A 144,179-nucleotide genomic window follows, 5' to 3' on the forward strand; every position below is an offset into this window, starting at 1 on the left:
CAACGATCAAGACAAAACGGTCCTTTTCAGGACCACCATAAATTTGTTAAAGAGTGGACATTTGTAAAGGTCATCAATCGGATGTCAGTTCCCATAAGTTTAAATCTAACATTGGGGGTGAAATTTCAAAAGTTAAAGTCGTTCGCGGTCTGATTTTGATCCAGAGATGATGGATTTTAATTCTTAATACGCCAATCGATAGGAAATATTTCTACGCACCTGTTAAGATTAAGACTTTATCAATTTTCAGAAGGTTGCTATGAAAATTAAAATTATCCACGATTGCCAGCAAAAAGCGCTTTTCCTAACTTGAACACAGATTTAAAAATCGAATTCAATCCGGTCTCGACGAACGGCGCTTATTCAATCACCGCGTGTGGTGAGTGGTAGCAACAATCAATACGAAACTAACGATTTTAAATTGGCTCACCACTTTAGTAGCCTATTGGTCCCAAGCAAACGATTAACGTACCCTATTCTAGTTGAAATTCTATTACTACACTATGTTTGTTTTGATTCGCTATGAAAGTTTGACAGATAACATCAGGGGTGTGTGGATTCATGCAGAACATGCAGGGGTGAGTGAAATAGCTTGGGACTGCTTGGGACCGTTGTTCTGGTACTGAATGAGCCAAAAATAATAATGATTTTCTTCGGGACCCAGTGGTCTTAGAGTTACCTCTATGGTGGTAGTGTCCGGTCTTTATTATCATCAGTAGCTGCAGCAGTGTTTTCAACGCGTAGCGTTGTACATTTTTCTCCAGTACACAACGAAGGGCTCCATGCAAGCAGCTAGCTATCAAGGCTGCCCTCAAGAGCCCCCGATTCACCGAAGAAGGAGGAAGTAGCTGTACCACTACTGATCGAATTCAGATGCTCGTCGTGAGCCGTTGTGGGCCATCTATACCAAGCACGTCACCCTCGTTCCAAACAACACACAGCTCGCCCAGCCTCATCCATGTTTAACGCCCTAATAGCATAGAGGTAACTCTAAGACCACTGGGTCCCGAAGAAAATCATTATTATTTTTGGCTCACTCAGTACCAGAACAACGGTCCCAAGCAGTCCCAAGCTATTTCACTCACCCCTGCATGTTCTGCATGAATCCACACACCCCTGATGTTATCTGTCAAACTTTCATAGCGAATCAAAACAAACATAGTGTAGTAATAGAATTTCAACTAGAATAGGGTACGTTAATCGTTTGCTTGGGACCAATAGGCTACTAAAGTGGTGAGCCAATTTAAAATCGTTAGTTTCGTATTGATTGTTGCTAATAGCTCAGCATTGCTCAACCATCACGACAAAACGGTTCTTTTCAGGACCACCATAGATTATTGTTATTTAGGAGTTAATTTTCATTGAACGTTCGCTCGCCTTGCTGCCAGCCACACGGTAAGAAAAAAGTACCCAACGGCCAGTTCATTTTTACCTACTTTTGACTAGTTTGTCTCATTTTCTCCTTCTAATGTTGTCAAAAAAGAAGGAGCAAAACCACCCAACAGGGGTAGTAAAGTATGGGAGCCCAACGTTGGGTATAATAATATTTACCTACTTTTGGGTACAATTAACTTACTTTTGGTTAAAAAGCTAGTGGAAAATTCCATACGAACTGCACACAAAGAAATGAAAATTACTTTGACCCGCTTTACCTACTTTTGGGTTCCTGCACTATAGTGCCGAAATGAGTGAAAAGAACTTAATTTTGGGTACTTTTTTCTAACCGTGCACATCTCCCCCAAAGCTCTTTGATAGTGTCCCCAGCAGCCAAGCGTTTGTGGTCAAATGCAAATCAGTATTGAAGTGGTATACGCTATTTCTAAACTACCCAAATTTGGGTAGAATCCACCTAGATCGGTCAAAATTGAACCTACCTAAAACTGGATAAACTTTGTTGAGAGTGACAAGTTGACAAATGGACAACATCAACATGAATCCAAACGACTTTGTTCATTTGTCAACTTGTCACTCCGAATATAGTTTACCCAGTTTTGGGTAGGTTCCGTTTTGACCGATCTGGGTGGCTTCTACCCAAATTTGCGTAGTTTTGAAATAGCGTGTACATAAAAATTCTTGCAATGACCGAATACCACATGACGTTGTCAATTAACCACAAACACTTCGAAAAGGTAAGGGTTTCTACAGGACGATAGAAAAAAGCAAAAAATATCTCGAATTTATTTGATTGATCGCGAAATGGAAAATTTTAGCAAGAAATTCCTCCAATCAATTTTCGCTTTTTTATTATCTATTGAATAATACCCCGGTCACATTACAGCGTATATCACGTAATATAGGCTGTCTTGCAATGAGCACTCATACATAGGATTTCCAGTGAAAACTAGATGTATGAGTGCTCATTGCAAGACAGACGGGGTATAAGCCAAAGAATCGGTGCGTTTTGTGTACGAAAATGCGTAATTTTGTCATCAGAAAATGAGGCGTTTCCATGATGGGAATATGTGGTTTCCCTAACACAGTCGCCGAATATACCGAGCACGTAATCCTACGTCAAATCTACGGTCGTGTCTTGGGTACAACCTCAGTTGTATGAGAAATTTCTAAAAACTGCAGGTACTCAGCGCCTCGCTCAGCGCTGAGTTCCTACAGTTTTTAGAAATGTCTCCATACCTCTTGAGTAGAAGCGAAGACAACAAATCAAGAAGATACAGTAGCGTTGCGCTTGAGTGAAGGTGGAAGCAACGCATAGAAAAATGAGCAAATACACAAACCCTTCTTCTGAAGATGTTATCTTTGCTATAACATTCGTTCGAAGCATTTACCTTTTAGCGGTAGATGACGCGATTGTACCTGTCTCATAGCGTCTGTATGAGAAAATGGAAGAGTTGTCAATCTTCTTCATTTGTTGTTCTCTCTCAATGACCGTGTATATCTTCCAGATCGTAGCCGAGACATTTTTGCCCTCTCCTACGGATTTTGAAACGCGACACGAATTTTTGTGGAGCAAAAGCTCCGTTGGCATCCTTACTATCAAATTCGTTAATGTGATTCTGATGTTTTGTTTTCAATTAATTCATTAAAAAGGGCTAAATCGCGGGAGCTTTATTGGAGCCATGCAGGGCTATTCTGCGCGGCGTGTGAGGTGAAGTGACAGTGAAGTGATGGTGAAGTGACAATTGTCACCTCGGGTGAGGTGACTCTCCATTTGATTTGCACGGAGAGTCACCTCACCCGAGGTGACAATTGTCACTTCACAAGTGAGAGCGTGTCACCTCACCTCACACGCCGCGCAGAATAGGCCTGATGATTCCTTTTATGTAGCTTTACATATTTTTCAGTCGGCGCCACTGGGATGTTCTGAGACATAACATCTCTGATCACGCCTTCCTTCGGAAGAGAAGTCGTTGGTCCCCGGTTCATGAGTTTGATGGGTCGATAGGTAGGGTCCAGGTGTGGGAGCTGTCTCCCTGGCGTCGGTAGCATTGGTGCTCAGCACGGAAACCAAGATCGACGGAAAACAAATCAAGGAAAAAAAAAGACTATACCGCATATAGTTGGGATGATATTCTGAACTGGTGCTCAGGCACTTGCGGGTTACAATCAACCTTTTCAGGACCATTTCGGATCAATAAACTTTACCCGCCACAAGTCTACAATTTCATTTCATTTTTTCCATCCAAAAATCACTTATACTTGTAATGACTTTGTCCAAAAAATGTTATGTACCTTAACAAGATTAGAATCACAATGGCATCACGTGGCCTAAATAAGATCGAAAAAAAAAATTACGAAAAGCAGAACGCAGTTCGCCCGTGCTTTTATGTATGCGTGTAATAAAGACTGGTTTGCGTGTCTGTGATGAAATGTTTCTGATTTTGTGCATTTCGGTCCCTTCTAGTAGCTATATTTGCGGTGTTAAGTCATGGAACGCTTCAAGTTTCTCGAAACTACCACGATACTGTTTCATGCCGTTGAAGCTGCCCTCATCGGTTGTTTCTCCTCTTCGTTCAGAGCGAGTTCACCGTTCACAGGTCTGTGTCGCTTCTGGTCGTGCGGGATGGGTAGCATTTCTTTCTCAATATCATCGGGAAGCTTGTTGGCTTCATCTACGAAGCCACTGTAGGGAGGTGGACCTACCAAGCTAAGAATTACCGGTAGAAGAACGAGGCCATGAAAGAGGCCGAGTAGAATAACTAGAAGGAATATTTTGAAGAAAGTTCGGTATGTGTACGCTTGGGATCCGGAGAGCATGCTGAGCGAGAGGATTGTTGATCCACCTCCGTAGAGTACGGCAGCTCCGATGTGGAGTACAGTTTCCAGCGACCGTTGATTGCGGTTTCCGTTGCTAATGGTCAGGAATGTATGACCGATGTGGGCTGCGTAGTCAACGCAGAGTCCAACGGCGAGTTGAAGACCAATACAGGAGACTAAATCCAGGGTGAGACTCCATCGTTGCATGAATCCACCTACGTTGACCAACGTTAACAGGACGCATATGAAGATCCAGAAGCAAATCTGCGGGTTCACGATCAAGACGGCCGAGCAGAACATAACGCCAATCATGGCTAGGGCAACGTTTCGGTAGATTTCCGTATCGATAATTTCGTCGGTGACCCAATTGGCGAAGACCTTTGCCCAGATAGTTTTAAACTGATGATCAGTGGTGAAATTACTTCGGGCGAGTAACTCTTCGAGGGCATGCTTGGCGGGGATGTATTCTTCGCGTTCCCTGAATGGGCAGAATTTAAACGCGATGGTAGTGACGGTAATGTTCGGTGCAGGCTGTCCGCAATGCAGTTTGGTTGCAAACTTGAAGTTCATCTGGTAACGACCGCCTTCGTGGCTGTACAGAAACTTGGAAAGATATAAGTGGAAGTCCGAATCGCTGAGTACGACTTCGCCAATGTCTGTAAGAGTGGGAGTCGTTTGAATGGAAGGAGGGTTAGGTGAAGTTTACAGATGTGGTTTACCTTGATCATAGTACGTATGCACAAAGTCCTGGAATGGTTCAACCCAGGAATCTACACTGTGCAGAATGTCTGTTCTGTTCTCCAGCTCGTGTGTTATCTTGAGCAGTTCCTTTAGTTCTGCAGTGTAGTTGTAGTTTCCGAGAAGAAGCATGCCTTCATAGCCATTGTTCGGATACTGCTCTCTAGTTTTGACGACGTATTTACTGTAGTACGTTTCCTCCGGGATAAACCAATTCGGATCGAACTTCTGGCGAAGTTTCAGTAAACTTTGAATGTTCAGTCCAGTCATACAAATCACGCCAAGGATGATGAGCGTTTTCCCGAGCTTTGTCAGGATGATGTTCGAATAAACAAACTTAATGAACCGATGCATCAGATTGTACTGGCACCATAGTTGCGTAGATTTCTCATCATGAATTTTCCAAGGAATGAACGAATTCCTGTTGGCAGCGATTCGCCGTTCGTCTAGGGTGAATATAGCGACGTAAAATGTGATGACAAAGAAGAACATCATCAGCACACTGAACGCTGCGTAGATACAGAAGGACTGTAACGATGGTAGCACAGTTATCGAACCAACGCCGAAGGCTACGATGTCGGTAAGGGAAGTCACCGTAATCGATGCACCGGCATGCTTCAACATAAGACCCATTCGTTCCGGCAGCGGTAGATCCGCATGCGTATCCCGGATCTTTCGATAACAGGCCATCATTACGAACATATCGTCCACGCCGAGTCCCATCAGCAGAAACGGCAGACATGTATGAACGGGCCCATACGATACCCCTAGCAAGGAAACGATGCCACTCCCAGCAACGAAGCCCATTGCAACGCTCAAAAGACCGACGGAGCCAAGTATTACCTGTAAATAAAGCTTGATTAGAGCACCAAAATCTAAGATAAGAGTGACCTATACAACTCACCCTGAATTCAGTCCAGCTGAACTTTGATAGCACCAGCTGCATGTAAATGAACATGATCACACCTCCAAATACCAGCTTGTCGATGTCCTTGAACATGGAATCTGCACTGATATCACCGTAGCTTCGTCCAGCAGCGTAGAACAATTCCGTATCCCCGCCGGTGAAATTTTGCTGAATCTCACCGAGCTTTTGCAAATACTTACCTTCCCAAAGCATTGCGTCTTCCGTGACCCAATCCTCCGTTCCGGCGGCATTCCCACTGACGTCCGCGTCCACTTCGGAGTAGTTGACGTGGACCATCCAATTAGAGTACAAACCCGTGGCAGAAACGATCCGTCCAGTCCAGTCCCGTTGTATCCCTCCGAGCAGTTCAGAGAAGTCGATCGTGTGTCCGGTAACGGGGCTGATCTTGGTGCTGTTGAGCTTATCGACGATGTCCTTCTTCGTCAGGTTGGCAATCACTTCGCGATCGTATTTCCACAGCTCTAGGATGCTGAGCCCGAAGCAACCAACTGGAAGCCGCTCGACCAGCGGACAGTACATGAAGTTCGGTAGATCGACACTTGGGCTGAACAATGGCCTGTCCTTCTTGGGACGTTTTGTAGTAGTTAAGGATTGAGAGTCGTCACGTTTCCGTCGTTCTTGGACAGTGTATTCTGCTATCAGTGGAACCCTGAAAAAAGGCGTAAAAGTTTTTAGATTATTGCGGGGCTTATTTCGCAGTTTAAGGTGTATCTTACTTGAAGCAGACTTTATCCCAGTTAACCGTTCCACCTTTACTGTTGGTAATGATAAAGTTTTCGATTTCGTCTGTTATTTCCGACATCTGTAACAACGAGAGCATAGTGTGAGGCAAAATCACTTCACTCAAAGCGTGGCGGCGTAGACATACCTTTTGCAAAACTTCCGGTATCAGTACATCCGGTGCGGTCAGCATGACCGTTTCGATGCGCGTTCCTTCCTTGAAGTTTTCGATCACCCAGTTGGTGTCGTGTAGGAACTGTGCGTTCTGCGGGATCCATAGTTTCATGGGACTTTTTTCATGATGGAATTTGAAAAATCCAAGGCCACAGACGGCCACAACCAACCAGCTGACGATGATGGTCCGCAACGGGTGGTTCGCTATGAGACGACCCAATCTGTGAATGGATGGATATTGATGTAGTCCAACTCAATATTTATGACTGTGATTATTAATATGACCGAAAGAAACCCCAAAATCATTGGAAAAGGGGAAAGGGAAACGGTGCCCGTGAAATGCTGTGGTATTATTTCACCTCGGTCACGCAATGGTACACACAGCGTGCATCCACTGCTGCTAAATTGTGGCGACGTGTGAAGGGCGTTGATCTTTATGGAAACAATTGCAGTGATTTTAAATTAAAATTATATAGGTGTAGTTGTTAGGTCGCAATAATAACATGAATTAAGCAATTTGTCAGTCGGTTGACTCTAGTTTTGTTTTTAAAGTGCCGGCGAGTTTATTGAATTGAATCGTACTGGAGTATTCGTCAGTTGGAATTAATAATCAAGGTCAGAGTTCGATGAAACGGTTATCAGCGAGTAAAGCTTCAATAAATTATAGAAGGAATTTGCGAAACATCCTTCCAACCAAGGGGATAATCTTTTCATCGAGCTAATAAAGCTGCAAAATAGTTGATAAATTCACAACTTTGCCAGTAGGTACTTTCTACTGTTGTTGTTGTTTTTTTTTATGATGCAAGTGATGAACTGAAATATGCCCCATTCTTTATTATGCATACTAATAGTTAAGCTTTGAAGTTGAGTTAGAGTAAATCCACTAGTGAAAATTTAACATCAGTGTCAAATTTGCTTCGACCACAGTCAAACGTTCAACCACCAACAAGCCATTTTACCTGTGAAAAAAGTGAGGTTAAATCTTCCGTGCAATGAGTTATATGATTTAGGTAGCAGGCGAGGTGATATCATAACGATGGATACACCGCTGTGGTATAAAAAACTACTATTAATTTATCACGAAATGATGAACGAAATTCGAATTTGCGATATGTTTCAACTATTCGAATTTATTTAATTAAGCGAAGACTTTCTGTGGACACTTTGTATCTTTAATTTTGCGCCGGGTTTGTTAAATTTGGTCTACTGGTTGCCCAGAAACCGATTTACCACAAACACGCAACGCATTTAAACCGAATCCTATACCCTTCTGTAAGAGGAGTAAAACAGAGTTAAATAGGCCTTAAACTTGCGTCATTATAAACCCACCCTCGTGAGTTCGCGTTTCAAGTGACGTGAAAACTCAAGTGTGTGTGAGTCTAAAAATCCTTCCTGCTTATTAGGTTACCAAGGAAGGAACACGGTAGAGCGAGTCTTGTGTCGTAAAGCGTCAAGCTTTATTTGAAAGCCAAGTTCAATGTCATGGGCTCAACTGCCCGTCTGACGACACTGATCACTGACACCATGGCTGCTGTGCGTTGAATGCAAATCTTTCTGTCTATGAACCACTCAACGTTAATGAATGTAAACAAGCTTAAAATAACAAACAAATCGACGGTGGTGGTGGTGGTGGTGGTGGTGGGGCAAAGCTTGATAAAAGCAACCCGAAATATTTGGAATTTGATGATGCATGATCGTTTGGCAGTTGATTGTGAATTCGATAATCAGTTTTATTTGTTTACAATTTCAATTATAACAAGAACCAGACGTTGGCGACTATCGATGCTTAAGGCGAAATTCCCAAATATGCACAACGATGTAATACGCATGTCATGTTTCATAATCGTGAATATCTTATAGGGCAGAACTTTGTCGTAATCGTCTATTTCCGTTCTAAAGAGTAGAAAACATCATTAATTTAAATGATTTCACCATGCACAAGTCAATAATACATTTGTGCCGATTCGTTAGCTCACAAGAGAGCATAGTATGAATATTTAAACCCATTGTTCTCAAAAACAAGAAAGCGCCCTAAATAGTACATTTTTTCTGCCTTCATCCGTATAACGAAGAAAATCCAATGGTTTTTTTTTATATATCTTTATTAAGGAGACTTTCAGCCGTTGGCTGGCTCGTCTCCGAAGATCCAAAATCCAATCCAATGGTGTTTCAATGCGTTTAGACGAAAATGGGTTATTCAATTTCGAAAAAAATATCGGTTTTTATACGTCAGGTACTAAAAAGAGTTTCGTTTTCTGAGCACAACGATATTTTATCAATCCCGTAGACATTCTTCTCGATTTTTAAATTAATTTAATTTTTTTGATTTTTAAAACTAATGGTGTAGTGGTAAGCGTGATTACCTCTCACCCCAGCAGGCCTGAGTTCAATCCCAGTCGGTGCCGCCGAGATGTTCGGAGGCATAACATCTCTGATCACGTCTTCCTTCGGAAGGGAAGTAAAGCCGTTGGTCCCCGGTTCATGAGTTGATGGGTCGATAGGTAGGGTCCAGGTGTGGGAACTGCCTCCCTGGCGTCGGTAACATTGGTGGTCAGCACGGAAAAACAAGATCGACGGAAAACAAACCAAGGAAAAACAAAGCTCCTTCCCATACAAAGTCCAACCGAGGTGCACTAAAATGGTGAGTTTTGCTCATGTAATCGCACTTATTTAAAATTGTTCCAGGGCACCATGAAATTCTCGGGCAATTGATGAAATTTTGTATTTCAGTTCCATTTTTAATGCAGATTATGAATATGTATGTACAGTACTTGTTCGCTAACTAGGCTATTCGCTGGAAACCAGCAACATTTTGCTGGATTTTGCCGAGCTGGAAATCCAGCAAAATGTTTTTGCTGAACGGCCAGCAAATTGATCCAGAGCTAATTTGACAGCACTTAACTGAAAAACCAGCAAAATGTACCGATTATCCAGTAAAATGGATTGGCAATCGTTTTGCTGGAAGAACAGTAATTTTCGTTTGTTTTGTTTTAAAGAAATCACATTTTTATCAGAATATATTACGGTATACATATATATATATATGGTATACAGTTTATTATATGATAATATGTTCGTGTATCACATCACATTATGTGCTGGATTTCGGTTGCGCGAATTTAAACCGAAAATCGATGCAGCTGTATGGACTGTATGGAAAACAGCTTAAAGTTTGAATTTTACGCTTACTTCATGACTTCCGCAGCATTATTGATTGTCTAGTGATAAATTTATGGTGCGCACTTATTAATTTTCCAACCGACTGAAAAATTATCTCATAGCTCGCAGCTGCCAACGATAGAACCGATCTTGATTATGACATTTAATTCTGTTAGCTGGAACAATCAGCAAAATAATACCGATTACTGATTTTACAGCAAAACTTGCTTTTGCTGGATTCACTTCAGTAATTCATTTTGCTGGAACTTGAACTCAAAATTTGGTGTGTAAAAGCGCAGCCCAGAGCCGATGACTTTTGATTTGAGCGCCTGTCGTCTGCTTCAGCATCCCGGTAAAATTAATACTTTTTTAGCCGTATCGGTAGTATCGCTATTCAATGGAAGTATTTGAAGACTCAATTTTTGGCAACTCTGAGTGAAACCAAATATACCACATTGGAGGGTATATTCTACACAGCGTTGCACAAAATTATTCAATCTGCGATTGTAGCTTCCTATCAAGTATGAGTGAAATCTCTCTTTTGAAGTCTTTCACAATTTTTATTTTTTTCTGAAAATTACACCGGAAACGCCTTGATCTTGGTTACAGAGCCTGTGTAGATGTATTTCGTTGTACTGGAGCAAATATTTTGTGAGAACATATCGAGAATACAGCTGGTGAATAACAATAATATTCTCTGTTCAATTTCACTTTTCATACGCAAACTTAATTATAATTATTTAAGGCTGTGAACCATTTGCCGAGTTAAATTTAACTCGTGGTTAAAAGTGACATTTCGAAAGTTATTTTCTATGTTCGAAAATCCCCGTGCTGTTGATCGACCGGTTTTCGAGCCACAGTTGTCAAAATTTAACTTCTTGTCTGTCAGAAGTAACCACGCTCGGATAGCAGGGTTAATCGATAACTTTCCATCTGTCAAATTTTAACCAAAAGTTAAAATAATTCACCAAATGGTTCAGAGCCTTATATGCTTATATTGCTCGATTAGAACCGCATTTGATGGTTCGATTGGAACTTTTGGCTTCAGTCTTCGCGCGTCTTTTATTTAGGCTGTGAACCATTTGTCGAGTTAAATTTATCTACAAAGTGACATTTCGAAAGTTATTTTCTATGTTCGAAAATCCCCGTGCTGTCGATCGACCGGTTTTCGAGAAGAACTCAGCCACGGTTGTCAAAATTTAACTTCTTGTCTGTCAGAAGTAACCACGCTCGGATAGCAGGGTTAATCGATAACTTTCCACCTGTCAAATTTTAACCAAAAGTTAAAATAATCCACCAAATGGTTCAGAGCCTTAACATCGTCTCTGGCGCCGCAGTTAACGAATTCCACTCGTTACTGGACCGGTTTGTCAAACGTTAAAAAACACTGAGGGGAACTTTAATGGATTGTTTGATATACGATAAAAACATTTCACGTGAATTCAATTCAAAGCTTGTTATTGTCACTCGCGAGTTTAGAAAGGCTTAACACTTTCACTAAAAAAGCTTTCAAGTCTTGATTTCAGTGTGAAATTAAAATAATTTAAAAGTTATGTATATTTACACTAAATACCCCATTCGAATGTCCCTCACCAATTATGACAACGAAATGTCAAACTGAATGTGACGCCTATTTTTGACGCATAACTGCTTTCTAACTGGAGAGCTGCCAGGTGGTTTTATAAAAAATCTGTATCCACTCTATTGAAAAATCTGTATTTTCTGTATTGACGATTTTTTTCTTAATTAATCATGTTTTGTTGTTTTACAAATACAGTGCATACAAAATAACCATAAAAAGTGCTTAACCACCTATTCGGGCTATCGTACTAACCATACGGGATATAATTGCGCCATTTGTGATATCGTCCGTACTTATTTATAAGAGTGATATGAAGCCGTTTGAAAATGTATGGAGATTTTAGTTTCTATTCATTGTCTTCCTGATAAGCAGTTTTAAATGCAAAAAAGTGCACGAGTTCATTACTATTTGATATTTTTAATATAGATGAATACAATTAATTACATCATTTGTGTGGTAGTTACACCGAAAAGTCGAGAGATTTCGCCCCGCCAGTGCTGGTAAAATCATTTTTGCAGTATGGAGAATATCAGAAAATCCGCAATTTCTTACGAAATACATTTTCAATGCGAAACTACCGTGACGGGCGTGACTGCGTTTTCCGTTGGAGGGAGTGAGAGAAGCATAAAAGAAACAGCAACGCCTCGAGCAGATCCCACTGCAAAAAATATGGTTTTTAGCACAACAATTAATTTTGGAGAGAAGGGGGTACGCTGATATAATCGAGCAAGTTATTTTGTTTTTATAAATTTTGAATTTTTTTTTCTCAAGCATGTTATAAAAATCTGTATAAATCTGTATTGTAATTTAAAAATCTGTGATAAATCTGTATTCTGTATCGGGTCTGTATTAAGATTAAAAAATCTGTATAATACAGATAAATCTGTATAAATGGCAGCGCTGGTTACAACCCGTTAACGAACGCCCAATGAAAGAGCAGCCCAGTTAACAAACTACAAGGGACAGCCCTATGGGGTTGTACGCAATGGTGACGTAGGACTACGTGGTCTTATATAATAAATCTTATTTGTTAACTGCAGCAGAAGCTTGTGTTTTGTGTAGGAATATGAAATCGAGCGGGTTCTCTCTGTTTATACACAGCAAAAAAAGTTGTTGAATATTACATCGAAACTGCTGCAACCAGGTCAATCCATCGGTTGTGTAATATCACATTGTACGATGTACATCGATTTTGCGTACAAAATTACATCCATTGATGTAATATTGTATCTGCTTTTTTCTATTGCATCATTATTTCATACATCAGCTTGAATTAGGTTGATCGATATTACATTTTTTTTTTGCTGTGTACTCTTTAGTATGACACGCTTGGCATAGATGGCCCACAGCGACTCACGAAGAGTTACTGATTCCGATCAATAGCGGAGCGGCTTCTTCCTCCTTATATGGATGCTCGTGTGGACTGTAGCTCGCTGCTTGCAGGCAACCTTTCGTTGTGTACTGGAGAACAATGTTCAACGCCACGATTTAAATAAAATGCTCCATTTGCAAAATAAAAGCATTTTAAGATTGCACTCGTATACCTCCCCATGGAAAATTTTGAAACCACCATCACTTTCATAGCAAAGATGAATACTAAGATGAAACTGTTGGAAGAAAAACTTTCTATTTTAGTGTCTTCTTTTACGGTCCCTTTCATCCAATGAATACCCCCCGTATTCAAGGTAATTTTGTGGTTTTGCTGCCCCCTCGGTAGAGATGAAATTTTGCGCTCAGTTTTATCAAAACAAACACACCAAAATCAGAGGTGTCCCATTTTTTAATTACTCGATTAACAACTAATCGATTTTTTTTTGTTCGCTGTGCTGCCATATTCCCATCAATGAGAGTGCAGCACATGTTTGAAACGATCGGTGATGATCCTCTGGAGATGTTAATGCTTATATCGGCATGATATAACCGATTACAAATATTTTACTTTTCGGTTCGTTAATCGATTAATCGATAATTCGAATGAAAATCGGCCATCACTAGATGAATGTGAAACGTCATTTCAAATATATGGACCGTACATAAATAATGATACAATTTGAAAGGGACCGGGACTCATCACAAATTACGTCCACACGGTAACTGAAATAAACACGAGTGTTCACCGGTTGCTAATAGTTCTTCTATTCTCCACGAGTTCCAACTTTGATTTGCCAATGGTCGGAAAGCTCCGAATTGTGGATCAGGCAGAACGAGGATGAGATTCATTGCTTTGTATTGGCGTTGACGAGAGCTCTGTAACTCTTTACTCATATGGAGAAATCCCATATATAACTTTCAGTCTATGTGTGAAACATGGCAGACTTTTTCTTATTCTCTCACTCCAACGCAAAACCCCATAAGGAACTGTCAAAATGTGTGTGAAGAAACGTCACTTCGGAACTGGTGTCAAGGCGAATCATGGACATACTGATGATAGCAGCGTTGCCAGTATTCCAGATTTATCTGGATTTTCAGTCGTCTTACCAGACAGAGAGATCGCGTTTATTTCCAGATTTTTTAAATATGTAACTGTTGAAAATTGATTTGTTCTCAAATTATGTGTACATCGTACAACGTAGTATTACACAACATGCGGAATGACCAATGTGCAGCTGTTTGGATGTAATATTCAACAAATTGTTTTTCTGTATTCTTCAGATTAGTATGTGGAATGTGTCTCCAGTGCGATGCATAGTCCCCTTATCATTTTCATGAGCTGACATCTACTAAATTGACCTGAAAAAGGACTGGCATCACTGATAAGTTCGAAATGTGGATTCTTGCTTAACCCTCCGTTACTCGCGCTGTTGTACTTTGTACAACACATATGAGTTTTCCATTGCCATTTTGTTGCTGAGTTACCAATCGATCTGAAACCAACGAGTATTCCTCAAAAAACTTGTTTTGACCTAAAAAGCTAAACTTTGATTACAGTAAACACCTAAAAATGCGGATAATAGGGAACATGTAAATGGAAACCGCGTAAACTGTGACCATACTACGTGGGATTTGACTTAATTCATTACAACATGGAATGTATCGAGATCCTGGCCAGATATAAAGTTACTGTCTACGACACAGTTGTTCAGGAGATCATAGCCTTGTCGCTGGCGGACAGTAGTTCAGAATTTTCTCACTACGTAGCGCTAGTATACATGTGAAATTCTCGCAAATATATCGAGATCCTGACCAGATAGAAAGTTACTGTCTTTAACAAAGTTTTTCAGGAGGTCAAAGCCTATTGGTTGGCGCTCAATAGTTCAGAATTTTCTCACTACGTAGCGCTAGTATACATGTGAAATTCTCGCAAATATATCGAGATCCTGACCAGATAGAAAGTTACTGTCTTTAACAAAGTTTTTCAGGAGGTCAAAGCCTATTGGTTGGCGCTCAATAGTTCAGAATTTTCTCACTACGCGACGCTAGTATATACGTGAAATTCTTATTTAAAATATCTTGAGTTCCCAAGCAGATAGAAAGGTATTCTCTTCGGCATAGTTGTTCATGTGGTCAAGGCTTTTTCGCAGGTGGACAGTAGTTCAGACTTTTATCACTTGGCGACGCTACTATACATGTCAAACTATTGCATATAAAATATCTCTAGATCCTGACTAGACAGAAAGTAAATGTATTCGGAAAAGTTTTTCAGGAAGTCAAGATCTTTTTATTGGGTGACAATAGTTCAGAATTTTCTAACTATGCGGTGCTAGTATACACGTGCCTTTCTCGCATATTCAATAGTTCGAGATCTTAATCAGCTAGAAAGTTGCTGTCTTCGGCAAAGTTGCTTAGGGGGTCAAGACATTTTGGCTGGTAAACAGTAGTTAAGAATTTTCTCACCACGTGGCGTTAGTATCCATGTACACTTCTCGCATATGCTATATCTCGAGATCCTGATCATATAGAAAGTTACTGTCTAGCACAAAGTTGTTCAGGAGGTCAAGGTATTTTGGCTGGTGGACAGTAGCTCAGAATTTTCCATTTGTCTGGTCTGGTCAGGATCTCGAAACAAGCCACATGCGCGAATTTTACGTGTATTCTAGCACTACGTAGTGAGAAAATTTTGAACTACTGTCCACCAGCCAAAAAGTTTGGACCCCCTGAACAAATTTGCAATAACTTTCTATCTGCTCAGGATCTCGAGCTATTGTATATGCGAGTATTGCATGTGTATACAAGCACAAAGTTTTCTCACATTTTGAACATCTGTCCACCAACGAAAAGATCTTGACTTCCTGAACAACTTTGCCAAAGACATTTACTCTCTATCTGGTCAGGATCTAGTGATGTATCACATGCGAAAACTTAACATGTATATACGAGCAATACCTAGTGAGAAGATTCTGAACTACTGTTAACTAGCAAAAAGGCTATGATCTCCTGAGCAGCTTTGCCTAAAACAGTAACTTTCTATCTACTCAGGATATCGAGCTACTGTATATGCGAAAATTGCACGTATATACTAGCGCCACGTAGTGTAATTTTCTGAACTTCTCCACCAACGAAAAGGCCTTGACATTCTGAACAATTTTACCCAATACAGTAACTTTCTATCTGGTCAGGATTTCGAGATATTTAATATGAGAATTTCACGTGTATACTAGCGCCGCGTATTGAGAAAATTTTGAACTATTGTGCACCAAGAAATAGGTTTGATCTCATGAAAAACTTTGTCGACGACAGTAACTTTCTATCTGGTCATGATCGCGAGATATATTACATGCGATAGTTGCACATGTACTCTAGCGCTACGTAGTGAGAAAATTCTAAACTACTCTCCACCAGCGAAAAGATTATGACCTCTAGAACAAGTTTGCCTTTCTAGCTGGTCAGGATCTCGAGATTTTCCATGTTGTAACCAATTAAGTCAAATTCCACGTAGTACGGACACCGTTTACGCGGTTTCCATTAACATTTTCTCTACTATCCGCATTTTTGGGAGTTAACTGTGATAAAAGTTTAACTTGTTTAGTTAAAAACAAGTTTTTTACCGAATACCCGTTGGTTTCATATCGATCGGTAGCTCGGCTGCAAAATGGCAATGGAAAACTCACACTGTTGTACAAAGTACAACGCGCGAGTACTCGTGTTACAAAAGTTGGCGCGAGTAACGGAGGGTTAACGCTTCAGAGGTGCTACCATGACAAATGCGAGCACATTCCCAACTAACACCTTATTTGCGGAGAATGTGATTGTGAGTGTTTTGTCTGTTTGTCAGTGAGATAGGTAAAGCGTGGGTTGTGCTTAGTAGGACGGAAATTAGATCAACTCTACTTACTAGGGCTTTCCTTATTCTAAAGTCAGCGAACGTGTCGTTGGAAGCTAGCAAACAGACATAACACTTGATTTGTTACGCATCGTTCTATGATTTAACGGCTGATTTAATTTTTTTTGTTATGTTCAAAGTGGCCACCAGCGCCACGCAAAGTTAGCAGCCATGGAGTTTGAAATTTGAACACTATCTACCTCTCATGTGCACCCTGTCAGACACAGACTGGTAACGTAATTTGGTCGATGTTTCTCAATGAAACATATTCACAGAGTTCTGATCAATTTTCTGGTGGCCATCCCAGAGTTAACCGCTATACCGTGGACCCCCGGTAATCTGATCGTTTTTAATCTGAACACTTTTTAATTTGATACCGGCTAATCTGCACATCTTGTAAACTAAAAATTGCTCTAAAATACAGGAAAATTGGAATGCAGGAAAGCGAATTGGAACATTGCGAAACGGAACGCAAAGTCAAAACAAAACAGCAAATAGAAACAAGCATTTCTGATGCTGATAGAGATACTATAGAAGTGCAAATTAAAAATGAACTCTGTTAATATGCATAAAGTGTCGTTCAGATTAGCGGGGGTCATGTAATTGGATTTCTTAAAAAAAACAATGGGAGTTAATCTGTCAAACCAGCAAAGATGGTGGTAATTTGGGATTTAAACCATAAAAGCTTGGCAGTCAACAAATCTATTCTGAGAAAAATGAACGTATATGCTTGTTCAATTAATTAGACAGATCATGTAATGTAAATGTACCTGTGGTTTGAAATCAATTAAAGCGTTAAAACATCGGGCAATAAACCTACCGCTTGTTCACACAGTAAAGTGTCATCCGAGGTGTGATAAGCAGGCGGTGTATTTTTATGTGTTTGCTTATGTTTATTTTAGCGCCACTGACGGCACCCAGGAACAACGTACATAGTCCGAGTATTGATGAACTTACGTTACGATCGACCGGCAGATGGAAATGACGTGAAAATGATAATGACGTTTTGCTACCCGTTAAATCGTATGGAATAATTTTTAGTACATCATCACTTTTATGGTTTTGGATTTCAAACCTAGGTGTCGCATGCACTGGTGCAGTTTCGCGTGAATTCATCAATTGATGGTCCGGAAGTGAGGATAACAATTGAAGAATCAAAGTGACGATTGACTCACAGATGGCGAGTGGGTGAAAATGGTAATGACGTTTTGATATCTGCCAAATTGCATTATTAGTTCGTTATTCGCAGACTTTTATTTAGGTGTTATTTTTGGTATTTTACCTCATATACACTCAAAAAATTCCAAACATTTTTATTGACGAATTTCTATGTGAAATTCCACATGTTTTTCATGTGACCACACATAAACAGAATCGACTCAGAAGTACAGAGCCAAATGAATAGTATGTGTAGTCACACATTGCTTCTATGTGTACAAATATTAAGTATGTATGTGTCCGACACATAGATATCATTTGTTGATCACATTGCAAAAATTCATGTGTGGGACACATAAAACAATCTTTAAAATTTTCTTAGTGTATAACATAACTGACAACATGACAATGTCAACCCTATCCAAGATAGTTTTGTCTTATTAAAATATTCTCCTATTATTTTTCAGGTGATAGCAATACTACAATTGGGTTGTTTAGGGGTATTGAGGTAAATACATATCCGGTATCTGCATTAAAAATGGAACCGAAATCCAAAATTTAATCAATTTTGGTTCACTGGAACTATTTTAAATAAGTACGATTACATTAGCAAACATCGCCATCTTAGTGCCCCTTGGTGGGACCATAGAGATAACGACGAAACGAGCTCAACTTTTTAGCTCAGCTCTGGTACTATCTTCGATCCCAAGCTAATCGATAGGAAATTCCACGAACCCCTCATTTTATCTGTCAAACTTTCATAGCGAATCAAAACAAACATAGTGTAGTACTGGAATTTATACAAGAATGGGATACGTTAATCGATTTGCTTGGGACCAATAGGCTAGTCAAGTAGTGAGCCAATTTAAAATCGTTAGTTTCGTATTGATTGTTGGTGGGACTTTGTATGGAAGTGTGCTACGGGATCGATAAAAATATCGTTGTGCTCAGAAAACGAAGCTCTATCAGATGATGTATAAAAATTTGTATATTTTTCGAAGTTAAACAACCCAATTTAATTAGAATTGTTTTATATCGACTCACTACTCGATTAGCTACTATGTGACAGTTCAATTGAAGAATCAAAGTGACGATTGACTCACAGATGGCGAGTGGGTGAAAATGGTAATGACGTTTAGATATCTGTCAAATTGCATGCCATTTTTTTAGTACATCATCATTTTTGTAACTGTGGATCTTAAAATTAGGTGTCCAGTTTTGGCTTTGCTTAGATTCGCCAATTGGCTGCAGACTTCTCGCTTCTCTCCCTTCTAATAAATTGGTGAATTTACGTGACGGTCGACCAGCAGATGGCAATGATGTGAAAATGATAATGACGTTTTGCTACCTGTCAAATCGTATGGAATATTTTTTAGTACATCATCACTTTTGTGGTTTTGAATTTCAAACCCAGGTGTCGCATTCACTGGTGCAGTTTCGCGTAAATTCATCAATACCATGGGCCGTATGAATAAAAAGAGTTTACTTTACTTTATCGTGCTTTTCTTACTGGAAAAGTAAAGTACATATCAAGAGCAAATTATCATTATGTCGTAAGTAACATTCGCACCGATCGGAGAAAAATAAAGTTTTGTTTTGATGACCGAAAAGTTATTCCTATTTACAATTAAACACATATAATCTCATAGTGATAGCAATGTTTAACATATTTAGCCGGGTTTTAATAATACAAATGCAAATCGCTAGCTTTCATGCTAAGAAATACTGGTTTTTGAGTCAAAAGTTATTATACGTCTTTTGGTGGCCCCTATTACTACTTAAGTCAAAGTGTATTTACCAGGATATTCGGGAGAATTATCAATTACGTCTCCTTACGTGCAGCCCTCATCATTTTGGGACCACCGAAATCATCTTAGCAACCAACAGTTCGATTTATTCACTTTAATAATGAGAAAGCGAAACGACGAACGAACACTTTTCACGGGTTTCTCAGCGCTGTTACTTAAGGCAAACGGCATCTCCATAGAAATCGGGTGACTTAAGTAACATCGAAAACTATTTTGATCGGAAGGTGATTACGTCAAAAAGCAATTCGACTGGTAAATAAATTTAAAAATGGGATGTGATCCTATATTCGGACAGTATACACTCCCGGAAATAAATATAAAGACACATAAAAAAGCATGGCGCCTACCAAATATAAGAATCAAAGGAATTCTAAACCATGTATTTTTGGAAGCCACATTATCATGCTACAATATCACCCATAGAAATAACCAATTGCATCATGTACGCAGGGGAAATAAATGGAAATGTGATTTTCTTCTTCGGAAATAAATATAAAGACACATAAAAAAAATGTATGGGAAATTGGTCATTTTCGAAACATTACTAAGCATGTCAACAATTCTTGTAGCACCAAAATAACCAAAGAGTTAGTTAAAGTAATAATTAAACTTAATTTCTGAAACGTTTTAAGCAGATCCAATCGCTAGAAGTTATCGAAAATTACAAAAAATCATTGGTTGATCAGCGATGATTAATTAGGTGATACATACATTTAGGCGTTTTCCGAGTTAGAATGTGTCTTGAGATGTTCAAACAAATTAATAGGAAGATGGGAAGAGCGCGTAGGCCCGTCACCCCCTCACTTTTACTAGATATCAGTTTTAGTGTAACTAAATAAACACAGGTCATCTTCCTATTAATTTGTTTGAACATCTCAAGACACATTCTAACTCGGAAAACGCCTAAATGTATGTATCACCTAATTAATCATCGCTGATCAACCAATGATTTTTTGTAATTTTCGATAACTTCTAGCGATTGGATCTGCTTAAAACGTTTCAGAAATTAAGTTTAATTATTACTTTAACTAACTCTTTGGTTATTTTGGTGCTACAAGAATTGTTGACATGCTTAGTAATGTTTCGAAAATGACCAATTTCCCATACATTTTTTTTATGTGTCTTTATATTTATTTCCGAAGAAGAAAATCACATTTCCATTTATTTCCCCTGCGTACATGATGCAATTGGTTATTTCTATGGGTGATATTGTAGCATGATAATGTGGCTTCCAAAAATACATGGTTTAGAATTCCTCTGATTCTTATATTTGGTAGGCGCCATGCTTTTTTATGTGTCTTTATATTTATTTCCGGGAGTGTATAGTGTAATAGCAGGAGCATCGATTGACACTGATAGCTCGACTTTGTTTACCTTTGTTACATTCGACGTAATGAAAATTTGCTCTTGATATACGCTTTTATTCATACGACCTCATAAGTGATTCTCTCTTGCTCGGGTATAGGTTCAGGTTATCAGTTTATTTTTTTCGGCATATTTTGGGTTTTGTGATTCTTTGCTGCCTTCTGTGCTTTAAATTCAGCTAAGCTCGCAAACTTGTTTTTTGAAACGACGCGGAACTTTTTTTTGTTTGGGTAGGAAGCTGAAGCCGGGCGCTGTAGAGATGTCTGACATTGCAATGTATTGGATGGCCAGTGGAGGGAAGGAGGCGGAAATGCATTGGCCGTTGTCGTTAATTATTCCTTTGGGCTATTCTTATCCGTTTTATGGCGAATATAGATGAGTCGGCAAATTTTATTCTCATGTAGATAAACTGGTTTATAGAGCTTATAGTAAACTGAATGTATAATTATGTTTGAGGCAAACTGTATCGATGACTTTTAAAAAAATTTAAATTTTCACCGATGCCCCTGCCTGTTATAGAATAAAAAGTCTGGATTTGTCTGAATGTTCTTGACAATGAAGATTTTTATTATATAGTCACCCCAGTTTTATGGGTTACTCACAATTCTAGATAGAGCTGGAATTAGAGCGGAACAGGTTTTGTAAACAATGACTTCTCTCGATGATTTCCCGGAATTCATGGCTCTCCCTGGCAAATCGACATAACCATCGAGTAGGAGAAGACTTCCCCTACTCAATGGATATGTTGATTTGTGAAGGCGTGTCTTTAATTCCTAGAAATAAACAGGAGAAGTCATTGTTTACAAAGGCTGTTACGCCCTAATTCCAGCTTGGTCTAAAATTATGGGCCACTTCCATTTGATTAACACGTAGAACTGACCGGCCCATAATAATGACTAGCTGGCCCATAATACTGGGGTGACTGTATGTGCATTTAAATGCCATTGCAGAAAAAGTCTATACGTTTGTTACTTTTTGGCAAACGTTAACATAATATGTTATTAAAATTTGATAGCCATGGAGATGTCCACCTAGCCACTATCATTGGTGTTAAGGTTAACAAAAAAGTAAATAAAGATGATGATTGTGACCGGGACTTTTTTATTTGAGGAAATGCCAGTTCACTGTTGGCTTGTTGTGGCTCAAACTTCAACCTAAAAAAATAATCCAAACTAATTAAGGTTTCTCCGCTCTCTAAATTCTAAATAAATCACCTGAATGATTTCAGGTTCCAGCGTAGACAGATTAAATTATTCATAACTGAGTTATTGAAGTTAATCTTCTTAAACAATAGATGCAAAAGAGTTATATCGTGAATGTAGCCATTATTATCGTACCCTTTGATAAATAGTTAAGAATGACGACGAAACGAAAAATTTTCGTTGTTCACATCTCTGACGAAACAAATTAAATAAATATTGGAGAAACGGATGCTCAAAACAAACGTTTTCAGTTGTCAAAATCTTTTCATATTCTGTTTAATAGTAAATTCAAATAATAACGTGAGATTCATCCGAAGTTTGATTATACCGGCAAAGTTAATGATACATTATTGTAAACAAAGACAAACTAAGAACTCTGGAAAAATCTGGACAAATCATGAAAAGTCTGTTGCTGGATGGTCCATAAAAATCTGGAAGAATCCAGATAAGTCTGCAAGGTTGACAACGCTGCCAGAGAGGCTACTCCACAGTTTGGACGTAGTTGCTTTTGTAAACAAACACGTCAATCGTCAATTTCTTGTGAATAAAAGCTCAATTTCGCGAACAAATTATACCACATGCTAGAGGAATCATTCCTCTACCTGTTTGTGTTGTTAGTTTCCTAGGTTGAGCTTTTATTCGTGAGAAATCGTCGATTGAAGCGTTTGTTTACATAATCAATTACGCCCAAATCTCAAATCACTCCGGAATTCTTCTTTTGGCTATATTACGTCCCTACTGGGACTTTACTCCGGCCCTCAAAACATAATGGGAGCACTTCCAAAGTTGTTAGTTGAGAGCTTTCTAAGCCTGTACCATTGTTGCATTAGTATAATTGTGTGGCAAGTACAAATCATACTCTATCCCGAATAGAAATTGTAATGTAGGAAACATCAGCAGACATCTTCAATACATTAAATTTTAACGTGTATTGCTGTACCCTTAATGTATTCAGACTTCAGTGTGACGTCCAAGTACATAAAAATACATTAGCCTCAAACGTTACATCAGAATCAAACGTCTTGACGATGTCAAATTTGACATCAGAATACATCCAATGACAACAGAACCTAACGTTACATTAGAATCAAACTTCATCACGATGTAATTTGTTGCACGCATAAAGCATCAGAATACATCCAATGACAGCATAACCTAACGTTACATTAGAATCAAAGTTCATCACGATGTAATTTGTTGCACGCATAAAGCATCAGAATACATCCAATGACAACAGAACCAAACGTTACATTAGAATCAAACTTCATCACGATGTAATTTGTTGCACGCATAAAGCATCAGAATACATCCAATGACAACAGAACCAAACGTTACATTAGAATCAAAGTTCATCACGATGTAATTTCTTGCACCCATAAAACATCAGAATACATCAAATGACAACAGAACCTAACGTTACATTAGATTAAAAGTTCATCACGATGTAATTTGTTGCACGCATAAAGCATCAGAATACATCCAATTACAACAGAACCAAACGTTACATTAGAATCAAAGTTCATCACGATGTAAATTGTTGTCCCTCGGTCCCTCGCCGCATGCAAAGTTTGTTTCGAGGTTTGTTTTGTCCTGAGTCAGCACCACACGGCGAATGAGAACGACCCAAATTTGAGTTTAGTTCACTCATAAATTGCAAAAAGTGCAGGAACTCAGTTTTGATTTTTTTCCAGGAAAATTTTTCCGAATATGAGAAAAGCAAAGATTGGATTCTCTGGATTCTCGTCAATTTTCCTAATTTTAGGGCAGATTTTTGAGGTTTTCCACAGGAAAACAAGCGGCAAATTTACTCATCCTGCACTTTTTTCGATATTGAGTACACTGTCCTCAAATTTGCGTTGATCTCATTAGCCGTGTACAGTTTGTTTTCGCATCAGTGGGAAAAATCTGGATCAACAATAGAAAAGGGCCCATCAGCATTTGTAAACAAACCGTTCCAAAGCCCATTCCTCACAAATCGAAGGCCGCCCACACAAACCAACACCATCATCGTGTAGGTGGAAGTTTCCCCTATCCGATGATGGTGCTGGTTTGCGTGGGTGGCCTTCGCTTTGTGAGGAATGGGCTTTGGAACGGTTTGTTTGCAAATGCTGATGGGCCTTTTTCTATTGTTGATCCAGAAGTTTGGTTTTTCGACGAATAAATTAGCCCGCGGGAAAGTGCCGATCAAGGTGACTACATATAGGTGTTCTAATGTGTCAAATTCACGATTCAGCTATGTTGGATTTTTGTATGGAACAGCTACCGAGTTTGTTTCTGTGCCATAAAAAGGGAGCTACCGAGTTTGTTTACAATTTGCTCTAAAACCGCACTTTTCCCCCCGCGACCTCCACGCTAATATAGTGACAAAGCTGTATCACCATTTATATACCCACCATGGTGCCGATAATGTGTCCGTCGCGAGTTTCAATGTTTTTCTGGTAAGTAAATGTGAACTTATTAATGTAATGTAATATAATTTTGTTTTATTTTTTAGGAAAGTGTACCAGTCCCAAGCCGACTCCCGGTAGGGAGTCTGAAGCTGGATCCCGGCGGGAAGTTTGCAGCCGGATCTCTTTTGCAGGTTAGTGAGTGTTTTTACTAAAAGCTACAATTAAATATAAGTGGACCCCGATGGAAATCCGATGACGGATTCCATAAACGGAGCCCGATGAAGGGTTCCGTAGACGGATCCCGATGACGGGTTCCGTAGACGGATCCCGATGACGGGTTCCGTAGACGGATCCCGGTGACGGGTTCCGTAGACGGATCCCGATGACGGGTTTCGTAGACAGATCCCGATGACGGGTTCCGTTGACGGATCCTGATGACGGGATTCCGTAAAGGGATCCCGATGGGGAAACCGAATACGGATCCTCCCGATGGGGAAACCGAATACGGATCCCGATGGGGAAACCGAATACGGATCCCGATGGGAAAACCGAATACGGGTCCCAATGGGGAAACCGCATACGGATCCCGATGGGGAAACCGAATACGGATCCCGATGGGAAAACCGAATACGGGTCCCAATGGGATAACCGCATACGGATCCCGATGGGGATTCCGTAGACGGATCCCGATGGGAAAACCGAATACGGGTCCCAATGGGGAAACCGCATACGGATCCCGATGGGGAAACCGAATACGGATCCCGATGGGAAAACCGAATACGGGTCCCAATGGGATAACCGCATACGGATCCCGATGGGGATTCCGTAGACGGATCCCGATGGGGATTCCGTAGACGGATCCCGATGGGGATTCCGTAGACGGATCCCGATGGGGAAACCGAATACGTATCCTGATGGGGAAACCGAATACGGATCCCGATGGGAAAACCGAATACGGGTCCCAATGGGGAAACCGAATACGGATCCTCCCGATGGGGAAACCGAATACGGATCCCGATGGGGAAACCGAATACGGATCCCGATGGGAAAACCGAATAAGGGTCCCAATGGGGAAACCGCATACGGATCCCGATGGGGAAACCGAATACGGATCCCGATGAGAAAACCGAATACGGGTCCCAATGGGATAACCGCATACGGATCCCGATGGGGATTCCGTAGACGGATCCCGATGGGAAAACCGAATACGGGTCCCAATGGGGAAACCGCATACGGATCCCGATGGGGAAACCGAATACGGATCCCGATGGGAAAACCGAATACGGGTCCCAATGGGGAAACGGCATACGGATCCCTATGGGGAAACCGAATACGTATCCCGATGGGGAAACCGAATACGTATCCTGATGGGGAAACCGAATACGGATCCCGATGGGAAAACCGAATACGGGTCCCAATGGGGAAACGGCATACGGATCCCTATGGGGAAACCGAATACGTATCCCGATGGGGAAACCGAATACGTATCCTGATGGGGAAACCGAATACGGATCCTGATGGGGAAACCGAATACGGATCCCAATAGGAAAACCGAATACGGGTCCCAATGGGGAAACCGAATACGGATCCCGATGGGGATTTCGTAGGCGGATCCCGATGGGGAAACCGAATACGGATCCCGATGGGGAAACCGAATACGGATCCCGATGGGGAAACCGAATACGTATCCTGATGGGGAAACTGAATACGGATCCTGATGGGGAAACCGAATACTAATCCCAATGGGAAAACCGAATACGGGTCCCAATGGGGAAACCGAATACGTATACCGATGGGGAAACCGAATACGTATCCTGATGGGGAAACCGAATACGGATCCCAATAGGAAAACCGAATATGGGTCCCAATGGGAAAACCGAATACGGATCCCGATGGGGATTCCGTAGACGGATCCCGATGGGGAAACCGAATACGGATCCCAATGGGAAAACCGAATACGGGTCCCAATGGGGAAACCGAATACGGATCCCGATGGGGAAACCGAATACGGATCCCGATGGGGAAACCGAATACGTATCCTGATGGGGAAACCGAATACGGATCCCAATAAGAAAACCGAATACGGGTCCCAATGGGGAAACCGCATACGGATCCCGATGGGGATTCCGTAGACGGATCCCGATGGGGATTCCGTAGACGGATCCCGATGGGGATTCCGTAGACGGATCCCGATGGGGATTCCGTAGACGGATCCCGATGGGGATTCCGTAGACGGATCCCGATGGGGATTCCGTAGACGGATCCCGATGGGGAAACCGAATACGAATCCCGTTGGGGAAACCGAATACGGATCTTGATTGGGAAACTGAATACGTATCCTGATGGGGAAACCGAATACGGGTCTTGATGGGGATTCCGTAGACGGATCCCGATGGGGAAACCGAATACGGATCCCGATGGGGAAACCTAATACGGGTCTTGATGGGTATTCCGTAGTCGGATCCCTATGGGGAAACCGAATATGAATCCCGATGGGGAAACCGAATACGGATCCCGATGGGGAAACCAAATACGGATCCCGATGGGGATTCTGTAGACGGATCCCGATGGGGAAACCGAATACGGATCCCGATGGGGAAACCGAATACGGGTCTTGATGGGTATTCCGTAGTCGGATCCCTATGGGGAAACCGAATATGAATCCCGATGGGGAAACCGAATACGGATCCCGATGGGGAAACCAAATACGGATCCCGATGGGGATTCTGTAGACGGATCCCGATGGGGAAACCGAATACGGATCCCGATGGGGAAACCGAATACCGATCTTGATGGGGAAACTGAATACGTATCCTGATAGGGAAACCGAATACGGGTCTTGATGGGGATTCCGTAGACGGATCCCGATGGGGAAACTGAATACGTATCCTGATGGGGAAACCGAATATGGATCCCGATTGGGATTCTGTAGATGGATCCCGATGGGGAAACCGAATACGTATCCTGATGAGAAACCAAATACGGATCCCGATGGGGAAACCGAATACGGGTCTTGATGGGGAAACCGAATACGGGTCTTGATGGGGATTTTGTAGACAGATCCCGATGGGGAAACCGAATACGGATCCCGATGGGGAAACCGAATACGGGTCCCAATGGGGAAACCGAATACGGATTCCGATTGGGATACCGTAGACGGATCCCGATGGGGAAACCGAATACGTATCCCGATGGGGAAACCGAATACGGGTCTTGATAGGGAAACCGAATACGGGTCTTGATGGGGATTCCGTAGACGGATCCCGATGGGGAAACCGAGTACGGATCCCGATGGGGAAACCGAATACGGGTCTTGATGGGGATTCCGTAGACGGATCCCGATGGGAAAACCGAATACGGGTCCCGATGGGGAAACCGAATACGGGTCTTGATGGGGATTCCTGTACACTGATAGAATTTCAAAGATTGTTTCTATATGTCCTACTTTTGCAATACAAATTATATCTATGTGTCGGACGCCGTTACGTGGTGTTAGCATCTCCTGATTTTCTCTATAAATTTTCCACTTTCGACCAATTTGGCGCTAGTATCTATAAATTTTCTGTTGAAAATAGCCACTTGGCGCTACTAGCACTTAGTGTCTAGTGTAATTTGTGCAACGCATGCGCCATCATGTTTTCAAAGAGATTTTTTTAAGTGGGGAAGTCGCTGTTAGTGGCGCTTAAGTCGAATAGGAATCTTTACACAAGTTTTTAGAGAAATTTTGTTCGAGCCTCCATGTCTGTTCTCTGTGGTTCATGTGAACCAAAATTTATGAAATTTTGGATTTAGGTTCCATTTTTAAACCATTTTTTCAGCCTATCAATATTGGATTCAGAGAGTAAGCGGCGGTAAGCTCCAACTCGGATTAACTTTTAATACCGCCCCTATTTGGATGATCTGAGAATTGTTTGTATAGCGAATAACTGATGTCGACATCAAAGCAGCCGGACATTCTTGATCGTTATTTAATCCGAGGATAATACCGATTGGAGCTTAGCCATAAGTGATTTAATGAATACGCTGATTGCGACTCTCTGAAAATTAAATCCACAGGTTTTATACGTCAAACTCATCCTTTGCAACGTCCTCTTGTAACTTAAAAATACAAAATGTCATCATAACGTATAATGACTTCATAATTCCGAAAAAAAAACATGTTTCCGGGTGGAATAAGTTTCATCAAGCCTTATGATGGTACCCAAGATTGGCCACAAGCAGTGGCGTTTCCTTAACCTCAATCTACCTGCGCACCAGCTCTCAAAAAAAACAATTATCAAAATATTGTTTGCAATGGATGGATATCGAGTAACCGTATCCGTAAGTATCGAGAAGATTAAGTGTATTTTTCAACCGATTCGAGTATGAATAAGCATTAAATCTGGTTTTGTATAACAAAGTTGCGCCAACTAACTCGGTCCCTGGCTGCTTATCTCCAATTTCTCGAGCGTCCCACACTTCCTACATCTTGCTCCACTTGGTCTAACCACCTAGCACGCTGTGCTTCTCTGCGTCTTGTACCGGCCGGATTTGAGGAAAAACACCATTTTTGCGGTATTGTTGTCCGGCATTCTTACAACGTGTCCCGCCCATTGTACCCTTCCACCTTTAGCGACTTTCTTGATATTGGGTTCGCCATAAAGTTACGCCAGTTCGTGGTTCATTCTTCTCCTCTACACACCATTTTCATATACCCTGCCAAAGATGGTCCTAAGCACGCATCGTTCGAAAACTCCCAGTGCTCCTCAAGCATTGTCCATTGTCATATTTTTCATGCACAATAATTTTGTTTATTATATATTTGCAGTTCGTCAATAAGGTAGAAGACTGGCAGCCCAAAACTTTCCGCATTTTTGGATCATCTGTAGAACAGGCAGAGATCTGGAGGCGCAGCGATCACATTGTCATGATTGTCTGGTAGTTCACTCAAAAATGCTATAACAATCGCCAAGCTTGCTGTAATGTCACCAAGTGCCTCGTCACCCATGAATAGGCGCCTATGTCAGTGGTCTAACAACTCTTAGCGCGCTAATGGCATAGTTCCCCTGCCGCATAGAGAGTTGCCACAATGATATTAGGTTAGCTAAGGTCAGTTAACTGACTGGTGGGAAACGGGAGCTTAAGCAATGGCTATTCTTTATGCATTTAAGAGATAGTCTACCAGAATGGATGACTTTTTTTTGTACAATTTTATGTTTTCTGATGGTTTTGGTTGCAAAACATGAGTTTTAACTTTTCCAATGCTTTCAATTGTACAAAGCATTAGAGCTAGAAACATGATCTTGTAAACACTACACACCTTAACTGGTAGTTTGCTAAAAAAAATGCTGCAACAATCGTCAAGCTCGCTGTAATGTCACCAAGTGCCTCGTCACCTACAAATTGGCGCCTATGTCAGTGGTCTAATAACTCTTAGCGCGCTAATGGCATAGTTCCCCTGCCGCATAGAGAGTTGCCGCAATGATATTAGGTTAGCTAAGGTCAGTTAACTGACTGGTGGGAAACGGGAGCTTCAGCATTGACAGTTATGTACGCATTTTTATTATGTTATCTAACAACAATGGTGTGTAGTGTTTACACGATCATGTTTCTAATTCTAATGTGTTGTAAATATAATTGAAAGCATTTGAAAAGTAAGATTCTAGTGTTTTGTATATCTAAAAACATTAGTAAACATCAACATTTGAAAACATTCAAACAACGTTTACTTTAAACGTTTTGTACATCTGAAAACATCAGAGAACAACAAACACGAAGTACAATTAAAAACATCCGAACAACGTTTAGTTCTAACGTTGTGTACATCCGAAAACATCCAAAAAAAAGTTTGGTTCCAGCATCGGGAGGCATCTACGTTAGAAAACATCAGAATACATTTACATATAAAAACATTCGAACAACGTTTAGTTCTAACGTTTTTTACATCCGAAAACAACCGAAAAACGTTTGATTCTAACATCAGGAAACCTCTACATTAGAAAACATCAGAAAACGTTTACATATAAAAACATCCGAAAAACGTTTAGTTCTAACGTTTTTTACATCTGAAAACATCCAAAAACGTTTGTTTCTAACATCAGGAAACATCTACATTAGAAAACATCAGAAAACGTTTACATTTAAAAACATCCGAACAACGTTTAGTTCTAACGTTTTGTACATCCGAAAACATCCTTAAAACGTTTGGTTCTAATGTCAATAGATTGAAATTTTTGACGTCAGACCGACATTAGAATGGCAAAATTTTGTTCCAAAATTTCTGATGTATACACCATGTTACGTTGCTTAAATACAACTAAATCATAATGTTTTCTAATGTTTGACATCAGGCATACATTTGATTTCGATGCTGATGTAGACATCAGAATCAAACGTTGGGCTAATGTAAATTTCTATTCGGGATGCCCAGGGAAGTCGAGACATATTCCAACCCGAAAAATTCCTAGACCGGACCGGGAATCTAACCCAGCCGCCTCCAGTATGGGTTTGCTTTATAGCTGCACCTTTACTGACTGAACTAAGGGAGGCCCCTCCAGGTTACTCCACAAGGCCAAGTACCAACGAAGGACGAAGGAAAACGTGCCCAGATATGTTTCGCCTCAAAAATCAGGAAAATCGACGTGTCACGTGGAAATGGGTCATTTACTCTTTGAAATTTTGATGCCGGGTTGATCCAGTGGCGAAGTCAAATATATCTCTGCCATTATCGTATGATATCTTGCAATGGCAATCCAGCTTTCCATGCTCGGTAATGGCGGCCTGTTTGTGTGGATAAATGTATCCTTCACTGTGCTTTTTGACACTATCTGGAGGTTCGGATTTTGAAGCCTCCCTTTCCCTCTCCCAGGAATAGAAGAAATTTGAACAACATACGCCCTTAAGGCTCTGAACCATTTGGTGAATTATTTTAACTTTTGGTTAAAATTTGACAGATGGAAAGTTATCGATGAACCCTGCTATCCGAGCATGGTTATTTCGGACAGACAAGAAGTTAAATTTTGACAACGGTGGGTCGAAAACCGGTCGATCGACAACACGGGGATTTTCGAACATAGAAAATAACTTTCGAAATGTCACTTTTAACCACGAGTTAATTTTAACTCGGCAAATGGTTCACAGCCTAAGTTAGTGTCAAAAAGCACAGTGAAGGCTACATTTATTCATACAAACAGGCCGTCATTACCGAGCATGGACAGCTGGATTGACGAGTACACCTATTAGTTCATGCACTAAAGAAAATTAGAGACAGGAGCTGTTCACATTCCACGTTGAAAGCTTTTTTCTCTCCATAGAGGAGCTCGATCATTTCCCAAGCAACACGCAAGTTTTATACCAGTTAAAATAACCTTTATATAGCTGGATTCAGTTGTAAATCAGTTTACTCATCACGAGTTAATTGCATGACGATCTGTTACTTGGGTTGTGGTACTATCGATCTTTTTAATTTTCCGCTGTCTAGTTACTTTGAAGTTTGTTGTCGACGCCAAGCTCAATGAGTTTTTCTTTTGCGTACTGGATAGCATCATAGAGGTAAAAGCCCAAGCGCAATGACAGCGGAAGCGGAAAACTCCGATCTGAGTAAGCTTATTTGTCGGGTTGAAAACTAGTTAGAACTAAATCGACTTAAGTTAGGCATCTTGATATCATTTGTGACAACTGTCAAACTTTCTGTTTCCGTTCCGCTTCCGCTCACATTACGTTTGAGCCTTAACTCTAAGACTAGAAGGTCCCGAAGAAACGTGCAAAACTTTTTGGCTCAGCTCTGGTAGTCTCTTCGTTCCCAAATAAGTCGATGCTCCCCTCGAAACATAGTAAAATCCACGAACATCTTATTTTATCTGCCAAACTTTCATACCGATTCAAAACAAACCTACTGTGTTACCTGACTTAACGAATATATATATACGTTGTATACGAGTACCCCGAATACAATGTGTAGTTCGTCTAATTTTACATTGCAAATGCTATGCAAAATTAGACGAGTTATACGTTGTATTCGGGGTACTCGTATACAACGTGTATTCGTTATAAGTCAGGTAACACAGTAGAATTGTTGGTAGAATGGGCTACGTTCATCATCGATTGGGACCGATAGGGCTAAATAGTCCAGTGTGAGTCAATTTAGGATCGTTAGTTTCCACCGCTTGGTTCTTCTCCAGCGTTGGATCAATACGTTGCGTGACATCCTCGATAACGGCGATTATCATCCATTGGAAGCAGTTAATCAGGAAGTGTTTCTACATATCTTGGAACAAGTGGAAGCTCAATCGTTCCCGAAAAGTATCTCTTCTCCCGGCTGATGCTTGGATTTTTTGGAACAGTTTACCATTTCGACGAATGAAACCGCTGCTGTGGTTCGGAACCCGAGCAAAGTCTGAGATTAAATTGAAATCTGAATTTGATGTTGTTATTTCGCTGGTAATGATTACTCAGGTTGCTGTCGTTTTGGTCGATTTAACGGTTAAAATATCACATTTGAGAGCAAACAAATCTTCCTGTGACATCACATTGAAAACTATTTCTGCTATCAGTGAGAGCAAACTGAAAACTGAATTTGACATCCATTTTTCCTGTTGATAACAAAACAAGTATTCAATTTGATGTTATGCTAAGGCCATGAAAACAAACCCGCAACAACATATTTCTGAAGATCAAATGTACAGCAAAATGAAAACAAAATTAGGTATCAAATTTGTCAATTGCGTAAACTGAAATCAAATTATGATGTCAGTTTGATGTTGATATCAAAACTTGATTTCAATTTGCTGTCATTTTGATGCTGGACTTTGCTCGGGAAGGCAGTCAATTTACAGCTGACTGATAGCTTCTGAAGTTTCCTGTCGGCAGCATTCCCTGTTTGGCACTGATGTAAGTTATTGGGATCATCATCGAAACGCAATTTCTGGAGAAGGCTGGTTGTTTTTATTCAGAACGTGACGTAAACGCCATTGACAATATGTTGTGTCTTCCCATCAATTCCAGTGCTTCGTGAACCGTGTTCGATTCACTCTTCTCAGTCGGTTGCTTTGTTTGTCTGCCCTAATAAAAAACCCTACCCGAACGATAAGCCAAATGATAGCACAATTTTCCAAATGGTTTGGATGATACCCTGAACACGTCGTTAAGCAAATTAACCATACAAATTTTATTAGGGTGGTTTTGTCGGAGCTGCTTGGCCTCCCAGGAAGTTCTGGAATTGGATTCCTTTTCCCTTTCGTCCGACTAGATGAACAGCTTTATACAGGGATACCTGTATGGGTATGGGAATGCTGCATTAAATTCATTTTTAAAACCAGACCCGCTTGACTTTATCGTCAGACTTTAAAAGGCTTTTAAAATAGCAAAACGCTGATCTATTAACCAAGAATGTGTTGCTCTATTATATGCTGTATTTAAAATAAAAATATTGCTTATTGCAGTTATAAAACCAATACCAAAAAGCTGTTAAATTGTTACTTGGGTCGTTTTGTATATCTGGGGAAAAAAGCTTCCTGGAAAAGTATGTCACTCCGCACACCAATCTTGGGTCATCTTTTTTGTCCGGAGCAAGCTGCGATTGTTTGTAAAATAAGCATCCCGGCAACCCGGTATTTCTGACACCTTGAATGTTTTGGTTTGAAATCGCAAGGATAAATCGGATTGAGGATGGCGCGGGAAGTGGCGGGTGTGTGAAATTTTGGTGTTTTGTGTTCATAGGATAATAAAAGTCCTGTGTTTTAGGGTTTTATAATGTCCTCACAGGCAGACAAGAAACCTAGCCTTTCGAAAGCAACGGTCTATCAGCAACCGGAAAGACTTAGAACTGGTGGGGAACATTGTTGGAGACCGACTATAGACGATGATGAATAGACTTCTGTTGTTTTGTTTTGTAGGAGTTGCAGCATTATTTGATTTAAAGGTACTTATAGAGTCTGATTAACTCTTTCTCTTGAGCCCTCTCTAGAACCTACATTTCGTGATTAGATCTATAAATGAACTGCTGGTCTAAGTATATTCAATTAGAGGATGTTCCTGAATATACAGTCAAACAGCACGTAATGTTGTGAACAACTTCAATGACAGTTTCCCAGCAATCCTCTCATTTTATTTACAACAATCCAATGCCTACGAGATTGTGCCGATGGATGTGCCCAAGCTGTACCGAATCTAATTTCGGCACAATGTGCTGAGTGACTTTCCCCTTTGATGTCACTAAAAAATCTCGTGTTTCAGCCACTTTCGCCACCCTCTCACTACGCTGCTACCTGCTGGCAGCCCTGCTATTATAATGTGTTTTGTTTCAATTATGGTGTTAGAGTCAAGCCAAGAGCGAAGCCAAGTCTACCTATTGAGCTGTCTAGCCGGCTACCTATCGTGCAAAGTAAACAAACATTACGATGCTATGAAAGCTTCACGAAAGGTATTGCAATAAAATATAAAATATCATTGAAGAAATTATCCTAAACACGCAGTGAGCTTTAAATTGTCATGGGATACGTTTTTTATGATCAGTAATGCGAATTTGTAATATTTGTTGGTAAGATATTTCGACAAAATCACTGATATAATGATTTACTACAGCCGCTAATATGTTTTCTCGCTAGAAGTCATTTGAAGTTGATGTAGAAGTCCTTTGTTGCCAAGTAAAAGGGAAGGGAATCTTTCAAAAACCGTGATGCGAGTTTCACTGTTTTTCTCTTGACGTGATTCTTATACACATACTCTAGTCATGTAAGTCCCATACAGATTATAACCTGGGTCTGGCGGACTCGTAATGGATTTTGAACCAATTTGAATTGTCAAAATCGAACAATTTTTTACTGTTCTTATAAGAGCTCATATGGAAGAAACAGATAGGGAGTATTGTAATCTGAGTAAAACGTAAAACTGCTTAGGAAGTTTTATGAAAACCAAATATTATTGATACAGTAGAAAATCGGAAAATTCGACACGCGCCAATCGATTTTACTCTCAATCTGTACAGAAAACATAACGTCGGACATAGTGCGCTGTATTTGTACAATGATGCGCCATAATGCACACCATGTCTGAAGCTTTGTTGTTGTACAGAACGAGAGTAAAATCGAAAGTCGGGTGTGGGGTTTTCCGGTGTCAAACGCGACCGACAATAACAACGAACTACAACAGACTACAACTACCAATCGATATTTCAAGAGAGTCACTCACAATCTTGCACACATTTGCTTTGTTTATCAATTTGACAACCGTTCGAACAGAGTAAAGCTTGCTGCAATGCGTCTTGGATAGTGTCTGAAGCTGGCTGCGATTCGACTTCGCCAGACCCAGATTATAACGTATGGCTGCATTAGTACGCTGTGTGAGAATGTGGTAGTGAAAATCCGAGGAAAATAAATAACAAACCGCTGTCAAACACATTTTGACAGATCGAATTCCAAACATTTAATAGGAACGTACCTATGGCCATGACTGGTACATCCACCGACAAACCGACATGAATGACCATAGAAAAAACAATAAAATTTCTGGCCAAAGCACACTACTGACATCTGGCACCGTGTTCGCGGGAAATATTTAGCTAGGCCATAAACCCGCATGCAAAAGCTATGAACTGGTTCGTGTCTGATTTATTCTGGACAAATTATTTTTATCTAGATCAAAAAATCCTATGATTTTGACAGTTCGGATCACTGCACATTTAAATCGGCCGTTTACGATTTTCGGACATAAGTCAGGATTAAGTGTCATGTCGGTTTGTCGGTGGTACATCTACCCAATACAGGGGGCGACCCCGGTGTAGTGGTTAACATCCATACCTCTCACGCCAAAGTCACGAGTTCAAATCTCACCCCCGTACAAGTCACGAATGACCCAAGAGCGTTAGTGACTAAAATAAAAAAAATCTACCCAGTATTAGTAAATCATACTCAATCAAGTTTAGAGGATCTCAAGGTTAAATTTAAAGAACAGCAAGGACAAGTTCAGCAAGCTAGTTGGAAAAACTCAGCAGAGGGTCTACAGAGTCAGTCATAAGCAGGGCGTCACAATATCAGCTTCAATCGACCAAATCGATGCGACGAAGAGACTGCTGGCTTTCTTTTTCTGTTAAAGTCGAACAGCTTCGCAGCATTCTAGAACCTCAGTCGGCGTGCACAAACAAATGTTCAATCGCTTGCCTCTCTTTCTCCCGTCGCTCCATTGGTCTTCCTTTCAAGCTTCGGTGAAACGGATGAGCGAAAGAGCGCTCGACTTTGATAGTTTTCTCTTTCATGAAACACATCAACAGAGGTTTCATGACGTATATGACGGAAAATGAAATAACACATTTAAAGCATTTCTCACGAGAAAACACTTGAAGATTACACGTAATATGTTTAATTTATCTTCCATCCACATATTTATCTAAAAAAAATTAACGAAAACGGGACATAACACATTTTAAACAAATTGAAAGAGCGGTGATAGAGTGTTCGTGAAAGGGGATTGAAAGCCATAATGAGGTTTCGTTTAACTATAACATCGACATTACTTACATTGAAAGCGACGAGCAAAGCAACGACGAGAAGATCCACAGCCAGCGTTTCTCGGTAGAAAAATCTAAGTGTGTAGAAATGAAGCGTTGAACATGTTTTTATGAGAGAAACAAAACTCGAGTTCATTTTAGAGCTTCGAAAATGTAGAGCCCTGGTCATAAGACCACGAGGAAAACAAATCGAGTGCAGCACCAGAGCATGTTCAGGTCTATCACAGTCGAATTTCGCTCGTTGGGCTTTCTTTAAGTGGGCTACGTTCTAGTTGGGCTGTAGTCCACCTAAATCGAAGTCAAACGTTATTTCTGACAGTGCTGATTCCATTTTGAGGGGCTCATCGGCAAAAATCACCATCTTAGCGCCCCTAGGTGGGACTTTGTATGGGAGCGAGCTGTCAACGAATAGATTTAAGCTGTGAACCATTTGCCGAGTTAAATTTAACTCGTGGTTAAAAGTGACATTTCGAAAGTTATTTCTTATGTTCCAAAATCCCCGTACCAAAAGTAAAAAAAAAAATCGCCGAATGGTTCAGAGCCTTATACCAAAGAAGAATACTAAGATGAAACAGTCGGAAGAAAAACTTTCTATTTTAGTGTCCTCTTTCACGGTCCCTTTCATCCAATGAATACCCCCCGTATGCAAGGTAATTTTGTGGTTTTGCTGCCCCCTCGGTAGAGATGAAATTTTGCGCTCTTTCTTTTATCAAAACAATAACAGCAAAATCAGAGATGTCCCATTTTTTAAATTATTCGATTAATATCTAATCGATTATTTTTTGTTCGCTGTGCTGTCATTTTTCCACCAATGAGAGTGCAGCATATGTTTGAAACGATGGGTGATGATCCTCTGGAGAAGTTAATGCTTATATCAGCATTATATAACCGATTACAAATATTTCGACAGTGAGCATGCATAAGGGCCAATACGCGATGATCGATTCTCTTCGTCGATTTTCTATTTTGTTAATAACTCGCTAGATTCAACGTTTCTCGGCGCGTTTGCAGTTGCTTTTGACAGCCAATACAACCTGTTACTACTCTGCATTGAACAAATTCTAGAAAATTGTTTCGCTTAGCTGTAGCAATGCAAAGAGAAAATCGATGAAGAGAATCGATCATCGCGTATTCGCCCTTATGCATGCTCACTGTCGATTTTACTTTTCGGTTTTTTATTCGATTAATCGATTATTCGAATGAATATCGGCCATCACTTGATGAATGTGAAACGTCATTTCAAATTTAAGGCCGTACCGAGGGTGACGACTCTATCTACGCTGCAGGAAAGATTGTGTTGTGCTGTGGCTAGCTGCTCGCACGCTGAGTAGATAGAAAGAAGATTGATGACGATTCTGAAGATTTCCTACAAAAAGATGATGCACGATGCATGTAGATGCGAGTAATGCATGAAGATTTTTCGAAGATTGATTCGCTAGTGTGAGTTTTTTTGAGCATCTAAAATTGAGATTTAGATGTGTCGCCCCCCTCGGGTAGTACATAAATAATGATACAATTTGAAAGGGACCAGGGCTAATCACAAATTACGTCCCCATGGTAACTGAAATAAACACGAGTGGGCTACAAAATGGTGAGTTGACAACCTGGAAGGAGCGGAATACCTAGCCCTGGTCCTCACAAGTTCCTACTTCACGCCTCCTCGAGTCATATGATAACAAAAGACTACCAGCTGAAACATGGACACAGCTGGTTGGCGTAGCCTGGGCAATGTTGCCAGTCCGGCAATAGCAAAGTGAAGAGGTGCGACGCGAACACTGGCGCGGTAGCCATAGTACGGTGATAGAGGAAATGCTTCACCAAACCTGAGCGTCTGCTCACCATGGAGGTGCGGCTCAAAACGGCGTCTGTTCTCCATGTTAGGAGCGGCTGATCACCGTCCTAGTGCCAGCGTGGGACTCTAAACAGAGCTGTGCACGATGGTCCCCCGGCGAGACAGGGGGTTGGGGCAGGCCCAACAAGCCGCCCTGGAAAAAAACAAAGTTGCAAATACCGAAGAAAGAAATACGGATCGGAACAATCAGCACAGACCTACGCGACGAAATAAGGACTACGTTTGGAAACTCGGAACATGTAACTGCAAATCGCTCGGCTTCCCGGGTTGCGATAGGTTAATCTATGACGAACTTCAACCACGCAACTTCGAAGTCGTAGCACTGCAGGAACTTTGCTGGACGGGACAAAAGGTATGGAAAAGCGGGCATCGAGCGGCTACTTTCTACCAGAGCTGTGGCACCACCAACGAGCTGGGAACAGGCATTGTAGTGCTGGGTAAGATGCGCCAACGCGTGATTGGTTGGCAGCCGATCAACGCGAGGATGTGCAAGTTGAGGATTAAGGGCCGTTTCTTCAACTACAGCATCATCAACGTGCACTGCCCACACGAAGGGAGACCCGACGACGAGAAAGAAGCGTTCTATGCGCAGCTGGAGCAGGTGTACGACGGCTGTTCGCAACGGGACGTCAAAATCGTCATCGGCGACATGAACGCTCAGGTAGGACGGGAGGCAATGTATAGACCGGCAATCGGGCCAAACAGCCTGCATGCCGTATCGAACGACAACGGCCAACGATGCGTGAACTTTGCAGCCTCCCGGGGTATGGTAGTTCGAAGTACCTTTTTCCCCCGCAAGGATATCCACAAAGCCACCTGGAGATCACCTGACCAACACACAGAAAACCAAATCGATCACGTTCTAATCGACGGGAAATTCTTCTCCGACATTATCAACGTCCGCACGTACCGCAGTGCGAACATAGATTCGGACCACTACCTAGTTGCAGTATGTATGCGCTCAAAACTCTCGACGGTGCATAACACACGTCGAAGTCGAACGCCACGACCCAACATTGAGCAACTACGGGACACCGGAGTTGCCCAGGACTACGCGCAGCAGCTGGAAGTTGCACTACCCACGGAAGAGCAGCTTGGCGCAGCTTCTCTTGAAGATGGCTGGAGGGACATCCGTTCAGCCATAGGTAGTACTGCTGTAGCGGCACTAGGTACTGCAATCCCGGACCGAAGAAATGACTGGTTTGACGGCGAATGCAAACTGTTAGTAGAGGAGAAGAATGCAGCACGGGCGAGAATGCTGCAACACCGCACGAGATTGAATGTGGAGCGATACAGACAAGCGCGGAACAGACAAAACTCGGTTTTCCGAAGGAAGAAGCGTCAGCAGGAAGATCGAGATCGCGAGGCGATGGGAAATCTGTACCGCGTAAACGACACACGGAAGTTCTACGAGAAGCTAAATAGTTCGCGCAAAGGCTACGTGCCGCAAGCCGATATGTGCAAGGACTTGGACGGTAACCTTCTCACGAACGAGTGTGAGGTGATTGAGAGGTGGAAGCAGTACTATGACGAGCACCTCAACGGTGAAGCAGCAGAAAACGAAGGTGGCACGGCAACAGACCTTGGAGCACGCGCAGAAGACGACAGGCTACCGGCCCCTGATCTTCAAGAAGTTGAGGAGGAGATCGGTCGGCTGAAGAACAACAAAGCAACTGGTGTAGATCAACTACCAAGTGAGCTATTGAAATACGGTGGTGAAGCACTGGCTAGAGCGCTGCACTGGGTAATTGCCAAGATTTGGGAGGAGGAGATATTACCGGAGGAGTGGATGGAAGGTGTCGTATGCCCAATCTACAAAAAGGGCGACAAGTTGGATTGCTGCAACTACCGCGCGATCACACTGCTGAGCGCCGCCTACAAGGTACTCTCCCAAATTCTATGCCGCCGTCTGTCACCATATGCAAGAGAGTTCGTGGGGCAATACCAGGCGGGATTCATGGGTGCCCGCGCTACCACGGACCAAATTTTCGCGATTCGGCAGGTTCTGCAGAAATGCCGCGAATACAACGTGCCCACACATCATTTGTTCATCGATTTCAAATCCGCATACGACACAATCGATCGAGATCAGCTATGGCAGATTATGCACGAGTACGGATTTCCGGATAAACTGACGCGATTGGTCAAGGCGACGATGGATCGAGTGACGTGCGTTGTTCGAGTATCGGGGACACTCTCGAGTCCCTTTGAATCTCGAAGGGGGTTACGGCAGGGTGATGGACTTTCGTGTCTGCTGTTCAACATCGCGTTAGAAGGTGTGATCAGAAGAGCTGGGATAGACACGAGTGGCACGATATTCAGGAAGTCCATCCAGCTCCTTGGTTTCGCCGATGACATTGACATTATGGCACGGAACTTTGAGATGATGGCGGAAACGTACATCAGACTGAAGGCTGAAGCTAGACGGATTGGACTTGCCATCAACGCATCAAAGACAAAATATATGAAAGCAAGAGGTTCTAGGGAAGACAATGTTAGCCTCCCACCCCGAGTTCAGATTGACGGTGACGAAATCGAGGTGGTCGATGAGTTCGTGTATTTGGGCTCACTGGTGACCGCCGAAAATGATACCAGCAGAGAAATTCAAAGACGCATTATGGCAGGGAATCGTGCCTACTTTGGACTCCGGAGGACGCTCCGGTCGAATAAAATTCGCCGCCGCACGAAGTTGACTGTCTACAAGACGCTGATTAGACCGGTGGTCCTTTACGGCCACGAGACCTGGACTATGCTCGTGGAGGACCAACGCGCCCTTGGTGTTTTCGAACGGAAGGTGTTGCGTACCATCTACGGTGGAGTGCAGATGGATGACGGAACGTGGAGGAGGCGAATGAACCACGAATTGCACCAGCTGCTGGGAGAACCATCCATCGTCCACATTGCAAAAATTGGGCGACTACGGTGGGCTGGGCACGTCGTAAGAATGCCGCACGACGACCCAGTGAAAATGGTTCTAGAAAGCGACCCAACAGGAACAAGAAGAAGAGGCGCGCAGCGGGCAAGGTGGATCGACCAAGTAGAAGGTGACCTGCGGACCCTTCGCAGACTACGAGGCTGGCGAACTGTGGCCATGGATCGAGTAGAGTGGAGACGACTTCTTCGGACAGCAGAGGACAACGAGGCCTTAGCCTGATTGGTAAGGTAAGTGAACCGTGTCAACCTTTTAAAAATTTTAATCTTGATTTACAAATCAAGATGAATGTCTATGGGATCGAAAACAAATATCGTGGTGCTCAGAAAACAAAGTTCTTTCAGATGAATGTAGAAAAACCGGTATTTTTTTTCGAAATTAAACAACCAAATTAGGAATGTAAAACCTGTGAAAACCCGCATCGGGTACTTTTCTCCAGGGTGCATCTTGGACTGCCATCCTCTATTGGATTCTGCCTAAACCTGGGTTTAGGTTTCCAGGCGTCTGGGCCACTTCAAAAAAACATCAACTGGCTCTCAAATTCAACTTAAATTCCACCAGCTCCACTAACAAATGATATGATCAAAACAAATGCAGATAACTGGATTGTTTGGCACACATAGCAACGCACAGCTGGGATTGAATTAATGATTCAATCCCCCAGCACAAGGAGTGGGATTGTTGGTAATCAACGATTACTAGATAAACGATGCATGGGATCGATTATGTCCGTCTTTGGAACTTGATTTGTTGATGCCAAATGACTTTAAAAATGCATGAAACGTCGTAGTGTTAACTTGGGACCTTGAGAGATTTTTCAGAAAAGATCAAACTTTGACGATTTTTTGCCACTCCAAATCCTGTCCAATTGAGCACACATTTTGCAGACCCTTTCGAGGCAATGAACATTTTACATATGATTGGTTTGAAAATTCCAAAGATTCCCGTCGAAGCCATTTATGGAGACGTGTTCCAGGTGATTGGAAATTACTCTAAAGTTAAGTTTAGATAAAATTTAAAACATTGTACATCAAGGGCCGAATCCCACTCACAAAGTCCTAAAATGACTGTAATTACTCTAGTTCTGGGGAGTAGCTCAAACACCCCTCTGAACTTGTCCCCAAAGCGCCTTCAAAGTCTACCGGATCTGCTCCAGTCGTCCTGAAGTTTAAACCTGCAATCGTAATCAACATGGGAGCGAATTTTCGCCAATCATTTTCCCTCGCATGCTCAGCCTTGACTCGACGCCCTCGAGTCAAACAATCAAATACCTAGCATCAGCCACGTTATTAATTCATCCGCATGGCGAATGAGAACAACCCAAATTTGAGTATAGCTTACTCATAAATCACATAAAGTACATGAACTCAACGATGAGTAAATTTGCCTCATGCTATTTCAGGTCTGTCCAGGAACAAATTCCCGAATATGACAAAAGTAAAGATTGGATGCACTCACTCTATTAGTACTACTCCTAGACTGAATATAATGTTCGTCAGTTTTCTTCATTTTCCGGCAGATTTTTTAAGGTTTCTCAGAGAAAAACATGAGGTAAATTCACTCATCGCTGAGTTCCTGCACTTCTGGCGATTATGAGTAAACTAAACTCAAATTTGGGTCATTCTCATTCGCCGTGTCCACCCTTTCACAACTACATGGGGAAAATTCCTAAAGATCATTATAAATAAATAGTAATTGCCGTGTAACACAGCTGATTCACTCACCTGTAGAAAAACTGCCCGATCGCGATGGACACGTGGTAGGAAAGCCGGCCCAAACAGCTAAGCTGATGCTGACCGGCCGGCGGCTTGCCATCATCAACCGTTGCTCCCTCCGTCGCCGATCCACGCCGGTTGGATCCATTGCTCAACGTCGTCGTCGTCGTCGCCGCCGTCGTTGTGCCGGTTGAAATTATGGTTGCGGCTTTTTTGCCCCGGCTACCGTCCGTCAGTGGAACGGTGGCTTCGGTCGGTGGCATTATTGCGCTTTCCTTCGTCAAAGTTTGAAATTTCCCAATTTTGAACACTCACTTTTTGTTTGCTATCTAAAGATTCCAATCGAAATTTTACTATCACCGGAACCATTGGGTTGAATTCCGTTGCTACACGGCCAATGAGAGTAACTCATTATGAGGAATATGAGGAAAATCGGGAGATATTTCACATTTTTCCTGGAAAAGTGAGGAAAATTTTACTCACTTACTGAGAAAACTTTTCGCAATTTTGAGTTGAATTCGATTCAGTTACTGAGTTACTCTCATCGGCCGTGTAGACGGTGACGCTGTGGCCAGTAGCCGACGTCAATTCCGTTCATGAAGAGTGACGGCAAATGCGTGTACGATGGGTGTTTCCGCGTAATGAGTTTAGATAATTCAAATTTGCCGGCTTCCACTTGACAGAATTGCTGTCTATTTCACTTTCACTTCGATACCGGTCACGGTGCGAAGAGGTTACGGATAAATTGGTTTTTGACGGGGTTATGGTTGTCCATTTATTGGCTTCTTTCAACAATTTTGCATGGATGATTCACGAAGGATGTAAATGTATAAGCGACTGACCGATTGACACCTGAGTTTTGTCTGCTCATTCGTTTTAAGCGGCCGGTTGAGTCCAGAGTGAAGCTGCCATTTTTTTGCGCTAGTAAAAGAGGGCTGTTGAGTTGGATTCGGTACTTGGGATGGGTGAGTGACGCGTGTTCATCGTTGTCGATAATGTATTGCTTCGTTTTTTGGGGTTGTTTGATGATTCACATCGGGTGGAAATCAAGAGTTATTCTTAATAAAGTATTTGTCATTCACATCTGGGTTCACAGGTGACAATATTAGTTTTATCATAATCTTCGAGACCAGCGGTTCTCAAACTTTTTCCGATTGCGACCCAATTTTAGAAATTTCATAAGCTCGCGATCCACCAATATTGAATGCATATGTTGTAAGGTCAACATTATTTTAAAAACTTCAAAATGGTTTTAAAACGCAAGACTGCATGATTGCCAAAACACAAAAAACGAATGACATTAAAATGGCCAAAATAGCCACTAAAAAAATACAAAACAAGTTAACATAACTAAGGACTGTTCACTTTATAAAACGGACACACATTTTAGGTCACAACTTTTTTGTTTGTCTACTTAGCAGGATACTTTCTGCGGTAAGTATTTGTAAGCAACATAGCAAAATGTATGAACAATACATTTGAAGTGACATGTTTGCTCTAAAATGCCATTAACCACGTTTTTCGTACTGATATAGATACAGCTTCTTCTTCTTCTTCGCATTTCAAGCTTATTGCATATCGCATATTAGCTTATTGCGTGCTCTCAACTTAGTGTTCTAGATGCACTTCCACAGTTATTAATTGAGAGCTTTCGAAGCCTGTACCATTTTTGCATTGGTATAATTGTGTGGCAAGTCCAATCATACTTCTATGCCCAGGGAAGCCGTGAAATTTTCCAACCCGAAAAATTCCTAGACCGGACCGGGAATCGAACCCAGCCACCTCCAGCATGGTCTTGCTTTGTAGCTGCGTCTTTACCGACTGAGCTAAGGGAGGCCCCTACAGCTGGAACACGTGAATTTTTAATTTATGTAGAGCTTGAATTGAATATGCAAATTGGTAACACATTAGGTAAGACAAAGTTCGATATGACTGGTCGTTGTTCGACACACAAATTAACACATTTTGTTCTAATTTAGTGATCTGGCAAGTTCGAAGGATAAGAACTTTAGCTCAAATGCTTCTACATATGTGAAAGATTGATTTGGAGCTCGATTCGGAATAAGTGTCACTTTTAAAAATGGTCATAACGATTGAACGCTTGCATGATTTTTTTATATCAGTATATTCTAGATCTACATACACATATAACCTTCAACTTAGCACTCCACTTTTGGAGTCTTGGCGATGCGTCTAAGCTCTGATATTGAAAATTCGCCAAATTTGAGTCAACCAATTTTTGACCGTTCTACCCTTTAAAATGCATTGAAATGAAAATCATACAGATAGTTAAATGGATTGAACGTATCCAAACATTACGATATGTCAGCAATATCAAAAAATAGGTGGACCAAGATAACTTTAGCAACTAGAACATATAGCGGAGGTTAAAATCAAGAGGAAAAAGGCCTAACATATTATTTCAAATCAAAGGTTGCAGAACTTATTTTTAGAAAGGACCACAAACTATCGACGGAGGACATCACGATTTTATGAACCGTATCTACACCATGGAAATTGGATGTTGCAGAGAGCCTCGAGATCAACAAACAACAGAATTCAACTTTACTCACCACACCAGGGATCAGGAAACGGATACACATGACTTTTTAAGTTACTACCTAGTAGACATAAAAGAGTAAGCAATGAAGTACCTGTTTCTACAGGAGACTAGATTTAAGTTTAACTAGCTTCTAAGTGAAAATGTACCTAGGTTAATGTGTATTCGGTAAAATGTGATGTTTTCTTTAGTGGAGTAATAGTACAAGACACTGAAGAAGTCTGCAAATTGTAGACGAAATAAGCGTATCTGTCTAGGATAAGCAAATCAGGTAGTGGAATTAAATGGAAATTACTAATCCTTCTCTCTATCTTTATACAGGTATTCCAGTGACTTTAGTGACTTTCAGTTGAAAATAGTGACTTTTAAGTGACCAAGTCACACAAAACTAACCAACATCCAGCTCTGGACCATTTTGAGGCTTTTCAAACGGTTTTGATTTTTTAAAGCTATATTGGCGATTTTAAGAGCCATTTTGGCAATTTTAAGGCCAATCAAGTATTTTAATGCCATTTTTGCCTTCTAACTGACGTTGGGGTCGTTTATAGGGTTGTCATTACTGGACCGTTTTTGCGAGTTCAGTACCGGTAATATCGGTAAATTACCGGCACCATAGGATTTTAAGATAATAGATAGAACCGATGAATACAAATTTAAAAAAAAAAATCATTTAGGGGAAACGCTCCTATAGTTGCGGTACGTTAGAAACGTTAGGTTCCTATAGTTGTGTATGGAGTCTCCATACACAACTATAGGAACCTAACGTTTCTAACGTACCGCAACTATAGGAGCGTTTACCCTATTTATTTAAGACCTGGTGTAGTGGATAGCATCCATGCTCTATGTGTCCTCCATTTTCTTGGATGCAGTACCTAAACCTCCTTCCGGTTTTTTCCACAAGGTTAATATTATTCATCTTCTCTTGTATCTTTCGAGCAGCAAGACAAATTCGGTCAACTAGCTGTTCGCGCGCGTTTTGTTTGTCACCGAATATACCTCTTCCTTTATGCACCCCCATAAAAATAAGTCCTTGGGAGTCAAATCCGGACTCCATGGGGGCCAAGCAATCGGCCCATTCCACCCGATCCACGGTTCCCGATAGTTGGCGTTCAGAAAATGTCTTACCGCATTTGTGGAATGAGGAGAGGCTCCGTCTTGTTGAAACACCACGCGCCGTCTCACAACAAGTGGGACATCCTCCAGCAGGATTGGAAGATCGTTTTCTAGAAATTCCAAATACTTCGCGTTGTTTAGCGAACCTTCGATAATGTACGGCCGATGAGCTGTCGGTCAATTATACCGGCCCATACATTAACGGAAAACCGGTACTGTGTTCTTGTTTCTTTGACCACTCTTGGGTTTTCAATTGCTCACGTGTGCACAGCAAAAAAATAATGTTGATATCACGTCAAAGTGGATGCACTACAATCAACAATCAATACGAAACTAACGATTTTAAATTGGCTCACCACTTTAGTAGCCTATTGGTCCCAAGCAAACGATTAACGTACCCTATTCTAGTTGAAATTCTATTACTACACTATGTTTGTTTTGATTCACTATGAAAGTTTGACAGATAACATCAGGGGTGTGTGGATTCATGCAGAACATGCAGGGGTGAGTGAAATAGCTTGGGACTGCTTGGGACCGTTGTTCTGGTACTGAGTGAGCCAAAAATAATAATGATTTTCTTCGGGACCCAGTGGTCTTAGAGTTACCTCTATGCTACAATCAACAATCAATATGAAACTATCGATTTGAAATTGGCGCACTACTTGACTAGCCTATTGGTCCCAAGCAAATAGATTAACGTACCCCATTCTAGTCAAAATTCTAGTACAACACTATGTTTGTTTTGATTCGCTATGAAAGTTTGACAGATAAAATGAGGGGTTATTGGAATTTTCTATGTTTCGAGGGGTGAATCGATTAGCTTGGGACCGAAGATAGTACCAGAGCTGAGCCAAAAAGTAGAGCCCGTTTCTTCGGGACCTACTAGTCTTAGAGTTACCTCTATGCTACAATCATGTCGAAAATATGGTGTAATATTACTTGCTAAAAAGGACAAAATTATCATTAATACAATGCAAGAACTAACATTACGCTGCTTTTACTGCATTTGTTTATTTATGTGGTCATAAAAATTACATGAAATTTTCGACATGATTGTAGCAACAATCAATACGAAACTAACGATTTTAAATTGGCTCACCACTTTAGTAACCTATTGGTCCCAAGCAAACGATTAACGTACCCTATTCTAGTTGAAATTCTATTACTACACTATGTTTGTTTTGATTCGCTCTGAAAGTTTGACAGATAACATCAGGGCTTAAATTGGCTCACCACTTTAGTAGCCTATTGGTCCCAAGCAAACGATTAACGTACCCTATTCTAGTTGAAATTCTATTACTACACTATGTTTGTTTTGATTCACTATGAAAGTTTGACAGATAACATCAGGGGTGTGTGGATTCATGCAGAACATGCAGGGGTGAGTGAAATAGCTTGGGACTGCTTGGGACCGTTGTTCTGGTACTGAGTGAGCCAAAAATAATAATGATTTTCTTCGGGACCCAGTGGTCTTAGAGTTACCTCTATGATTGTAGTGCATCCACTTTGATGTGATATCAAAATTATTTTTTTGCTGTGTGGTCATTGTGGGTATTGAAGTATCTTGCACGGGTAACGGTGCACTCATCCGTCCAAATAATGCTTTTCAAGAACAATGCATCCTCAGAGATGAATATCCACCAGCTCTTCTGGAGAATACATGTTTGTTTTCTGCAAGCTGTAAGTTTCTGTTTTGATTTTTTTTCTTCTTGGTCTCACTTGTCACACTTTTCATACCGTCCCTCCGCGTGGGGATCAAGTGTGCTATGCGCGCTGCAAACAGACGTCAAAAGCAACGCACGGTGGGGTTGAATTCCTGTTTTACGCAACCGTTAATTAACGATCCAACATGATGTGTTTAGTACGAAATTGCGACAAAACTAAACAAGATAGAAAATTGGTGTCAAACAGAGAATTGTAGAGCGCATCTTTTGGTTAGACAAATCAATACACTTTATCACGTATTTTTTTTTAAATAATAAGGGAAAACCCGTAGGAAAACACAAGTTTTAGACTCGTTTATCCCTAAAATGTGTCTAAATGCAGCTCATTTAAAGTATAAATGACACTATTAAGTAGGAAATCTACCAAGCTGTCCAATAGAGGTAGCAGTTTTATGCTAAATGGCATGGTTTTCGAGTTACAGCCAATTTATGGCAAGCATAGACCAAAACAGAAAAAGTTCAATAACTCAGTAATCTTTGAGATTTGATCATATGCGTAGAACAATTTTTTACTTCAAATATGATGGTCTATCGCCCCTTAAATTATTTGCACTTTAAGGAACCGAACAGCTTGGAGGACTAAGGAACCGAAGCTTCCAATGCTGCTGCTGGTCCGTCTTTTTTCACGAATTTTAGAGGAAACGGACCGGCAGCAACTAAAGCAGCAGCAGCATTGGAAGCAGCCGCAGCCGTGGGAGCTGCATCGCTAATTCGTGTAGCCGTGGCCGACGCTGGAAATCTTGGGCCGGTCACGACAAGCGGTGCTTGAGTTTTAATCGGAAAGTCAACAACCAAACAAAAACTATACCATCCGACCATTCGAACTGCTCGAATACAGCCCTGGCGGTGGCTGCTACACCAATCATTCCATCGTCCAACATATAATGGTGAAGGACCGTCTTGGCACAATCTCAAATAGTTCAACAAATTATTTTTACTCCTGCCTTTTTGCACTTCCAACTAACAGCTTCATAATGAACGGGAGTTTTGCGCATTTGTGATCGATCGCGCTGTGGTTTCACTTCATGATGGCGTTCACCGCCAGGGCTACGCTCGGGAACTCGACCAATCCGGAGGAGGAATTTTCCAATTTCAGCGAGAACATTCGCACTTGTGACGGGTGGCAGTCCTTGGTGGTGAATGCAGTCAGCAGCAGATCCTCGGACGGCATACGGGTGGGGTATTGAAGAAGTTCTTTCTTTCCTTTATTTAACGTCGGTCTCTGTTCCGCAATCTAGTGCCAATCACCGACGGACATCGATTGCCATCCATTGACGGCAATCGAATATGCAGGAAGACAGCTTCCACACCTGCGTAGGATATCGCACCCATTCAACACACATGGGCCGGGACCAACGGCTTTACTTCCCTTCCGAAGGAAGACGTGACCAGAGATTTTTATGCCTCAGAAAAATCCCACCGACCTCGGCTGGGATTGAACCCAGACCCATCGGGGTGTTAGAAAGCAGTCACGCTTACCTCTACACCACCGGCGCCGGGACAAGTGGAGAATGCGATTTTTGCTGGCCTGGGAAGCGATTGTTTCGGAGGCGCTGTAGACCTTGAAGCTGATCGAATTAACCACTTCATTCGAGCAGTTAAAATGACATTTACTACCACTCGAACTTTTAAATAAAACATTATTTTGAGTACGGGTTGGTGGACTCTGACAAGTAGTTCTGCTTGGAAAATTGGCTCGTCCGTTTCGGGTCAGCGGTGCGTCCTTTATCAGTCCGACGTGTTTTCCGGCCGGTGTTGGTTTCCAGTTTTCCGAATTCGGTGCAAATCCGTTTCCTCCGCCGGCTCCCAGAAGAGTTGGTTGACTAATGATTGACGTTCATTGTGCGGGGTCGGCCTTCCGCCGAAGATGGAAGGATTGTGTAGCAACGGAGCTCGTTCGTTGCAGGCATCCTTGGAGACGGATGCATCCAGTGTGTAGTCCCAACTGGAGTCCGTTTCGTTTTTGAAAACATTGAAAAACAAAACAAAAACAAGAGCTGTTAAAATACCGGGTTGCCAAACAAGGCATTATTCACAAGCAATCAAAAGTCAGTTCAATGACTTCTTGGCACTGCCGGTACAGCTGCGGCACACTGAGTTACACTGAGAAAAAAGTTGGCGCAAAACAAGTGTGTAGAGTGACCACCCCTTGGTAAATCATTAACTTCACGCATGAAGTAATACAACATCATTAGTTAAAGTAAATTATCTTTATGAAATATTTGGCTCATTCATCGGTATTATCACACGACAGTACCGGTATCTCTGTACCGTAAAATCACCGTACATTACCGGTAAAACCGGTGCAGGTACTACCGGTACCACAACTCTAGTCGTTTAGATGTTTTTAATGTCTTATTGACAATTTCAGGGATGATAGTGGGTATGTGCGTAGTAGTGACTTTAGTGACTAAATTAATAAAAATAGTGACTTTAAAACGATAAAAAAGTGACCAATAGTGACATTTATTAATCGGAAAGATATGGTTCCAATCTAGCAAATTTCTGAAATTCTGATTGGGAAAAATATAGGAAAAGGAAATCAATTAAAGTTGGAAGAAACTTTCACGGTAATATGAAATAAAATTCCGGGATAAGTCAGAAAAAAAATCATAAGGCTAACGGGTGTGAAAAAAAAACTGTTGAAGGAAGGCAGAACGTAATTCTAGCAGAAAGCAAATGTTCTTTTGGAGGAGGTCGGAAAAAGTCCAAGAAAGTCTGGAGGAGTTATTAATGTTCTTGATAGTATAAATTCTAAGTAAGTAGTGAACATAATAAAACACCCTTACGTTATGAGATTCTATTGAATAAAACTTGATTTTCTAAAACATTATTTAAAAAAATTAGTTTTGAAATGCAAAATTTCTTGAAAATTAACCTTTGCGTCTCTGGTGTATTTTGACGTCCTAAATTTTGTTGTTAATTTGGCCCTAGCTCTAATCAAACACCCTTCAAATATTTGAGAAATTTTCCAGAGTTCCATAAGTCACATCGGACTAACGGTTCTGGATATTCCTTGGGGTCTGTCCAATAGCCATGTGAGGCATTTTCATGATATTTTTTTAATTTCTAATATGAACATAGCATGTTTCGTTGTCAAATCATAACCAAATCGTATGTATGTGACTTATTACCATGTATACCGGAAATTCTAGGTTCTCCAAATCGTCCAGGACATCAGTTGATTTGTTCCACTAGATCAACCAAGACTGCAGTAATGTCTGTAGTATCGAAATATGTTCAATCAGATTCAAAGTGTATATCCCAGTCAACATTTTGGTCCGTATAGTTCCGGATAAACACAGTGATATACTAACCAAACAAATCGTATAAGATGCGCAGATTTGCTATATACGTTCCAAAGTGGAGGCCGTATACATACATACTGATTTTCCAATAACGATTTTGCCGATTTCAATACAACAGAAATACGATCATCCATATCAATAAAACAAACAAAAAAAAACTATTCCTGCAGCTAGTCTCCATACCTCTACCTTAGTATCCAGAAACCAGAACTAAATCCACTACATCATATAAGGACTTGTAAGTACAGAGGATTATATCAATGATAAATTATACGCTTCAAAAAGCTTACTTGGACTTGGAAAGATTTCGATGTTGATGAAAAGCAAAAGATTATGTTAACGATTGGACCTTGAGTTGATTTAGATTTCACGGCACCTTCCTCCACATTCTATGACTATGATATCTATCATTATATAAATAGTCCCATATTTTGATGACACGCAATAGAGCGGTGTAACCATTTACGATCTTTTGATTTTGATCGTATTAGTTTTGCGTTAATTTCAACTTGAATTGCAGCAAGATGGAATGCTCTTATAGTATTATTGACCTTATCTTGAAGCAAACTCAAATGCAATCTAGTGTGCACATTCTTATGCTATCTTTGATTATCTGGGGAAGCGATATACGAGTTAACTGACATTTAATTTTCATCAATTTGATTAAACATAATTTACGATCTAATCTGTAATGAGCTCATCCGAGCTTATTTGTGATACGGTACGATACAAAAATGAATCATCGCCAATAGGTTGAAAATTTGTATTCTTTGCGACTTAACCTAAACATTATACAACGCATCTCAATGTTGACTTTTTCAGTAGCAATTTACGATTCTATTTGTACGCTGGTAACGACTTCTGGTTGTATGGGATGTGGATCGTGCATGACCCATTTTCGAGTATTCAAGTTGTTCTAGGTTCTCCAAATCGTCCTGCAGTTGAGCAAATGGCCATGTCTACATGGATGAGTATCTGAAGAAACGACTATAATTTTTAGCCGAATCTAGCCTCTTGTCACTGCTCAAGAACGTTCTGGAGTGGTACAAGGCGAATGGGGTCAATTTCGTGCAGAAGGATCTCAATCCCCCAAACACACCGGAGTTTCAGCCGTTCTGAAGATTCTGGACTATAATGAAACACGAACTCCGTAAGTGTCCTAAAGTTGTCACTGCAGGAAATGTTGAAATCATGGCTGAAAGCAGAAACAAATGTTGATTCAACCGTTGTACAAAACCTTATAGTTGGAATTAAGAAGAAAGTTCGGGTATTTGGATTTGGTGAAGAAATAGAGTGAAATAAAGATACGTAAAGCAAGCTTATATAGTATTACATTCCCTGAACATTTAATGACAATCGGTTGAAAGACTTATTTTTGGCGAGTACTTCTAAGTGATGCAATTTAACTGTGGACACCCTTTAGCCACCAAAAAGTGACCAGCTACCAGGTCTGCAATTTCAAGGTAATTCGGAGCAGGTTTCAAGCAATTCCAGTGGTGGCAGGGGGGAATACCCCTCACCATCCCTCTCCAATGGGGGAGTTTGGTAAAGAGCGATGATCAAACCGATTTTTACCTTCATTCATAAAAGTTGTACTTGCTCGCTTTCTACTCTCTATATAAACAATTTTCACATTTTTCATCTCCTCATCTATCGTATAAAAATTACCCCTCTAGTCTGTTATTTGAAATGAGCATCTTCAACTATGACGATTTCTAATTTTTTTTTGTAATTTCAAACTCATTTTCGCTTTGATTTTTGAAAATTTCGTCGTTTTAAGTTACGTTTGCCGTTTTTAGATTAACTTTGAGGAGTTTCAGGACATTATGCATTTTGAACATATTTTTGGCGTTTCTAAGATCGTTTTGCCCTTAAAATGTCTGTCTTCATCAATGGTGGGTCGGCGAAGAATATTCCAACCATCAAGCCACTCACACAAGGCGAAGGCACATTCGCAAGCGATTCACACGAGAACAATGCTCTAGTTTCCATTTAATTGAAATTAGCTTCCATTGACCGCAGCGATTCGCTTCATCGTCACTACTACGTAGCTTGGACCTTCAAGGCCTTCTCTTAATAATTCAAAGCCAGACGAACGCTTCCTTCGTAGCTCGTGTATGGCAAAATCTTTACTTTTAGGATATGAAACCACGATCTCAAATTGATAAACTTTATTAAATATATCATAGAAAGTTCATCCGGTTTCGTTTCCGTGATAAGAAATCAACCTTCAGACTGACGGTAAACTTTAATGATTTGTACCATGTGATTAGAGTCTTCAGTGCATTTTTATCTAAATCTATGACATTAACTGTACCAGAACGGTGAAACCGTAAGGAAGCAAAAGCCAATTCATGTGATAATTCATCACCATTGCCAAGGTCGTCATTGACAGAGTGAACCGTCATAACTTGGGGCGCTTTATAAAATTATAACACACACACGCGCGCAGTGACGATGATTTTGATCCATTTTGATTAATCTAAACAAACGTGTAGCAAGCTAGTGTTTGTATTTCGTTGTATTTGTCGCGGTGACAATCAGTCGATAACATTAAACTACCGAACTGTGTCAGATTCATCAACCACGCATTGCACCGCAGTCATGGTCACCTTTAATGCTTTTCGAAGTGGACATATCGGGGACAACCCTAGAGCTGCCCGCATGATGAGCTCTTTCCAGTGAGTGCACATAGAAATCCTGTGCTAATTGACCGTTGATTGGTCTGTGAACACAGGAAGAATTATACGACTCTACGAACACGAGTAAACGTCAGGGTACGTAGGTCTGAGTTATTTGAAAAAATATTCACGAAAAATCGTCATTGTTTAACTTCCGCATAGCTTAAGGGCTAATGGCAAACTTCTATGGACAGTTGACTGGTTTGTTTGGTCATGTAAATCTGCCACTGATCGACCGGCTGGTCCATGGCGGTTTCCATCGAGCATTTCATTTCCACGGTTCAAACCGGTTGGATTGACGTAGAAGATTGACTTTTTTGCGTGTGTATGACGAAGCGCAGTCTTGATTTTCGGTCTGCTGATCTTATGCATTGGATGACCGAAGATGGCGCCGATTGTTATGGGACGTTGGGCGATGATTCATCGGGAGAATATTTCATAGGTATGGATGTAACTTACTGATTGCGTGAACGTCTTTTATGCTTTTCACACACATGGTCTAATTGACTGAGAATAGCTTCAGAGGTAGGATAAGTTGTTTTCGTTTGATTCGAAATTGGGGGATTTTTGGCTATTGTTTTTTTTATCTGGTTGCCACAAAATCTTATAACAATGAATTGGTTTTCGATTTGCACAAAAAGCGCTTAAAATGTTAAATTAACTGTCCCGCTCACTAGACATGCGTAGCAAATATCTTTTCACTACCGATCCACGATGATGATTAACTAATAATCGATTTGATAAGCGCTCAATAAATTATCTCTTATCATTGCCTTAGGATTAAAAAAACAAACTTCCCTGTAGCAACGCGAATCGATTGCCTTCTAAATAACAACTGCAAAAATACCTATAAGCTGCCGAGTATCGCCCGTTTAGAACGACATTAAATGTTTGCCAATTTTCAACTGGATGGGAAAAATTTCCAAGTCTCCTTGAAAACAGCAAAACTCAAAACCGAAAGTCTTTGTTCTAATGGAACAACATTAACTGGATTGGTGGGTTCCATCTCCGATGAAGCAGCATTCATCTACCGACCGATATGATCTCTGATGGTGATGGGGAAGAAACAAAATTGAGATTCGAAACTGCCTGCTAGGATTATCGAAACCAGTTCGGTTCTACGTTTTAAGTTGATATTAGCAAAAATTCCACCTCCATGTGGTGGACTTGGTATTGCGAGGCCGTTGATTCGAAGGTCAGAAACAGGATCTTTGTGTTCATCGTGAAATAATTAATGTAGCCTTCTGAACGTAGCGAGTGGAAGTGAAAGTCATCGTTCTTTTATGTCATTAGAAGCTCGATTTAACTGGCCTGTTGTTTGCGTATCATTCGCTTGGAACGGAATGGGATGTTCTTCCTAAATTGTACAATCCATTACCGCATCATTATGCAGGAGTCGTGTTACGTAATTAGAAATTGTTGACTAGATCAAATCTAGACCAACAATAGAAATAGGCGGAACAACCAAACGTAAACAATGGCTTTAAACGCGGCTTTAAATGGCTCGAGAATCAAAACACATCCATGCAATCTAACACCAGCACCTGCACGCGGACACTTCCTTTATCGAATGGCTCTGTTAATTTGCATGGGTGTATTTTGAATATCGAGAAATTTGCGTTTAAAGCTATTATTTACGTTTGGTTGTTCCGCATATTTCAATTGTTGGTCTAGAAATGATCATTACAAGTAGCCTCCAGCGCCTGGGCGAAAGAGCGGAACAATTAATCTGAATTACGCTATACAAAAGATACATCACCGTTAAACCGGATCAACAGGAAATCAAGTTCAGTTTGGCTTGTTTAAGAAAAATCTAATAATAAGTCGCTCTCGTAAAAGATTTTGCTATTTTCGATAGTTGGAACTGGTTCCCACTATGTAATTAAATTTTGCTGGAAATTCAAGGTCCAATCCTGCAATAGCGATCTTTCGTTGGGTTTCTGGTCTTCTCTGGATTTATCACTAGACTAACGGCAACTGCGTAAACTAAGCCAATGGTTAGACGAACGAAGTACATGTGGCACGAGTAGAAGCGAGCGCCATACAATACTGCTGATAACAAGCTTAAATGCCACTTGAAACGGGGCCAAGCCATTTCGATTGACATTGACGGCACACGTTTGCGTAGGACAGATGAAAAATTGCACTCGCATTCATCGGAAAATGTTTCGACCATATCTCCGGAATCAGTTGATCCATTCCAAAAATATTCAATAGCTTTCTATCTAATCATGGTATCTTTTGGTTGGAGGTTGATGATTCCAATTCGGTTTGATGGTTGTGAGAAATACGTCTCATAAAATGTCATACCTGCACTGAAAAAAAAAATCACAGCATACTTAGCTTAACCTGCTTAATTGGGCAAAGTCTGCGCATCAACAAGATTTTATTCTAATTTGGAAGGAATTTGGATGAAAGCTATCCTGTTTGAGATGAAATTCAACTGCTGATATTTTATTCAGTGCAAACACCAACAATTTTTTTTTTCAATTACTTCATTTGTTAGGACCATGGAATCAAACATATCTTCAATATAATAATATCAGTGCTAACATTTGAAAACGGCACAAAAGCCATTTGTAAACAAATGGTTTGTGGGCCCTTTACTCACTACTTGAAGTACACCCACGCGACACAACAGCAACATCGGGTAGGGGAAATTTTCCCCTTCCTGACGATGCTGTTGGTTTGCGTGGGCGTTCTTCGGGTAGCGAGTAAAGGGCCCACAAACCATTTGTTTACAAATGGCTTTTGCGCCGTTTTCAAATGTTAGCACTGATATAATGAATAAGGAACCACGAATAAGGATACTCACAGCTAATGGGATTTTCACTAATAGGGGCTGTGGTGGATTATCTCATTTGTTTCAATACCGGTGGAAACTAACGATTTGAAATTGGCTCGCCACTTGACTAGCCTATTGGTCCCATTCTAGTCGAAATGCTAGTACTACACTATGTTTGTTTTAATTCGCTATGAAAATTTGACATATAAAATTAGGGGTTCGTGGATTTTCCTATGTTTCGGGAGGTGCATCGATTAGCTTGGGACCGGAGATAGTACCAGAGCAGTGTGTGTGTGTGTGTGTGTGTGTGTGTGTGTGTGTGTGTGTGTGTATTCATATAGCTATAGCAATATAGCTCAATCAAACGTATTTTTCATTGAGCAACGAACTTTTCAGTCTCGGAGCACAATATTACATGACATGTTTGTTTACGTCTCATCTTTTATGTCAAAGATGGATTCTGTCACGTGTAAAATGAGTTATTTCTAAGTGTGTGGTCTCACCATGTTCACTTGATCCTCTAATCCATGCGTTCCGTAGTTTTGACTTTCTCTAAGCTTTGTAGCTTATTTCGTGATGCATCTTTATCATAATACCTACTTCCTTCAACCAAATTTTCTTGCATTGCCATGGTCATCTGGGAGGTGGTTCGCGGCCACCAGCTACCACTCGTCCAGTCTTGGGTGTATTCAGCGAGGCATCTTTCATAATGCTCGCAATCTCCGGAACCGGCGAGAGACCAGCAGCCGAGCACTTTTGCTAGTGGAAAATTTGCTGATTCACGGCTGAATCAACTCGCTAATTCACCAACCGGACCGGGTTCAAAATCGCCCACGGTGACGAATCTCTCAATAGAACTACACGCCGAAAGTGTGCCATCCGAACTCGAAGAATCGGGCTCCCGGGAAGCAATGAGAACCTACACCGAACAATATAATGGAAGCTGCGTCGTAGATTCTGGAGGTTAGATTCAAGGTCAACCGAGTCACTCAAGGCAATCACAGGCAAAACACGATACATCACTAAATGATAACTTTATGAACACTTGAAACTAAATTTCAGCACACAAATTAACAAATTTAAAACAAAAAAAAGTTTAATTCGCTGTCGAAAAATACACAGCAAAAGAAAAACAGGTCAGCTTTCAAGCGCAGCCTACTGTGTCATTCTGACCGGAGATAGTACCAGAGCTGAGCCAAAAAGTTGAGCACCTTTCTTCGGGACCTTTCGTGAATTTGAAGACTCGCGAACCTTGCAAATCACAAAATTGACTAATGCTGCCCCTATGGAGTGTCGGCGATATCAGGAGTTAAGCGATTCAAGGAATGATGATATCGATGACGAGGTCTTTCAGACTGCACTTCCAGAAATACAACCGAGACGCACCGTGGAAAGCCTGATGGAAGCTCCCAATCGCCCCAACCCAGTCGGGCATATCGCAGCCGTCTCGGTTCTGCGATTGGTGGTGGAAAGGGAGTCTTCCCCGCACCCAGGTTATCACGAGCTGTCCGGGCCATGGTGAAGTGAATCCTATGGTTACTAAACTTCAGACGAATAGACGCACCGTAGGAACGGACGATAGGACTTCTCAATCGGGACGCAGAGTAAAAAGCATTTTGGAAGCCCTCGGTTCCTCCAACTCAGTCGTGCCGATCCTAGCCAGCGTTCATCAATGTCGTCCCGGCCCTGAGCTTAGATGTGGATCGGGGGTCTTCCAGCTTGCTATGTCAGGCAAGTATAAACACGTTTTTGAACTTTCGCTGCCTGATGTCGGTTCAAATTTCAGCACTCTGGATGTCGCCGATCGTGGAAACGTTTCGTTATCACCTGTTACTTGGAACCCGGAACGCGCCGTAGAAAGCATTGTGGAAGCCCCCAATCCCTCCGACCCAGTCCTGCCGTCTGCCGCCTACGATCTTCATAGTCGTTCCGGGCCTGTGGTTGGATGTGGAGAAGGGGTCTTCCAATCCACTCACTATGGAGAGTATCCGCATGGTAATGTTAATGGCTGTTCGCTGCCTGATGTTTCCGTGATTTCCAGGAATAACGTCCAACCTCGTGCTACCATATGTCATAAACAAGACGTCATCGTTTATTACCATAACATCGGTGGAATGAATTCTGGTCATCGTTCTAACCGAGACTTGGCTCGATTCTCGAACTCTATCCAGCCAGGCGTTTGGACGCGAGTATGAAGTATTTCGCTACGACCGAAATCCTAAAAACAGTCGGAAATATAATGGAGGTGGTGCTCTTGTGGCAGTCCGTTCCAGTTTGAAGACGAGAGCTGTAGAAAATGACGCGTGAGACTGTGTGGAACAAGCATGGGTTGCCGTTGAACTGAGTGATCGCACACTGTACTTATGTGCGGTGTACATTGCTCCTGACCGTGTTCGTGACAACGAACTTATCGAAACCCATTGTCGGTCCGTTTTCGCCGTAATGGAAACTGCAACTCCAGTTGATGAGATAATTGTTCTGGGTGACTTCAATCTAGCTGGTGTTTCGTGGAAACCATCTCACAGTGGCTTTCTCTATACAGACCCTGTACGCTCTGTATTTCATACAGGATCAGTTAGCCTTCTCGATAGCTATAGTGCAGCAACGCTATCTCAAATCAATGACGTAGTTTACGAGAGCAATCAAAGCTTAGACCTCTGTTTCGTTAGCGCTCAGGATACTGCTCCAGTTATCTCCATGGCACCTTCTCTACTAGTAAAGCAAGTTCCTCATAATCCTCCTTTGGTTGTCATTGTCCAAGATAGTCACGTTCGGGATTTTGAAGACATTTCCACAAAAAAACTGATCATACTCCTGGACCCTGATAACGTTGAAACCGCTGCGCAAACTTTTTCACATGTCTTGGCGTATGTCATTGACAGACACGTTCCAAAGAGAGTTCACCGAAAAGGGTCACACCTTCCTTGGCAGCTGAGCCAATTGCGAAAGTTGAAATCAACCAAGCGAGCGGCACTAAGGAAATTCACCAAGTATCGTACGCTGTCGCTGAAACATCATTACGTTAGGCTCAATCATGAGTTCAAGCGATATCAACGTGGGATTCAGAGTAAACTCAAGTCACACCCGAAGTCCTTCTGGAATTACGTTAACGAGCAGCGCAAAGAGTCTGACCTACCATCGTCAATGATTTTCAACGAAGAAGTTGCTTCCACCTCCCAGGAGATCTGTCGCTTGTTTTCAGACAAGTTTGCCAGCGTATTCTCTGATGAGATATTAACCGACGACCACGTTACCCTAGCAGCTAGTAATGTACCACTCTCCGGTCAAGCGTTGGGTGCAATTGACATCGACGTCGAGATGATTTCCACTGCCGCACAACAACTTAAGTCGTCCTTCAACCCAGGACCCGATGGTGTCCCATCAGTATTTCTGAAGAAGCATATCGCCAGCTTGCTGACACCGTTGCAGCATCTATTCCGCATGTCCATCTCGAGTGGTATATTTCCATCTTGTTGGAAATTTGCACATATGTTTCCTGTTCACAAAAATCGTTGAGGTCACTTTCGAAGTTGTTCGAGTTAGTCATCATGGAGCCCCTGCTCTCTCATTGTAAGCAGTATCTAAGTAGTGATCGACACGGCTTCGTTTCCGGTCGTTCTACTACCACTAATCTACTTTGTCTGACATCATATGTCACGGAAAGCATGACAGAACGGGCTCAAACAGACGTCGGCTGCATTCGATAAACTGAACCATGCAATGGCGATTGCTAAGTTAGATAGACTCGGGGTAAATGGCAACCTCCTGCGATGGTTTCGCTCTTATCTCAGTGATCGCCAGCTGATGGTAACCGTTGGTGAATGTCAGTCTGCTGCTTACCCAGCCACGTCAGGGATACCTCAAGGAAGTTACCTAGGCCCGTTGATTTTCCTGTTGTACTTAAAATCTATATCCGGATCCGTTCTATCGATGACTGTCACTTCCTCCAATGCCAGCTCGAAGCGTTTGCTAACTGGTGCAACTTGAACCGAATGGAGGTCAACCTCGCGAAGTGTTCAGTTATCACCTTCTCTCGCAAGAAGGAACCGATCATGTTCAATTATGTACTTCAGGAAACAACTATCAGCCGTGTCAACCACGTAAAAGACCTGGGAGTTATTCTGGATTCCCAGTTAACGTACAAGCAACACATCTCGTTCATTGTCGACAAGGCGTCAAGATCTTTGGGTTTCATTTTCAGGATTACGAAGATTTTTTCCGATATATATTGTCTCAAATCGCTTTACTGTTCCCTGGTGCGGTCCACCCTGGAATATTGCTCTGCAGTATGGAACCCCAGCTATAACAATGGTGCTGAAAGAGTTGAGTCCGTTCAGCGTCGATTTCTTCGATTTGCTCTGAGGAAGCTCTACCCAGTTATGAAAGTCGATGTCAACTGATTGATCTGGAGCTTCTACGTACTCGAAGAGACACTTCGCGGGCCCTGCTCATCGCGGATAGTTTACAGGGTAGAATTGATTGTTCTACAATCCTGGAGAAGATCAACGTGAACGTCCAACCCCGAGCGCTGCGAAATAACGCTATGTTAAGATTCCCTCAGCATCGCACTAACTATAGCATGAACGGTGCTATAGATGGCCGTCAACGTGTGTTAAATCGAGTTTCTTCAGTGTTCGATTTCAACCTGACACGAGAGATGCTACGCCGGTGCTTTTCCCGTATTTCGATGCCAGACACCATTTTGGAATACAAGATGGCGACCATCGGGTCAAGAAAAACTGTCAAATACCCTACAATATGGCTATTTCCAGATAGGGAACAACGTGTAGAGGCCGGAAATCGATGCCAGACACCATTTTGGAATCCACGATGGCGACCATCGGTTCAATAAAAACTGTCAAATATTCTACAATATGGGTATTTTCGGATAAGGGAGTAAGGTGTAGAGGCCAGAGGGAGCTCCCTTAGCTCAGTTGGTAAAGACGCAGCTACAAAGCAAGACCATGCTGGAGGTGACCGAGCTCGATTCCCGCTCCGGTCTAGGAATTTTTCGGGTAGGAAAATATCTCGACTTCCCTGGGCATAGAGTATGATTGGACTTGCCACACAATTATACTAATGCAAAAATGGTACAGGCATCGAAAGCTCTCAATTAATAACTGTGGAAATGCATCTAGAACACTAAGCTGAGAGCACGCAATAAGCTAATATGCGATATGCAATAAGCTTGAAACGCGAAGAAGAAGAAGAAGTGCAGAGGCCGGAAATCGATAATGTAGGGCATTTGACATTTTTTCTTGAACCGATGGCCACCATCTTGGATTCCAAAATGGCATCTGACATCGATTTCCGGCCTCTACTCTCTATCCGGAAATATCGATATAGCAGGGTATTTGACAGTTTTTCTTGACCCGATGGTCGCCATCTTGGATTCTAAAATGACGTCTGGCAATGATATCCGGCCTGTACACGTTGTTCCCTTGCGGAAAATACCCGTATTGTAGGGTATTCGACAGTTTTTCTTGAACCGATTCCAAAATGGTGTTTGACATCGATTTCCGGCCTCTACACGTCATAACTTTTCCGGTTCCTGTTCTCACATTGCACAGCAGCATCTTATATGGGCAAGCTTTCGAGACATAACATATTAAGGAAGTTCATGTGCTCACTAGCGCCGTGTAGTGAGAGAGTTCTGAAATAATATGATAATCATACGAAAGGGCTTAGTCACCTGAACAACTTTGCTCAAGACAGTAACCTTCTATATGGCCAGGTTCTCGAGATACAGCTTATACCGGAAGTTCCCTTGCACGCTAGTGCCGCGTAGTGAGAGAGTTTTGAACTAGTATGACCACCATCCAAAAAGAAAAGATCACCTGAACAACTTTGCTGAAGATAGTAACCTTCTATATGGCCAGGCTCTCGAGATACTGCTTATGCAGGAAGCTCATGTGCACACTAGCGCTGCGTAGTGAGATAGTTCTGAACTAATACGGCCTTCATTCCAAAGGACTTGGTCACCTGAACAACTTTGCTATTGACAGCAACTTTCTGTGTGGGCAGGATCACGAAATATTCTAACTTGGGTCCAACGTTCCATATATTATAACGTCCGTCATAAGTATTATAAAAGTGAAGCGCCTCTAGCGGCGTAGTTCCCAATTAAACCTGAATCCAATGACACAGGCTTGTTTGTCTATCCTAGTACAATAACTTTATCGAAGACAGTGTAGCTTTATGTATTGAAATAAATGAGATAATCCCCCACAGCCCCCATTAGTGAAAATCCCATAAGCTGTGGATATCCTTATTCGCGGATAGCCCGGCAATAAGGATTCCTGACTGTATGTCAGAAGTGGAAAGCAATAATGATATAATCTTCTTCCTTTTTTCATGACAAGCAACCCGTGCGAAACAGCTCACTCGGGGCGGTAGAAGGAAACGAGCGAATTGTCGGCAAGCTGCTTCACGAAGTAAAGCCGAAGATGATACACGTGCGTTGATGGGATTTTTTTTTGTTATGTCTTTTCCCGATTCAGATCAATTCATGTCTTCATCCGTGTATATTGCAACAAAGCAGGCAAGCAATATATCATTATCCTTCTACCACTCTGATCGAGCAATGTTACAGAGCGAGTTTGTCATGGTAGTCGTAGTAACCGTTTGGCTGTATCGTTGGTTGCTTTATGTGTTTGCATTCGCTGGTTAGAACAAAGGACTACGTCTTTGTACAATATACTGGGGTGCAAATAAAAAAAAATGTGTGACGTAATAGCAATGTTGACAAAATCAGAAATCAATTGATATTTTTCCGCTCTCATGCGCTCGCAACAAAATATTAAGCTAAGCTAAGAGTTGACTCGACACAAAAATGATTCCATTGCACATCATTTTCGTAGAAAGAGAAAGCATAGTTTGCTATCTCTTTTTAATCTTCACCGATGGCAGACGCGAAGGAACTGCTGCAAGCCGTTATGGAAGTTTCGGTTGCATTCGGGAGTAAAGCAAAAATCATTAAACTCAATCTCACCACCGTTTGGTAAGATTTGCAGTTGGTGAGTTTTGTTAGCTTGATATTCCGAGCTGCGATAATCACAGCTTGCAAAATCAACCGCAGTTATTTGCTTGTTGATTTTTGTCTACGAAAATCAAGCGTGATCTTGGGCGTTGGTGAGATTTGATTTTTTTTCTATTTTCCCAACACTGCGTAATAGTGTAAGGTTTTAAACCACTATAACTTGGCCATTTCTGAATTGATTTTAATTTTTATCAGACCAATTTATTCAGATTTGATGTAAGAATCGTTTGTTATAAATATTACAATAGTTCATCATTGGTGAACTATTGAGAGTTTACCTAAACGTTTTGACCGTTATCAACCAATCACGTTCTTGCATGCTATGGGTATCGAGAGGCCAGTTGGAGACGATGACCAGTGATTCCACATATACAGATTAATCTGTAATCATACAAATTTTTCTTAATATTTTGATAAGATATATGTATATACAGATTACAGATTTTGAGGAAATATACAAATTTTATAAATTTCTCAAATAAATGGAAAGTATTTTTTATTATTTATTATATTTATTAATTCCGATAAACAATTCTTCCTTTTGAGCAGCTTGTATTCACTCTTCGAGCACCAAACTCAAATCTCATTTTCACTAATTAAAATATTATTGATTTATCTTCGATAATATTGAAAGTATATCTGATTTTCAGATGCATCCCGATCATTCTATCCTCCTATGCATTCCTATCACCCGATTGATGACCTTGACAAATCAAGCTGAACTTTGCATTAGGTCCGAAGTAACATTGACAGATTCTCTTCGTCGACTTTCTCTTTGTATCCCGAATGTTATTTCGATTAGATGAACTGGAGATTTATTGAAAAATATAGAAAACGTCATTTTGAAAAATTAAGCGAGATTAAAAATGGCCGAATTCCTATTCAAACTTGGTTCATTGCCCCTAGTGAACAATTAGGCGAAGTTTCATGGAATTCGGAGAGGTTCAATATAAAATTTGTATATTTTTTCGCTATTTGGACTGCAATTGATCTATTCTCACCATAATAATGCGTGATCTATTCTCACCAATCATGGCCTACGGGAATTCCATTTTCCATAATTCTAACCGAACACACCATAATAGGAACGTATAACCATGACTGGTACATCTACCCCATAATGTAACTGTTACTTGTCACACAATATTGCACAGAAAAAGCTTATGTTATGCAATTGATTGCAATGACTTGCGTGAACACCCCGTAAGTCGAAAATAAATTCTCGTCTACAAGCTATGATTAGTAAGTTCATAGGAATCAAACTCTGGAACACGTAATAATTCTTCTTCTAGGCTATTTACGCTTGTTCTGCGAGCGTTTTGCCGGCTCGCAGCTCACTGTTCTGGATGCACTTCCGCACAGAGAGCTTTCTATGCCAAACAAGGCATTAAATTGCATATTGTGCGGCAAGCACAGTGGTAGGGTAATGATTCCATACACTGCCCCCCTCCACATTTTGCCCACTTGCTGAATCCTTATTTTTTCAAAGAATTTCAAGCAAACTGATGTGAGCTTTATTCGTGAAATAATTAAATTTAAGGTATTTTTGACCCATGCGAACTGCATCATAAAATAAAACTGAATAAAATATCTTACTAAACATATTTCAATAAAATTGCCTTGAGATGAGGGTTCGAGTTTTTGATAAATGACTAGAGCAGTTGAAATTAGTTTAGAGGAAATGTAGTTAACTTTCAGACCCTCAAGGTCAATAGACACCCCATTCCAATTCAAAATATTCAAAAAATTTCAGATCCGTTAAAGCTCAATAAAACTAAAGGAGTTTGCAGTTTTCCAGATCGATGATAGTTTTGGCGTTTTTCAGTATCAGTCGTTTGGGGTTTGAGAGTTAATAAGCTAAGGACACATATGTTAACCTATGCTCATTTTATTAAATATAGTCCACTTTCAATGTTCTAACGTGGATCCCGATTATTAGATTAAGGATGTTATGGATCCTGATTTTTACACGTGATCCAATTTTCGCCCAGGGAAAATTTTGTCTTTTTGAATATTTCCTCTCACAGACATCAGAATCTATTACCTACCACTGAAAAAACGGGACGGCACCTCTGGCTTCATATTATAAGTCCCACCTACTTGGAGAATTATGCTCTAAGACGGCATGCCAAGCCCCGCTCCAATGTTAATACGAAGTGGGCGAAATTTGCATCCTGCGGTGGGCGAAAATAGGATTTGTAGAGGCGAAATTAGGTACCAAAACACACATCGAAAATTATTAAAATAATGATGTTAAACTCAATTTTAAAATGCTTTTATAACTGGAATCAGTACACGCAAACCAAACATGCCTAGGGAAGACGACAAAATTTCCAACTCGAAACATTTCGTCTACCTAGGCTACCTGAGGCCCCGTTAATTGCTATCACCCTAATAAACGAATCTGCACGTTGCGCATCTTCATATTTTTATTTATTTGTTGACATTCAAATTAAACCACCGCATTCGAATCAACACAATGCAGTATCAAAATAAAACTAATTCCCCCGTTCGATTTCGGTTCAGCCAAACTGAAGCCCATTATCTCCCATGTGCCTGATAAGATCACAACAATGCGTTGCGCGGCTCTACACCACTGTCAGGTCAGCTTTCTTAAATAATTCACGAAGGACAGACCAGTATCACCCGTGTATTGACGAATCAACTCAATCAGCTTCTAGTAGTTATCCACCAGAAAGTTCAAGGCCTATGCAGTTCCAGTCCGCCTCCAGGTTCACTCACTTCTTCAGCTTAGTTACATTTCATTCTCTTACAATATCCGCTCGTGGATATCTTTTCTTTGTTTCACGCAGCTCGTTTCGTGGAAGAACGTGCAGCAATGCATCCCTATAATTTGCAACGATTGCATCTTGAAGCCTTCATGTGCCACCGTTTAAGAGCAGACCGATCAAGAGAAGAACGACGGCCTTACATAACGTTGCAGTTCGTGTAAAATTAGCGCAAGAATCGTCATAATTAACCTGGAGGGCGCCGTCACACACAATTGGCAAACACGGCTTGAAACAGCATTTACAAGCATATTTAGTAGCACCAGCACTATTATCACTATATCGATCAGACGTGAATCATACACACTTGATAGCATCACATAAACGGAAAAAAAGTCGCCACTACCCGCTGTTCATCTTCCCATAACGTTTATAACATATACGGCAAGTGGAAGCAAGAGCAGAAAGTAGTATCAACAAAAATAAATCGCTCTGCTCCCGATTTCCGCACATGGCACATCGCACTATGCCCGTCAGTCTACAAGCAAACCTTTCCTCTTTCTTCGAGCAAATAAATATCAAACACCAGCCTAGAACTTCTATCACTCACACTCGTGGTGTATCAGCGCGCAATCGCGAAAACCGTAACGGGCGAGGTCGGGAAACGCGTCCGCATCCGACGAGAGCCACTCAACGACTACCGGAATCAATTCAGCATTGCCGGTCACGATCTCGCGAACGATTGTTGTGGACCGAACAACTGGGAAGCATCACTAAAGCCAAGACCCAAATTCCGGTTGGTTCTATGAAAGAAAAACATTTCGACAGTGAGCAGGCATAAGGGCCTATGATCGATTCTCTTCATTGATTTTCTCTTTAATGTACTACAGCTAAGTAATTTTCTGAAATTTGTTCAATACAGTGCTGTAACAGGATGTATTGGCTATTAGAAGCAAAGCAGAAGCAAAAGAGAAAATCGACTAAGACAATCGATCATTGCAATTAGGCCCTTATGAACGCTCACTGTCGATTTATTAAAACGCGAGTTCGATGATTCATCGTTCTTTCTTCTCAGGCTCCAGTGTTGCCACATTTTTTTCAATTTCAATTTAATATTTTTAAATTAATAAAATCTTTTTAATCTGTATCCGGGTGACTAAAATCTGTAAACAAATTCTGTATAATTTTATTGTAACGGTTCAAGGCCAGGATCTACGTAAATTTCCTCAATTCCACAATTTGGAAAACAGTTCAAACTCCAACTCTTGATAAATGGTTGTAATCTTAAGACCTGAAAGACCTCGAAACAAATATGATTAGAATTTTTAAGTCCAAACTAAAGCTCCATAAATACCTAAAAAACCTACTTCTAGTTGAAAATCTTTTGTAAAAAATAACGATAATATTTTCATTTTCATTTTGCAGCGTTTGGTGGAGCAATGGGAGCGCAAGTCAATCCAAAGCCGAGGATAAAGGACGGGTAATGGCTGAATAGTCTATGCGGACCACTTGAACGCCATGGGAAAAGGAAGGGATTGAAGAGGCCGGTTATTGGGGGGTTTTGAGGAAATGAAACATAGTGATGCTAAATGTAAAGAAACCGAAAATCCATCTCCCACTGATTCATCCTTTTAGAAGATGAACCAGCATGCGGCTGAAAATCTTCTAAATAGAGAAAAAAAAATAAATTGATTCATCCTTTCACATAGGGGAATTTACGTATTCTCGTCAATCTAAGCAGCGTCTGCACTTCTACTAGCATTTTCTCAGCGTCACGCACATATATGATGTGTCTGTTTGTTTACATTCATCTGCTGCTTGCTTCTCTATCCATTCCAATCGACAGAATTTTTCAAAACGTTTTGAAAGCGTTTTTACAACGCTCCAAACTTCTCAGGTGAGTGTGACTATTGTCGGCAGTCTCTTTTTCTTCGGCAACCTTCCCATTAAAACTGCGTGTTAACCAGCTGTTCTATTATCGGCAACTCGAAATCAACCTCATTTTGTAGTGCGTATGCTTTATTTGAAGAAAAATGTAGCATTACTGGATTGCTCGATCGTTCAAATATAATCAGATTGAAGCTGAAAGGCTAAACAATCATTTGGACACATTCAGGGAAGTGCGTTGATGGGAAAACATAGTGAAATTAACGTTTAAATTTTGGTTGCCGAAAACAGTCAATGGGTGCCGAAGCCAACATTTACCCTATATACCAAATTGATATTTTAAAGCAATAATCAAAATAAACAGACAATACATGAAAAGGCTAGTTGCCAGTTGCTTTAAAGGCTAGTTGCCTCCCTAAGCGGACCCTCCGCATCCTAACTCTTATGTTAATAAACTTAATGCTACTAGGCTGTCTAAATTTTCTTATTTAAGTTCGTTTGATGATTATGATATCTCTAGTCTAATTTAATAAATGGAGGCGAACCAGCCCAAGGCTGAAAGCCTCCCTAATAAAGATAAATTAATTAATTAATTAATTTAATAAATAATTGAAATCTCTAATCTACCTACCATGCTTTATTAGGTACCTGCACTTATGAATGTAATCTAAAATTTAACGTGTTTCAAGTTGTTTTCGACTTTTATTTTTATTTAATATATATTAGTTCGTCCCAGGTGACACCTTCAAGTGACTAAAATGCTTCACTTTGAAGTTAGTTTCCTAGCTGATTTTTAAATTACATAGGGTATATGCTTCAACTACGCTCACATGTTTCCAGTATGTCGCACCACAATAATACGTATGGTTATGTCACAATAGAAGCACACCACAGTGGAAAACCCGAGCCATAGTTCAAACACAGAGAGGGGAAGCTCAGTAATCCTCATCGCATGCTCATGACGCTATTCTGTCACGGCATGAGCCAACGATGCCGGACCTAAACCAACCGTCTCCAACGCTCCACTATGAAGCATAAGATTAGGCCCGCCCACCAACGTCCAGGTTAAAAAACTAGCCAAGGGGAGGGTTGTATAAAATAACGATAATATTATCTCATAATTTGCTATTTTTTGCAAGTTCGAGATTTAGTAACTCCGTAATTCCCCAATCAATTTCCATGTTTGATTTTTAATTTTCTCAAAATCACGTAATTTATAATTTATTTAAGAATTTTTCAGATTGATAAGATGTTCAACTTGCTTGGTGTTGCTGGAACTTTTTCAGGATTATTTGCCCACAAATACAAGAAAAATTGCTTTGAGCTAGTTTCATCTGTATTTTCAAAACATTGAATTGTCTCTTCGCATCTCAAACTTAAATCAATCAGTGCTGGGTTGCTCAAATGGCTGGTTTACCGATTTGTCAAAAATTCGAAAACCAATAATTGAATTAACCATTAAACCGGTCACCATATGACGTGTTCAATTAACCAATAAAAATTTACACTTATATCATTTTCAACATAATAAAAACATCTGATGTATGATTACCGAAGATATTACATGGATACAAATGTTGTTCATTTAAATAATATAGGTAATATAAATGTTTATAAAGATTTTACTCGAAACAAATGCAACACTTTCTGTTGTGTATAACTTTTCATTGAATGGGTAAAAATTGATGAAATTTTGAGTAGCACTGGTTTAGAGTGTAATGTGCAAAATCTCGTCACAATCTGTCAAGTGGTTATAGAGATGGCTTCCAAAGTTCCAAGCGAGAAGTGATTCGACAAAAACAAAATATGGGAGCGGTCGTGGAAAATCCAGGCCAGTCCGAGGGGGGCGACACATCTAAATCTCAAATCTAGATGCTCAAAAAATCTCACACTAGCGAATAAATCTTCGAAAAATCTACATTCATTTCTTGCATCTACTTGCATCGCGCATCATCTTTTTGCAGGAAATCTTCAAAATCGTAATAAATCTTCTTTCTATCTACTCAGTGTACGTGCAGCTAGCCACAGCAAAACACAATATTTCCTGGATCGTAGATAGAGTCGTCCCCCTCGGGCCAGTCCCACAGTTTGGAATTGACAATTCGACCGTGGACACCCAGGCAACCCAGCGGCGAGCTGGCAGAGGAAGAAAAGCCAATTCCACTGACCCCGTGAACGCAAGAAAGGTAAGGAATTACTTCAAGCGCAATCCGAACCTTTCGATTCGGGACGTGGCCAAGAAGGTCAATTCTTCCGTCTGGTTCGTCCAGCAGACAATGAAGCGAGCCGAGACTATATTAAAGCCGACGCCAAGCAGATTCCCGGCCTGGAGTTTTTCGTCGGTAAGTCCCGTCTGAATGTTCCGGAGAAGAAGAGGGTCGACTAATTTGCCAAGAAGTACTTAGTGTGGCAGGTGATCTCAGGGTGCGGTAAATTCAGCAAGCCGTACATAACGACCGGCACCGTCAACGGCCAAATATATAAAGAAGAATGCCTCCATAAGCGCCTGCTGTCCTTTTTCCGGTCCCACGAAGGTGAAACCATAGAGGTAACTTTAAGACTAGTAGGTCCCGAAGAAACGTGCTCAACTTTTTGGCTCAGCTCTGGCACTCTTTTCGGTCTCAAGCTAATCGATTCACCCTTCGAAATATAGGAAAATCAACTAACCTCTCATTTTGTCTGTCAACCTTTCATAGCGAATCAAAACAAACATTGTGTAGTACTAGAATGCTTGGGACCAATAGGCTAGTCAAGTAGTTAGCCAATTTAAAATCGTTAGTTTCCACCGGTTGGTGAAACTCTGTTTTGGTCGGATCTGGCATCTCCTTACAACAACATGATCGCACAATTAATCAAAAAGACGAGCGCCCAAACAGGAAGATACCACAATTAATGGGTAGAAGAGCCCGCTCTTTATCCACGAAATGTTATCACCAGGAAGTTGGCATTCCCACTCTCACCTTTCAAATCACTTCAATCGGGTGCTCTGTTGGAGCCTTCCTGCTCTTTTATATATGCATTAAAATGTATATTTATATGTTATATATAATGATTTATCACTTATGGAGTCGATTGTTATCTGCCTAAGTTGATTTTTAACATAGAAGCTTAGATGCATCAGTGAAGGGTAAGGGAAAGGATAGTCAAAGGTTGACATGCAGAATCAGAAGGGCAAACATACTTTTGAATATAAAAACCAATCAATGATCCATAACAAATTTAAAAACGCTCCAGGACCCAAATGATCCATAAAATCCCAGTGAAAATCCCTTAAAATGTGTGAATGATCCATCAAAAATATCAATATGATCCATATTTTCAGTCAAATTTAGCAACACAATTGTAAAAATGTACCGCGCTAAATATCTAATAAAAAAGCATTGAAATTGTAAGAATTACCCAAACACATATTGCAAATATTCCATAAAACATTCAGCAATGTACCTTAAACTAATGAAAGTAATCCATAAAAAATTAGGTTTGCGCTCTTAAAAATATAGGCATGGTCCATAAATTAGACATATACTGTTCATGTTTTGGACACTAACTTTTTGATTTTGTTCCATAAACCTTGAAATGATGTTCCATTGTTTTTTTTTTGTTTTTTTTTAGTTAGAAGTGCGAAGCGACGGGTAAGCGTCTAGAATTAGCTTCCATAAAAAGCTTCTATAATAATCTTCTTAACACTCTGAACACGATGCCTCTGGTCAAATGTGTAACGGAAATCTTGTAATGTTTGAAAAATCATAGCTCAGCTATATATTGACGAATTTTAAATCTATGGGCGCTTCTTGAAACATAAGACTATTTATTCGGTATGAATGGGTTCAAAATCTATTGATAAATTGCTGAGTAATGATTTTTCAAACATTACCAATTTGCCTTACACATTTTACCGATTGCATCGTGTTCGGAGTGTTAAGAAGCATCCTAGTGAATATTGTTTTAGAACCTTCTTTTAGATGCTTATCTTGATATTTTTTAAGGATCATTCATACTTTTTAAGAGATTTACTGCGATGTTTTATGGATCATTTGGAAGTTTTTTAAAGAACGTTTTTCAATATTTTATGGATCGTTTTATCAATTCTAAAGATACATACTTAGGGCTGCCAATCAGAAGTCGATTGAATGCGCATGTTTAAATATCGTTGATCCAGATACCTAGATGGTGCTACCTATTTTACCTTTTATGTGACACCAAACATCTTATACCCCGTTCACATTACAGGCTATATCACGTAATATAGGCTGTCTTGCAATGAGCCCTCATACATAGGATTTCCAGTGAAAACTAGATGTATGAGTGCTCATTGCAAGACAGCGTATATCACGTGATATACGCTGTAATGTGAACGGGGTATTAGAAGCTAATAGTCGTTTTCTTCTTATTCAGGTTCACTCGTCACCTGGAATGAACGCTCGGTGTATCATAGATTTCAAATGGTTAGTAATATCAAACAGTGTTACATACAAACGAAAGAGGGATACAACCAGGATTGGTTTTTTTATAAACATCAAACTGTCCAAAATTGGACCCTGTCAACCAACGGCGCCTGCACGGTAATGTGGGCCATCAGGTGCATCGGTTGCGAAGTGAAGTTCTTCGCAAACTGAAGCGACAGATTTCTCAATGTTTCAACTTAATCCTAACGTAAACTTAATGCTATTACCCATATGCCCGTCCACACTCGAAACCTGACCCTCACACAAAATCCACGCCCGGACATACACGAGAATATGGGTATACATCTTCATTATTGCAACTATGGGTAATCATCGAAATTACTTGCATTTTACTAAGGCACTTTTAAGTAAACTGAAAATAACCTCTCATACTCGAAATGTGCCCTATACGCTCTCTGATCAAAGCGCAGGGACTATGATAGACAAGTGGCTTTCAACTAAATCTTATTTAAGTTAACTTAAATTTTGTTTGTCTTTACCTGTGCTCAATTAAAAATCTATAAAACGGCAAACGATTTAATTGAATGAATGAAATGTCAATTTTATTGCTTCATTGTAGCATATTAAACTCCAAATAGAACGGATTTAACCTCATGTAAACGACATATAGTTCTAGTTATAGTTTTCAAAACATTCATTATTCTTTGTCCTCTTTTCCTTCGAGAAATTCGGTTTGGTGCAAAACTGACACAACTCAAAATCTATGAATTTCCACAATCAACGTTTGAAAAATTGGGTTTTTAAAAAAAAATTCTGCATTTCTGTCTGAATAGTCTGTTGCAGTCATCCTCACCCACTATATTCATCACATTGATGTGAGCTCCGCCGAAATTCGTGATTGTTGCCCCGTGGTATAAATACATATTTCTGCAAATTTGAAGTAAAAACTATGATTACAAATATGTGGCATCACTGCTCAAGCGTGTGGCTTAACGTTAGGCGTAGAGGCGTAGAGCATGACTTTGATGTGGTTCAAATCCGTGTTATTAACCGTTACTCAGTGGTTCGCGTATTGAAATGTAAGTAACAGAGACTAACGTGGGCTGCACTGAAAACGAAACTAACTCAGAGAGTGAGTAACTTTTACTCAGTTATAGGTAACAGTTACTCATTGGTTGGAGAAATTACTGAAAGCGTAGGTTACTCAGAGCATAAGTACACTATACGCTTTCAGAAATTAATCCATACGAATGAGTAAAAGTGACTCACTCTCTGAGTGAGATTCGTTTTCAGTGCAGTTATGAAGCTGGTTCGTGTCATGCGGTAGATGTTTGTAGACATCTGTGTTCAACTAGCAGCATCGCTTAACTGCAACACTAAAACTTGTGGTGTGTAGAAAAAACATTAGATAGAAAACAGAATCTTATGCACGGACGATGAAACCAACTCAAAAGTGAGTTGCATTCGACGCAATTTTGCCAAAAATCAATTTACTCAAAAACGAGCTGAATTTTCTGAGATTTTCCAAGAAAAACTTCTCGAATATGAGGAAAATGAAAATAGGTTTCACTTATTCTATTAGTAACATTTTCATCGATTTTCTTCACTTCCGAGATGTTTTTCCTGGAAAAGCTCTGAAAATTGTATTCACTTTTGACAAAATTCAGTCGAATTCAACTCACTTTTGAGTCGTTTTTTCCCCCGATTTGTTTTCCGTACTGAGTACCAATGCTACCGACGCCAGGGAGGCAGCTCCCACACCTGGACCATACCTATCGACCCATCAATTCATGAACCGGGAAGCAACGGCTTTACTTCCCTTCCGAAGGAAGGCGTGATCAAAGAAGTTATGCCTTAGAAAATCCCGGCGGCGCCGACTGGGATTGAATCTAGGCCTGCTGGGGTGAGAGGTAATCATGCTTATCACTACACCACCGGCACCGCTATTTTGAGTCGGTTTCATCTTCAGGGTATCACTTAACAATTGATAGTAAGAGCAGAAAGTAGCACAAACAGGAAGACACGATTATGAAACATGATTACTATTTTCTTTGGATTTAATGTTTTCGTCTTGTAAAAAAAGAGGACAGATCCCCTAAACCTGATATTTGACTATCCCTGAAACCAACTCAACTCGTCATTTAAAAAACCGTTTCGGTGCAATCTTTTTCAATTACAAACTTTAATGTGATTTAAAGTTGTCATTAGTTGGCAAATCGATTGGGACACTGGAAATCTTGGACGGTAGTTACATTCAATTATTGCTTCGAGAGCGTGGTTTGAAGGCTTGGGCTTAAGTCGTGACTTCATTCGCGTGATGAGTAGACTTATGTTCAACCACTACTATCTAGATGCGCATCTCCATAGAGTAAACCTCGTGGAAAGCAACATCTGTTGGTGTGAAAACGATTACGATTACGGGACTAGAAATCATCCTGAATGCGTAAGAGCTGATGATCTCAAATTAGGCAATACCAGCGTCAGCCGCACCCGAACGCAGGTCAAGAAAGGAATAGGTAGGAATGTGTTGACGTGACACTCGCTTTGATGGAAGCCGAGGAGTCCTTTGCACATCCACGAGGAATCACAGGGATGTTGGATAAGAGGATGGGTTTGCAGCAGGGTTCGTTTTGGTAAACGATAAGCTGAATTGGTGTCCTAACGATCATAATATTATAACGCGAAGGAGCTTGGGATTGAATGTCGTAACGGGGCGGAATCCCAGGAATTACGATGGCGGAAAAGTGAATCGCGAACTTTATTTCGAGACGAGTTGAAACACGTTTTACTTTCTACGTTGTTTATAATACTCATTCGTGAAACAAGATGTGTATATGTTTTAAGGTGAGGACATTTTTTGATTCAATGATATAAAATGGTAGGTATGACATCTCTCCCTCTTGTGAATATTTGCTTACTTGGATACAATGCAAAAAGTTAAAGATTTAGTCTTTGTGGAGCTCGAATTGTCCTCGTGGAACGCCATAGGGGCGAATCTACTTCTTTATACTCTTGGCTTGAGGTTAAACCACTCTGCGATACCTCCGGTTGGTTCGGGTTACCTTTTGATTGTGGACACCTTCGATGCCTTTCAGAATCGTTTCGATTTGACGCTGCCAAATCGCAGGAGCAGATGAAACGCCGTACATCAAGCGGTTCGGCCGGTACAGTCCACGATGTGTATTTAGTGTAAGAATCTCCCTATCTTCCTCAGCAACCTCCATTTGAAGATAGGCTTGCACGAAATCAATTTTAGTGAACTTCTGGCCACCTGCCAGTGACGCGAAAAGCTCATCAATAGTTGGCAGGGGATGCTGATCCACTTTCAGATAGGGATTCACCGTCTGTTTGTAATCCCCACAGATACGCACACGGTTGTCAGCTTTTTTTTACCGGCACGATCGGTGTTGCCCAGCTACTGTAGTCCACTTTCGTAAGCACTCCTTCGGATTCCAATTTATTCAGTTCTTTGTCCATTATGGCTCGCAAGTTGAACGCAATCTTCCGGGCTTTCAGGAATACTGCTTGAACATTCGGCTTCAAATGTAGCTTCGCCTGCACTGTCGAAATTTTCCCGATGGAATCCTCGAAAACCGTCGCATAGTTCACGAAAATCTGTTTCAGGCACTCATCGGTATTACAATAACCAATCGCACGATCGATTACGTTCACTGGATCCGGCTTCTTCAAGATGACGTTCCAGTTTACGTTCAATACTTTCAACCACTCCCTGCCCAGCAGTGGATGCTTCGAAGAATCCACCACGTACAACGGTAAGTTAATTCGTACTCTACGGTACTCGACGTCTGCATCAAGGACTCCCAATACACGAATGTCGGTTTCACAGTAACTAACGAGATTCAACGAACACTTCCGCAACTGGACCTCTTTGAAATGCTTACGGAAAAACTGCGAACTGATGATGCTAACGGGGCTTCCCGTGCCGATCTCGAACCGAATTGCAACACCGTTTACCGTGAGCACCAGCCACAACTTCGTATCAACTGATTTGTGTTTAGTGTGCAAATCTCACCGAACGTAAACTCATTCGTATCACCAACATATCCCTTAATATCACTACGCTGTTCAATGTAGTTTGTTTTACCTGCACTGGGTTTCGTTCCTGAGCCTCCGGCATGGGTCTTGCCCGCGGAAGCCTTCTTCATACAAACCCGCTCAAGGTGCCCTTTAATGTTGCAGTACGAGCACACGGTATTTTGATGTTTGCATGCCTTAGCTAGGTGCGATTTGTCCCCGCACCGATAGCAGTATTTTGCTCCCGCGGATTTGCCAGCAGTTGTAGAATTTCCACCCCCTTTCTTATTGAAAACCTTACCTCGTAGGTGTTGAACAGCGTTTACTTCCGATTTCGAAATTGTGCCAGCAATTTCTGCTCCACCCTTCTGTGACAGCTCCATGCTGACAGCAATGTCCCTGGCTTCGTTCATTGTCAGGTCCCTTCGTTCTAGAAGACGTCCTCGAATATCATTCCGCTTCAAGCCGAACACTAGCTGGTTCCTCAGCGCTGTGTTCAGATAGTTACCGAAATTGCAGGTAACAGCAATACGACGAAGAGCCACAAGGTATTCGTCGATGGTCTCGTCCGGGGAAGTGGCATTCTTGTCTCCCTGACGACGGCACTTGAAGCGAAAGTTTTCGCTAATTTCCAGCGGCCTTGGGTCGAAATGCTGCTCGAGGGTATCTACGATCACTGGATAGGTTTTGGTCCGGGGATTGTCCGGCGCAATCTTGTCGCACAATGTCTCGTATGTTTCCGGCCCCATTAAATGGAGCAGCAGGTTCCGACGTAGCTTCTCGTTATCTACTGCGTAAATGGTGAAAGCTGTTTCGAGTCTTTCTACCCATCTAGACCAGCGTGTTTTCTTCCGGTCGTACGCATCAATGTGGAAATTCGGTGGCAGATTTCCACCAGCAGCAGCAGGAACAGGATCCGGATTCGGATTCGCCATCCTCGTCGCCAAAACTGTCGTAACGGGGCGGAATCTCAGGAATTACGATGGCGGAAAAGTAAATCGCGAACTTTATTTCGAGACGAGTTGAAACACGTTTTACTTTCTACGTTGTTTATTTAATACTCATTCGTGAAACAAGATGTGTATATGTTTTAAGGTGAGGACATTTTTGGATTCAATGATATGAAATGGTAGGTATGACATTGAACCCACGGTCTTCTGCTCAGTAAGCAAAAACGTTTACCACTAGGTAAACGAGCTCCTTTTGAATCATCCAGTTGCTGTTATTACCATGTAGTCATGTTAACAAATAAAACGATTGAAGAATCTTGAATGTGGATGGGCTTGAGATTATACTCATGATGTTCTGCTCAGTAAGCAAAAACGGTCACTCTAAGGCCACCGATGCTCAAATCACATCATACCGTTACTCGAGTTGCTGTGACCATTCAAACCGATGACGGCGACAAGTTTCGCAAAATACACGATGAACAAACGATTTGACCATAAATCTATTTAATATTACACACTTAGAAATTATTACCGTATTCGGTAATTGTTTACCGAACTTTCAACAGCTGAACGTTCGGTAATCTAAACGATTACCGAACGATCGGTAAACAGATTTTTTGATGAGCTGTCAAAATTACCGAACAATTCGGTAATTATTTACCGAACTATTCAGTAATTTTTTACTGAACTGTCCCGTAAATGAAAATTTGTTGATATTGTGTATGTTTTGTTTTTTTTCGGGTGAATTAAAATCTAAAGCTATTTTTGCATTATAATTAACGAGATTTTATTCAATAGTAAACATCTAGGTAACAATATATTTTAAAATAACATATATTGCTCGCTGGAGTATTCTTTTCGCAGGTGGCTTCCATGGGGATGCCAGTCAAGAAACCTTGACTGGAACCTGATCCCGAAAGCACAGAATTCCTGGCTGTGTCTGAAGAGCAATCATAAAAATGAAAGAAATACATGTAATTATCAATCTCATTAGGAATATTTAATAGATGCATTATTCATCTGTATTTGCGAACATACTTATATTGTTTTCACTGGATTTTTCGATCACTTTCCACTGTTACTGTTTACTTTAACACTTGAAATAAATATGACCGTCTTTCGATTGACAGTCTGGAATTATTTACAGAAGTTCGGTAAACGTTTCTGTAATTTGCAGTTTGTTCGGTATTTTTTAACCGAATTCGGCGTTTGCTTTGTTTTACAGTTCTTACTGTACTCTTTTTAACGAAGTTCGTCAATATAAAAGACAGATTACCGTCACTTCGGTAAAACATTACCGAACGTTGGTAAAATTATTTTTGTTTACCGAAAAATCTGTAACATTCTTCATTTACCGATTTTTTTCGGTAAAAAATTACCGAACAAGGAAAACGTTGCTGAGTGTGTAAAGGACCTGAGACCGCGTTTTTCTGCTCAGTAAGCAAGCCACTGCTACCGACGATCTTTCAAATCCGAAAACTAAAAGCTACGAAAGAGTACTTAGGGCTTTATTAAGTTCCACTTTCACGCAACGTTCAATGTTTCGATTTGCTCTTTACGCATGGTTCAGGCAATCATAACAAGAGACGATTGTTTTCTTTCTTCAATAAGTAAACCTTTTGAACTCAATGTTTGCAGATGAGCAATTTGGATTTCGCACATGGGCATTCAACTACTCATCAACTCTTAAGAGTTACCAATTTACTTCGTTCAAACAAATCTGAAGGCTGCTCAACTGGAGTTGCTCTTCTAGACATAGAAAAAGCATTCGACAGTGTTTGGCATGAAGGTTTGATTGCTAAATTGAAAAAGTTTAATTTTCCACTCTATATTATGAAATTAGTTCAAAATTAGTTAACTGACAGAACTCTGCAGGTGAATTATCAATATTCCAAATCAGATCGACTACCTGTTAGAGTTGGAGTCCCTCAGGGTAGCATTCTTGGGCCTAAATTGTATAAAATTTTCACTTCGGACCTCCCTGATTTGCCACAAATCTTTCTTTGCCGATGCCACAGGCATTTCCGCTAAAGGAAGAAGTCTTCGTGTTATTTGCAGCAGAGTGCAGAAAAGTTTAGATATTTTCACTTTTCATTAACAAAAATGGAATATTTCTTTCAACGCTTCCAAAACTCAACTTATAATATTTCCACATAAGCCTAGAGTTTCCTTTTTGAAATCTAGTAGTAGTCACAAAGTCACTATGAACGGAGTACCAATTTCCTGGTCAAACCAAGTGAAATATCTTGGATTAGTACTTGATCAAAAATTAACTTTGAAAGATCACATTGAGGGCATTCAAGCCAAATGTAACAAAAATATAAAATGTTTGTATCATCTTATAAACAGGAAATCCAAACTTTGCCTGACGAATAAGCTTCCTAATATTTAAACAAGCTTTTAGACCGGCCATGCTTTACGCTGTGCAAATATGGTCTAGTTGTTGCACTACCAGGAAAAAAGCTCTTCAAAGGATTCAGAACAATGTTCTGAAGAAGATTTTGAGGTTGCCTCCCTGGTACAGTACAACCGAAGTACATAGAATTTCGAATGTTGAGACTTTAGAACAAATGTCCAACAAAATAATTAATAATTTCAGGGAAAAATCGTTATAATCCTCAATTGCAACGATTAATTCTTAGATGAGATTTAGTTTTAGTTTTTATTTTGAAGATGTTATACTAACATGCAGGTTAAGAAAACCTGTTTAAAATACTGAATTGCCAAGGCAGGAACAATGTAAAAACACTTACTATTCCACAGCCGCAGACAGTATATTAGCAAGTAATACGCACACTCTTTAGCCTGTGGGTCATTCCGCGCCAAGTGGTCACAAAAAATTGCAAAAGTGAAATTGACCTCTTCCGATTTTGACCAAATTTGGAGGGAATGTTCATTTAAGTTCGAATTCTAAAATTCCAAAGTTGTATGCTGATCGTAGCACCCCTCGATCAAGGGGCACATTTTTCATTTTTCATTATTTTTTAGAAACCACTACTTTCTTTTGTTCATATCTCCGGAACAAATAAAGCTACAAATTGCATTAGGTATTGTTTTAATAAGGAAATTAGACAAATAATGTAAATCTGTAACTTTTGTTTCTGTACAGTGTTGCCAAATATTTTTTATTTTTGTTTGAAAACTTTAAATGCATTTTTCTCATAATACATGTCGTTTAATTTTCATTTTAAGGACACCATCGTGTTCTTCGTCCTTTTTTACATAAGAAACACTTAACGACAAAAAGTAATTTGCGTAGTTCCTGAGATATTGCATTTTGAATGAACGAAAGTCATAAATTATGAGGGTTATTTTTATAACGTTTCCTCGTAATAAGATTCATTCTCATGACTTACTTTGTTAAATAATACTTGATGGAAACAAAATAGGTATGATAAAACCAATAATAGTTTTTATGCAGTGTTGACAAATTTAAATATTATTTAGTGGCTGAAAACTTTACACTAGTAATAATCTAAACGAATTGCATTATAAATTAAGACATTCCAATAAAATGTTGTATCGAACACTGATCGATTTGTTTCTTACATTTTATTATAACAATGTAAAACATAAATTACAATTTACTTATTTTTTTTTTCTCAAGGTTAGCACTTCGTGATGATTTCTTCCCATTATTATTCGAATCCACTTGCTTTGCACGTTTCGTTGCCACAACTCTAAAAGCTGAACCAGTTGTGGCACCTGAAACAGTTTTCATAATAATGGTATCAATACCAGAAGGAGCTGCTGCATTTATTTAACGAATACTGGGAATAGATGCAGCTGATGCAAAACGGTGGAACAGTATTTGTTTTTCTTCGGAACAGATCTCAGATGACACAAATCTAACGTTTGTATTGCAATTCTTCATTGCCCAGTCATAGAGCTCCTTTGGCGTGTGAATAGTGGCTCCTTGTAAACTAGCTCGCGTTTCCAATCTCTTCAAACTTCATCCCAATCCGTCGCTTGGTCCTTTGCCATGTGCCGTAACAAAGTAGTGCCACTGAGTGGGCACCCCAAATTTGCTTTCGTGGAAAACCAGGGTACCGCACCATCGGAGAAGTACGAGATTTTGGACAACTGTGATACCTAGGATTTGAGATACTATTTGAAATGGCGCTGGAAAGCATGAAATGTTGTTGTGCTGTGGTCTAGAGTATCGGACATTATGACGCAGTTCAATGGTACAACTTTATTCTGGTGTACAGTGTAGGCATCAAAAGTGTGAACGGTTGCCAGCAAATTATTACAATGAATTCCCTGTACACTTTAAAAAACAAAAGAATAGTTTTCAGAGAAATCTGCCACTACAACGACTTCACCTTCACGTAAGCTATGACAAGTGAATTTGAAAAACTCGGATTGTTTCGCTACAATATAGACGTGCTTTCGTACGGCTGGGATTGAAATGAATAATTCAAGATGAATTTTACCTGCAGATGGCTGGTCATTATCCATGTTTTTTTTTAACCGCCAGATGACATTGCACGCATACTTTCCGACCTTCGATAATTTTTGGCAAAGTTCTTATTGTACTCGTCATGAAACCGTGCAGAAATTGGTTTCAAACTCTTGCGACGAATAACTGTATGCAGATTCAATGGGTTGCAGCACTGTCGTTGCATTGTCGCATACAGGTCTCCATATTGCTTAGCATGGCCATCACAAACACTTTTCAGTTCCGTAACACCAGGACGAAGATTGTTCCACTGTTCGGGACCTAACACCACTGCGACCAGTAATTTGATCTATTGTAGTATTTCCCATGTCCTTAGTTTAGTGCATGTCGCATTACTCCGTCACTATTGAGAAATTATGAAGTATTTGATTTTTTTTTACAGTTGTCATTCTTGCATTTATCTCAAGGATCCGACTCTAATTGAAAGGTCCCGCTATTTATACCCTTCGGAGTGTTGAAACACCCTCCGGAGTGTTGAAACACCCTCCAAAGGCACGCCCCTTTGTGAGTCAAAATTGGATTCCTTAGCAACAAAATTAAGGAATGACACCGATATTGACCATGCATCAGAACCCTAGTCTTAAGCACTTCAAATTATGGAACAACGAATATAAGATTAGGAATCACATAGATGAAGACTAATTAACCCCCTTTTTCCTTGTTTTTCAAGATAATCCTCGGTGGACAAAGTCGAGTCTTATCACTATCAACAAGGCATAAAAAGTAACAAGGACTAAGATGTGTTCCTTTGATTACTGAAAAATCCTGTTCCCCTAGTTTGAAGTAGTCAGGACTAGGAATCGGTGGTAGATCTTACATCCCTTATCGTACCACGAAAAGGTGATCCACCCACGTTACGGGGGGTAATTGTGTTTCTTGTGTGTTTTAGGGTGTCGGAAGGTGTTTCTGCAAGTCGACCTAGCTGTCAAAACGTTTATTGAAAATTAATGCTTACTGGCTAGCATTACATCCACTTTTGTTTATAATCAGAATTCTTTTTTTTTTGCTCTCCAAAAATTTACCAATTTAATCATGCACAGTGAAAGCACGGAATTTAAGAAATAATGCACACGTCTATGCAAGCAACTTACAGGAATTCAAATTCGCATCCCTGATCGTCATCCGCAACACCTATCTAAAAGAATGTGCTGTGTATGTATGTCTGGAGTTCCACTCCGATCTCAAAAAGTACTCCCTCAGCCGTCGCATTCTTATGTCATGATGCTTGACATCTTGGCTCAAACCAGTAAAGTCTTCTCGAATCCATCCCAATCGAATTCCAGTCGCAATCAAGCCCAGATAACCAAACCGAGCACGCCCCTTGCTAAGCAATCTCTGGATCTAAATTTCGCAAAAAAAAACGAACCTATTTGCAAGTGGCAGTTAGTAGGATGGATCTCTCTGATTTGGTATTGTGTATATGAAATCCACGATGAAAGGGAATCAAACACATTAGAAAGAATTATCTGTCTTCAGCTATCGATCAATAATTGATATGATAATTATTATCCGCTTCATTAATATACAATTACAGATATTCTAGCTCGTTAGAGGTTGAAATTGTCTGTTTTTCAATGTTGAGCTTGATATTGAATCTTCTTTTCTAATTGCGGGGGTGAGGGCTACTTCGGTGTCCCTATCAGTTTTTTTGTGGTATCCTACCGATTTCTGGAGGTCCCTCCTAAAGAAAAAAAAAATCAACAAAAACGAAAAAGGGCATCAAATGAATGGCAGTGCTGCCAGAAAAGATTGAAAAATTGGTTCTCATGGTGGTTGAAGGGTGTTTGAGTGTGTTGAAGAGTGTCGAAGAGTGTCGAAGAGTGTTTTTGATGTGTTTAACACAAGGTGGCAAAGTGGCTTATCCCCTGAATAGAACACACCATTTTCCACTCGGTATCTGCAAACTTCTAATGTACTAGACAGATGCGCCAGAGATGCTTAAAACATTAACGCCTAATATATGAAAAAAAGAAAATGTCATATTTTATACGCTAATAGATGACATCTTCAAAGACATCTATTTGATCTCGAAATTCTGGATCGTATGCAAAACATGAGCAAATTACAGTTTTGTCCTATATTTCACATTTTTGTCTTGTTTTATGGCTGACCATAAATAGTTATTTTGACGTTCTTGTACCAAAAAATATTGATTTAGGTCCGTTGTGTACTTACCTTCTGAAAACTTTTAAAATAATAGGTTTGGATATTAATTCCATTGCTTTAGAAAATGCTTCAGAAAAATAAAAAAACACTTTTCTTTAATTTGTTTTCCGAAAATGTTACATTGCGTTGAACTTTGTTTTAGATAGTCTATCTCATGTAAAAATGCTGTGGGACACGATGGGGCATCAAACCAAATATTTAGATGCATCAACTTAAAAAAATCACGTTTAAAGTTTTTAGTTGCTAAATAATATTTAAATTTGGCAACACTGTTCTTGGTAATGTAATCGATTTTTTTTCTGTAAATATTATTTCACACAATAAGTCATGAGAATGAATCCACTTATTAAGAGGAAATGAAAAAAAAAAATTAAAAAAAAAGTTTTACCCTCATAATTTATGACTTTTGTTCATTCAAAATGCAATATCTCAGGAACTACGCAAATTACTTTTTGTCGTTAAGTGTTTCTTATGTAAAAAAGGATGAAGAACACGATGGTGTCCCTAAAATGAAAATTAAACGACATGTATTATGAGAAAACTGCATTTAAAGTTTTCAAACAAAAATAAAAAATATTTGGCAACACTGTACAGAAACAAAAGTTACAGATTTAGATTTCTTGTCTAATTTCCTTATTGAAACAGTACCTAATGCAATTTGTAGCTTTATTTGTTCCGGAGATATGAACAAAAGAAAGTAGTGCTTTTCAAAGAATCACGAAAATTGTAAAATGCGCCCCTTGACCGAGGGGTGCTCCGATTAGCATAAAACTTTGGATTTTTAAAATTTGAACTTAAATGAACATTCCCTACAAATCTGGTCCAAATAGGAAGAGGTCAATTTCATGTGCTGTGTACACTTGGCGCGGAATGACCCCTGTGGATTTGAAGAAAACTTAAAGTCCCCTCATCGATTAATGTATTAATTAGGTAGAGGTGTGTGTGTGTGTTTGACTAGTACTGTCGCAATAATGGCCTTACGCTCAATTTCAATACTATTGAATTTTCACACTACCGGAACTATCAACCTATTCTCTTCACAACTTTCCCTAGTAAATAAATTATCACACTAAAGCTTTATGCTGGTATTAGTATAACATTTCCAACCAACTCTGAAAATCGTAAACTTCACGTATTAAGTAACAAAAACCACTTTGAATGTATTGTATACTTTTCAAAAGTTTTTCAGCTGAAATTGAAAAAGTATTTACAGATTTGTAAAGTTATTTCCTATCGATTGGTGTATTTGGATTTTAATTTCGTCTATAAATGACAAAGTTATAAGTGATAAAAACCTAACACCTTTTTGTAACGGTCGCCATTTTCGGTTTACCCCATGTACCTTCCCATAACAAGTAGTCTACGTCAACGACTGTCAAATATACTTAATGGCATACCGAACTGTTGAGGTTGTTGAGATTTGGGTAGCGAATTCGGCGATAATTTCTAAGTGTGTAATTTAAGACTTAAAGGGGACGACCCCGGCGTAGCGATTAACATCCATACCTCTCACGCCAGTACAGAAGGTGTGTTCTAGTACCTGGAATAATAACTGTCGGTAAAAAAATACAGATTTGGGGGAAGTTCCAAGAGAGAGTTTTTGGTAATTGGAGTTCGGAGTGTTTTTATAATGGTTGTCCCTCATAAACATTTGCTCAATTTTCTAATTTTGAAACCGAAAGAAATCAACTCTTACTTCGATTTCAAAATTTTTGAACGGATCAGTAACTCCATATATAAAAAGCGATAATACGTTCTACATACAATGTCCAATGGATCTTGTAACAAAATTCCAACACTTGATCACCCAGTTGCTCAATGAATGACGTAAACCCTCGGTAATCCTCATTCTGATAGCACAATCTAACGGTCACGATCCTTCCGGTGTGAGGTGATTGATTGGGTAACTTACATTCAGATCAGGAAGGAACGAATTTATAACCACAGCGAAGAGTTGTTTTCATCTAAAGAATGCTTAGTGTGGTAATAATATAAACGGCATCTAAATAATTCAAATCTTGCCCTCAACTAGACCTTCCTTAGCTCAGTCGATCGAATTGTTCGTATTGAGAAATTTCTCCACTTCCTTGAACATGGAGTATAATTCTACTACTACTGGCACCGGTGCCAACATCGAACCCCGTGCCAAAATCGACCAGGTACTGTATGTCAAATTGAGTCACTAAGCATAAGGAATAAAGCATTCATCGATACGGAAATATTTCCCACTTTTAGGGGGCAATCGCCAGGCTGCCTTCGGATGCTGTAGCTCCGCCACTATCGCCATCCTACAGATTCCTTGAACGGAACCACCCAAGCGGAAAGGTTAGCAGCGGGGTCTCAAGTCCGTATTGTTGATAAGCAAAAGCGCTAAACGCTGACCCGCGTGATCTGAATCGAGCTGGGTGATTTGAACGAGAAATGGGAACAAATGAGGAGATTTGAAAGCTAGAATAGTACGTGACGAGTGTTTGCAATTGAAAGGGGTTTTGGAATTCATCGTTATGATGAAATATGTGTTACTGGGAACCGATGAAGCACCAATATCTTCTTCTCAGTAGGAATTGATGCCTACCTTGGTTGCGTTACGCATTCGGCTACTCGGAGACCAAAATAAACTCGAACAAATCTCATCAGCTTAACAGAAAATAACTCCTTCCAATTAATTTCAACTTCTACTAACTTCTCCTTGAAGAATCTAGCTCAGAATAAAAATTTCCAACTGGTCTAGATTCGTTTCCTGTTGTTCCCAGACGGTTATGGACCGAAGCCAAAGAGTTCAACAATTATTAGCGATAAGCATGTCTTACAGTAGTATAGTTGGTAGTCGAGGGCAAGTGACTGACTATTCTACTCAATGGCAATGAACGATTTCTTATCAGAGTCAAGTAAAACGGCCCACAATAGCTCTTAGAGGAAATCAACCACCCAAAATGCTATGCGGAATGCTAATATGGTCTGGATCCACGTGAAGCACCATTTTTATGAACTCAACATGCATTATATACATTCACAAATTTTATATATAGCATGCAATGTGCTTATCAGCCGCACAGTGTGAGTTCGGTTACTTGAAATAAGTAGCTGTTCAAGTGTTGAAAATCCCGGAATCAGTAAAAGGAAGGAAAGTAGCAAGCTAGCGAGAAAATGCGATAACAGAAGCTTCTTATCAGTACGCACTGGTTCTCCGGGTCTCCGGGAGGAGACGTGAAACCTAACGAATTGATGCTGTGCTTCGAAGTTCGGAATCTGGAACAAGTTTATTCTGTAGAATAAACTCTCAAAAATGGGCTGGAGTCAGTTAAAAACATACGATTGTTTTTTTTTTAAATCTCGATCAATTTGGAAATCATTTCCAGTACACTCGATCATGGGTCAACCACTTTTAGTCGCCATGGACCATTGCCTTCCTGAACTGACCTCGTCCGAGATCTCTGCTGAATATAATACCATCGATTGCCATCTTTTCAGCATCCGTGTTACATGTCCAGCCCATCGTAGCCTGCGGTGTTGTGTAAGCTTAATAACATCCATTCCATTGAAGACATGCGACGGTAGCAGACGTCATGCACGTTTGAAGATTCGGGCCTTTTTTGCCAATGACTTATAATCGCTACCGAAATCTATCAGTGTCTTATACAGCACGAGTATCGTTTTCGTAAGCAAGCTTCGGGACTTAAGTGGTTTACGCAATCCTTTTTTTTTCTTTTTTAACTGTAACGTTCCAACTTGAACTTTACACCTTCATCAATTTAGAGTTCTTTGAGAACTACCAATCTGTAAAGAAATTGTCCATATCTACATCATTTCGTTTTTGAACAAAATCATTGTTAGAACTGCCTATAATCGCATATCAGACCCATCTTTGCTTGCTTTCCTTTTCATTATGCGATTATGGGTAATAGAGTAGAGCGCCATTTCAGCCTAAGCATCTATTTTCGTCCTATCGAGTATAAAAAAATCTGAGATTTCATCAATTTTTCTCTACAACTTTGTCTCAGACATCATTTCGATCATAAATGACGTTTTCGTTCTACAATTTTTTGAAAAACTTCAAGTACGCCATTTTGAAAATTTTACAAGATTCAAAATGTCCGGATTTTAGTAACAAACAGTTTCGTAGAAATCGCAGAAGGACGATTCAAAATTTCATTTTATTTTTCGCTATTTTGCCTGGAACAGCTAAAAAACAAAAATGAAACAATCATAGCTAATATATTGTTCGTACCTGCAATGAAATGGTTATTCAAGGCGTTTGTACGAATTTGAAGCTTGTTGGACGAAAAGGAATCAAAAGGAGCAGTGATTTATTTTTAATAAAACCCGGGATGTGAGTGAACATAGTAAAGAATGTTAAAAATGGATGATTTCAGAGGGTTCTTAATAATAAACACACTTAGAAAATAAAACCGAACTCGGTTTGATTTCAACCGAGTTTTATCTGCTGAACGCTAGGTAGTCTGTTCGGTTCAAAGAGGAATAACCAAGCTGCCGTTTGTTCTTCTTTCACCTACAATCTGTCAAAGTTACCGAAAATCTCGGTTGTCGAAAAATATATTTAAGCAGCAATAACCGAACATCGGTTTACTCAAGAATTACCGACGGCTGTCAAACAAACCGACCCACCTATTGTAATTACGGAATTCGGTTCTTTTGGGCAGCGTTAGATTTTCACTTCAAATCCTGCTTTAAATTTTGATTAAGGATAAGTTGCTTCGAATTTTCATAAAAATAAAACCAGTTTTGTCAAAGAAATGTATGAAATATTTTTATTTAATTTGTTTTAATGGAAGGAATGGAACTGCTTGTCCTGTTGCGGTGGTTCTAAACCGAATGCAGTAAACGAACCGAACAAAAACTCGAATGCAGATGTAACATCAAGTTGGAGTCCTCTATGAACGATCCTCGGCAAATCAATACCGGGACGTTGGTATCAGTGGGAAAATCATGTACTGACTGTAAATGTAATTGTTTAATACGATAACCTATTCAATGAACAATAATCTAATAATCTTACATTTATCCACTCTATAACGCATCCTCCTGTTGCAGTTGCTACAGAACTTTTCCAATTTCCCCTAATTTTTGCACACGTCCGACGAGCATACGCGAGAAAAAATGGCTGACTAGTTTTAGACTCAGCTTAGAGAACCGAGTTTTCGGTTAAAATTTCCGTCGATAAGTTGAGCGTAAGTGGGACGTTTGACATTTAAGCGTTTGACCATGTTTTAGCGAATATTCGGTTCAGTTTACCGAGTTTCTCGGTTTTCACGTACCGAATTCGGGAATTTCGATGCTTTACCGTACTTTTCGGTTCAGCCTTCATTTCTATCTGTCAAATTTATACTATTTTACCGAAATTCGGGTCTGATTCGATAAATACGCCTGATTTTTTTTTAAACCATTTATTCGGTTTCTCATTGGTAACCGAAGAGGTTCGGTAGAAAATTAAACCGAGTTCGGTTTTATTTTCTAAATGTGAATGTTCTGAAATGTATACGTGTTTTTAACAATTGTCCAACTCCACTGTTCATTTCTTTTAAGGAATGTTTTTAAACTCTTTATTTGTTTTAAATTCAAATCGAATTACATTCCATTTCATCGAAGACATGATATCAAGAAGACTGGAAACTTTACCAGTATCCAAGCGACAGATACAGCAGCGCTGCTCTAGGGTGAAAGCAGCGCATGAAATACGAGCAAATACACTAACCTTTCTTCTGAGGTTGTAATCTTTGCAATCAAATTCGTTCGAAGCATTTAACTTTCAGCGGCAGATGACGCGATTGTGCCTGTCTCGAACGGTTGTGTTAGAAAATGGAAGAGTGGCCAGTCTTCTTGATATGTTGTTTTCGATTTTATCCTAGCTGCTCCAGCTACTACAGTAACTAACCAGCCTTAATTCTTATGATATATATGTAAGTGTATTTACATTGTTCCTGCTTTGACAGTATTTTAAACAGGTTTTCTATACCCCCATATCAGTATAACAATTGTCATGTTTAAACTGAAAACTAAAACTAAATGTTATCTAAACATACAGAGAATTAATACTTGCAATTGAGGATTGCAACGAGTTTTGCCTGATTATTTTGTTGGACATTTCGTAGCCAGCCTGGGCGATCAGTTGCTAAAAGGTGTGGCTTAAGCTCCGCTCCAGAAGGGAGACCACACGCTCAATGTAAATTTGCACGGTTGAGACTCTCCCAAGGGCGAGCCTATAAAATTTCCAAGAAGGGATTTACACATCAGGCAAGCCAGCTTTCGACTAAACGTCCAAACGGGAAAACCTCATTATTCACATGAAATTACAAACACGATAGTCACTCAGAGAGTTGGTGAGAGCTCACCCATACTAAAAAGACCTCTACGAAAGAAAAGTATCGGCAGGACATACGGCTAATCATATTTCTTGTCAACATTGGTGTTTGCTGCATATCTGAGATATGAAACAAAGATGATTCTGTGAAATTATTCGAGTTTAAATAAATCTATTTAAAAGGCGATTGATTTCGTGAATCTACAGGGGTGGAAGGACATACCGTACCAAACGCTCCGAGTTATGTAAGAGTGAATGTAACAATAATATGTGATGTAATGAATGGTTTATATAATATAAAGGGTGATACGGTCAAAATTTGGTCAATATCAACTTGACGTATTTCTTTCAATTCTGCATTTAAAAAACCTGAACACCCCTCATTTTGAAGGTGTGTGTGTGTAGAATGTTGCTCCTATTTTGATTTTGGAATTCACTCTTCAGTTGTCAAAATGCCGTCCAAGCAAGAAGAGCAGCGTATCAAAATTTTGCTCGCGCATCGCGAAAATCCGAGCTACTCGCACGCAAAGTTGGCAAAATCGCTAAAAGTTGCCAAATCAACCGTTACAAATGTAATTAAAGTGTTTGGGGAACGTTTGTCGACAGCCAGGAAGTCTGGATCGGAGGGAAATCGAAAACCGGAAGCCGCTGAGACGACAAAGAGAGTTGCCGGTAGTTTCAAGCGAAACCCTAACCTCTCTCTCCGAGATGCCGCAAATAAGCTGGGTGTATCGTCTACAACCGTGCATCGAGCCAAAAAACGAGCCGGACTATCGACTTACAAGAAGGTAGTGACTCCAAATCGCGATGATAAACAAAATACGACGGCCAAAGCGCGATCCCGGAGGCTGTACACGACGATGCTGACGAAGTTTGACTGCGTGGTAATGGACGACGAAACCTACGTCAAAGCCGACTACAAGCAGCTTCCGGGACAGGAGTTTTATACGGCAAAAGGAAGGGGAAAGGTAGCAAATGTTTTCAAGCACATGAAACTGTCAAAGTTCGCAAAGAAATATCTGGTTTGGCAAGCCATCTGTACCTGTGGCTTGAAAAGCAGCATTTTCATAGCTTCCGGGACTGTCAACCAAGAAATTTACGTGAAAGAGTGTTTGAATAAACGTCTGCTGCCTTTCCTGAAGAAACACGGTTGTTCCGTACTGTTTTGGCCGGATTTGGCATCTTGCCATTACGGTAAAAAGGCCATGGAGTGGTACGCCGCCAACAACGTGCAGGTGGTTCCCAAGGACAAGAACCCTCCCAACACGCCAGAGCTCCGCCCAATTGAGAAATACTGGGCTATTGTCAAGCGGAACCTAAAGAAGACCAAAAAAACTGCTAAGGGCGAGCTTTCTGCGGCGAAGAAGGTGGACAAGGTGGCTGTACAAAATCTGATGGCAGGGGTCAAGCGTAAGGCCCGGCAATGTGGATTTGGAAAAGCGGAAGCCTAACTGAATATTTTTCCTGAATTTTATACTAATTGAACTTGAAAAAGAAATTTAATTTGATTTTTTAAATAAACGATTTCACCGATTTACACGCGTTTTCCCTTGACCAAATTTTGACCGTATCACCCTTTAGTGTAACGGAAAGATCTCACCAAATGCCTCCAATGTTAGCCAATGGTTTAAACAATTCAACTTTTGGTTATTAACTGCGCTTTATGCGCTCGGAACCCAACGATGGCGGTTTATTCTGTTGTTGGAAATCTTGGAATTAAACCCATGATATTCTGCTCACTAATCAAAAAATGATCCCTACGAGCTTCTAAAAACCACAACACTCCACGACAAAATATGATTAAGTTTTCGCTTGTTATGTCAACAGAGATACGCGATAGTTCATATAGTTTCAGCGGTTGATGGTGAATTTTAAATATACGGATGGTACTGCCTACGGCGCCTACGACGACGACAACAGCGAATTTGGAACTTAACATTTCTCTAGGAAATGACACCTTTACCCGGCACCTGGATCTTCATGTCACCTATTTGTCACTGTTTGCAAAAATATCTAAAACAATTACCTTTGTCGTAATACTTCCTTTAACGAGCCAATTTTCTTGCATTGCCATGGTCATCTGGGAGGAGGTTCGCGTCTAGTGCTTTCCCCAGGAACCGTTCGCGGCCAGCAGCTACCGCTCGTCCAATCTTGGGCGTATCCAGCAAGGCATCCTTCAGCTTGCTCGCAATATTCGACACCGGCGAGAGACCAGCAGCCGAGCACTGGCAAGCAGAAAACGTGCTGGTTCACCACCAAAACTCGCGACGGACACATTATCAGCACTTTTCCGGGCTAATTCACCAACCGGACCGGGTTCAAATTCGCCCATTTCGAGTATTGCTTAGTCCCGGGCATGTCCAAGATGCCCCCGGGGAATTAACCAGACCAGACTTGAATTAAAACATATCATGCCAAATAATTAATTTTGATCAAATCGATTAAATTCCAAGATATTAGGAAAACATTACAACATCAGTAATACGTCTCACTCAAAATTTATTGTTGGCTTACTTCCGACGTCCACATGAAGTGAAACAAAAACATCTTTGATTTTGTAACAAGCATGGCAAACACCCCGAACATAATCGAGAATTTGAGTATACATCTTCACTAACGCAACTACCGGTAATCATCGAAAATACTTCCTTTTTACAAAGGCACTTTTGAGCAAACTGCAATCACCCTGTGCCTCGACCAACCTGACACAACGATACGTTCTCTGATCAAAGCGCAAGGGTTATACATACAATTTAGTTCCCTCAAACTGGCACTGAAATATGGGTATGCTTGCATTCAGCCCTCATAACACTATCGGAGACGTAGTTATCGGAACTTTCAAAAAAGTTCACGTAACTGCCCTAAAATCTGTAAACATTTGTTAATTTCTCTAGACTTCGTCAAAGTGCTAAGGATTCCCTTACATTCTCTCGACTTCCTTGAAATGCACTGCAAGTCCTTAGATCTTCTTAAAAGCTTAAAAGCTGCCTTTAAGTTCTTCGATTTGCGGCCAAAAATTGAACTATTTTATCCACCAAATTGTAGTCCTAACCAGTGTTGGCAAAATCATCAATCAAATTATATTTTTCCGCTCTCATACGCTCTCAATATCACGCGTGATATTGGAACAAAATATCATGCTTGATATTGATTTTACAAGCTCTTTTGATATTGCGAGACTATTCACAACGTGCAAAAATCAAGCGGAGAGTTGACTAGACACAAAAATCATTCCGTGTTGCACATCGTTTTCTTAGAAAGAGGAAGTATAGTTTACTATCTGTTTTTACTGTTCACCGATGGCAGACACGAAGTGACTGCTGCCAGCCGTTATGGAAGTTTCAGTTGCATTCGGGTGTAAAGCAAAAATCATTATGCTGGGTTTAGACTAGGCAAGTCAAATGATCAACTCAACTCAATCTCACCATCACCAAAGTTTGTTGAGATTTGCAGCTGGTGAGTTTCGTTAGCTTGATATTCCGAGCTGCGATATCACAGCTTGCAAAATCAACTGCAGCTGTATGCTTGTTGATTTTTGTCTACGAAAATCAAGCGTGATCTTGGGCATTGGTGAGATTTGATTGTTTGATATTTTCCCAACACTGGTCCTAACTAATCCAAGAAACTTCGCTCAAGACGTCAACTCAATTGGATACAATACCAGAGCGTTATTAAGTTTGTGCAGTGATCAGTTAAAGGGAGAACAAAAATAACCCGTAAATATTTCAATAGGTACATCAAATCTTTTAAAGCTTTCGTTGAAACTGTGCTAGAAACGCTTGGATTGCCTGTCAAAAAGAAAGAAAAAAAAACTATTTGTTCTACAACAGTAAATAAATATCGTTGCCAAGCAACTAGGCTCCATCGCTCGTGCGTGCATTAGGGAAGGGTTTCTGACTTATGTTAGGCAAAAATAAAATATGATTTTGATAATGACAATACTAATTCGATGTTTTGAATTACATCTGCTCTAACAAGTGTAATAACATTTAATAAACAAAACTGTTTTTTTTTTCCAAAATCCAGGAGACGGTGCTGCATCTAATCTAATCTAATCTAATCTAACACCAACACAGCCAGTTCATGAAAGCATCCTGGAAAATGATAGATATACCTCCATCCTTTTCTTGTCTATTTGGTATATTTTGTACATCAGAAATGCGCAAAATTTATCAAAACGGCCAGGCCTACTGTGCAGCATTTAAGGGGCAAGATGATTCAGAAACATCGGGCCTGTTTAAATCAAATATTTAAAAACCAAGCTTCAGAATCCAATAAATGGATGAAACGTGGACATCTCGTTCCGTACGTTCCGTTATTATAAATGATTGGTCGTTGGGAGCATTTAATCTAAAAAAAGTTAAATGATGCTTTATTTTCCTCGAGTGGTTGGGACATGAGCACTAGCTCTTGTCTTAGCCCTATATGGCTTATGGTTATAGCGCCATTACTCGCTTTCTGAAAAGAAAAAATGGAATAAAAGACCGTAGGAGAAAGGAAAAGGAGGAAGGAGCCCTTGTTCTGAAACTGAAAAAACGTGTCTCTAATCAATCTACAGGAAAAGTTCGCTAAAACTCACAATGACTCGCGAAGTTTTCCTTTTGTGTGTCTATATTAACCGAGAGGCCACCGAATCAGTGACACCCTCATAAGTACTACGGAGTTGGAGTATTGGGTACGGTATTAGGTCAGGATACGTCTCAACCAGGCGATACAACCAAAAGCATATGATTGTTTTTTTTTGAGGAATTTGATAATAAACCCACGATCTTATGCACAGTAAGCAAACGCAGCAGGCACTAAGCTAGCCGAGTTCCCCAATTTGTTTTCTTAGTACTGTATTAGTGAAATGTATATGGAACATAATGTTACGAACTAAATAAATAAAAAGGAAGGATCTCACCCGAATAATCCTTGAAGCTCCCGAATACAGTTCAGAAAAGTTTCTTGGATCTTGTTTAAGGAAAACCGCTACTCGTTGTCAGCCCTCGGAAAGAGATGCATCAAATGCAACAGTCCGGCATCTCTCGGTATCACTATAAGCCTGCTGGATTCACACCATCGTGATCTTAGGATCTTCTTTGCCCATCAGCTAAGATAGCTTCCAACAAACACCGCTCCTGGATCTTCCTTTTTTCTTTTTCTTTTTCTTTTTCACTTATCATCTGCCATGGTCTGATCTATCCAATCCCGTCCATGAGATTTTGAACAATTGAACAGTCGAAAGTTTGTTTAACCATGATTAAAATGGTTAAAATCACCAAATGAAAATCGGCAGCAAAATTAAAAACGTGTCAACTTTCCAGCGGGACCTACTTCGATCTCCTCAAGGAGACGGTGCTGCATCTTCACTAAATTTAATATGTGGCATCGATGAGTCTCGTGAAGTAGATGTGACAACAACAATATCCTTCCTTTAACAGTAACGGAGAAGATGGGCGTGACCGTCAATGGCAGTTGTCATGCTTTTTCGGTTCTGAACTCTCATTGGAGAGCTATTCACTCCCAAAAAGTTTTCCTTAAGCAATTAGATTAAGAGCGGTTGGCAGTTGCCAGTATGCAATATACGGAAACCTTTACAACTTTTGACCACTTTCCATGGAAATGGACAAAACTTTTGCAGAAACTAATCAAAACTTCCAAATCATAAAAATCTATCTAAAAATCTCGCTAATACAGTATTAAAAAAAAACTGCCAAATGAAAAGAATCTGTTGTTCCACCATTTTAGCAAAGGACTGTGGTTCTACGTGGCCTTGTATTTGATTTCACTTAACTGATAGATCAAATTTGGCTAGCTAGGAAAATTTATCTGATAGAAAAGCTATGGATGCACTATTCTAACTTTAGATAATTTTTCATAACATCTGGAGTCGGACTTCAACTCCGACTTTAGCTCTAGCTCTAAGTAAGTAGTATCAAGTATCAATATTCGGCGACTGTGTTAGGGAAACCACTTTTTCCCATCACGGAAACGCCTCGTTTTCTGATGACAAAATTAAAAGTTTTCGTGTACTAACGCATAGATTTTTTGGTTTATTCAAGATAAAAAAGGAGGAATTTCATTGCCAACCGCGAGATTTTGGCGATCAATCATCCAAGGTCATGTGGTATTCGGTCATTGCGAGAATTTGTATGTACCACTTGAACACTGTTACGCATTTGACCACAAACGGTTGGTTGCTGGCTGAATTATCAAAGAGCTTTGAGGGTGATGTGGCTGGCAGCAAGTGCGAGCGAAAATTTATGAAAATTAACAATAATTTATGGTGGTATGGCGAGCTGTATGTTGTTTGAAACGAGAGTAACGCGCTTGGCATAGATGGCCCACAGCGGCTCAGGACGAGCCGTAACGTATTGAGAATTAAAATCCATCATCTCTAGATCAAAATAAGACCACTTTCAGGCCGCAACCGACTTTGGTTTTTGGATGTTATATTTAAACATATGGGAACTCACATCCGATTGATGACCTTGACAAATGTCCAGAAAATACCCTAAGAAAAATATGGTGGTCCTGAAAAGTTTTGTCGTGATGGTTGAGTAATGCTGAGCTATTAGGGTTTTCAATACAGATGAGGCTGTTGAGCTGGATGTTTTTTTGAACGAGGGTGACGCGCTTGGCATAGATGGCCCACAGCGACTCACGAAGAGATACTGATTCCGATCAGTAACGGTGCGGCTTCTTCCTCGTTTGGTGAATGGACGCTCATGTGGGACGCCACGCGCCGAAAGCACTGCTGCTGCCGCTGCTGCATCGGACACCACCACACACGGTGATTGAATAAGCACCGTTCAGTGAGACCGAATGAAATTCGATTTTGAAATCTGTGCTAGGGAAAACGCTTTTTGCAGCCAATCGGTGATTATTTTGATCACCATTGCAACAGTTGGACATTTGTGTAATTTTTAATAGTGACCTATTGAAAATTAATACAGTATTCATTTTAGCAGATTCGTAGAAAAAAATCCAATCGATTGGCTTGTTTAGAACTAAAATCCATCCGCTATTGACAGAGTTAAGAGGTGAAAACCTGACACCTTTTCTTAATGCGTATGATTTTGGTTTTTTTGAATTGCAAGCCCCAATATGTTGCCGAAAAATGTAATCCTACGTCAAAAGCTCTGATGCTCACGATACTTCCCTTGGACTTTTTAAATATCGCTGAACTTCTGTGAACTTGCCCAAAATTTCCTCATCGTTAGGGAAGATCATCATCTTTGAAGTTCCCGAAATTTTCTGGAATTATAGGAACGTCCTAAAGTGTTAACAATTTCCACGAAGTTCTCGAAACTTCAATAAAAAATTAGTAATTTTCCTGAATTTAATGGAACTGTCCTAAGGTTCTCTGATCTTCCGTGAAGTTCTCAGCACTTCTCCAAAGTTTTTGAAATTCTCGTTCTTCTGAGTTTTCTGTAAAAAAAAATCTAATGTTCTCTGGCCTCTTTATATTTCCCGCATTTTTTTCTGAAAGTAAATGATTAGCAATGGTCTTCCGTGACGTTCCCTCAACTCTCGAAACAGCCCTGAAGTTTACGGAACTTCTTTTAAAATGTTTTTGCATTTTCCTGATGTTCTCAGATTTTTTTCTGAAGTTTCTAATCTTTCCTGACGTTGTCTGGAATTCTATGAAGTTCCCACAGTTGTCCTGAAATTTCTTAACTTCCCTTGAATTCTTTGGATTCGCCTGAACTTTGTTCAACTTCTTTAAGTCCCCGCAATTTACCTGAAATTAGAACGAAATAATACATGACGTTCTAAGGTTTTCACTTAAGCTCATGGAAACACCCTAAAATTATGGAAACAAATTCATCATCGTCTTTAAATTTCCCCAATAGTGACTTTGCTTATGTTATTGGGACTACGAGAAAGATCTCTGAACTTCTCTTAAGTGCTCTGCCCTGAATTTATAAATATATTTTAAAAGTAAAGTAAAGTTAATTTAACTGTCCTGATGTTTCTTGATATTTCTTGAAGTTCCCGTTATTTTCCTTAAGTTTTAAAAACTTCGTAACACACCGAACAAGCTGCCTCCGGTAAAACGTGTAACGGCAAACTAGCAATGTTTGAAAAATCACAATATTTTGGTGCCATTTGGAACTACTTACTTTAAAAATTTATTTGGTATCAATAGATTTAAAATCTGTCGAAAAATTGCTGAGCTATGATTTTTCAAACATTGCCAATTTGCCGTTACACATTTTACCGGAGGCATCGTGTTCGGAGTGTTAAAAGCTCACGGAACTTTGCCTTAAACTTCTAAAACTCATACAGAGGAGGCTACTTACGTGGTGGCAAATTTTGAATTAAAAAATAACAGGGGTTCGTTTCTTTCAACTTAGTTGAAGTCACCATGGGCACAATACAATGATCAGAACCACTCGCCTCCTTAATCCCAACCTGCCGCGCAGCACATTGATCTTTACACACAGCCGCATATACTTTACGCAGCTGGTAAGCGATGATCCTATCCTGCTGGCTGCTGCTGGTCGTCGTCTTAGCTCGAGCATGCGACATAACTCAGACAGTGCCGCCGCCACCGACACAGCGATCGTTCACATCTACACTGACGCGCCCCGTCCCGGTCGACTGTAGGGTACGTGCTCGCGATCCACAGAGACGGCAGTCCTCTCGCAGTCGAGTGGATTCGGTCGTATCGGGTGGACGTACGTTTTGGCCGGTCGAGTACAGAGAGTGGCCAGTTTTTTGCCATTAGGGTCTGTGAGTGTGACAAGGAGAGAGGATCTGATCACTGATCTGCTCCTCCGCTCTGGGTGTGTGACGGGAGGGACGGGATGGATTAATGTGGTAATACGAAGAAGAAGCACTGCGCTAGTAGTAGAAGAAATCATAAGAAAAATTATCACATAAATCGTCCGGCCGAATTCTTGGATGTTTCACATGGTGGAGTGGTGAACGGATTCGAGGGTTTTTTCAAGGAAATTTTGCAACACTTGAGGCCTGGTTCGGTGATGGAGTTCTTATCAATTTATTCTGGATCAGTGAAACAGTTGGTGCTCGCAGGAATTTGAACGAGCAGTGTGAAAATTTCAATTCATTCCCCAGAAGAAGAGTAAGGTTCTCGGCGGTGCTGATCGACGTGACCAGAAAGGAAAATCTCAGCGTATTTCATGTTATAGTGCGGGAGGCGGGAGTAAAGCGGGTGGAAAGCAGAACTTCAAGTTACTTCTTATGGTGCATTTTTCGACTGCTTCGGGATTTGTTCCAAGATCTGCATCGCGCGTGAGAGCGAACGGGAGAGAGCGAGTCTTATGCGGTTTTTCAGGAGTGTTTTTTTTTTCGTGTGTGGAGACATTCGGTGCATAGCCGAGACAGCAAAGAAGCAGGATAGTGCACCATCCACATATATGTACGATTTGTTTTTATGTTTATTTTATGTTGCTCTTTTCGTGTTGCGCTGTGCGACGACGACGACGACGGCTGATCTCTTTGCTTCTTCTGTGTATTACTTTGTGGTTCGGAATTTCAGTGGCCTCATGCGCCAGCCAAGGAGATTTCTTACGGTTTCGGGGTGTTTGTTATTTTTCCACAGAAATCATCAACATCATCGCTGGTAGTGAGAAATAATCAACAGTAGCAGCGAAATAGCATAAAAAGGGGCCAAGGAGATTAAAGTGCTGTGTCAAGTTTCAAAAGAGCGAAAAATTACTACAGAAAGAATTGAAGTGCAGTGATTTTGCGAAAATAAAATATCAGGAAAAGATAACCAGTGTCGATCAACAAAAGTGAACAAGAAAATTATCATCGTTCAGCTGTAAAAAAAAGGATTAATTCAACGACAACAAGAAGAACCTACAGACCCACCAAGGCTACGGAGCAAAAGGGCTTTATGGTGTGGCTTTTATGAAGATTGTCATATCTTGGTGCCTGAGTGTAAGTGATCTGGAATGTGATTACTCGATTTAACATGCATACGGGAACTGCAAGCTGATGATGAAAGAATGTGTGCATTTCAGTTGCACATTTGGTATAGTAAAGACTGGTGACAATTTCATAACAAAAACCATTTAAATTGTATGATGCACACACACTTAGAAAATTTCTTGTAAATTTAAGTTCCCAGGGACTGAAATATACGAGAGTTAATTTTGACGAATTGAGTCATAATAGATGCGAAATTCAGCTCAATCAAACTTACTTTTCGTCGAGTACTGAACTTTTCAGTCTCGGAGCACTTTACGTTTACGTCTCATCCTTTATGTCAAAGGTGGATTCCGTCTCGTATAAAATTAGGTATTTTTTAGTGTGTAGGATACGAATATATGATCAGAACTATTAATTTTGGTTTAAAATTGATACCAAGGTTGCAAATACTCATTTTAGCTAAAATAATGTTTTTCGGAATAATAAAACCAAAAGATGGTATGATGGCATGTTTTACTTGTACCTTACAAGAATAGGTTACAATGTATACGTTTGAAACATAAAACCTGTAAATGTTGCTTTCTATGAGTCACAATCAGCGATTTGCTGATCGCTGAGTGAGTGAGTGAGTGTTTCAAAAATCGCTGATTGTGACTCTCATGAAGTGAAATAAACAGATTTAATATGTCAAGCACATTCTTTGCAACCTCTTCTTGTATCCTACCACTTCAAAATATGATCATGGCTTCTATTTTTTTCATAATTAAAAAAAAAACATTGTTTTAGCTGAAATGAGTATTTGCAACCTTGATTGGTACATGTTAAAAGTGGATTAATATGTTAATTTTTCAAGATTTTTTTTTCTGAAATTATGTTCGTAAACAAAGGTGATTATTAGGTTTAGGTTTAGATTATTAGGATTAGGTAATTACGTGACAACGCATCGTCAGTATCAGTCTGAATATTTATGGCCACATTCACCCACCATTTTTGCAAGTTTCTTAATTTTGTTCTTAATTCTAATAGCCTTGAAACATACAGTACGGGACAAAAGTATGTGTAACATAACATCGTGATTTCTTCAGGATGTGCGTCAAATTTGGGTTGCTGGTTGAACATCGATTGAAGGTTTATTGATATTGTTTTGAACTTTATTAGATGAGTCTGCGTGAAGTTTGAATAATTCTAGTAGAACGCTTCTTATTTGACTGCCCGTTTTCAAACTGTTATTTCTTGAAGTACAAATTTGGAAGGAATCATTAGTGGTCCCTATTCAAAAAGTTGCTGGAACACATTAGAGAAAATTTTAGAACTTGTTGTAAAACGCCAGCTGTTGGAGTATTTAAATAGTAATTAGTTTGTTGATGCCAGATTAATCGGTATATCGGGAAGGTCATTCTTGTGAAACCACGTTGAATTTGGTATTAGCGAAGTGGAAAAATAACTTGGAGTGTAAAGATACGATTGTTGCTGTTTTTTTTTTTGATCTTAAACACGCTTTTGAAACAATTTCTAGGCCCTTATTGTTAAGATCAATCAAGTGCTTTGCAATTAAGTGTTCTGTATATAAATGGTTTGAAAGCTATTTGTCTGACAGAACTCAACGGACTGTTTTTAATAATTCTGTTTCCAGTCCCGTGGGAAATAACCTTGGAGTGCCCCAGGGAAGTATATTAGGGCCCCTGTTATTTATTATGCATATTAATGACTTGCGCCGTGTTTTACGATTTTGCGACATTAATCTTTTTGCAGATACTGTGTTATTCATTGCAGCTAAGGATTTAGATGATGCCGTTTGACACTTGAATGAAGATTTGCGTTCTCTAAGTAGATGGTTGAAGTATAAGCAGTTGATATTGAATACAAGTAAAACTAAATTTATAGTAATTTCGCGGAATCGATTAAATGAGAACGTCTCTGTTGTAATTGATGATGAGACTATTGATCGCGTTCGGGAGATTAAATATCTTGGCGTGATTATTGATGACAAACTTAAGTTCATCAAGAAAATTGCCAAGAAGTATGGAATTCTATATCGACTGAAAAACGATTCTACTACTGCCAGTAAAATACAGCTATACAAATCAATCATCTCTCCTCATCTAGACTTTTGCCTTTCCATTTTATTTCTGGCCAATGAAACACAAATATCAAGATTACAGCGCTTGCAGAATAAAATAATGCGTTTGATTTTGCGATGTAATAAATTCACTTCCTCAACTTTGATGCTAGATGTCTTACAATGGTTGTCGGTGAAGCAAAGAATTGTATATTTGATTATGGTGTTAATTTTTAAAGTAGTAAAAGGTTTGCTGCCTCGATATTTGTGACAAATATGACTTTTGAAGTGACTTTCATAGATATAATACTAGAAACGCGGTTGAAATAAGAACACCACATTTCTTGACTTGTGCTTCACAAAATTTATTATATTTTAAAGGAATAAATGTTTTCAATTTGATGCCTAGACATATCAAACGTTCAGCAACACTTACAGAATTTAAAAGACACTGCATTTCATACGTTAAATCTGTCGTTTGAACAGTTATCCAGTGATTTTTTTTATGAATTGACAAATTATGTTTGTATCTTGACGAAGTTATCTTCCACGTAACAATTCAGCAACCATTTGCCAACCACTCTAATTTATGATGGTTTTATAATGGCAATGAACAATCCATTTAGTTTAAATACAGCATTTCAAAGTGTAAGCCATTGCTGTTTAGTAACTCAGTTTTTCGCTATTTCAAAAACCTTTTATAGTCTGGCGAGAAAGTCGACGATTGTCTAGTTTTAAAAATTAACTTAAAGCAGTTCTCAATCCATCCATAAAACTGTTCTGTAATTCAATCATAAACTTCATCAGCAATTGTTTATTAATGTCTTGAGCAAATTCTCTATAAAAGTGTTCTATCATCATAAAAGCGACCGTAACATCATTGGGTTTTAAATGAGAGCAAAAGGCATATTTCAATGCTTTTAAGTCTTTTTAAAGTGTATTATAAAATCCACAATTACTCTGATTACAAATTGAACTTAAAAGATATGGATCCTCATAGTGAATTAAACTAAAATTCAGGACAAGGAAATCTCGAAGGATAGACGAAGTAGGATGGCAAATTCAAGCGATTCTATCGATCGAAGGAAAGTCGATTTCAGCAAAATTTACTTCTTTAGAAGAACCAGCACATCCGGCTGAACCAGTACCAATAGGTGACGATCGGAATTACTTGGATCAGTACCGACAGCAAACTACCAAGCTGCCAGTTAGCAGAGATTAGCTGATTTCCGATCAATAGAGCGATTTTATTCGGCTAAAGGGTCAACTCATCAAAAATTTAATTCAAGCGTACATTCCTGCGTCGTTTGATGGTGCACTTCGTGAACCATCCGGAAGAAGGGGATCTTCTTCGGGAACAAGCTGTTCGAAATGCTAAATATTTCTGCTTTCTGAGTAACTGCTTCCAATCCATAAATGCTGGCATAAATCTGAACGGGTTAGGATCAAGCAAAACGGCTTTAGATTAATACAATTCAGTCTGCAAGTTTTCTTCATAAAAGTCTTTTTAAAACCTTTTTAATTTGTTGGGGATTTCTTGAAAGCAAAACAACTTTTTTCACAAAAGGTCTATGAAAATCAACTTTTATGCCTCCGCCATAATACAATTGTTTTGTTGGTTTTTCACAATCTTCATTTTTCAATCTATATTTTCTTGGATATAACTTTTCATGTTGTAAATATTTAAAATGCGAAAATCCTTTTACAAAATCTTGGCTAAGCTAGATGATCGATCTTAAGAATAATTTAGTTTTCACTTAAATTTAAAATAATTAATAAAATCAACGTTTTCCGAGGGCGGACTATTTTTATTTCGGTGTTATCACGTACATTTCACATGAGATTTAATATGGCACCTAAGACTAGGCCACGTTATGAGAATTATTTAAATAATTTTGGTAAGTCAACAGGAAACGATCAGTTTTTATTTAAGTTATTTTGATAAGATCGGATGGTAATTATGAATTCTTTTCTATGTTTATTGATGCTTTTCTAGTGGATTTAGCAAGCAGCTAGGGAAAACGGCTCAAGAAATGGTTTTATTGAGTTACCAAATAGCTTTTATTGTAGCTTAACTACGGTTTTCAAATGGTTCTCAATGCGTTCGTTATATAACCTTCTTGCAGTAAATCAATCTTGAAAAGCTCCGAGAATACATCTTTCAGAACCTTCTCCAGGGTGGGCCAACTAGACAGATTCTAGTCCTTATGAGGTTTTGGTGGATGCATCAATGGCAAAACAGCCTTGACCAGGGTTTTATGAATGTTGTTTTATTGTAGCTTTGTAGTATTTTATAAAACTTAAAATGTTACTTGATAACGGATTATTTTGTATGGATAGCTGTCATAATGACTTTTTAATAATTATTGTAGCACTGCAAAAACTATTTTTGTTCGCCCCGATGATCTTTAATATTTGATTTAATAGTAGTAGAATAATTAAAAAAAATAGTTTACAAAGGTTTGAGCCTTTTAAAATTTGATAAAAAAGAATTTTGAATAGTTCGATGTTAATTTCAAATAACAGACTAAAGTGGTAATTTTTATACGATAGATGAGGAGATGAAAGTATAGAATTGATAGTTCCGTTAGAGTACGGCAGTGGGAAAATTGCATATAGAGAGTAGAAAGCGAGCAAGGACAACTTTAGGAAGGTACAAATCGGTTTGATCATCTCTCTTTACCAAACTCCCCCGTTGGAGAGGGATGGTGTGCGATATTGCCCTCCGCCACCACTGGCAAAAAGAGATGATCACCGACACGCTCAAGTACCGACGATGTGTTTTAAACAGTTCTACCGATTTTTACCGCACTCCAGTTCTTATCTGAAGGATGCATGGGAGCATACCATCAATTACTGTCATTGGTCAAAAGGTAAAGTAGCTGCACCTACCCTACCCGTGTCCCCTCGAGATCGCCAAGTCGACGATGACAGGAGCATATACCATGGTAGAGGTAACAATAGCTGCAATTTCCAAACCTACGACTGGATGCCTTCCTTCAGATAACAACTGGAGTGCGGTAAAAATCGGTAGAACTGTTTCAAACACATCGTCGGTACTTGAGCGTGTCCAATTCAACACATTGTAGTTTCATTTTTATACCTGTGATCTTGACTTTTTTACCTAAGAGATGAGTACTTAAGGGGGTAAGATTTTGATAAGTTCTTTAGTGGAAATGACACTGATGAAGACTGCACATTTTAGTCGAAATACGTATCTGTCATGTTCCTTGAAAATTTCTTTACAACATTTCAGAACACTCCAAAAAATCGAGGAATTCATCCTAAGTTTCGCTTTGGAAGAATTCACTGAAGCTTCCTTACATGATTCTATTTAAAATAAGCCTGCATTCTCCTTAAAATGTCCATGCAATTTAACCTCAGAATTGTCTTACAATTCTGCTCATAATTAAAGGATGGAACAGTCAAGAATTGGTAAATCATAATTTAGATAATTATGTTATTGTATAAATGATCAAACTTTATTTAGTTTTGAAGTTCAATGACTACAAAATACAGGAAAATTATTTGATTAGGCTTCCGATTTTCCAAATACGAACAGTCTGGCTTTACGTTTCACACCTTCCATCAGATTTTGTACCGCTGTTGTATCAACCTTAGTTCAAATCAAATTGACGTTCAGCATGTCAATTTGTTTTGAACTGTTTCGCATTTCCAACTGTTTTCTGAGTTTTCTTGAGGTTCCGATTGCCCAATATTTTTCAATTGGGTGCAGCTCAGGCGAGTTTGAAGGGTTTTTGTAATTGGGTACGACTTACACGTTGTTGGCGGTATACCGTTTCTGAGCAAATTTACCGTAGTGACAGAAAGCGAGGTCTGGCCAAAACAGCACAGAACAACTGTGCTTCTTCAAAAAAGGTAACAGTCGTTTTTGCGATTATTTGTTTTCATAAATACCTTGGTTGACAATGCCACACGCTATGTCTGAAGGCACTTATTATGCAAGTTGCATGTACCTCCGATTTTTTTCACAGGAAGTTAATATTGATAACAACAATCAAATCTGTGAAAGACTTAAAATATTTTATCTTGGGTTTTTTGAGAAAAAGTATTTTGAAGTTGACATCAGGCATGGAAAATCATTTACATTAATTTCGCGCATTCATTTAAATTTGTTTAACAATAACTTTTTCATAACCCATATTTCGTTTAATAATGTATGCAGTTTTTGTAGGTCTTAATATTGGCTACAACTTTTGTGTAGCCTGTGTTGTTGTAAACTGTGTTCATGAGGCCCAAAAAGAGGTGTAGAGCAGGTGGTGGACAAATATCCAGAATCTTTGTATCCTCATCACCGTTCAAGACAGGTTGATTTACACAGTTGGAAAAGTTTTTGGCATCTTGATTCCTCCAGATTCTTTCCAACTGTTCGCAAAAGTCCTGATGGAACCAAGTGTCCGTGCAAGGCCATTGCATGTCCCTAAATCACTCTTGCGTGCCGTGCAAAATGCGCAAGGAAACGTTGCACTATTTGACATAACTCCAGCCAATGATATTTAATGGGACAAAATAAATCTTAATCTCACCAGTCACAATTGTTTTTATTTTATGGAATCCAAGCCTCAACCACAACAGGGAAATGTTTTTGTAGTTCTCTTGAATTCCTGGAGCCAAGGCAAGAATGAATCACTTGCGAACACCTGAGTCTTTTAGTCCGGTAGTGCTCATTCCTTCTTCGATGGTCATGATGATTTTAAGTGATCCTTGACCGCCATTGATCCCGATCTTGCAAATGATCTCTCCCGCATTACGTCGAGCTTTGACGTACTCAATCAACCCCTCAACGCTTGTACACATCACAACAGATCTATTCTCTATTGCAAAGGATTTTCCTTTGCATGAAGTCATGTCGCACTTCATCACGGAAAAGAAATCCTCGAGCTCGGACAACATGTTGTTTATAGCTGATTTGAGACCAGGCTGGATGATTTGACGACCGTTTTGTCTCATGTGCTTAGCCAATTTAAGCGTCTGTAATATCATATTATTTATTTAGACGAACCAGATAACATACTGTTATATACTGACCTTATTAATACTCAGATTTAAGTCCGTTTTAATATTGAGTAAATCTTCGTGAGAGAACTGTGATTTTTTCCCGGTTGTTTTAAATTAAAATGCGTTGGTTTTCCTGAGATGTTCGAAAAACTAACTTCCGTTAGTTTTTTGTCAGCTACCTCTCTAATGGTTTTGGCAATAAAATAGTCCTTATTTTTGTCCGCTAATTCGGAGAGATTTTGCAGTTTCCGGGTTTCACTACATGTATGACGTTTCCCCGGGGAAACTTGCGTCAAACATGCTTTGCAGATTTTAATATTACTTTTTTCTTTTTCAGCGATACCTTTTTCTTGTACATATCTAACACATTTTAATTGCGCAACTCGACAGAGGTCACATTCAATATGGTTTGAACTTCTTGTACGTATCTTTACTTTTCGATACACGTGAACCTCAATTTTCTTGAACGGCTCACCTTTCTTACACCTGTAAACGGCAATGTAGCATCCCTAATAAAGTGGCGTGAATTTTTTTGGATGGAATCGCTTTTCCGAAGCACAAAAAGCACACTTTCTCTCTATTTTCCTCGTGAGATTTCTTCATTTTTGCGGATTTGCTTAACGATACGAAAATATCACAGACGATAGACCACAATATTTACACGTGACAAAAAATCAATGCTTACTTAGATTACATGGCTGTCTTTGAGTGTCATGCCCAGTGTTATCTCTTTTACACTTATGAGGGATGAAAAGTGCGAATAATTGTTGATTTAGGAGACAACTTTGATAGATCTTACGCAAAGTGGTCAGAATCAAGATGGTTGTTACTTGAGAGCGAAATAGAACTCTTAAACGGAATATTAACTACTTGAATCCACTTGTGAAACAATTTAAAATTGATTTATATAGTCAGAGAATAGTTTTGTATCGTTAATATTCGTTATATACCTCCATCGAAGACAGAAGGTATGGAAAATCATTTACAATAATTTTGTGCAATCATTTACATTTATTTGCTTTTAACTTTGACTATCAACAGAATTTCGTAAAAAAGATGTGTCATGTTTTATACGTCATGATATTGGCTAAAACTTTTGTGAATATTCCAAGTCTCTATCTCTAGTGCATGATGAACTAGAGCGAGCAGAACCCAATAATGTTTTTCAGTCAATAATTTACATTCTTCGAAAAACACTGATCTCTCTAGTTCGTCATGCATAAGAGATACAGACTTAAGATATTGACAATAGTTGTAGCCAATATTAAGACCTACAAATACCGCATACATTATTTAACAAAATTTGATTTATGAAAAAAGTTATTGGCAAATAAATGTAAATGAATGCACGAAATTAATGTAAATGATTTTCCATGCCTGATATCAACTTCAAAACACTCTTTTTCTCAAAAAATCCAAGATGAAATATTTTAAGTCTTTCACAGATTTGATTGTTGTCATCAATATTAACTTCCTGTGAACAAAAAAATCGGAGGTACATGCAACTTGCATAATAAGTGCCTTCATACATAGCGTGCGCAATCAATCTGCGAAGGAATGATTTCAACTTCGCTAATGCGCGACCAAACTTTGATACGCTGTTCCTCTTCCTTCGACGCCATTTTGACAACTGAATGGAAAATGAGGGGTGGTTAAGTTTTTTAAATGTACGATTAAAAAAATCACCCTATTTGAGTTGACCAATTTTTGACCGTTCCACCCTCTATTTTTAGCTTTCTTCGAAATTGTTCCGAAAAGTAACTTGGAATTCTTTAGAAATTCTTCTCGAGATGCTTTTGGAATTATTATTGGAATGCTCACAAACCTCAACTCAACAATTCGATCTTCTTGGTATTTATCGTGAGATTTACTTGTAACTAGTGCTTCACTTTAAATTATATTTACATTTTGTAAAAATTTAACACCCTCAGAACTTTCTTGGAATTGTAAAGATTCTACTGTGAACGTCTGAACTCCCATAAATGACTTGGTTTTCAAGTCAAATCTCTCTTAGGGTTCTTAAAAAAATCTCGTGGTATTTTTTCTTCGAAATACATTTTTGGTATTGCCCGAACTCATTCTACATTCTTTTAATATTTAGTTACTCAAAGTATTCTGTAAACCTTGTCCAGTCCAAGGGTTTTGAAATTGCAGGGCTGGTACAAGATACTAATCCCCGACCAGGGTTGCTTCCACTCACTTGCTATAAAAAAATGTTTTTCGGAGTTTTGAAATTATTAGATGTTATAATGCTACTTGTTACTTGTAAAGTACAGGAAGAGGTTGTAAAGTGTGTGTTTGACACATAAGATCTGCCAATGTTGCTTTCAGAGGGTCACAATCAGCGATTTTACGATTCGTGAGCACTCACTCTGAGTGAACGCTCACGAATCGTAAAATCGCTTATTGTGACGCTTTGAAATCGAAATTGACAGGATTTATAAGTCAAACACATACTTTACCACCTCTTCTTGTATCTTGCAAGTACTCATTATCATTATAACATCTAATGATTTCATAATTCCGAAAAACAATTTTTATAGCAAGTGAGTGAAAGTAACCCTGTCCCCGACAAAATCCGGACACATTAAAAACGCTGCATTAAGGCATTTTTTGAGTAATTTGTTTTCAAAATTTCACTGAAGCAAGCTAAGAGTGTATAGAATCACAGTACACGGTAACTCGCAACAACTCAAAAATGAGTCGAACATGCTCATTTGAGCGGGAAGTATGGTTAGTCAAAAGTGAGTACGCGCCCTTTTACTCACTTTTCAGTAAACGACGTTCTCGCGCAGAGTGAGTCAAAACCACTCTGTGATGTTTTCAGCCGGGAAGTTTGTTTTTTTAATTTGTTTTGATAAAAAATGGAAATTATCTGCTCCAGATTCATTTAACTGGAGCTGAAGACGACTGAAAACCGTCTCCACATGCAATTCCTCGTTACCTTCATACATTTCAGCCAGTGTTATACAATAATTTCGCCGTTTCTTAGAGCGTTTGCTCTGACACGGCAGGCATTTTGGCGGATTTGGTTGACTGAGCGGTTTTTACTCAGTTTGACATTTCTCGTTTACTCAGATTTTGACCTAATGCATCGAACGAAATTGAGTACGATCAACTCACCCGGTGAGTAAGCTGAAGTAAGCGTGTAGGCACTGGTTGTCAGAATAAGTTCATTTGTTTACATCATGTCTTCACCGGAGCAAGCATGTCGCGATTCGATACTGCACGCTCGAAACGAAAAGCCAACGAAACGTACTACCTGGCAGTTTTCGATCAAATTCCTGGGCAGAAATTTCATACCTCGGTGAACCGGATCAGTGCCCCGGAAGAATGTAAAATCAAAAAGTAGTCGAAATTCCCCAAAAAGTTTATTGTCTGAAAAGCAATCTGCAGTTCTGGGCTGAAAAGCAAAACTTTCGTTACTTCTGAGACCATCAACCAGCAAGTTCACTAGGAGGAATGCCTACGGAAGAGACTACTGCCTCTTCTGGAGCAATATGAGGTGAATTGCCTATTCTAGCTGGACTTGGCGAGCTGCCACTACTCAAATTCCACCAAACAATGGTAAAGCGAAAAGTGGTTCCCAAGGAGATGAATCCGGCCAATACTCCGGAACTAAGGCCAATTGAGGAATACTGGTTAATTGCGAAGGACATACTGAAGAAAAAGGGTTGAACTGCAATTGACCTAAAAGATTTCAGGCGGAAATATGGAAGAAAAGTTCGAGCAATGGCCTAGGGTAAGAAGTATGACTGAAACAATGGTCTTACAATACGCATAATACCTACTAATGTACACTCAAAAATATTACAAAACCAATATTGATTAAATTTTATGCATTTTATTATTAATCAAAATTTATACATTGGTCCGATTAATATTTTCTTCAAAACTATACTAAGTCCGATTATCGGAGTGGAATTCGATCAGTGTATACTAAAACGATCAAAAATGACAATGTCAAACACGATGGCACTCGTAGTCGTTTTTCAGTTCCACGTTGAAGGTGGTAACTTTCTCAAATGGTTCTGCAAACATCGTCCGCTCATTGATCGAAAGAAGCATATAAGCCTGCCGGAAGTGGAATCAGAGCCTGCCATCAATGGCAACCCTGTATCGGTTAGCCAATAATCTGCTGATGCACAGTATTTTTTTCTATTTGTTCGACTTAACGGCCAAAGCGTTGAATATGAACCATTCCGGGTGGACCCAAGTTTTAGCCGCCTATCAAAGATCAAAACGTCGGGTAATGATAAACCTGGGTTTCGATAATGATAATTGTATGGTACTGCTTTTGCTTTAATTAGAACTTTAATTTTTATTTTAAAACAATCATATTAAGCATTAAACGAAAAAGAAGCAGAAAAAACATTCCCTCGAATAAACCGTATGCATGCATTGCAAGCATATTTCGATTTTATACTATGGCAGGCATAAATCATTTTTATACTAAGTCTTTATTCTCTCCCTTTATACCGACCTTTGCGTCGGCACGGAGAGTTGTGATTTAGCGTAACTTTTATACTATTTAGCTTCCAATATTTTTTGAGTGTATAGCTGTTACATTGAACTATGAAAAATAAAAAGCATTTGTAAATCCCAAGAGCTTTTTCAGTAGTCTTATTGCACGAAGTATTCCTTAAACATCCATCTTGAAGATGAATGAGAAATATTTGAAATTATGGTTACGTAAAATTATTGAAAAATGAAAGTCTGATGCACGGAGGGGCTGAAAAAATCTGGTCATTACTGTATAACCATTTCAATTGAAAGAGGTTGTACATACTGAACGCAAAACGCTAGACAACTAGATACTTAAAGTATGTTTCTCCTACAAATGATGAAAATTTCAGCTATTTTGGGCCATTACACTTCAAGTAACAACATTAAAAAAAAAATATACTAATAAAGAGGCGTTTAACAAAAATTACTTGCAGACTCATCCAATGGAGCCTAATATTTGACCTACTAGTGGCCAAGGTCCTGAAATGTTACAGCTCTTTGAACTTTTTTGAAGAGCCAAAGAATCACAATGTGATATACTTATGTTCGGTACTGTACTTACATGGTAGATCAATTTTCAAAAATATCATTAACAACATCTTCGTCATGCTCATCGTTCGTCCCATAAAAATTTTGAGTTAAACATAACCTCGAACGACCGCGGCTAAAGTTTGATTGATGTTAAACCGCCAATAATTAATTATCATCACATGTTTTCTTTTACTCGATTTTCTTCCAATTCATCGGCTACACCGAGCAATAAAAAAAAAGATTTGCCATTCAATGAAAATGTTGCAACTGTCGTCACTGCCACTGCTATTCCCGGAACGACAAACGATAGATTCAATGACCTGACACAACCAGTCAAAAGATCCATTTCATTCATGAATTTCATTATACAACGTTGTTTATCTTGTCCTTACACCGGTCGACTGTAAATAAGCAAATAACAATATAGCTGCCGTCCATTTTAATTTCCCCACAGGCTAACGCTGCTCAATTTGGATGGGTACTTAGAGCGCAGCGCACAAAACCCACATATGCCATGTATTTACACAAGGGTTGGCAGTCTGACTCTCCATGCGGACATTATTTTGATTATTAACAATGTGGATTAATTTGTGCCATTGCATTTGTTACATTGCCCGGTCAAAATTTGATGACATCTGGTAATTCTAGAATGTTTACACAATCCGCCCGAGTGGTCTTTGAAGTTACGGGCCTACAATTGCCATTGCACGAGCGAGACATTTGATCATAATTTTTTTGATATTATCATCAGTTATAAAAGTCAAGTGCATTCATTCGTCAATGCGCCATTTCATCTGGGCACACAATGTCGATGGCGAAAGAGGCTTCATTATGGAAGTCATTCCTCATTGCTATGCACATTTGTTTTAATTTGTATCCATGGTTTGCCATATGCTTATCACGAGCTACTACTTGACTACTCTGGGGGTCTAAAAATAAATCTGACATCAGTTTTCCTAACGCATGGACGCAATAGCAGCAGCAGCAGCAGCAGCAGTCTTCTTATTTCGCTCAGTATTTGCTGTATGGCCGTTCCCGCCCTGGAGTTGGAACGCTCCGCTTGGACGAAACGGATATCTGGTCAAAGCCTGCCTGCCTCTGGATGTCGGTCGAGTAAGGAGCTCCAATTACACCGTTCGACAGAGCAAAAGTGCATACATTGTGCAAACTGGCAAGTATGACTGACTAAGGCCCCACCATCTCCACCGAGTGGGATTTAATGCCTTTGATTCCAAGTGGTTAGCTTTCTCTACCACATTCCGAATAGTAACTAGGGTTGGCTGGAGTGACGTCAGAAAATTAAGGTCTCATATTCACACTTTATTGCCAGACCATAGACTTCGATACATTGTAGATATTTAATCCGCTCTGCAATGTAGTAAGGAGTCGACTGTTGAAAGCATTTTCAGAACCGGCGAGGTGCAATTTGATGATGCGTGCAAAACATGCAAACGTGCCGCGCAGACATAAATAAATATTTGTACGTCCCTATTGGCACCAATGATGATAAATGCGTCAATTCTATGGGATAGGATGGGAGTGAGCTGCTGATGGAAAGCGCATTTTGCAAAAGCAAATGCTATTAGTTGTTAGAATTAAAATATCTGTTTTACGTTTGGGCACAACTGTTTCTATTTAGTAAAACTTAGTAATGTTTATATTGAGCATGCATGAGCATGATTGACCGCCCACGGTTGCTACTCTGTTATTTCCAGATCAGCTGTAATTACACAGAGAACCAATAGACGATGCGCCCGAACACAGGTCAAGAAAGGAATGGGCAGGAATATGTTGACGTGACACTCACTTTGATGGAAGCCGAGAACATCTCTGTACTTCCACGAGAAATAACTGGGATGATGGGTAAGAGGGTAAGGTTTGCAGCAGGGTTCGTTTTGGTAAACGATAAGCTGAATTGATGTCCTAGCGATCATATAACGCGAACGAGCTTGTGATTGAACCCACGGTCTTCTGCTCAGTAAGCAAAAACGTTTGCCACTAGGCAAACGAGCTCCTTTTAATAATCGAGTTGCTGTTATTACCATGTAGTCATGTTAACAAATAAAACGATTGACAAATCTTGAATGTGGATGGGTTACAGATTCACGATGTTCTGCTCAGTAAGCAAAAACGGTCGCTCTAAGGCCACCGAGCACTTCATATCACATCGTACCGCTATTCGAGTTGTTGTAACCATTCAAACCCGGCACCGACGACGACGACAAATCAAAACAAAACACTATCGAGCAGCCGCACCTCAAAACTTGAGCACCAATTTCAATTTCCAAAAGATTTCGAGCTGTTTCGCTCTCTTTCACACATACACAAGCATAAGCTTTTATCACTGCACTGTTGTGTGTTTCGACACTCCGGGAATCTTCTCGTGCCTTTAGTGTGCGATTGATCTTCAGCAAGCACACTTACACACCGCTAGAGACTTATCTGAGGTTTATGAATTGCACAATTATTAGTGCAGAACTTTGGGTGAATTAACCACTTCATTCGAGCAGTTAAAATGACGTTTACTACCTCTCGAACTTTGAAATGCAACATTATTTTGAAATTTTTCTTCTAGAACCACGAGAAAAGTAGTCATCATTTGTGCGTTTCATAAAAAAAATAGATATTGGCTGGTCCAGTTTTGTGAAATCGCTGACGAAACTGCTTGACAAAGTGGTAAATACTTATAATTTACCCCAAGTTCTGCACTAATTCTTGCGCAATTAATAAACGTCAGAGAAGTCTAGTTACAAAAAACACATCCGTGTAAAGAAACGGAACCAGTAAACGTCACTCTCGCGAAAGCAAACCCGTCGTCGTCGAACGGTAAAAAAAGGGAACTCGGTGAGCAATTTTTTAATGCGTATAAAAATTTCAATGTTCTACAAAGTTGAAAGTGCTCTAAAAATGCACACTTTTGCTCAATGGATCAGATCGATCTCAATATAATTTCGTTCAGCAACTTACTGTTACATATACAATTCATAGGGGGATCCAAGCGGATGCCTAATGAATTTTCTAATATGTTTTGTTACGTTTTGCTGTTTTCATGACAATTTTTCCAAGTATTAGAGTGGGTTGTAGCTTGGAAAAAGTTGTTTGGTATAGTATTCTCATTCTAAGTTCGAGTTTTGGTGATATTTGAGCAACATTTGGATTGTTGATAAGCAAATGAATAGGATCGTTCCGTTTCCCATACAAAATTTAAAATTCTCCCGCATGTACGTTTATAACCAAATTCGTTCAAATTTTGCCCAGCTGTTGGGGATCGGAATAAGCATTGAAAGAGCAGTGGAAAGCCCACTCAAATGTAAACACTTGGAAAAAACGGTTATGAAAACAGCAAACCGTAACAAATCATTGATGAATTCGTTATTTGAATAATCTCTGATTCAGCTGACATAGTAGAAGGTCTTCTCTTAATCAATCTGAATTATTGTACACATATTCAAGGGGCTTTGAATTTCTCCGAAGTTCAGTGATCGTTTCTGAATTTGCATTAACTTGAAAACAAAAATATGGGACCACTTTGAAGAAGTACCTTGAACCGTGGGGAAATATCGAGAGCTTCGGATAAGAGTTATGAATATCAGAAAAACTGCGGGAGCTTAAGAAAAGTTCCGTGAATTTTAGGGAAGTCCAGAGAACTCTAATTTATTGAGAAATTAAAAGAACTTCTGGGAAGTTAAGATATCTTTAGGGTAGTCCCGACTATAGGGAAAGTTTAAAGATCTTCAAGAGAATATTCAGACAACTTCGTGCATTTCAGGAAAATGTTGAAAACTTCATCGAAGATCTAGAGTAGTTTTTAGGAAACCATCAGAGTAGTTCTGACGAGAACTTCAGAGTAGTTCTGAGAAGAACTTCAGAGTATTTCTGTGGAGAGTTTCACAGTAAATCTGAGGAGAACTTCAGAGTAGTTCTGAGGAGACCTTCAGAGTAGGTCTGAGGAGAACTTCACAGTAGTTCTGAAGAGGATTTCAGGGAAGTTCTGAGAACTCCGGAGAAGTTTCATTGATCTCAGGAAAATTTCAGGAAATTTATGAAACACCCCGGGAGCACCCGAAACATGTATGACCAGCGTGGTCCTGAGTACTTAATATGGTATCCAATGTTCCTATTTCTGAATCCTCATGTAGTTCGATGTGTCGCATGAGGATGTAGGTTCAAGTTTTACTTCTCCGGGGGTATCCGGAACATGTCCGGATCTGGCCAACGTGGTCCTGAGTACTTAATATAACCACCAATGATCTTATTTTTGAATTCTGATGTAGTTTGATGCGTCGCATGAGGATGTTGGTCAAGAACAATCTGACAACTTCCCCGGGGGTACCCTGATCATGTGCGGATGAAGGTTCTAACTACTTACTACGACCTTGGATGATTATTTGGTTTATGTCGTGAAGGTTCTGGTTTACTCAAAATTACAAAAATACAATTGAAAATAGTGAGCACTTCTTAGGCTGTCGCTCAACCGCACCGCGTTTATCCAGAATGTTGAAAAAATACGCGTTTTACTAGTAGTACAATGTCGCTTTTGCCGCAACGCGTTCCTTGTGGGTTGTCAAACGAATTTCAGTCAGGGGCGGGATGTGCAGTCAAATCGGTCAACTGAAAATCCATCAATGAGATGTAAATGTGTAAGGCTCATTGAGTTTGTCTTCTCTTTCGTTCTCCCGTTGTTTAAGCGGTTGAAGGAGTGTGACGTCGAACTCCGTCATCCATTTAATCAGCCGGAGAACGAAAGAGACGATAAATTTACTGAGCCTCACCTGTTTACGCTCATTGATTTTCCATATGTGAATTTGGTTCCAAATATCCACAAGCTATCGTTGCTTATGGCTTTGTTGTCGTTTGGAACCAGTTATGCGAGGTTGGCGACGACTGTTCGTATTTGACAGTCACCTCCCCCCCCCCCCCAGATTTCAGTGTATTGGAAAATTTGCGCTTGCCGCTATGTCGCTATCATTGTGTTCAGCCCTTAATACTAACTTGAATTACTGTCTTCAGTAAAGTTGTTCCTTATAATTTAAGCTACATGTGCTGTAATTCTGAGCTTAATCGAGTTTGCTGAAGCAGTTATATGCACGAAAGAGTGAAAGAATGCCATTTCTCCAAATATTTCAACCAAAATCCCCATATGAACTTTAGACCAAAACCGTCAGCTCGTGTTACATCCGAATGAGCTGAAATTTTCAGAGAGTGATTTTCTCACCTAATGGCACAAATCTGGGGGTTGACCAAGGGGTAAGACAGCTTCTAATCATGAGCAATTTCAGAGTTGCTTTTGAGGCACCTCGAGTAAATCACATTGATCAGTGAGCAAGATCACTGTCATTTGCCTTCTCACTTTTAGCATCACAGCAACATTTGGAGGTGCGAAGCCGAAAAGCTGCTGTCAAACAAAACAAAAACAAAAGGAAACATCCGGCGTGATGTGATAGAAAACTCGATCCGCCTGTCCAAATACTTCAGATTCGGCAAATTATATGTACCCCGTACGTCATCTGCTACTAGTCGAAGCGACAACATGCCACTGGATGAAACTACGAGCCGAGCTTTGGATTACTACGACGCAGTTCTGCTACCAGCGGGCATCCTCCCACTTCTGGTGCTACTGCTGTGCCTTCTGGGTTATCGTGATATGGTCCGGTTTCTGCGATACACCACCGAGATTCTTCTGTGGACGTTGACGGACGATTTCGTTGAAGTTGAACATAATTACTAGAGTGGGTCATCGTTATATGAAAAAACCGCAAACTTTACCTCACCAATCGAGAACAACCCTTTTTCGGTTCCATTTGGGGTCTTAAACAGCTGTGCAATTTTTTTTTATCTTTGCATGAACCATACAATAAGGTATGTACAAATATAGTCCAGGAAGTGCCTAATGTATCTAAAAAAAGTTACAACTATTTAAATATTTATGGTTCGATTTAAACACCGAAAATCCCTTTTTCTGCCAACACTGCCGGTGTACCAATGGGAGTGAGATTCCAAACTGAAATATTTTCGGAGTTTCTTATCTTTCCGATTTGGTATGTTCAGATGAATTATTCAAAAAAATTGCTTTATCTCATATGTGTAGTTAAAGAAGGGGGGGGGGGGGTAATAATATACCCCGCCCCCTCACTCATATCAATAGAAGTGAAGTTTCAAACTGAAATAACTTCGGAGTTTCTTATCTTATCGATTTGGCATGTTCAGATGAATTATTCAAAAACATTTGCTTAATCTCATAAGCGTAGTTAGAGAGCGGGGGTGGGGGCTTACTATATGCAGTTTTTACGAACGAAAATTGTTGTAGTACACAGTATTTATATCCACTTGTCCGTTCATTTGTTAGTGAGGAGATGTTGTTTGAATTATTAGTCCAACTGCTATATTATTTCTATATAAAGCTTTTGTTTTAAATATTAAACTGCCATTCGGGTCACCCGCATATAGCAAACACAGAGGTAGTCGTACGTCAAAAACCAAAAACAGGAGAAAACGTAAACTGTCTTCACCAGTTTCGTCTCAGACACAGGCACATTCGGATTTCGCTTGTTGGGCTAACTTTAAGCGGGCTACGTTTCAGTTGGATTCCCAAGTCAAACGTCATTTCTAACAGTGATTCCTATTCGAAATTTCGACCGGCTTCATGCAAAAACCGGCAAACCAGTGGAGTAATGATACAGATTATTTCAAGGCGATACAATGAGTTGCTTCCTTGATGGTTGCCAACGATATGGCTGAATGAGGGGTGAAGCTAATTTCTGACTTATTAAGAGATCCACCCGAGACCTAGTTCAAAAGCAATATTTGCTTCAGGGGATAGAGCAGCATCGTAACGAGTACCCTGAGAAATCGTAGAATATATTAAAATGAAATAGGACAATCCTTAACTGTTGGAGCGGGATATGTCTTTATCTGGGAGAGAGTCATTATTTCCTACTCACTATCTGTCCAGTAACAGATATCCGTCTTGCTGTTAATAGTTTTGAATTCGTACCACCTACGATATTGTGCAACTTGTTCGATGCTAATGCTAATGCTAATGATAATATGAGAATTCGTTTTCACAGAATTGATTGAATGGTTGTATTGGTTCATCTTCAATCGAATGATATGAAAATAAACAGCACTCGCTTTACAACTGCTTTTATGGGATTGAGCAAATGTTTTTGAATAACCCATCCGAACAACTCGAGAGATGTTCGGAAACTCCGAAGTTATTTTAGTCTTAATCTTTACTTTCATTGATATACGTGAGGACCGGAAAGCATACAGTAAGCCCCCACCCATATCTAACTACGCCTATTAAAAGGAGCACATGTTTTTGAATACATCTGAACATACCAACTTGACAAGATCAGAAAAACCGAAGTTATTCCAGTTTTAAGCTTTACTTGCATTTATATGAGTGAGGAGGGCGAGATGAGATTTAAAAAGTAGAAGGGTCTGTGCCTAGGGGCACGAACGGAAGCTTGACGTAGGACCGCTAGTCGACGGAACAAATGTGAGCATTTAGTTCTTTTAATTGATCAATCATCAATTATCTTAACTCTTAACTCTTTCCGTTTTTTATTTGTAAGCGTATCAAATTTGTAGTATTTATTTCAAAGAGAAAGTTGATGAAGAGTATCCAAGGGACTGTTAACTTGAGTATTTTCGATCCATCTACCCGACTTTAAAAGGTGTATTTTGAATTTTTTGTAGTTTACGAATTTTTAAGTTTTGGTATTAAAGAGTATTCAATTCACCCCTCACAGGTTTTCCTTCCGAATTATATGAATGGGGCGGGGCGGAAAGTATCGTTTGTGCAGAATATGTAAAAAAGGAGGGACTTCGAGAGATTGAACTCGTGAGAGCTAATTTTCTCACAAATTTGATTTTATTGGCTTTTTGGGGACTGAATATACACCCAAAGCGAATTATTCCTATTTCTCTCAAATTCTATATGGATTTGTAACACTTCCTACCACTTCTTCTTCTTCTTCGCATTTCAAGCTTATTGCATATAGCATATTAGCTTATTGCGTGCTTTCAACTTAGTGTTCTAGATGCACTTCCACAGTTATTAATTGAGAGCTTTCGATGCCTGTACCATTTTTACATTGGTATAATTGTGTTGCAAGTCCAATCATACTTCTATGCCCAGGGAAGTCGAGAAATTTTCCAACCCGAAAAATTCCTAGACCGGACCGGGAATTGAACCCAGCCACCTCCAGCATGGTCTTGCTTTGTAGCTGCGCCTTTACCGACTGAGCTAAGGGAGGCCCCACACTTCCTACCAGCGTGTTCAATAGAGACCAGGGGCCACATTGCGCATCTCGAAACGAAAAACTTTTTCATACAAGCGTTCGTACAAAAAGTCTTTCGTTTCGAGATGCGCAATGTGGCCCCAGGCTGAGCCTTGATAGCTAGCTGCTTGCAGGAACTGATGACCTTGACAAAAGTCCAAATAATACGCTTAACAAATTTATGGTGGTCCTGAAAAGGACTGTTTTGTAGTGCTGGTTGAGTAATGCTGAGCTGAGCACGACGAGCTACTGATTCCGATCCTAGCCTAGCGGTGGGACTTCTTCCTCCTTCTCTATGGTTGCTCATATGAGCTCTGCAGCTCGCTGCTTGCAGGCAACCTTTCGTTGTTGTTGTTGTTGAAAGCACTCCTGCTGCTGCTGCTGCTGCTACTACTGCTGCTGCTGGACTGGACACCACCACTTACGGTGATTGAATGAGCACCGTTCAGTGGGACCGCATCGAATTCGATTTTTAAGTCTGTGTTAGGGAATGCGCTGTTTTCAGACATTCGGTGATAATTTTGATCACCATTGCAACAGTTGGACATTTGGTATTTTTCAATAGTGACCTATTGAAAATTAACTAAGTGTTCATTTTAGCAGATTGGTAGATACATTTCGAAACCTGACCTCTTTTCGTAATGCTGTGCACTAACAAAACTAAATTTGAAATTGCGTGGAATCTATAGATCCTGTGAAGATCTATCTAGCCCTGATGTATGTCCGTAATTTAAAAGAGTAATTCTGAGCTGGGTGTTCAACACGGATGAGGCTGTCGAGCTGTATGTCGTTTGGAGCGAGGGTGACACGCTCGACATAGATGCCCGACTCGCAGCGACTCACGAAGAGCTACTGATTCCGATCCATAGCATAGCGGTGCAGCTTCTTCATCCTTTGATTGGTTGCTTATGTGGGCTCTGCAGCTCGCTGCTTGCAGGCAGCCTTTCGTTGTGACTGGAGAACAATTGTCAACGCCACACGCCGAAAGCACTGCTAAACTGCTGCTACTAATTTCGACGACCGAACACCACTACACAGTGGTGTGGTCGTTGGGAGCGTGTGGTTCTGAATATGGCGATAAGTGTGCAAAATATTACGCAATTCCATCCTCCCTATTCGCACGCGCCCGAGGATCGGAGGCGAATGCCACTTCGACTTGTTTCGTCTACTTACTACTCTCTGACGACTGTGCTGGGGAAGCAGCATATGCATGTAGGTAATTGGTGGATTTGTTAGTGAATTCGACGCTTTTGGACAATGCTGGACATTTACCAGGTTTTCAATAGTTTCTTGTTGAAAATCAACATTCGGAAGCATTGTTATCGATGCGTAGCCATATTTCTGATCGATTGGTAATAACATTATTGAAATTGGACAAGGGGCAGCTGAGCTATAAACGTTAAAAATCTTTCTTAATTTGTTACATGTTCCATTTTTGGTTTGCACAAAGTGTACCCCCATATAGAAATCAAAGACGTAGTCCTACTTCAACATTGTTTGTGAATAATTCATCTGAACATACAAAATCGATAAGATAAGAAACTCCAAAGTTATTTCAGTTTGGAGTTTGACTTTCATTGGTACACCGGCAGTGTTGGCAGAAAAAGGGATTTTCGACATTTAATTCGAAACATTGATCTTTGAACAGCTATAACTTTTTTTGGGGGCATTCTAGCACCACACATCTTTCAGAAAAGTTGTTAGGCACCTGGGCTATATTTTAACGTATTTAGATGCGTGGTTTGTGCAAAATTGTGGTCCCTAGCAATAAATATGCAAAAAAGTAGGTTTTCCAAAATACTACTTCCCATACAAATTTCAAACGCAATGCGGAAAGCCGGGTTACAACCAATCGTCCCCAAATTTTGCACAGTTATTTTAGACCCCACATGGAACCAAAAAACATTGTTCTTAAAAATTGTTCATGATGACCCATCCTATTAATTACGTACGTGCGGTCGTTGACGCGCGTATACTTATGACCAAGCGATGTAAAGCCAGAGATGATATTTCTTTCAGAAGAAAAGGAGTTTTTTTTTTACGTAATTTTATTATGTATTTTTCTATTATTTTTTATATTCGGAGGATGTTTTATTCTTCGGTTTCTTGTCGGCAAACTCCATAGCGATGATCCTGTACTTGGTCTAATCGGATTTACTGTTGAGAATCTTCAGATCACCATGCCTCTTTCCTTCCACGCTTTTTGAAAAAAAAAATCGATAAACGTCGGTTGAATTTTGAGGTACATTGAGTTACTTGCTGCAAAAAAAGCAGCTCAGAGTAAAGTTGTCTAACCCGTTGAAAAAAATGATAAAAAATCTCCCATATAAATGTGGGCCAGTCTTCTATGTTTAAATGTGGGCCAATCTTCTATGTATGATTTGATACCTAAACATGTACATCTACATGATATCGGAATTTTGCGCACAATGCGAAAAGATTTAGGAATTTATCGGATTGGAAAATTTATGGACTTCCTTGGACAATAACAAACGGTACCGGATTAATAAGCTCTTAATAATACACCATGGAAGTGCTCAAAGTTCTCCAAGTTGAGGGCACGCGTTAAGTTCCAGTTGGGAAGTAAAAGCCTAAAACGAAACGTAAGGAATACACACACACACATTTCACTACAACGCCAGATTTTACGTTATGCAAATACTAGTCAACACCAATATAATGAATGAATCTGATAAGAAAACATTTCATTCATATCCGACGAACGAACGAAAAAAAAAGCGTGGCAATCTTCCACAGCGCCACCTATCTTTCCACTAAACACATTTGATTGAGTACCATATGCAAACAATAATGCGTTCGTTATCAACGTTCAAACACCAGCTTGTAGTTCCGTATGTGCACAGATGAACATACATACGGTTGCATAAAAAGCAAAACGTGTGAAGCATAATTCTTATCGGACAAACGGACCCATGTTTTTAACAAGTTCCATTTCTTCTTCCTCTTTTTCTTCCAGCTAAGGACGTTATATTAACGTCCTACTCATGTATAGTTGGCCGCAGAGATGGCCAAACTAGATTCGTCATGTATAGGTTTTGTAATTAATTTATTTATTTTTATTAGTAAGTATACACGCTTTCATTTGCTCCCAATTTTCGGATTTTGTAACGATTGTGTCTTTCTTCTCTTCCAGACTTAATTTTAAGTAGTAATGCACAGCGTAGGATTTCCAATAGTAATAGGTGTAAGTATGAACACTCCTTTTTCTTATCCACAATGAACATCCCATCCATCCATTTCGGCTTGCCACATCAAATCATCAAATAGTGTTTCGGCTGTTCTAAATTCTAATTGAAATGCACATCCCACACTCATCGCACCACTTTGTGTCTGTGACTGAATGAATGTATCTAATCAATTTGTGTACGACTCACATATCTTAAACACTGTCTCGAATTCATTGTCGCCATCATATAATGCTGCTGCTGCAGCAGTTCCGTCCATTCTGGAATCAGTTCCCTCGTTTCGACATAAGCATAACACCCCACACGTTTCATCAACCACGACCACCATGAGCAGCGTTCAACGCGGAGATCAGCAGCCAGTGGAAGAAGATGATTTATTCTCCGGGGAAGTGCGGTCGCCCGATGATCAGCGTAATGGGGAGGACGACCAAAGAGGGGATTTTTTTCAACGCCCAGGAATGATTAACAACCATATCAACTACAATAAGTACAATTCGATTTTTGTGAACTCGAATGAACGGAGACTACAGCGACATGATCAATGGACTCAGCAGAAGATGACGACGGCGGGTTACTGGGAAGATAGGAGCGTGTTTGCCGGTGACCGTCAGCGAGGAGGTAGTTTTGTTGTTCGATGATCCTGGGATCCGGAAGTGGTGGTTTATTGGGATTACAAAGAGCTGATGGACGCTCCGGGTGTACATACATATTAACTTGTTAACGAATTTTATGTAGTCATAGATAAGTTTTGAATCATTGTATTTTCTGATGTCATATTTTCGATTGTCGTTATTGGAGAATGGGTCAATTTGGGAAGTGGAAGATTATACTTAAAAATCATGACCATGAACAAAAAATTAACAACGGCGCCGGTGGTGTAGTGGTAAGCGTGACCTCACCCCAGTCGGCGCCGCCGGGATGTTCTGAGGCATAACATCTCTGATCATGCCTTCCTTCGGATGGGAAGTAAAGCCGTTGGTCCCCGGTTCATGAGTTGATGGATCGATAGGTAGGGTCCAGGTGTGGGAGCTGCCTTCCTGGCACGTCGGTAGCATTGGTGCTCAGCACGGAAAACAAGATCGACGGAAAAAACACACCAACAGAAAAAAAAAAAATAACTACGAAGAAATCGAACTAAGAACAGTTATGAAGATGTCAGGCCTAAACATGTTCTAAACATCGTTAAATTTTAAAGCATCTAGGATTTAGAAAAATATTCAAGATGCGGAATTTTTAAATAATCCATGATTTAAAACAAAAAAACAAAAATTAAGATTCACAGTGTTGCAAATTTCTCAATTCTCTAGAACTTTTAGGATTCTGACAATTTGAAGAATTTCCAGGAGAGTTTAAAAGCAACTCTTTGAATAATTCCAAGAGAACTTTGAAGAACATTTGCAAGACAGCTCAGCTCTTGGAATGGAATTTTGACTAGAATTTCAAGGTAACTATGGAGATAAATCAATGGGAGTTCTGAAAAGTATTCAAAGGGTGCTCTGTAGATGATGCCAAAATAATTTTGAGTTATTTCCGAGAAGAATTAGTATTAGTATTAGATACTGACACGAGTATTTGTACAACACACTGAAGAAATCTGCACATTTTAGACAAACTACGCGTATCTGCCAAGGATAAGCAAATAGGGTAGTGGAATTAAATGAAAATTACTTCTCTCTTTCTTTATATAGAAAAGTAGTCGTTTTGATGCCACGCCAAATAAATGGTTGATGTTTTAGACTTCAGTTAGTATTTCATATACACTTATGTACGATATAAACCTGTAAAGCAAAAAATTCAATAGAAAGTTTATGATCAAACCTATGGTATGGCCAGGATCTCCTACATATAAAAACTGGAAAACCGGGAACCCTCAGGGAATTTAATTGTTCCTGAAAATACCTGTTTTTTTGTTGTTGGGGGGAGTTGAACCACTGCGTCCATTATTTGAACTTTTGGTTTACTGTTCGTATCATGCAAGCTGACCACCATTTAATGAGTGAGCTAATTGCCAGGACACGTCCTTTCCCAGTCAGGTATGATATGGTTTATGAAACCAACTACCATTCCAGGATTAGCAGACCAAATTCCACTAGGTTGTAAGATAACACTACGAAGAAATTTAGATCTACGCCTGTGTAATGCACCGCAACTGCAGAGCAGATGTTCCGAGGTTTCACGTGCTATGCAACAGAAACGGCAGATATCGCTCTGAACCCGACCAATGTTCTTCAAATGATATCTACTCGGACAGTGCCCAGTTACTAGGCCAGTGTATATACTAAGAGCCCGTTTATTGAGCTCCAAGAGCTTTTTGGTATGTGTTACATTTGGAGTTATAGATCTTTTCGACTGGTTGCACTTCGTGACGGCCATCCAGTTGGCCATCACCCTTTGTTCTTCCCAGCGTTTGAGTTCTATTTTTACCGTACAGTTTGATATTCCACAGTATGGTTCTGGGCCAATAAACGGTGAATTGGATCCTAATTTTGCAAGATCGTCGGCCCTTTCATTCACTTCAATGCCACAGTGTCCAGGAACCCAATACAAGTTTACTGAGTTCTGTTTGCACAGCTTTCGCAACAAGAGAATACATTCCCAGACAATCTTTGATGTACATTTGTAACCATGAAGCGCTTTTAGTGCTGCTTGACTGTCAGAAAAAATACAGATATTTGCACATCTATATTTTCTCCTTAGGCAAACACTTACACATTCAAGTATGGTCACGATTTCCGCTTGAAACACTGTTTGATGACACTGCCAAAGATTCCTGCACCTGTTTGTGTTCCAATTTTTGAGCCATCTGTGAAAAATATGATTGAGTCTTGACGAACGCTAGGACCACCGACTTCCCAATCCGAACGCAACATTTCACATACGTTGAAGGGAGTGTCATAATTGTCCTCTGGTTTCATCCAGTCTCCATTCATACTCATCACTGGTCCTCTTTGGAAGTATTGTAAAATGCGTAGGTGATCAACCAGGTCACCAGGCATGACTTTTTTAGACCTTTTGAACCTTAGAGCACTTCTTTCCGCTTCTAGTTGTACGTATTCATGCAAGGGCAGTAGATTGAGAATTGCATCTAACGCTTTTGATGGGGTGCTGCGCATCGCACCCGTTATAGCAATACATGCTAGACGTTGTAGTTTTGCCAGCTTCCTCTGTACGGTAGCCTCTTTCGTTTTTGGCCACCACACTAACGAAGCATAAGTTACTTTTGGACGGATTACTGATGTGTAAATCCACATTGTCGTTGTTGGTTTCAAACCACATTTTCTAAAAACAGTTTTGGAGCATAACCACAGGGCACTGGTTGCTTTGTTGGTCACAGAATCAATCTGAGTATTCCAATTCAACTTGACATCCAATATAACTCCTAGGTATTTGACCTGTTCACTAAGATGGATCTGTTCTCCTCCAAGCTTGAACACCTTTAGGTTGAACTTCCTCTTTCTAGTAAAAGGAACGATTACTACTTTTGACGGATTAATGTTTAGGCCCTCCTTAAAACACCAAGATTGGGTAAACTTTAGAGCCAGTTGCACTATTTCTGAAATGATAGCGTCAAACTTTCCTCTAACTACGATGACTATATCATCCGCAAAGCCCACAACTTCGAAACCTTTCGCCTCTAGGCTTCCTAGAAGACCATCTACAGCTAAAGACCACATTAGTGGTGAGAGGACTCCTCCTTGAGGACAGCCTTTCGTTGCCTTTACTGTTATAGATGAGCTTCCCAGCCCAGAAGTGACTTTTCAGATTCTCTGCTTGTACGTCAAGCAGTACAGTTCGGTCTTTGCTCGCTCTGTCGAGTTGTTCTAAAGTTTCTAGTTTGTTCCAAACATTCGCAGTTTAATCGCGTCGTCAGTAGTGTCGGTCGCTTCGTGTGATGGGAAGACAGCGCTCCCGGAGCAGGCTCCGAGAGAAAACGGAGAAGAAGAACAGCGGTGAGGGTAGCATGAGTGTACCTATTTCGAATAGGTACGCTACTCTTCCCACCGATGTAGGGAATACCACCTCAGCCACGGTGAAGCGGTCAAAGAAGAGGAAGAAAAATCAAGGCCAGTCCGATGGTGCGAGTGGACGGGACGATGCCACCGCGACGAACGTCAGCGTCATTGGTGATTTCGGCGACGCCGTCGACAACGAAACTGCTGCCACCCCGAGTGCAGCAAAAATGAAGCTTCCTCCACTGGTGGTGAAGCAAGTCCCACTCAACACGCTGATTGGCGATCTTTCATCGCTGGGCGTTGCAGCTGAGTTTAAGCTCGGCAGGATCGGCACCAAGGTGATGCTCCGAACAAAAGCGGAGTACGAAGTGGCCGTGAAATATCTGAAGGATACCAAGGCGGAATTCTTCACGCACGACATCCCCGGTGAGAAGCCCTTCAAGGTAGTCATCAGGGGTCTACCAAACTTCGACCCCAAGATGGTCGAAGCCGAAATCAACCGGTACAAGCTAGCCCCAATCGCTGTCTTCCGAATGACAAGGAGAGACGAAAACGTGAAGACGTACCCGGATTGTCTTTTCCTGGTGCACTTCCAGAAAGGGACGGTGACGCTCAATGCGCTACAAGCCATCCGATCAATCTGCTCCATCATCGTACGGTGGGAGCCATACCGTGGCGGCCATCGTGACGTAACGCAGTGTATGAGGTGCCTCAATTTTGGACACGGTACCCGCAACTGCAACATCAAGCCACGCTGCAGCAACTGCGCTCAAGAACACGCCACTTCCAACTGCCCTGCGGATGGAGCCGTGGCGATAAAATGCGCTAACTGTGGTGGTGCACATCAAGGTTCCGACAGACAGTGCTCCAAACGCGAGGACTTCAAACGCATCCGAAAGCAGGCGTCAAGCAACAATCAACCAGGACGCAAGAAGGACAAAACCCCAGCATTCAGGACGGAGGATTTTCCGCCTCTTCGTGCTCCCCAGCAAAGGCAAGCGAATTCGCGGGTGCAACCCGCCCCCCCTCAAGAAGCTTCCGGTGATTTTGCTGGCCAAAGCTCTCCATCCCCCCCTGGATTCTGGAGACAACCAACAGCGCAAAACAACAACCCCGATCTGTTCTCAGCGGATGAACTGATGGAAATTTTCGTCAACATGTCCGGTGCTCTTCGTAAGTGCCGCAATAAGCCCGAACAGATCCAGGTGCTCGGTAAGTTCATCATCCAGTATGGCGTCTAAACCGCTAACTATCGTCACCTGGAATGCTTGCTCTGTAAGAGCAAAAGAGATTGAGCTTGCCGACTTCCTCCGCAAGCACAGCATCGACGTGGGCCTTCTAACCGAGACCCATCTAAAGTCCGGCGACAGCTTCTGGTTGCCTGACCACAACATTATCCGGCTTGATCGCACCAGCTCCAGGGGGGGTGGTGTTGCGGTCGTCGTCAAGAAAGGAATAAAATACCACACTCTGTCCCATATCCGCACCTCTATCATCGAGGCCCTTGGTGTGGAGGTGGAGTCGTCGACTGGATACGTCCAGTTCATCGCCGTCTACTGCCCTCGACAGTGTGCCGCCAGCAGTGGACTAGCGGCAAAATTTAAGAAGGACCTGTCCACCATCACCCGTACCGGTTCCCGCTTCGTTGTTGGAGGAGATCTGAATGCTCGTCATGAGGCATGGCGGAACTACCAACAGAACCAGAACGGTCGTCTGCTGTTCGACCATTCGCAGCATGGGCTGTACTCCGTTTGGTTCTCGGACGAGCCAACATTCATCTCACCGGCGGGCAACCCATCAACGCTAGACCTGTTCCTGTCAAATACCAGCTTGTCCAACCCGGTAGCCTTGAACGAACTCAGCTCCGACCACCAACCGGTGGTGGCTGAACTGGGATACAACGTAGCTGCTGCTCCAAGCCTGCGCAAGGACTACCATCGCGTAAACTGGGCCCAGTTTGGACGCGTGGTAGACAGGCACATCATCGACAACCCGCCGCTTGACTCCGTGGAGGACATCGACCGAGCGTTGGAAGTACTCCACCAAGCCATAACCGTGGCTGACGAGGCGTGCGTCCGACGAGTTCCAGTGAGGGGTAAGTTTATTGCCATTGATTCCCACACCCAACTCTTAATTCGACTGAGAAATGTTCGTAGACGCCAGTTTCAGAGGACTGGAGATCTAGCGAGGAAACGTGAAATAGCCAATCTGAACAAGGAGATTGCTTCCAGAATGGTCTCACTCCGGAACGAAAGTTTCGGGCGGCTTGTCCAGAATCTGGACGACCGCTCCAGACCATTCTGGAAAGTTGCCAAGGTCTTAAAGACGCACCCTAAACCCATTCCGCCACTAAAAGATGAAAATGATGACGATCGGCTCATAATCACCCCTCAGGAGAAAGCAAATGCGATTGGTGAGCATATTGCCAAATCGCACTTGCTTGGCTCCAACATCCAAAGTCCGCTCGAAGTTCAGGTTGAGCAATGCGTACTCAACCTTGATTCCTCCCCTTGTGCCATCCCTCCGGAGGATAGAATCACAGTGGAACAGATTTGCTCAGCGCTGAAATGCACCAAAAACATGAAGGCCCCCGGGTTTGACGGAATATTCAACCTAGTGTTGAAAAATCTCAGCATGAAGGTTCACTCTCTGCTGGCTGCTGTCTTCAACAGATGCTTGGAACTGCACTACTTTCCAAGTATCTGGAAGACAGCGAAAATCATACCTATCCGCAAACCCGGCAAGGACCCAACGCTAGCTTCAAGCTACAGACCAATCAGCCTCCTTTCAGCGCTGAGCAAATTGTTCGAGAAACTCATTCTCAATTGTTTGCTCAAGTTTGTCGAGGAAAATAACATTCTCCTTCCGGAACAGTTTGGGTTCAGAAAGGGGCACTCCACCAATCACCAGCTAGTGCGGGTGATGAATAACATCCGAAGTAACAAAGCTGTATCCAAGTCCACAGCCATGGCATTGTTAGACGTTGAGAAAGCGTTTGATAATGTCTGGCACAATGGGCTTGTATACAAGCTTTGTAACTTCAACTTTCCATTACATCTGGTTAAAATCACCCGTAGCTACCTCCAGCAAAGGTCGTTTAAGGTATCGTTGAATGGTTGTCTTTCCGACACGTTTTCCATCCCAGCAGGGGTCCCGCAAGGCAGTCTGCTGGGCCCCTTGCTTTACAGCATTTACACTTCCGACATTCCTCCCCTTGGAGACGGTTGCGTGTTTTTCCTGTTCGCAGATGATACCGCAATAGCCGTCAAAGGAAGGATGCCTCGCGAAATAACGAACAAACTTCAACGATGCCTTAACGCCTTTGCTGATTATGCCACCACGTGGAAAATCAAAATCAATGCTTCCAAAACACAAACAATCATGTTCCTCCATCGGCAATCACCCAAACTAAAACCGGCTCCCTCTTGTACTGTAATCATGGATGGCACAAGGGTTGAGTGGTCCGCCGAAGTAACCTATCTCGGGATGTTGTTTGACGAAAAGCTCCTATTCCGCTCGCATGTGGAGAAAACCGTAGTCAAGTGTTCCGCCTTGGTTAGGAGTCTGTATCCGCTGATTTGCCGCAGATCCCGCCTCTCAAGGGTGAACAAACTGGCCGTCTACAAACAAATCGTAGCACCTGCGATCCTCTACGCAGCTCCGGTGTGGGAATCATGTGCACAGACTCACAGGAGAGTCAAAATTCCTGAAGTGGACCACTGATTTTTCACAAATCATTGGATTCCATTCAAAATACGTCTATATATTGCTCTTACCACGACAAACAATAACCCAAAATATTTCGGCAAAATTCGCATTTAAACAAAAGTTATAAACAATTAAGTTTTTTTGACCCTTTTTCGAAAAAAAATCTTATCTCTAGATCGGGCCAATGAATTTTTCTCCAGTTTTGATATAATCACAAGAAGACATGTTTCTTCCAAAATCACTAAAATTTATTCATCAAAAATGTAATTTGTTTATAATAATTACATTTTTTTATAAACAAATGCAATTTTTTTGGTGTTCCCCGCGCGATACAAGATTGCTTTTTTTTAGAATTGTTCCCTGACTTTTTTCCCATACAGAACCGTTTCAACATTTTTGTCACCAGTATTGGGAGCCGAGTTATAGCAATTTTTGTAACGCGCCGCACCAAGCGCGCGGCGCCGCGACCCGCCGCTCGCGCGCGAAGCGAGTCGCTAGGCGTTCTTGGTCCGAACTCGTTTCCTCGTTTCGTCTTTCCCGTGTCTTTCCCGATGCGTGAACGCGCGAGCGGCGCGACGCGGCGCCGTGCGCTTGGTGCGGCGCGTTACAAAAATTGCTATAACTCGGCTCCCAATACTGGTGACAAAAATGTTGAAACGGTTCTGTATGGGAAAAAAGTCAAGGAACAATTCTAAAAAAAAAATCAATTTTGTATCGTGCGGGGAACACCAAAAAAATTGCATTTGTTTATAAAAAATTGTAATTATTATAAACAAATTACATTTTTGATGAATAAATTTTAGTGATTTTGGAAGAAACATGTCTTCTTGTGATTACATCAAAACTGGAGATAAATTCATTGGCCCGATCTAGAGATAAGATTTTTTTTCGAAAAAGGGTCCAAAAAACTTAATTGTTTATAACTATTGTTTAAATGCGCATTTTGCCGAAATATTTTGGGTTATTGTTTGTCGTGGTAAGAGCAATATATAGACGTATTTTGAACGGAATCCAATGATTTGTGAAAAATCAGTGGTCCACTTCAGGAATTTTGACTCAGGAACAAAATTCAGGTCGCTCAGAATAGAGTGCTGAGGATGGTTCTTGATCGTCCTTTCGACACTAGAATAACAAATTTACATGAAGAGGCAGGCATTGCCAAAATAGATTCCAAAATTAACGAAATTAAGACTAAATTTACACAAAAATGTAATTTATCAGAACATGCTTTGATAAGCAATTTGTATATAGTAGGTTAGGTGTATATAGTAGTTGTAGGTTAGTTGTAGTTGTAAATAGTAGTTATAAGTAGTCTCCTTTTTCCAATTCAAATCAAACCAATCCCACCAAGGTGGTCATACTTTAAAATAGGCCTGATAGGACTAGGAACTGTAAATAATAATTAAAATCTCAAATGTACCAAAGTTGAAAAGACGAATCTGTGTCACTTAACAAATTCATACATGTAAACCACACAATCACAAGAAATAAAGATCATTTAAATGCAAAAAGAAGTGACTTTTCTTTTTGCAAGCCTAGTATGAATCCAGTTGACGATGTGCGTGTCGAAGTTCCTTTTCTTCATGGCGTCAACCATAGAAGAATAGGATGCGTTGTCAAAAGCTCCTTCAAGAAAGAACAAAGTGCGATTTCTTTAACTGAAAGTGATTTTTCGATTTTAGTTACCAAAGTATGGAGAGCAGTAACTGTTGATTTTCCAGATTGGTACGCAAACTGAAAATTAGATATTGGATGCGTTAACATGTAAGTTGAATTGATGAAGTCATTCAACACCTTTTCCATAGTCTTCAGTAAAATTGATGAGAGACTTATGGGCCTAAATGCTTTTGGCTCGCCTTATAAATCTTAGTAAGAGACGGAATCAGCATTGCTTCACCGTTTTGAAGTAGTGTCGGGAATATGCCATCCACACCCGCAGATTTAAAAGGCTGAAAAGATCGCACAGCATTCTCCACTCTGGCAATTGTGAAAATTTCATCAGCTATATCTGGTATGGTGTTTTCAGTTCTCTGAGACACTGGCGAGGTCTCTATAGAACACATTTCACCAACAGAATCAGAATTATCTGATTCCACACACAATACCGAACCTGGAAAATGTGTTTCCATCATTAAATTTAAAGTTTCAGAGGGAGATTTGGTAAAACCTCCATCATGACATTTAAGATTACCAAGTTCAATCGTATGGTCTTTCGCAAGAGTTTTCTGTAATCTCGCGACTATAGGAGTACTGTTTATATTTTCACACATTTGAATCCAAGACTGCCTCTTAGATTACCGTATTTTATTATTATATTCAGATCCCTGTTAGAATGTGTCTCTGTTAGAAGACGAACGTTTGATAGAACTGCTACTGTTGTAGGAATTTATAATTCTTTCTTTTACCTTTTCAGAAAATGATTCCAATTGTTGGATAGAAGCAATCTTTACGTCGTTTGTAAATATATCTGAATCTAAGCACTGTGTATATTGATCCCAGTTTGTTTTCCTAGGATCTCTAAATGCAGAAGGTGGTAAATCACCTCCACCCCATTCAAACATAATGTGTTTATGATCAGAAAGTGAGATTTCATCTGACACACGCCAATTTCGAATCTTCGCAGAATTAATATTTCCAGCCATTCGTGCTTAAACCATCATTTTGACTCTCAATGAGTCTCTTAAGCCTCTCATCGCTGAAGTCTGCACTTGGTTGGAAGAATGCGTGGAATCTTTCCGGACGAGGGACGTCTTTCTCGTCCAGGGCAATAAGCTCGGCATTTTCCCAAGGGGTGAGTACCTTTGTCACATCTTTCAGCCACGTCGCTGTTGTTTGATCCTTGCAAACCAGGGACAAATAACCTTGCTTGTAGCTGCATTTTGTGAACTTTGGTTTTATATTCTCATGCCTTTGCTCCTCGATTTTTAAGAGTAGAGCATCCTGTACAGCATCGAGTTGTGCTGTGTTCATTTGTTGTTCCGGGTATCCTTTTATGATTATTCCAATCTTAACTAGACTTGCAACATCTTTGAAGGAGCGACCACCTGAGTTAGAATCAGCTGATGAAATTTTGGGATATCCTGAAGCTCCTCCATTTCCATCAGCTTTTCCTTCACTCTGGTCAGCCTCCTTCATTGATTTTGCCTGATTGCCAGTATTGGATAATCTATCGCGCACTTTTGGACAAACATTCGACTTAGTCCTCTTAACGTCCGACTTTTCTCCACTGCTACCTTGATCGCCATATCTCGATCGCTTAGCAGTGTTTGGAGTCCCAGAAACAGCGTTAGCAAAAACTTGTTTCCGAGCTTGCTCCATGCTCATCCCTGATTCAATGCATTGCTTAATTTTGTTTCTTTTTGTTTTCGAAAAAAATTGCGCCACTTGATTTTCGACGCACTTATAGTGGAAGGGTTACTTCCACTCCCACTAACGATAACCGACTTTATGGTGACGTTTATTCCATCATCATCTTCGTCACTTTCGCTTAACATCGGACCGTCTTTCAAGTCGTCGCGTTTTGGAGTATCGAGGATAGAAGAAGAACATGATTGCACCTCTGAGACAGAATCACTCAAAAGTTGTTTCTCCATGAGCTCCTCGGTACCAACGGATGTCTCAATCTGCATCTTTTCAGATTGAAGTGGGCAGCTTGTAGCTTTTCCGTTTTCAACAGTATTCATGTTGAAATCCTCCAATTGCGGTATCGAAATATATTAGCTTAAAGCAACGATCTGTTATAGCTGTACACTCGTGATAATCTTCAACAGTAGCACCAAAATAACCTTTTTCACTACCACACGCGATTGTACTTTTCGCAATTCACCGTGAAAAAACGATTTATAAAGCGAGACCACTTGCGTACTTTGAGAACAGTGATGCTATATCCTAAATTCCTGTTAGTCTCATCATTACCAAGGAAATTTAATAATTTTCTTACTGAGGATATTTTAAAGAAAATAATGTATTTTAAAATACAAACATTTAACGGATGTTTAATAAAAAAATAGAATTTTTCAGTCATATAACTAGTAAAAAAATTACAACGAATTCAGTATTTTTTATTAAAAACATAATGTTTATTCTTAAAAAAAAAAACGTCAATGAATATTGGAGAAGGGGCCCTGGTCAGCCGTACAACGCAACTTAGTCACAAGAGCACTGGACGACACTGACGACACATTCTCATTTTTTATAGAATACCCGTTAGTTTGGCAATTATTAGGAGAAATCTAAGGAATTTGTGAGGAGAAATGCAATTTAAATCTTTTGAGACTTTCAATGTGAGTAGAAATGAGTAGTGAAGGAGTGAGATTCAAATGGAAATCTGAAATGAATTCAATGAAAATTATGATAACCTTTCCAAAGAGTTTCTTACGAATGCGAATTTCAAGGTAATTCCGAGGAAAATTCATAGAAAATTGAATTCGGAGGATAGTTTCAAAGTAATTCTGATGAATATTTCAATGAAATTGCGAGAAATACTCTAGCTATATTCTGGTGATATTTGTAAGAGAATTCGGAGAAGCCTGCCAAGTGAATTCGTAGAACAATTCCTTGAGAGTTTCGGTAGATTCCAAAGCGAATGCTGAGGAGAACCCCTAGTGAATTTTCATGAGAAATCTCCTTTGAATATGTACCTAGTGTGATGAATGTCCCAAAATTTTCCTGAAGTTAATGAAACGGCTTTAAAGTTCTTTTGTAGTTTGAGAAACTAGCCTAATGCTCACAATACTTCTCATCACATTTTTAAGCTTCCCTGAACCTTTTTAGACTTCCTAAAGTTTTCTCAATTTTCGTAACGATCATGGATCTTCTTTAAAGTTTTAGTTAAGTGATGAAGTTCTCGAAACTTCTTTAAAATTCATGTAATTTCTAGAACGGCAATGGAACTGCTCTGAGATTCTCTGTTCTTTTCTGAAGTTCTCTAAACTTCTCTAAAGTTTTTGCAGTTCTCCTGAAGCTTGTTGTACTGTCCTGAATTTAATTGAATTTTCCTAAAAATGTTAAAGCTTTCGTGAACTTCTGAACTTATGTAAAGTCCTCAATAATTTTTTTAACATCTCTGAAGCTTCCTGAAAATGTGGAAACTTCTTAAAATGTTCCGCTTATTCTCTGAAACTAACGGGACTGAACTCCCCCTGAAATCCCCCCTATTTTTTAAGCTTACTTAACTTCTTTGAAATGCTCCCGCATTTTGCTAATGTCCATGAAAGTTCTTGAAGTTCTCGGATCATCCCTTAAGTTCCATAGACTTCTATGAAGTTCTCTAAATGTTTCCGAAGATCTCTGCACTTCTGTGAAGTTTTCGAAGATTTTTCTGGATCTTCTTTAAGCTCCCGCAATTTTCTAGTAATCAAAACGAAATAATTAATATGACTTTCACCGATGTTCTCAAGATTTTTCAGGAGTTCATTAAACTGTCCATAAATTATCGACACTAATTCTTAACTTCTTCAATAGTCTAGACATTCCTGATGTTATCCAACTTTGCATGCCAATTAGCTCAAAAACATCATTTCTTAATCTTTCTTAAAACTTCATGGGTTTCCAAAACTAGGCCGATAATGGCCTTGTTGAGAGACCACGGTCACATTGGCCATCCCGGGTATGTCACGGTGCCCTCCGGGATGTGGCCAGCAAGAATTAAAACTCATTATGTGACACATCAAACTTCATGTTTTTACAAAACTCGGCCAGTAATGGCCTTACCCAAGTAGCATTGCAAGTTTTATCGAGGTTTTAAAGCATTCTACAAGTCCAAAACATGGTCTACCGAACCTTCATTAAACCCAAATTGTTCCTTGGGTATTGATACGGTCACACAAGCTCCTCAGGGCATGGTCTGGTGCGCTTAGAAATATTCTGGAGTCCTCGAGGAAGTGGCCAATTCCCGACAAAAACAAAAATCCATTGTTCGACATATCAAACTTCATAATTATTCAAAACTCGCCTGGTAATGGCTTTATTGAGATCCCACGGTCACATTAGCCAACCCGGAAATGTTCCCGTGTCCTTGGGGAAGTAGCCAACAAAAATTTAAACTCGTCGTGCGACACATCAAACTTCATGATTTATCAAAACTCGCTTGATAATTGCATTTTTGAAGGTTCACGATCACACTAGCCCTCCCGGGCATGTTGAAGTGCTCCAGAAAATGTTCCGGTTCCCTGGGGAAACGACCAAATCTCGATAAGATCCAAAACCCGTCATGTGACATTTCAAACATCATAGTTTTTTTTTAATTCGACCGGTAATGACCTTCTTGACAGTCCACGTCACATTGGCCATCCCGGAAATGTTCCGGTGCCCTCTCAATAAGGATTAGTACTCGTCGAGCAATACAATTTTCACGATTTTACAAAATTTGGCCGGTAATGACCTTATTGACAGTCCACGGTCGCACTATCCCTCCCGAGCATGTTCTAGTGCCCCCAGAAATGTTACGATGCCCCCGAGAAAATAACCTATTCTCGACAAGAACCAAAACCCGTTGTGCTACATATCAAACTTCATGCTTTTGTAGAACTAGGCCAGTAGCCGTGTGTATAATAATTACAGAACAGATAAGCCGAATGCCAACACAGAGTGACCCCAACGGAAACCGGAATAACTCTGGAACCATGTTTTGATCTACATATTTCCTGACGGATTCAAAAATTTGAATAGATTCCCGACAAAATGCAAATTTTTGTGCAGAAAAAGATTGAAAAATTATGTTTTTAGAGCTAATTGAATTTTGCTGCAAATTTAGACGTTGTGCACGCAAAGGTTAAAACAGTCCAAAAGATTTTTAAATGTTCTTGCAAAGACTGCCCTAAAATCTTAGTGTTTTCTATAAAAACCCTATTTTTTCTGAACTTAATTTAATTGCCTTGAAGTTTCCACAGTTTTCAATACGTTTTAAATTTTTTAAAAACGCTTACTTGCCTTGAATCACTATTTTTCCCTGAACTTATCTGGACATGTTCCGGAAAATTTTCTGATATATATTCGTAATTCCCTGATGCTTCTGAACTTTTCGGATCAATCATAGAATTCTCGGAATATCCCATAATTCCACGGAACTTCTTGTAAGTCGCTGCAAATTTCCTTAAGCTCATGGGATTGTTCTGAAGTACTCGGAACTTCGTCGAATATCATGAAACTATCTAAAAATATCAAAATTTCTTCTCTACAAATTCTCACATTTTTTTTTAATTAATGGAACCCTGTTGATGTTCTCTTATCAACTTAGCAATTTTTTTGCAATTTTTGTAATTCCCATAATACAACTATCACATTGTCCGGTTCTTTATATAATTTTTATTGCCTTTTGAAATTCTTCCGGAACTTCGCTGAAGTTTCTGGAAATTCCCCGAGTTTCTCGAAACTTGTTTAAGGTTTCTGCAATTTCCTTGAAATTATTTGTACTGCCCTTTGATTATCTCATCTGTTTTGATGTTCTCGGAGGATCCCTGAAGCTCTCAATTCTATTGAAGATCTCGGTTCTGATCTGAAATAAATGTAATTCTCGTAAACACCTATAAATGTCTTTGAAATTCTCTGGACTTCTGTAAAGTTACTGAAATATTTCTAAATTCATAAAATCTCTTAAGGTCTCTGTACTTCCCTGAAATTCTCGGAACATCGTAAGGGTTTCTCGATGTTTATATTCATCACATCATGGAACTATCCTGAATTCGTTTAAACTCACTCTTATAGATCTTTAAACTGCTCCAAAAGTCTGGACTAGAGTAACGGGAACTACCCCTTAGATCTCTGAAATTCCCCAAAGATCTCTAGATCTTGCTTTTTTAAATACTTAGAACTTCTTAAAAATTTCTACAATTTTCCTCAAGGTTCTCTATACTTCGGAAGTTCTCTTGACACCAGTGAAGTTGTCTGAAATTCTAGGAACTTTTGTAAAGTTCCTGCAGTTTTTTGGAAGCTAATAGAACCGCTTGGAGGTTCTTAAAGCTCCCAGTAAGTTCCCCATATTTTCAAGAGGTTAACTTCCCTTATGTTTCCACAGTTTGTTTATGAAGCTTCATTAAAATTCTCATTCTTTCATTCTTCAGGACATCTGTAAAGTTCCTACAATTGTTGTGAAGTTAATCGGACTTCAATGAAGATCTCTAATCTTTCATAAAGTTAATTACATTTCCTTAATTCTGGCACATTGAAAATTTTCAATATCTTGAACTTGTACACGGAAAACGAAACTTCGAGACATTGGATATTTTGAGATCTTGTACTTAGTAGAATTAAGTAAGTGTTAAACTTCAACAAAACTGATTGTCAAGTCTTAAAACCGTTTGCGTGAATCCCTAGCAGCACACTTGTCACTAAACAGACGTGGGTTTTCAGAAAAAAAAATTACAGTCTTAAGACATGTTATGAGCCAGGTAATCACTTCCCGAGCAGGAACCGATAGATAATCAATAACAAATGAATACCTTAATGTGGTATGATACCAGATTTTGGTAGGCTTGTGGTATAAAACCTTGTTTTGATACTATTCAGTTATCGAAATATTTTGTAAAATATCAAATGAATACCAAAATAACAAAATGTGATCTTTCAGTTTTTAGACAATAACATCTAAAAGAGTGATTGAACTGGTATTATAAGACCTTTAAAATAACAAACTATGGTATTCTGGCATCTAAAAAAGCGTATGTTATCCGTTTGTTATTGTAATAACTACATTATTTATTAGTTAGTTATTCGTAGAATATTTTGGAGGTAGTATTTTTGGTATTTTACCTCTTATGTCAGCCTCACTCATACCATACTTAGGTTGCCAGTTATGCTATTTTCATACCTGAATTTGGTATTAATAAGTTATTTTTTCATGCTCGGGTTGAAGCAGTAATCAAAGTGTTACTGTGATTAATAATGATGTAGGAATGAAACTGAAATCATTTTTATATCAATCATATATAAATATATTTTCATCACGAGCTTGATCGCCAGAAAGTTTTCAACAAGTTCATGATCCCCTTCTTTCCTCAATTTACTCCATTTCCTCTCCAATGTCAATTTCCGCACCCTTATTAGTTATTTTCTGACTGTTTCTGGACTTTCCGTTAGGGATATTTCTGCATATGAAACACTTGTCTTTATTCCCTCGCTATAAAATATATTCCCCATGCACACTTCAATGCCCATACCATCTCCGTTGAACACTTGTTATGGATAACACGTTTAACCAAACGCTTGATCGCAGCGGGATACCTCCGGTGGGAAATCGTTCACAAGCACGTAATGCATATCCCGGCCCAACCAACATTGCAAGTTTTATTGAGGTCTATATCATGGTCTACAGAACCCTCATAAAACCCACATTGTTACTTGGGAGGTAACGAATAACCCCGCTAATTTAGATTGATTTTGCTATATTTAGCTAACATACGGCTAATACAGGGCTTCGGAACATTGTTAGTCGGATTACTATTTAGCAGGCTTGTTGGTTACTTGGGATTGCCCCCCACTTTCTTTCCATCACCATAATCGAAAACTTGATATTCAGAGGTGTGCTTTCACAAAATTAGAAATTTTGGTCCATGTGATCCTGAGTTCAATATTAAATCATAATCTGCTTGAAGAAAAATTCATCCATCCAAGCAGGATCATAATTAAGCACACAATGGGGAACTAGAACTACAAGTATTCAAACATATATCTCTTATCTCTTTGCTATTCTTCCATTTACACAAAGACGCTCCAACCCATTTTCAGAGGTTTGTTGGACCGAACTGAATACAGCGCCACCCGCTAATCCGCTTGTAGCGTGAATTTTGTCACAACCAACAATGTATAACTAAAAGATGTAACTGGATTTTTACTGTTCCTCTGGATCCCACTTCAACTAGGGACGGTCCAAAATAATCCAAATTCAGTTCGCCAAGCAGAATCTGACGAACACTAGCGTGTAAATTCATAGGATTTTGACAGTTCTTACAGTAATGTATCTGTAATTTTAGCAGCTGGAGAAGACTATGTTCTTTGTTTAAGCAATTCAAATAATTTATTTGAGCACCCACAAGCTCACAATTCTATTAAGATTTTATTAATTTACAAACATCCTAAAACAACACCGAGTAATTAAATTGTATGAGACTAGCGAGGTCAGTAATACTGTTCAGAGAGGATTAAGAAATATTTCCCTGATTTTTAAAGAAATTCTCGGAGATTCCCTGATTTTCCAGGACTAAAATTCCTTGGGGTAGTCGACACCCTCAATTCGTAAAACACGTAAAATACCACCACCTCTGTAAAAAACCACCACCACCTGGATGAGCTTTTAAGCCAACATTAGGTGGCCCCACAAAATGTAATTATTCTACTGCTTGGCTTCAGTCAGAAGCCACCGAAAGTTCTAGATTGAATTCAGCATTTTTTTCTAAATGGCATGGTAAATCAATAAAAAAAAGTATTCAACTAGTAGCTCAACTCAAAACCTAGCCTCACATTGACCAATTAAGCCAAAACCGTCCGCTGACCTCAAACCTCGAACGTATTTCTTCAATTAGCACATGATGTCAAATTGCATCATCGTTTCTCGCTGGCCAAACATCATGCACGGCCTAGTATATGTGGTGCTCCACCAAAAAGCAAGAAAAAGCGAACAAAATACCATCCGAACTAAACACTCCAGCCAGCAGCCACTAGCCGTCCGTAGCCGGCCAACTACTACTGAACCTAAGCACACTTACACCCGCTTCGTGACCGTTGTTGGTGTAAAAGATCTGGTCATACCGCAGCTCTGCGCTAATTTTGCTTCCTTTCCTAGTTTGGGACCAAAAACCAAAGTCTCATGCAGCAAACCACGCATTCACGACAGTCCATAGGCCTACACAAACGCCAAACTGCATCGGGGAGCCTTTCTGGGGGAACTTTGCCACAGTAGAATATCTCACTCGTAGAGCAGCCAGCATTAACATAAGCTTCGAAGCAGCAGCACACCCACGAACAAGTGGAACCCCTACAACAACAACAACAAGTTTCTGCTGTCATCGATGAATTTGTCCCTCTGCCTCTGGAACCTGCTAACAATGCTCGTTGTTTGACATTAATCCGTAATGCTTCTCTCGCTATATCTGTATTCAACATGCTTCCACCTAATCTAAATTCCCATCATGTGTGCCCCGGCATGGCAGAGCCGCACATGTGAATCAATCCTTCATATCGAACCTGCCTTTG

General features: G+C 40.1%; 2 protein-coding genes and 1 long non-coding RNA gene across 6 annotated transcripts in view; 2 read left to right on the forward strand and 1 right to left on the reverse strand.

Moving 5' to 3' along the window:
• Positions 1-3,612: 3,612 nt before the first annotated feature.
• Positions 3,613-68,331, reverse strand: LOC135708791 (NPC intracellular cholesterol transporter 1-like). 2 transcript variants are annotated; one of them, XM_065230937.1, is made up of 7 exons: positions 68,166-68,331; positions 43,686-44,005; positions 6,747-6,993; positions 6,595-6,680; positions 5,855-6,527; positions 4,932-5,793; positions 3,613-4,868 (listed from the first exon to the last, which is right to left on the reverse strand). In XM_065230937.1, exons 2-7 carry the CDS (start codon positions 43,937-43,939, stop codon positions 3,925-3,927), a joined length of 3,066 nt encoding a protein of 1,021 aa, XP_065087009.1. In that variant the 5' UTR covers positions 43,940-44,005; positions 68,166-68,331; the 3' UTR covers positions 3,613-3,924. The 2 variants fall into 2 exon arrangements, with proteins under 2 accessions (XP_065087009.1, XP_065087008.1); XM_065230936.1 differs by having other exon boundaries at positions 68,226-68,319.
• Positions 24,472-30,322, forward strand: LOC135708804 (uncharacterized). The gene is made up of 3 exons (XR_010518314.1): positions 24,472-24,744; positions 24,801-24,887; positions 29,504-30,322. It is a non-coding gene; the product is annotated as an uncharacterized LOC135708804 (long non-coding RNA).
• A 32,126-nt stretch (positions 68,332-100,457) lies between the features above and the next one.
• Positions 100,458-144,179, forward strand: part of LanB1 (laminin subunit beta-1) — a 123,189-nt gene continuing 79,467 nt past the window's right edge. For 2 of the 3 annotated variants that reach the window (XM_065230929.1, XM_065230928.1), the window contains exons 1-4: positions 100,461-100,561; positions 101,394-101,734; positions 125,103-125,208; positions 125,280-125,330. In XM_065230929.1, the coding sequence (XP_065087001.1) occupies positions 125,151-125,208; positions 125,280-125,330 (109 nt within the window). In that variant the 5' untranslated portion in view covers positions 100,461-100,561; positions 101,394-101,734; positions 125,103-125,150. Of the gene's footprint in view, positions 100,562-101,393; positions 101,735-125,102; positions 125,209-125,279; positions 125,331-144,179 lie in introns of all 3 variants that reach the window. The other variant, XM_065230931.1, reaches the window with a different exon arrangement.

Source organism: Ochlerotatus camptorhynchus, unplaced genomic scaffold (assembly GCF_037179485.1).
Source record: "Ochlerotatus camptorhynchus isolate MF236.1 unplaced genomic scaffold, CSIRO-AGI_Acam_v1.1 ptg000335l, whole genome shotgun sequence".
NCBI lineage: Eukaryota > Metazoa > Arthropoda > Insecta > Diptera > Culicidae > Ochlerotatus > Ochlerotatus camptorhynchus.

Bases quoted from the DNA above. Each gene is read 5' to 3' on its own strand.
- LOC135708791 (XM_065230937.1), bottom strand. From the start codon at position 43,939: ATGCCACCGACCGAAGCCACCGTTCCACTGACGGACGGTAGCCGGGGC. The intron at 6,994-43,685 runs GTGAGTGAATCA...ATCCATTCACAG, and splicing joins ATCGGGCAGTTTTTCTACAG to ATTGGGTCGTCTCATAGCGA. The intron at 4,869-4,931 runs GTAAACCACATC...CCACTCTTACAG, and splicing joins GCATACGTACTATGATCAAG to ACATTGGCGAAGTCGTACTC.